Here is a 144,179-nt window from a genome sequence, read left to right on the forward strand (position 1 = left end):
GATGATGAACCAAGGAGGAGCTTGTGGACGCCCATGAAAGGTTATGTATGTCAAAGGTAATATTGAGTAACTGCTTCCCTCTTATGGTTAATTGTGGGTTTTGCATAGCTGAAACACTGCCATCTCATAAAGTTTAATGTAAATAAAGATATTTGTTTTCTGATACAGGATATTCTAAAGTGACTGGTGAACTAAAATAATATATTTGGATTTAATCTAATATATATTTCATACTGCCACACTTGTGGCTTTTATGTTTTGATTGTTTTTGCATTAGATTAATGACATATTTGAATACTAGCTTCCTTTTCACTATATCTGTGTTTCTCTCATTGTAACAGGTTTTTGTATAGAGCTGATGTGTTTCCTGTCACTGTGGGCACCAGAGCACAGTAATACACAGCAGAGTCTGACACTCCAGCAGAGGAGATCTCCAGATACACATGGGTTTGTTCCTTTTTTTCAACTTCAACAGTGAATCTTGGATCTACAGCAGACACCTGAGCTTCTTTTGCACTTCCAAAGGTGAGTACCAGAAATTCGGGTTTTGATCTTCCATACTGCCGATACCAGTGGAGATAATCTGAACCTCCAGAGGCAGAAAAACTACAGGATAATGTAACACTTGAGCCCTCCTGAGCAAAAACATCGGTTTTGTTTGGTTTGATGACATTTCCAAATACAGCAGCTGAAACAGAAAAGATACATTTGTAAGTTTTACTCAAACAAAAAACAAAAAAAACTTTACAAATTAACACACACACACACACACAAAAAAGTAACATACCAGCTGAAGCACAGAACAGAATAACTGAATGAAGATCCATTGTTCAAGTGTTCACTGTGAGGAGAGTCAGACTGAATCGTTTCATCCACAGTCTCTTTCAGACACGATGAGATCATGTCAGATCTGTGAACTCTTGAGTCCCTCCTTTCTGAGCAACATTACCTAAACATACCTAAATTTGACACTGAATTTTAAGAAGACAAGACAGATCTAGTCACATGAACTAATGTTACAATTATATTGTACTGGGCCCGTATTCACAAAGAATTTTAAGGTTAAAAGTAGCTCCTGGCGAATTAACTGGCGAAAGTAACTGGCGAATTTAGGAGCAACTCCTAAAAATAATGTGCGTGTCACTCCTAACTTTAGGACTCGTAATTTTTTTCACTAAGAGTAATTCACGAAGCATTTTAGCCCTAAAAGTAGCACCTAAGTCTGGGACAGCTTAAAAGAAGTCGAGAGGACTCCTAACTCACTAAGACCTATTCACAAAGGATTGTAGCGCACACCACCGCCTCTCGCAGTCGTCCGGGGTCCGCGACACAAGCGGGAATGCTGCATTGATCTGCAAAAAAATCCTCTCCTATGTCTCACTCTTAGTTTTGCTTGATATCCCAGTGCCGAATTTCCCTTTTATTATTTTTTTTTTTCAGCACCAACTGGGCCAGCAGCAGTAACTGATCCTGCGTCCAGTTGGGCTTTCTTTTCCGTTTTGGCGAGTTCATAATCCACCGTCATTCAACTATTACATTACTTCAATAGGAGCAACATTTCCTTGCTTTAAGTAGTCTATTTAGGCTAATAGGATGTCAATTAACCAAGCAAGTGTTAATGCAAGTGTCGTTTTTCATTATTAGGCAAGTGGCGGTTTTCATTAGGGTATTAGGCTACCTTGATTTAATTTAATTGAATTCACGACTTTTCTTTCTCTCTCTGCCTTTTTAGAATTACACTTCACTGGGGCCTGCACAAACATGTCATTATGCATTTCGATGACATTACTATTATTATTTTGTGTAGGACACAGACATATTTAGATGTCATAATTCCATGATTTGTTGCGTCTGTGTTATGTTTCGAATGATGGCCCTGTCATCTAACAACCAATCACCGTGATCTTTGCGATGAAGCTCGTGCATGAGAATTGACGTCATCCATAGCAACGAAGACTCACTCTTAGTTTAGGAGTTGTCATTTTTCCTTACTAAGAGTAGGTCTGAAAGGCGTTGTGAATAACTTTTAAGAGAAAACTCCTAGCTAAAATATTTTAGTGCGATTTAGGAGTACTCCTAGTGGTAAGATAAAATTCTTTGTGAATACGGTCCCTGAACAAGTAAGGCTAAATTGATCTGTGGGGCTTATATGAATGGTTACAAAGCTATTGTAATGAAATGTTATTACATTTGAGGGGGTGTGACACTATTCATTTAAAATATTTTGACTATATGGACTCTGCTCACAACAGCGTACCATCATTTGAAACAATTTATCAGTGTTAAGCATAAAAAATATGCTAGAAAAAAATGTATATTAAAAATAATTTAATTGAAAGAAATCATGCAATTAATGTAATAATGATAGTTATCTAATGTATACACACTGTAAAAAATAAAATCGGGTAAATTTACGGTAAAAACCTGGCAGCTGTAGTTGCCAAAAAATCACAGTAAAAAATATGGTAGCAACATTTTAGGTTTTACAGACTTAAGTTAAATTTACAGTAAAAAAACATATTTCATTATCCGATATAATGATAATTTACCGATCTACTGATATACTTATATCTTTTTTGTACCATTGTAATACACTGACAACCACCAATCACAGTGATGATGAGAGTCTCATGGTGAATCAAAGCTCATCACAAGCAGCTTCTCCACAAGTTGAGAGAGTTAAAGGGGTCATATAATGCCATTTTTGTACAAGCTAGTATGATTCTTTAGGGTCTAAATTAAAAGTTTGTAACATACTTTAATTAAAAATTCTCATTAGTATGGTGAAAACACTTATTTTACTTGGTCAAAAACAGCTCTGTTTTCAGCACGCCGTTTCAGTGCATATGACTTTAAATGATAATGAGCTTTGCTCACCCTGCCTCTCTGTTCTGTGCGTACACCGTTTGTAACACAATAACCATAACGCGTTGTTCAGTATAAACGTGGGATTATGAATTATATTGAGAACATCATACATAGAAAACATGCCGTAATGTACCTGTAACGGTTATCACCTGGAGTGCCCTTGAGAGCCACCTGAGGGCACTCCACATCAGACTATCATTGTTCACTCACAACTACATTTCCCATAATTCACTGCCCGGACTCATCATCCCTGATTATCACATTTACCTGTGTCTCATTATATTGTTTAGTTCACCCCATATAAGCCTGGTTCACCTCATCATTCCCTGTGAAGTCTTGTATGTTATTCCACTGCAATTCTGAGCGTTTCCTTTGTTGTCTTTGTTCCTGGTTTTTGATCTCTGCCCGTGTCCTGGTTTTCCCGTTCCTGCCTTACCCTCTGAATTTGTTTGTATGTTTGGATTGCCTGCCTGTGTATGACCTTTGCCTTGATTCTGATTCTGATTTTGATTCACTTAAATAAACTGCATTTGGATTCTCCACCTTCGTGTCTCGGAGCAGTTTCGTAACAGAAGACTTCACCAACATGGATCCAGCAGTTTGTCTCTTCCACCTCCGCCAAGGTAACCGTTCGATTGAGGATTTTTTCGATGAGTTTTGTGAGCTTAGCCATGGGATGAACTTTAAAGATGCTGTCTTAAAGGACATTTTTCGCCATGGACTTAATGAGCTTCTTAACTACCTCATGCCTGACAATACCCCTCACTACACTCTAGCTCAATATCTTGACATTGCCATTTGGCTCGAGCCAGAGCTTCACGTCACGCCTGCCGAGCCAGAGCTTCACGTCACGCCTGCCGAGCCAGAGCTTCACGTCACGCCTGCCGAGCCAGAGCTTCACGTCACGCCTGCCGAGCCTGCGCTTCACGTCAGCCACGCCGAGCCTGCGCTTCACGTCCCGTCTGCCCAGCCAGAGACTGTTCACGTCTCGTCTGCCCAGCCAGAGACTGTTCACGTCCCGTCTGCCCAGCCAGAGACTGTTCACGTCCCGTCTGCCCAGCCAGAGACTGTTCTCGTCACGTCTGCCCAGCCAGAGACTGTTCACGTCATGTCTGACAAGATGGCCGCCGCCGAGCCAATGTCTTCGGACAAGATGGTCGCCGCCGAGCCAGTGTCTCCGGACAAGATGGCCGCCGCCGAGCCAGTGTCTTCGGACAAGATGGCCGCCGCCATGTCACCTGAGCCCTCAGCAAAGATGGCTGCCGCCACGCTGTCTGTTCCTGTTCCCAAGTCGGTGTTTATGTCTGTTCCTGAGCCGGGTTCTGTTCCTGAGCCGGGTTCTGTTCCTGTGCCGTGGCCGCCAGAGTAGTCGTCTCCGCCGTGGCCACCCGAGCAGTGTTAATTTCGTTGACGAAAATAACGACGAAAATTATTCGTCAACGACATTTTTTCACAGACGAAAACGAGACGATAACTAAATAAAACCTAGTTTTGAATGACAAAGACTATGACGAAAATCTATTGACATTTTCGTCAACGAATAAAAACTAGACGAAAATGTTAGATAGTGACGATTTGGGAAGCGATCCGTCAGAACTGATGTCCTGCGTGTGTGGTAGATGCGCACATTTGTAGGCTACTGTAACGTGATCTACCCCGCGGTCATAAAACGTTAAAAAATGTGAACGTCTGGGAGAATGAGTAGAGCAGACATATAGATCTCTGAATAAGAGTGACGATGCAAAAAAGAGCTCTATTCGGTGCGGTTTTCTGTGCGCACACACCTAACCCGAAGCGTGCAGTCATGCACAATACACCTACAGCGCGCGAGTAGGCTACTGAATTGAGCTCTCTTTCGTGTCTGAATGGAGAAATACACAACAGTATGTCTAAATGTCCTTTTTGGCAACATGACATCATGACTTTGCGTAAACATACACGCCACTTTCAATTCAAGTGGCGTGTTATCTATACGCATTTTGAGCTATCCGCGTGTATGTCCACGCCGAAATCTTTTGCGTGTATGTCTACGCCATTAAACGTCCGAGTGATTCCGCGTGTATGTGTACGCCGTTAAATGTCCGAGCGAAACGAAGCAAAATCTATATTCTACATCTGTGGAGCGATATTTCTTTTCCTAGGATGGTAGGAGAAGACTCATAAATGGTATTAACCCCAGTGACGGGTAGGTTTAGGGACGGGGTTGGGGTAGGTCATATATTTATATATACATAATACAGTAATATAACGTTAAGTCAAAGGCGTTGATAAACACGCTGAAAAGCGATTATGCGTGTTGATAGCACGCCAAAAATGGAAATACGAATTGGCGTGTCATACATACGCCATTTCATGAGATCAGTCTGTTTTTGGAGAGTATTCATGTAAACTATGCTGGTTATGTCTTAAACTGTGAGTGTGTCGGATGTGCATCAGTGCAATTGTATCCGCATGTCATTGGACATGATCCTACGTCTTAAAGTGACAGTGGCAATAAACCTAATGCGGTCCGTGTCCTTAATTTTGATCAAGCAACAAAAGAAAAAGAGAAAAGCATTCACTGTTTGTTAATAGCTTTAATAAGGATTAATTATATTTAATTCATACAAATAAATATGTCTGCTTGAAAGAATAAAGAATGATGTGTAAGTAGTTATAAGGAATGAATATATCATTCATTGTAAAGAAGACTGTGTTGTACTTTAGGAAAAGTGGTTTTATTTCATTTTAAGATATTTTTTAAGTAACAGCCGTTAAATCTGTATCTGTATTGCATGTTCAAACTTAAAAATCATTCATATTAATAGGTTAATAGATGTTTTCTCCGGGAGTATATGGGTTTGGAAATTTTAGAGAAATTCTAAATTAACGCATTACAATTGAACTAAACCCATTATATTTTAGTCGACTAAATCTACTGTAGATTTAGTCGACTAAAATGTTATTGTATTTCGTCGACTAAAACTAGACTAAAACTAAAACAATTCAGATGACTAAAATATGACTAAAACTAAATGGCATTTTAGTCAAAAGACTAAGACTAAAACTAAATCAAAATTTGCTGACAAAATTAACACTGCACCCGAGTGGTCGTCTTCGCCCTGGTCATCTCCGCCATGGCCGCCCGAAGGACCTGCCCTGTCCTGGCCGCCTGCACAGCCGGATCCGCCCTGGCCGCCTGCACAGCCGGATCCGCCCTGGCCGCCTGAGGGAAGGTCTCCGCCGTGGCGGCCTGAGTGGTCGTCTCCACCATGGCCGCCCGAAGGGCCTGCACCGTCCCAGCCGCCTGCACAGCCGGATCCGCCCTGGCCGCCTGAGGGAAGTTCCCCGGCCTGGCCGCCCGATGGGTTGTCTGCTCCGCCCTGGTCGCCTGCACTGCCTGCTCTGCCCTGGCCTTCCGTCCTGCCGCAGTCTCCAGGTCCTCTTCCGCTCCACGGGCCTGGCCCTCCATCCCACCCCCGGGTCCGCCTCCGCTCCACCTCCCTCCTGGAGAATTTTAGGAGCATCTGGAAGCTGCTCTTTTGAGGGGGGCTATGTAACGGTTATCAGCTGGAGTGCCCTTGAGAGCCACCTGAGGGCACTCCACATCAGACTATCATTGTTCACTCACAACTACATTTCCCATAATTCACTGCCTGGACTCATCATCCCTGATTATCACATTCACCTGTGTCTCATTATATTGTTTAGTTCACCCCATATAAGCCTGGTTCACCTCATCATTCCCTGTGAAGTCTTGTACGTTATTCCACTGCAATTCTGAGCGTTTCCTTTGTTGTCTTTGTTCCTGGTTCTTGATCTCTGCCCGTGTCCTGGTTTTCCCGTTCCTGCCTTACCCTCTGAATTTGTTTGTATGTTTGGATTGCCTGCCTGTGTATGACCTTTGCCTTGGTTCTGATTCTGATTTTGATTCACTTAAATAAACTGCATTTGGATTCTCCACCTTCGTGTCTCGGAGCAGTTTCGTAACAGTACCCTAAGTGTAAACCTTAGATGCATTCATTGTGAAGCGTGTAGCTAGCGATTTGCAAAGATTAATATAAATATTAATATAAAGTTTAATAAAACGTAACACTCACTTCAGTTGTTCTAGAGGTTCAGCAGGAACACGAATAGCTGGTACCGATCCTTTTTTCATGAGCAGCTTCTTAGCAAAACCAGCTTTATACTGACCCTCGTTTATAAAGCAGTCTGGTGAGAAATGATTCGCGCAAACATGAAAGCATTGACGTTGCTCGTGGGAAATATTCCCTTCAAAAACAAACTCAGCCACTGCGTCTTCAGCGATTCGGATTTAGTAACATTAAAATGACTGCTGTGTTCGTTATTACACCCAAGAACAGAACACCACAATCGCTTAGACGCCATTCTGCTCATAGACAGTGCTCCAGCATATAAACAATGACCGCGCCGGTCCGCGCAGACTATGATTGACATCTGGCTCATGAGCGAGGGCGGGTCTGTGTTGAAACGATGCTGTCAATCAACACTCCTGGGAGGGGCTTCCGAGCGTGTGACGTCACAAAATCGAACGGCTCAATTTGAGGCAGGGGAAAACATATAAGGAGATTAAAACAAAAACACTGGATGGATTTTTATCATTTTATGATGGTTGTGTACAGGCACTGCCAACACACATTTCAGTACAATCAACTTGTAAAAGTGCATGTACCATTATATGACCCCTTTAAAGGATGTTTCATTAAACAAAGTTCGGGAGGAGCACATTCAAATAATCAATCCAATTAACTTGACATCAACAGTCATCATGACTATCCCATCAGCATGAGAGGAAGTAGGCACTCAGTCAACTTACCTACATTCCTTGACAGTTTTCAGCATCCCTCCACCACGCCGACACCTCACTATTGGCTTGTTCCTTCCACAGCCAGGAATGCGGGGAGAGTACTCTGGAGTACTCTCTATTTTAACAAAAATACATCAAATGTGAAATGTCAATTTACGTTTTTTCTGTAAATTATACAATGACTTGTTCTTTTTCACTTCCAAAAACTGTAAATTTAACTGTATTTTACTGTAAAATTACATTAAATGTACAGTTAGATCTATCACAGCTATTCACCATATATAGTACAAAAAGTCTGTTAACCAATTAACAGTTTTTCACCATGGCAATTTTACAGTCTTTTACCGTTAAAATCACGATAATTTTTTACAGAGTAATAAAGTTCATTGTAGTTCACTGTTACTTTCATCATGATTTTATTACAGTTTTTAAATGTCAAAAAATGCTTATTTTAAAGTCACATTCATATGTTTATGCCTCAGTGTTTTTGTATGTGGTTTGACTTCAGTTTTGTCACAGTGGGCTTCAGAGCACAGTAGTACACAGCAGAGTCAGACACACACACATCCTTGATCATCAGAGGAACTGAATTTGATGAAAGATTAGAGTAAAATCTCTGCTGAAACTCAGTGCCATTTTCTCCAATTCCAAACTTGTCCCTTCTCAGGATGTATTTAGGAATGTCATTTGCTCTCTGGACATACCAGAAGAGGTATGGCTGTGTTGAAGCTGTCGTATATGTGCAATTTAATGTCACTGATTTTCCTTCAACTTCAGTCACCCGTTTGACTGGCTGGTCGACTTTCTCTTCTGATCTGCACTCTGTAAGGATTTAAGAATATTTTTGTTTTGATGTTTATCATAAAATCCATATCAACAAACAATCTATACAAAAATGATATAAATGCTTAAAAATTAGTAGAAATGCATACCAAGACTGAATAGTGCAAATAGAAATATAATCCTCATCCACCTCATGATCTGTTTTAAATTGACACTGAAAATAAATCTGTCAATGAGAGTTTTGCTTTCATAAATATCATAAAGACTGAGGAGGAGCTTGTGAAAACCTAAAAGAAACTTCTCTGTTAAGAGTAATACTGAGAGATATTGCCCTCTTTTGGTTTCTTACAAGTGTTACACAATTGAAATAAAGTCACATGATGTGAAACATACCCAGCTATTTAAATAACCTGTATTATAATTACAATCATTCACTCTGAGTGTTTTACTGTTTCTTGAAATTGGACCTTTTTTAAAAACTTTGTTTAACCTTTTATTCACTTCTTCCCACAACCCCACACAGGTGTTTCCAGTTATTATCTCACTTTTAGGTTGAAGATGAATCGGGTAAATATGCAAGAAGTACTTGACAGAAATCGAGGATCAGAGATGTGCCTTATAATGCTTGATCGAGCTCCTTAATTCACGTAATAAACACTGAGGTTCTTCATTGGGATATTGTTTGTACCAGTACAGACTGTCTATCTTCACTGTCTGAATCATATGAGCAGCTCAGCGTTACAGACTCTCCTTCTGTTTTGATGATATTGGCTCGGTTTGGCTCAATTAGATCCACAGCCGTCACATCTGCAAATATTAAGCACAATATCAACTTATTTTGTCTCAAGTAGGCTAAAGTATTAAGCGTAGCGTCAGTTCTGGCAGGTCACGCTAGTCAAGCTCACATCAGCTGACTCTCATCCACGTCTACCTATGGGAATATAGCTGTATCACTGTATAGCTACATATATAAGCTCCTTCAGTATTATCAGTAGCTATCGCGTTTCCCCGCTAGAAATTTTACGTTCCCAGGGCGACGTTCTCAGACGTTCTCCCCACTGGTGTCATAACTTTCATGATGTGGAGTTCTTTAAAGGGTTGAGGGACGTGTTTTGACCTTCACGGAACAGGACATTCCCGGAACGTTTAGGGGACCATGTTTTATTTGGAAATGTGATCCCAGAACGTTCTCAGAACGTCCCCACTGGTGTCAAGGACTTCGCCTAGTAACGTTCCGAGACGGTCATGATGTGGAGTTCTTTAAAGGGTTGAGGGACGTTTTTTGGCGGACATTCACGGAACATTCAGGATGTTCTCGGAACGTTTAGGGGACCATGTTTTATTTGGAAATGTGACGTTCCCAGAACGTTCTCAGAACGTCGCCACTGTCAAGGACGTCGCCTAACGTTCCGAGACGGTCATGATGTGGAGTTCTTTAAAGGGTCGGAGGATGCTTTTTGGTGGACCTTCAGGGAACATTTAGGACGTTCTGGGAATGTTTAGGGGACAATTACTGGATGTTCCCAAGTCTCTACACCACATTCCCATAAAGTTTTCAGGACCTTTAGGGACCAAGAGGTTATTTTTAACGGTTATTAATAACGTGATTATATTCCTTCCATCACGTTTACTGAATGTTTTCAGAACCTTTAGTAACATTACAGAAACCTTTAAGGGAACAAAATAGAATGTTACTGCAGAACCTCTTTCACACTGGTTCTTGAACCTTAGGAATAACCACTGTTCGCGCTTAACACATTCAAAGATAAAATACAAAGCAGGGATCCATCATTTATTTATAGTGTGAACAAAAACAGATTATAAATTAATATTAATGTGGTCATGAATCGTAGGGGAGAACATAAATCAAACAGTAAATAAAAAAATCTAAATTTGTCCAAATATTGGGAAACGGTAACAACAAGAACAAAGATTTATATTGTATGTACAGTAAAGGCTAACAACAAGTAACAAAAACTATTTATATTAAGTGTGTGTGTGTGTGTCAGTCACTGTCTCATCCTCCCAGGACGTGCCCCAAATTCTTCTTCCGCTGCCTGAAATAATCATGCATAATATTTACCAATTACTTCAATTACTTTTTAAATACTTTTAATTTCACTTTGGTGTATAAGTACTATGTAAGTAAATAAGTGAAGGGATAAATCAAACAGTTATGTTATTCTAGAGGAAAATATATATACCGGTATATAAACCTCAAACCTCTAAATATTATCCGATTTTAATGTTATTTTTAATCTGATGATTTGTAAAACTCAATCCCTTTTTCTGGCATGTCAGCAATATGCTGTAATTTTGACAACCTTTTTTGCAAGACAAGCCTACCTTCTGAGATGACATCATGCTAGTCTGTATGAAGAGGGCAGGGTCTGGAAAGCACAGAAATGGGCATAAAGTGAATGGAAATCACATAGACATTGACGTGGGAGAATTTTACTTCAAAGGATGGCTGATACTAGATCCATGCCTGAATTGTGACTTGCCCCGATTGTGCATTAAAGTGTAATTTCTATAATAATAATAATAATAATTGAGGAAAAGAGTACTAATCAACCATTTTTCCATTGTTGAGATAAAGATATTCATATTTTAATTTGTTCTAATAAATGTGTCTCTCAGTCTTTGTTTCCTCTGCACAGCTTTTCTGTTGATATTTCAGGTCTTCAAGTCGTGTCTCTTTAAAGACACTTTGAGGAATACTGCCTCCCTGTGGTGTATTTATATATTTCTAAATATAAATATAGATATATTTCACAACTAAATTTTTTATTCAAAGTGACAAATGTGAAATAAAATCAAAGCAATAAACCAAAGCAGTGTCACAATACACCAGAATAATAACCTATAGACATGCTCCCCGGAGGAGGTTGTTTTTGAAGATTGCAGTGTTTTAAAGATTGTGACATGCAAACAAAATAGTATTTAAAAAGTATTTAAAGGGGTCCTATTATGCTTTTTGACTTTTTCAACTTTAGTTAGTGTGTAATGATGCTGTTTGAGCATAAAAAAAGATCTGCAAGGTTACAAAGCTCAAAGGCCACTCCAAACGGAGATATTTTATTTAACAGAATTCACTTTCCAAAAACTACAACAAACGACTCTTTAGACTACAACAAGATTTTTCCGGATCTTATGAAGTCACAATGCTACTCATTTAAATAATCTTTGCCCACGGAATATGCTAGAAAAGGTGTGAGGTCTGGTTGAGCTGCACTAGAGAAGACAGCGTTGTCGCTAGGTCAAAAAGACACTGTATTTTTCCTCCCATCTCATTTTTTTCACACCACCATGTCCCTTTAGGGGCTCCATAATGCGTGAATGCTTTTGCATTCTCACACGTTTTGTGTTCCCCGAGAAACTTTGCATTCGCTTGCAAAACCTTTTGAGCTCTTTAGTGAATAATTGGCAAATAATTTTTCCTCCATCTCATATTTTTTTTCTTTTACCATGTCCCATATAGGAGCTCCCTAACTACTTGTAGCCTATGTGTTCGTAACAGCATTTCTGAGCACTATCCTGGTTTCCCATATTCATTGTTTTGATTTTCTGCCCGTTGTTCTGGTTTACTTTATGTTTGGATTGATTGCCCGTGTGTATGACCTCTTGCCTGTTTTGGATTATGTCTGTGGATAACCCAAAAAAACTGCATTTGGATCCTCAATCTTCGTGTCTCCGAGCAGTTTCATAACGATGATGCTATTATTTGAAATTACCTGAATTTATTATGTATAGTCTGTGAGTGTTGTTTATATTTTGTGCATTGTTTCACGTTTATTGCTATCTCTTTTTTTAACATTACATATCTGGATTTCTTATCACACTCACATGCAGGTGTTTCCACATATTTTTGTTAAAATGTCTGTCTGTAACAGATAACACAGTGGTTTTGATGTGGTTCAGTTTCAAAGAGTAAAATTAATTTGAGTATTTGCAGCTTTACATAGACTTTGTATCACTGGGCTCCGGCTTTTACAGCACAAGAATAAAGAGCTGAATCTTTTTACTCTCTTAGTAAGTTCTGTGGACGTTTCAGATGTAGTCGATTGAAAGCGAGGATCAGAGGGGCTTCCAACATAATTGTAACATAAAACCAAAAAAAGTTATAGAATAAATTAAAATAAACATTTGTTATTGGTATCGATCAGATAGCACAGTATCACTAAAAAGGGACAAAATATCAGTATCAGCATTTTATTGTTATTTTTATGGTGCATGTTTTATTTTGTTTTGTTTGTTTTTTTGTATTGGATTTAGTTATTTTTAAATGTAAAGGTTCAATGCAGTCACTGCTGACTCGAATATGAATTAATGAAAGGTTTTTAAAAGTACACTACAGCAATTTAATTTAGCATTTACAGTCATGTTATTTTTAGAGGCTTTTATGAAGGTTATAATATAATAATGAGTAGCAATTGGCAAAGCAGTTTCTTAGCATTTGCAGCAAATGTGTAAGCCATCTGTGTTTTTTAGGCAGTAAAAATGTCTTATAATGTAATAATAATTTCAACTGACAGAGGCTTTATAATAGTGGAAGAAGTCGCATCACATATAAGGTTAAAAAAACACCAGATACGCACACATGGTTTTTGTATGAGTGTTGAGTGTGTTTGAGTCACAGTGGGCTTCAGAGCACAGTAATACACAGCAGAGTCAGACACACACACATCCTGGATTGTCAGTGGAAATGATTTTGAAATTGTGTTGAGATCACCACTAAATCTTTCCTTAAACTGATATTCAAATTTGCTCAGCATGTATTCTGGAAATCCATTTACTTTTTGCTGGTACCAGCAGAGAGTTGGTGATATATCAGTGGTTTCATATTGACAGTTGATTGTTACAGCTGATCCTTCAACAGCAGTTTGAAATCTTGGATTTTGTTCAACGCTGTCCAGAGAATCACATCCTGTAATGTTATAACATCACTGATGAGGATCTCATATTCATATTAGAGGAATATTACAGCATATACTTACAGAATTTGACTTACCCCAGAAATATGTGAGAAAGAAGACTACAATTTTGTGCCAATTTTCCATCAGAGTAATTGTTAAATAATACTTTACAAAAATGAACTTGAAGTCTACAGTAGACTCTTGTTTCAGCCTCTCTTTGATAAAGTTGTACTAACACTGTCACACATGCAGAGAACTGCAGGAGGAGTCTCACTGCACCACAGTTCCTGAATATTGAATGTCTCCTCCTCCAATGATTCTGAGTCTATTTTAACAAATTTTCAGTGTTCTGATGTTTTAACATGTTGGTTCAATCACTGACCCCTTATTTCAATTCGATGAACTAAATCAATTCTAGACAGAGCACTTGACATTGTAATTGTACTGGGGTGAATTATTAGAAGATTTTTTTTATAAAAATAAGACCCTTAATGTTGATGTTATTCTCGACTACTATATTATATATTATCATGACATGCCACCATCATCGAACAGGTTTTTAAAATTGTATTATATTTGTTATTCAATCTTAAAATACGTTGGTTTTATTGTTTGTGATATATTTTCACATCTATGAGGATTTTTCATGGTTTCTATATTAATTACCCACAAAATGTTATTTTTATTTCTTTCAGTTTTCTTTCAATTTCCCTTTAATAACTTAAACCAAAGCCCGTCTACGGAAAGCCTTGGCACTTCCTTTTAGCCCCATTGTGTATCATCTTGGTTGCAGTTCCATTAGAATTCCACTGGAGGTGATCGCGGGCGAGTGCAGAATGAATGGGAGTCTATGGGGCTAAACGGCTAAATGTATCTCTTTCTCCTGCTTGTCGTTGAATAAACATAGATTTTATTGTTGATTTCTCAAGTTCAATATAGATTATAGACCAAAAGTCGAATGAACGAGTACTTATGTCCTTTCGATTTCTTACAGGTTGGGCCGTTGTTGGCCGGAACACGCTAGCATTCCAGCCCGTTCTCATCCCAAAGCGTAATATATTGACTCTTTTGACAAAGCGTCTATATCCAACGCACATGGCACCCTTTAGCGTCATATGAGACGCAGATATATGGCGCCTCCTAGTGGTCTAACACTACCCCAGACCTAAACCTACCCAAAACCGAAGCGTGTTATATTGACGCTAAAGGGTGCCATGTGCGTTGGATATAGACGCTTTGTCAAAAGAGTCAATATATTACGCTTTGGGATGAGAATGCGTTGAGCATTCTGCTATTATGTGACGTCATCACATTTTTGAACGGATTTTTAGAACAGATAAGTGAACTTAAAAATAAACTTTCAGATTACTTGACAAAAAATTACATCCTGAGAAAAGTGGATTTCTGGGGGTGAAACCCCATAGACTCCCATTCATTCTGCACTCGCCTGCGAGCGCCCCCGCATGGACAGAGACGTGTTACTGCCGCCAGTTCAAAACCCGGAAGTAACCAGAGAGTGCCAGCTCTCTCCTATTAGACATTCTCTGCTTGAACTACATTTTCAGGGGCTTCTCAGGTGCTGCCAAGGGGGTAATCCATCAGCCGGAAGTTGAAGCTGCCTCCGGGGGGGGCGATATTTTTTTTCACAGGATGGTAGGGGAAGACTCATGAATATTCATTAGGGAACTCATCCCTGATTGGTCTGATGACCTACCCCCTAACCCCGCCCCTAAACCTACCCGTCACTGGGGGTCTGATGACCTACCCCTAACCCCGCCCCTAAACCTACCAGTCACTGGGGTTAAGACCAATCAGGGATGAGTTCCCTAATGAATTTTCATGAGTCTTCCCCTACCATCCTGTGAAAAAAAATATCGCCACCGGGGGCCGCCATTGTAGCTGGCTATCACCTGCTGTTAGCATCCCATTGACTCCCATTCATTTTGGCGTCACTTTGACAGCGAATAACTTTACATCTGAGGCGTCCAAAGACTCCATTTGTCCATTATTTATTTCTAAAGAAACACGACAATGTATAAAAGGGTCCATTACCTTGTATCTTACGTTATGGCCCCGTAGAAGCCATTCTTGTAAAAATAGGCTAACGATTGCATCATAGCCACGGGACGCTCTGTCGCACAGTAGAGAAATTACTGTATAGACAGAAGTAGAAGCTCATAGGCAATCGTTTACTGTCTATGAGGCAATCGGGTGGACATGGAGGCATAAAGTCAAGGGAGAAGCCCATAGATAGAGAGTTCATAAAAGCAACGGGACCAAATATTTCAACAACAGATTTGTTTCAGATTTCAATTCAGATTTGTCCTGGCACAGCTACTAGAAGGTCAGAACGGTTGCTCACGTGACAACTACGTCGTCAAGCTCAGTTTGAGCCTGTGCAGAACGCTTGGCTATCAGGAAGTGAGTGCCCATGTTGGGCTTCAACTCTCTCCGTTGAAATCAACGGGGTCGCTGTGTGTGTCCATTTCTTTTACTGTCTATGGGTGCTGCAAGCAAATCACTCCACAGAGCAGTGCTTCGCCTTCTGAAAATAGTTCCCAGTATGGTTAGTCAGATGGCTGTGTCTCATGTGAACTTGTTATTTGTACACGCTGTGACTATACAAATCACAACACATAAATAGGAAAATGTTGGTGTTATTTAGTCACTTATTGGGATTAGTAGGCTATGCTAGCTGGAGCCGTTTACCTCCAGTCTTTGTGCTAAGCTAGGCTAGCGGTGGGTGCGTCAGGCAGAGTTACGGCACGCAGGGAGATGAAAAGGGTATGTATGGACTTATCTAACTCAGTCTGAGGGATATGGTGAATAAGCTAAAGTCCCAAAAAGTTGGCGTGTTCCTTTAAAGCGATCATTGTGTCGTCATCAAGCGGCAACCTCCCTGTCTCTCTCTTGAAACCAACACGGAAGTGAATTAAACTGCAATTCATCTACTGACCGCTTGAGGCTGGAGGCAGAAGTGAGTCAAATCTGTATCTCCCCCATGTTAAAATGCCCAACTTTACAGCAGAAAAAAACATGTTTATAGCCTGGAGCAAAAAGTGGTTTTAGTCTTTATAGCTTATTTTGCCCTTCATGACAACTGAGAGGGGGGTGAATTTTTTTACAACTCATCCGTTTAAATTATATTAAGCCTGCATAATTAAGGGCGTGGCCACTTGAGTGACAGGCGGATTGCGGCCGTTTGTCTGCTGTCTGATAGCGTCACTCTCAGCTAATTCCAGCAGCTGCTGTACTTGCCATCTCTGCCGTGTTTGTGCTTTTTCGGGATTAATATTTCATAAAATTTAATACACGCATTATACCTTCGCCCACGCCGTTGGATTCCGTTGTTGTCAAGTATGGAGCATAGACTGGTATGGAGAGTAGGGTTGCCACCTTTGATTTGTGAAAAACCGGGACACTTTGAGGGGGAGGGGTCAACCAGGGGCGTTTCCAGCTTTGAAGGACATCAAAAAAGAGAACAATCCCGGGAAAACCGGGACGGGTGGCAACCCTAATGGAGAGGCGCTGTATTTCCAGTTGTTTTCCTCGCATGCACCAACGTTAATGGATGTCTGACAATTTCTTTGCTAAAAACGTCTATAGATATAGAGACCACACGCGTTATGCGGTACTAATGCTCTCACGGAACAGATATGCTTGTTTAACTTTTTAGTGTTAAATAAAAAGTACCGTCAGATAAAATCCTGCAGGTGTCAGTGCTTTCTCTCCGTCCATGCAATAGATGCACACACTTGAATGAGCGCGGGTTTCTAGTGCATTTACTTGAACTACTGAGGTAATATCTTTGGTTTAACCCATTTGAGAAATTGAGAGGCGGCCAAAATTGGAATAAAGCTCTTTACGAACTTGACATGCGATGCCATGCTGACTGACATGTAACGTTATGCGCATGAATCACTGTCACACCCACAAGTTTAGAGCAATATTGTAAGTTACTGCATGATAATAATTTTTTACAGCAGAATAACAACACATCATACACAGTCTCACTTTTAGTTACGTCTTTTAACTATTATAATATTTCGAAGGGCAAAAACATGAACTTGGCTTTTATTCTTCAATCAGCTGTCACTTTAGCGCAAGGCCAGTAGCATATAGCATTAGCACCTCAGCTCCACCCACGTCCCGCCTCTTTGCCCATTTGATTTTATCCGGTAGTGACGAGAGGTGACGCGCTGCCAAGATGGCGACGGCTGGCCCCGCCCACTTTAGGCTTCAAAAATGCTCTTCAGAAACCTACGGGTGACGTCACGGACACTACGTCCATATTTTTTTACAGTCTATGGTCGTCATTTATCTCATGGTATACGAAAGGATATTTTGAGAAATGTCTCAGTGTTTTCAAGTCAGTTGTCATCAAAAATGTTTGGTTCATTTTTCAAAATATCTTATTTGCATGAGGATGATTTAAATCATAGCAGAAATGATTATTTTTAGTGAACTGTCTCTTTGAGATCATTATTCTGAAATGAAACTCTGTATTTTATTTCCTTTGTTTTGGTGATTTAATTTGGTGTTTGTGAATATGCTGAAACGTTTGATCTCGATGTATACGTGCTTTGTTTGTATAATAAAAAACTAATTCATTAAGAAGGCACAAGCCAGCGTGGATCTTTCGTGATATTAATATGCGTGATATTAAAGGTGCTCTAAGCGATGTCACGCGTTTTTTAGGCCAAAACATTTTTTGTCACATACAGCAAACATCTCCTCACTATCCGCTAGCTGCCTGTCCCCTGAACACACAGTAAAAAAACGCGGTCTCTGCAGACACCCCAGGCTCCACAAACGGCAACAAAAACAAACTGGGCTTACCCGCACCACGAAACATAACAAACTGTTCCAGCAAACAAGAAGGACAAACAAGAAGGGTTTGGGGGTGTGGTTTGGGGGGTAATGGTGCGTTCTATTATTTATCAGCGTCGGAGTTCCGACTAGGAAGACAGACGTTGCCTAGCAACACGCACCAACACGCCCCCTTTCCTCGGACTTTCCCGCTCGGATTTCGGACAACCGTGAGGACACCGAGCAAGAATTCTGATTCGGAATCCAAGATGGCTGCGCCCTGTGTGACTTTTAGCATGAATTGTTTTCATTGTTTTTGGACCGCTTTGGTTGTTTAAATGAAGATTTTAATCACTCGTATTACTGCAATACCTTACTGCGTCCGTATCACTACCTGTGGGTATGGGAATCGGTCTTGTTGTGAGTGCAATATTGAATGAAGCCTTGTTTCAAACGGGTGTTACTAACGTGGCTAGCATTGCTAACAGAAGATAAACTAAATGAAATAAAGTGAAAATTTTAGAAGTTCAAATGGCTGAGTTTTGATAAGCGCCTGGTACTCGGCCAGTGCTACCATAGTATAGCACTACCATACTATAGCAGGCTATAATATTATAGCCTAAATATTAGGCTATAATATTATATTAGTCTAAATTACTTGGAGTGCATGCAGTGGCGGATTTAGCAAATTGGGGGCCCAAGGCGAAGGTAGTATGGGGCCCCGCCATCCGATCTTTAAAAGAGAACGAAAAAAAAAAATTCAGATTTTTTTTTTTTTAAATAAACTAGTAAATGGCACTTTCTGGAGAGGTTTGTGCAAAGAAATATAGAAAAAAAGTAGGTCTAGCAAGTCTTATATTTCTGTAATTCACAGAGATCAAACACAAATATGCTGACTGAATAGATTGCTAGTTGAGAAACACTGCTTTAATTAATGTTTTTATGATGACTTTGTGAAAGGTTAACTAAACAGCATGAGCCGTCTTCCTGCTGGCCAGTAAGTTATTTGGCAAATTTCATTCATACAGATCTGTATTATTGTTTTTGCTAGTGTTATACATTTCTTACAGATAATCACGATGATCATTGCGTTTGTCTTACTACCGAATGTGGTAGCTTTATGCAATTACAGTTTGTCTATAAGCTTTTTTTTATTAATGCAGACAGTAAAATGTTGCCAGATATTGCTACGAAAAACAAGAAAACAAAATAATAATAATCCGAAATAAGTTCAAAGCTTGTGTTTTGGAAATAAGATTAATATATCACTAACCCTAACGTGCAACTTTCCACTTTAATAATTTCCTAAAGTGTCACATTAAATCAGAAAAAACAAGTCCAGAAGACTACTGCCACCTTTCCATTAGGTGGATCTGGCAACACGTACGGAGGCTGCACGCGCGCCCTCACTCACAGCGCGCTCTCAAGCCCCGTTCACTGCGCTAGCTTCTCGCAGCAACATGAATTGCAAACACTCATATGAGGTGGTTTAAACGGCTAATTAATCATTCAGAGAGCTTGACATTTTATTGTTGAATGTAAAATATGACAGTTCCGGACCTCGGTCACCTTATAGCTGGCTACGGCCATGGACTTGTAACATATCGTTAGCACATACCGGGCATCACAAAAAAGTTTGTTACTTTCTGCAATTTTGCTAAAAACGTTTTGCTTTCCTCCCGCTTCCTGCCTTTTCAGCACCGCTTGGGTAGCTTCTCTGTCTGTCACTCTGTAGCCTACACTGTCTGCCAATAACTTATTTTTCTCCGTCAGTTTTTGGCGTATTAGCCTTGTCACTTTCGCACGCAGAAAGTGAGATAATGGAATAGTCCAATGTAGTGAGGTGGGGGCCCCCTCCTGTCTGCGAGACTAATGATTTGATGCCTTTTTTCGCAAATGTTTTTTAGAAATATATAATTTGCGAAAAGTAAAAAATAAATAAAAACTTAAGCATAATTTAATGGGGCATTTTGGGGGCCCCTAGGTAGCTCGGGGCCCAAGGCAATTGCCGACCTTTGCCTAATCGTTAAGTCCGCCCCTGAGTGCATGCAAAAGTGAAGGACAGTAGCCTAGTGTGTTGTATGGATGTAATATCATTTTCAACTTACAGACTGACTTACTATCAGCTATTTTCTTGCTCTCTCTCACTGAGTAAGGTGTTTTTGTATAGAGCTGATGTGTTTCCTGTCACTGTGGGCCTCAGAGCACAGTAATACAGAGCAGAGTCTGACACTTCAGCAGAGGAGATATCCAGATCCACATGGGTTTGTTCCCCTTTAGTGAGTTTAACAGACAGTCTTGGATCTACATCAGACTTTTTGGTGATTGTTGCACCATCGAAGATGAGCACAAGAAATTCAGGAGCTGATCCGGGATACTGACGGTACCAGTATAGATAATCTGCAGAGGAATAACTGCAGGATAATGTAACATTTGAACCCTCCTCAGTAAAAAGCTCTGTTTTCTTCGGTGTGATGTTTCCCAACACAGCAGCTGAAAAAGAAATACGAAAAAGGTAAATTTTTAATTAGATTTGTTTTAATTAAACTCATCATTAACAATATACATATTACATTTAAGTATACATACATGTCAGACTGTATATGAGAATAACTGAATAAATATCCATTGCTCAGTGCACTGTGTTCACTTTAAGATGATTCAGACTGAATTGTTTCTACAGTCTGTATGATCAGATTGTGTCAGATCTGTGTAGTCCCTCCTCTCTGAGACACATCATAAGTTTTACATTTCACACATGAGGAACAGAACAACGATCCCGTTACAATCTCTAAAGTTTTTGTCTGTTTTTCATGTACAATTAATGGGTGTTATGTATTGTCCCGTCATTAATTGATTATTTGAGAATATATAGCACAATAGTAAAGTGCTGGATGTGAGAGTGACATCTTTAACAATGAGTTCAGTGAGTATAGGATGTATTTGACCAAAATACATAAAATATTGTTATTAGATTGACCATTTTTATGACCTATCTTCTCAACATTTTTTAAATAATACATTTCAGTTTGTTGTTGTTGTTGTTGTTGTTGTTGTTGTTGTTGTTGTTGTTGTTGTTGATGAAGTATAATCAAACATGTTGTGTGTATGCATCTTTAAAAACAAATAAAACAGTGCAGATGAAGTGTAGTCAGTGACATAAGCACCCCAATTGAATATAGTTTGTATTCGATTTAATTTCAGTTTCAGTTTTAATTATTTTAGCACATCAAGTTAAACTGATTGAAAATGGTAAATGTTGCTTTGGCAACTAGCTGAAATAAAAAAAGCATTTATTTCAAGTAATGAAAATGTGTTTTATTGTTTTAGTTTTAGTTTAAGATATAATAATAACCCTGTTTTGAAGAGCTGAATGATGAGTATATGTCGCCCTCTTCTGGTGCGCAATTGGTTATTATTAATATGTGCATTATTTGACAGAAATGTGCACTGAAATGTGAGTTTCATTTCTACTCATCATAATAGATTTATAGTAATAACCAAATACACTGCAGTGTATGTGTTTTAACAGAATATTGATCACTGTGGATTGTTTTGACATTAAATGCCTGCCTAAATATAATTTATTATAGGATAAAGTTAATGTCAAATGTAATGGGTAAATGGGTAAAACGATTTATGTAATGAAGTAGAATAGTTTGAAATTATAGACTTAGTCCAAAGACGAATCAAGAATATTTAATAGGGCTTTTGTATCTGGAGGGTTTTTGTATGAGTGTTGAGTGTGTTTGAGTCACAGTGGGCCTCAGAGCACAGTAATACACAGCAGAGTCTGACACACACACATCCTGGATTGTCAGAGGAACTGATGTTGTAGAGGTGTTGAGATTGGCATCAAATCTCTCTTTAAACTGTTCATCAATCTCACCAGATCCAGGAAATTTCTTTAGCATATATTTAGGAAATCCGTTTATTTCTTGCTGGTACCAGAAGAGATATGGAAATGAATCAGTGGTTGAATATGTACAGTTGATTGTTACAGATTCACCTTCAAAAGCAATTTGAGCTCTTGTTTTCTGTTCAACACTGTCCAGAGAATCACAGCCTAAAATAGAATTTTAAAAAAAATGTTTTAATGAAATGTAAAAATCTCACACACAGTGAATATAAAAATGAAACTTAAACCACACATATTTCGTTATGCCACTTACCCCAGAAATATGTGAATAGAAAGATAACCACCCTTTGCCAGTATGTCATTATTTCTGTTGTGCTTTCCAATCACCAAAGTCATAAAATATACTGAGGAGTTCTGAGTCTCTTCTTGTTTTGGCATCTCTGTGATGTAGTAGACCTAAAAACTTTATAGGAGGAGCTTCTACTGTTTAGATCATCAGCATCTCAGATTTATAATTAGAAAAGACTTGCATGATTTACATCTGTCTGCTGAAACCATATACATGTATAAAGTATACTTTTTTAAAGCAGGTTGCACATGGATTTCAATTCCACATTAACATCTGCATCATTACTGGTTTATGTTTTTTATTGTTTTGAATCTGGAGGGAATAGATCAAAAGAAATGGCGTTAGTAAATAATGATTGGATTATTGCATTTCATCATGTAACTGTCTGTGAGGTCTGTTACCAAATTAGCTTAGTTTATTATTATTATTACTGTAACTTTCACTGGCTAGTGCTTTCTCATATCTATTTATCAATTCACGTATTTATAGATGCATTCTCTTTTTTTGCATTAGATGTTTAGATGCATTATAGTCTGCTACTTTTCTTACATATACCACCACTGTCTGAACTGCTGTATGATATTTTAAGTGTTTTGTGATGCACTGGCCCTTTTCTGAAACTTCAGTTTATGAGGATAGAGTTGTATTGTTGAGGACGTTTTTGTACAGTGTAGATGAGTTTCCTGTCACTGTGGGCGTCAGTGCGCAGTAATACAGCGCAGAGTCTGATACTTCAGCAGAGGAGATCTCCAGGCTCACAAAATTGTTGTTTTTATCGACTTTAGGTAAAAGACGAGGAGGAAGATGGTCACTCGTGGTTCCATGTGGATAAATGAATGTGAGGAACTCTGGTTTGGATCCCAGATACTGACGATACCAGTGCAGGTTATTTACAGCTCCATCATATTTACAGGACAGAGTGACTTTTTCTCCTTCAGATTTAAGCACCTTGTTTTCCTGCGGCGTTATTGACTGTGCAAACGTCTCTCCTGCAAGACAACCATTACACTTTTTTTAAAATCAAACTTACCCAAAGAAAGAATCATGCGGATTAGTCAGTTAAAAAAGTTTCAAGCAATATTAAATCTCCAAACATTGTACAAAACAAGAAAGCATGTGATTAAATATAATCAGTACATATCAGTAAATCAGGTCTAGAATCAGTAAATTTCTCTTACTTTTTATCAACAATAGCAGAAGCAGAACATAAAGGATCCTCATGTTTGCACTGTAGGAAGAAAGAGAGTTTAGTTTGCTCTATATCAGATCTCACAGGCTCCACCTATCTGTCAGAGTAAGAGGATGAGAACATTAGTTAAAGCAACACCAAGTAACTTTTCCTCTGCGGTCGCCCTAAAGGTTGGAAGTGGAATTGTCCATTACCGCTGTTGTAAATAATTTAGCCTACCGCTACTGTCGCACGCACGCTCGTTGTTTATCCAGCTTTGGAATGAACGATGTCCACAGACAAGGTAGAGTATGTTGCATGATTTCATGAAAGTATGATGTATTGCGACATCAGAAACGAAGAAAAACAAAATAATGACTATTGTAACGCTTGACGTAAAGCAAGTCAAATTTGTATTTTTCTTATGTCTCATTAGAACTACAGAAACGCGACCCGATCTGGCAATCTTACATAGTGTGGTAGCAGATTTAGGACCGCAAAGCGGAGGCATAAGTGCCTTTCACCCTGTTACAACTTGATGAACCACTGAAACGATTTTGGAAACATTATTTTAAGGTAAAAAAATCCTACTTAGTGTTGCTTTAATGAACACGTAAGTATACATATAAATCCATAATAGACCATAACCATACTATAATGCTGTACTGTAGAAGACATACAAAAAATCAAAGCTCATCTAATCATAAAGATTCTCTTCTTCAATATGGTGGATTTTTATGTAGCCCTACTTTTGCAATAAAGCCCTAGTTTCACCTAATACATTATAGTCCTCATTAATTACAGTTAAATTATTAAACATTTAACCAAACTCATATTTTAACTCTTTAAAGATGAACACATCTTTGAATGACAATGTTAAGTGTATATCGCCCTCTTCTGGTCTGTCATAGCGTTCCGCACATGCATTGATCTTCACAAAATAGATTTTAGCAATAACCAGATTCTTGGCTTTTCATATTATTTTAATGGTAGGAGCAATATGAAATCAATTGAAACCAACAACAGTAAGGAAAGACTGATACAAATGTAAATATAACTAATGTAAAATTAGATAATAAACTGAATGTAAACTTTTAAATAAAAAAGTATATAGTTATGGATAAAAAGCTAAACATGAAATCGTATAGGCTAAGCAATTTATTCTAATATAAATTGAAATTGCATGATGTAATTTATGCCGTTGCACTGTGAGGGTTTTTGTATGAGTGTTGAGTGTGTTTGAGTCACAGTGGGCTGCAGAGCACAGTAATACACAGCAGAGTCAGACACACACACATCCTGGATTGTCAGTGGAACTGAAGTTTTGCTGAGATTTGCTTGAAATCTCTCCTTAAATTCATCCTCATTTTGTCCGGTTTTAGAGAATTTATTTAGCATGTACTTGGGGAATCCATTTACTTTCTGCTGGTACCAGAAGAGAGTCGGGTTTGTGTAAGCAGTCTGATATGTGCAGTTGATTGTTACATCATCACCTTCAACAGCAGATTGAATCTTTGTATGCTGATCAACTTTGTCTTGAGAATTACATCCTGAAATAGAATTGAAACAATATGAATAGAAATTTCCCATTGGCTGCAAGGAATGTGCACATATATAGACACATAATGAACATTTATTATAATATATAAGCTAGAAAAGAATCATTATTTGATAGTGCTACTCACCCCAGATATATAAAAATATGATCACAATGGGACTTCTCCAGAGTGCCATTATACACAATTGAAATGACCAACTATAGCCTATGCGCAAAGATGTTGTGATCCTCTTTCTGCATCTGTTAAAGCAGCAATAAATTCAAGTCATTTCTGACTGCTGGGAGGAGCCTGTGCTACAGTATTAGCCAATAAAGACTGTAGATTATGTAATATGTTGTACTATCACTTAATTTTTTTATAGTAATGAATCTCAAGATGTAAGTATGTATCCATGTATTTGATTAGCTTATATCACTTTTTATACACTGAAAACAACGCTTCAGAACACTTGATTCTGATTGGTAAGTCAGCATCCGTCTAATATTTCCTTATATGTGCCAGCAACGCTGTAGGCTAAATCAGTCTGCTTATCTGAAACCGGCACTTAATAAACTCTAATTCATTTAACAGTTGTTAAACACACACAGGAACTTCCTCCTCGCTGAACTTCCTGCTGCTGTTTAATTTCATCCATACGTTGTATTCTGTTATAATATTTGTTTGTATTTTTTAATAATTGCACTATTATATAATTTTGTGTATAAAATGATTATTCAAAAGCAATATTTCACAATCTGAAGAGCATGTTAAAGGAGCTGTATGTAAGATTGTGGCCAAAACTAGTACTGCAATCACTGTCAAATTACAGTAGAGTGGTGTATCCTCTCCCCCTCCTCCCTGACTCGAGGTTGCCAGATCGGCTGCAGGATCCAGCAGGAATGTGACGAGCTGCAGCTGTGGTAACTAGAGCAGAGCTGGCAACCCGGATGCCGCAACACTACTGACTTCGTGATTGGTAGATAGGTGGAGGGTGGAGCATCAGACCAAAACACAACATGACAACATCAACATCAGTTGAGGGCTGCAACTGCACTTTTTAAATGACAATATCCTGGCCAGACTACTGTTGTCAGTGATATAAGTATTTGAAATGTACATGATTTCTTAATGTCTAGTGACATTTCAGGGCCATTTTATGATTAATTGAAATAAATTTCTTACATACAGCTCCTTTAAATTTGAATTTCTACATTTATTTTTCTATTACTAACTACAATTTTATTATTATTACACTATAAATCTATTATATGTTTCGCTATGTGAATTTAGCTACTCTGCCATCCTGTTGTCAGGTTTTGTGTTTGTTTGTTCATGTTTAGAGTTTGTTTTTGATCAGTTCTGTTCATGTCTGTTTCTAGATTAGTTTTCACTGTGTTCAGTTCATGTTTCCCTGTGTGTCTGTATTCCTGTAACCGCTTCATCATTCATTAAGAAATTCATGGTTCTGATCTTCCATACTGATGATACCAGTGGAGATCATCTGTAGTTGAAGAGGAATAAATGGAGGATAATAGAAAAGCCTAACCCTCCTTCTCAAAAATATCAGAATTCCCTGGTTCGATGATATTTCCAAAGACAGCAACTGAAAAATAAAAAGTATACACAGTAGATTATTGTGAGTTAGAATAATTTTTTTTTTAATTCAGTAAAACACATTGTTGACAAAAAACAAAACAAATAAACACCAGACAGAGCAGAGCGAATGAAAAGAGTCTGACTGTCTCTCAGACAATTAACATCATGTCAGATCTGTGAATTCCCTCCTTTTGAGCCCTGTCCTTCACACTACAAAAACATAAGCCAATTACGCTCATGTTCGTGTTTTATGTTATATATGTAATAAACCTTGTAAGTCCTGCAAAAGAACTGCAGTTTGATCAGTCCCAGTTTCTCCCAGTTTCCATTACATTTGATGAATCAGAATACTACATTTGAGATTTAAAAAAAGACAACATTTATTCTGAAAATGTTTGTTGTATTAAATTAAATGTTAATTTTCCAAGTTTCTCTACATCTCTTAAACATGAAATCTATTCATTTTTAAGACATTAAGAAAACAGTTGAACAACTTTGTTTGCCTGAGAACAAAACAGCTTGTTGTTTTGTTGCATAAACATGTGGCATTTTAACACATTTTGAAGAGCACATGGAAAGAAAGGTAGAGATAAAGCTGTTTGACTTAGCCACATGTTTATAATGTAAGTTTTTGGGGAGCCTGATCATTCTGTCCTGTCAATCATCACACCAGCCGTCCATCTGTTTACCTTTATTTCAGGCTAAATGGGCAAGTGAACTCGTGGATGCTGTCTGATGAATAACTAAAAATTCTTCAAGTGGGACACATGCATTTATTTATACCATTTACTTCTTAATGAGATAGGACAAGTTTGGTTGCATTCAGTGTGTGGTTTTTATAATAAGTTCCTGACAAAGAGTGTGAGATCTCATCGCCTACATAACAGCAAATGATACTGATCTCCCTCTACTGGCTCCCTGTAGCTACTGCATGATGACAATATTGTTTTTTGTATGAGCATTGAGTGTGTTTGAGTCACAGTGGGCTGCAGAGCACAGTAATACACAGCAGAGTCTGACACACTCACATCCTGGATTGTCAAAGGAAATGATTTTGAAGATGTGTTGATGTGTGCATTAAATCTGTCTTTGAACTCTTTGTCTTCGTCTCCAGTTTTACCAACTCTGTTCAGCATATATTTAGGAACTCCGTTTACTTTTTGCTGGTACCAAAAGAGTGTCGGTGAGAACTGGGTTTGATATGTACAGTTGATTATTACAGCTCCACTTTCATAAGCAGTTTGAACTCTTATATTCTGCTCAACATTCTCCTGCGATTCTATTCCTGTAAAATCAAATCATGAACAATATCAGGAAAGAAATATAATTAACATTCAGAATAACTTGGAAGAGAATTAAAAAGAATTAATCACAAAACACTTACCCCAGACATATATGAAAACAATGATACTTTTTGGAATCCAGTGTGTCATCTTTCTGATCTGATTTTAATTAAGTCTCATCTAAATCTAGATATTATTCTCACCCCTGATCTATGTGATACAATGACTGTAAATACTGTAATGAGCAAGAGCACTTAGTGTCTGCTTGAGGAGATTTCTTTGACTCCTCCCTCTTATTTGGCTCATAGTTTATTGGGTACATATGGATTTTGTAATAATGAGTTAAAATGAACTTTAGTCATAATTTGGTGTCAGACAGTTTGTCACAGTAAGCTTTAAAAACAAAAATATGAAACATATTTATGTTTCCAGCGAAAAATCATCTCACAATTGTTTATGTTGTAGCAATACGATTTATCTTGTGATCAAAATGTATTGATTGCAAGTTCATATGTTCAATTCATATCACATTATCGCTTTATACACTGAACAGATTTAATGTAGGCTTTTATTCACATATAAACATTCATCAACACACACATCAATTATGGTAAACGGAAGCATAAGCATGTTTACTTGATGTGCGAGATTCGAGAATGAGGTTCATTTGTGTGTCACGCAGCACATTTGAGCTTCTGCAAGAACCAATGAGATTCATTCTTATGTGTTACGCAGCACATTTGAGCTTCCGCAAGAACCAATGAGATTCATTTTCATGTGAACCAATGAGGTTCATTCTTGTGTGTTAGACAGCACGTTTGAGCTTCTGCAAGAACCAATGAGGTTTGTTCTCGCTCATCAAGGTTTGTTTGGTTGAGCTTCTGTTTATGTTCGCTGATCAATGTTTATATGTGAATAAAAGCCTAAATTCAATCTGTTCCTCATATAAAGCGATCCGGTTTCTTCAGACATTTTGACTAAACCACTCAATTCATATAGATTAGCTTTACAATCTCTTTATGAACTTTTGAAGCTTGAAGTGATAGTTGCGTAGCTGCCAATGGAAGGACAGAAATCGCTTAGGTTTCATTAAAAATATCTTCATTTGTGTTCCCAAGATGAACAAAAGTCATATTGGTTTGGAACAACTTGAGGGTGAGTAAATGATGACAGAATTTTCAGTGTAATATCAAGTGTAATACTTGGAAGCACTCGACATTTTTAACACACAGCTGCAACCCTAAACCCTTAAAGCATTATTAACTTTTTGAAAGGTCATAAAAGTAAAGGCCATTTTATTCCTTTTATAAAAGCATATTCACCCCACACTGGTGTTTGCTGCTTTTATCTTACATTGAGGTTTTGATTTGGTTTTCATTTGAGCTTCAAAGTGAAAAAGGCAGTAAGTTTTTGTACGACTTGTTTAATGTTTTGCATCACTGGGCCTTAACTCTTAGAGCACAGTAATAAAGAGCTGAATCTGACACAGTCACACTACTAATAATGAGTTCAGTGAATATGCGAGAAGTACTTGACAGAAATCGAGAATCAGAGCTTAGCATTATTTGATCGAGCTCCTTCACGTAATAAATATTGAGGCTGTCCTTTGGGATATTGTCTGTACCAGTACAGACGTACATATTCACTGTCTGAATCATATGAGCAACTCAGCGTTACAGACTCTCCTTCTGTTTCAATGATATCGGTCCCTCGGTTTGGCTCAATTTGATCCACAGCCGTCACATCTGCAAACATTAAGCTAAATATGAACTCATTGTTTCTCAATTTAGACATTATGGCAATAAAGATACTCTGTCAATTTTTTTTAAAAAGAAAATCAATAAAATACCATCCAGTGTATAATCGGAAGTAAACATAAGACACACCTGACACCATGAAAACCAGCAGCATGTATTTGTTCATGGTGAACATGATCAGATCAGTTGTGTGTTAAAGCTCTCAGTGCTCTGTGCTCTTACTGTGTGTCACTGATGCTTTCTGCTGTTCACTTATCAAGACATTCAGGAACTTCTGATCTCTGAGTTTAACACCAAAGCTTTTAACCTTCATTAATAGTAACTATTAATAGTTTCTTATAATATAAAAATGTAGTTAAAATTGTATTGTTCATTGTTGTACTTCATGAATGTCTGAACACTGGTGTGTTATATAAAATAACAATATAATTAATAATATTTTAACTACATTCTAATATTTGAATGTACTTGTGGCACATTAAACCTGCACAATCTGTTACATGTGATAATGCATTGAAAGTATTATTCCAATTTTTTATGGATTAAATGTAATAATGTAACAATGTGTAGAATGCTTCATTCACTCTGTTTCTGTGTCTATTGCTTGTTCTCACTGGATTGAATAAGGAAAGGTTTTTGTACTGTGTTTCTGTGTTTCCTGTGACTGTGGGCTGCAGAGCACAGTAATACACAGCAGAGTCTGACACTTCAGCAGAGGAGATCTCCAGATACACATGGATTTGTTCCCTTTTTGTTACTTCCACAGAGAGTCTTGAATCTATACCAGACACCTGAGCTCCATTTGCAGCACTGTGGGTTGATACAAGAAATTCAGGATTTGATCTTCCATTCTGACGGTACCAGAAGAGATAATCTGTACCTCCAGTGGAGGAATAACTACAGGACAACTTTACATTTTGTCCCTCATCAGCACCAACATCTGTTTTGTTTGGTTTGATGGTATTTCCAAAGACAGCAGCTGAAACAGAAGAGGAATGTGTTGCTTAATGGAAAGATTTCTTTGTGAAATACACACCTCAATCAAAGGAATACACACCAGCTGAAGCACAGAACAGAATAACTGAATGAAGATCCATTGTTCACGTGTTCACTGTGAGAAGAGTCAGACTGAATCGTTTCATCCACAGTCTCTTTCAGACACGATGAGATCATGTCAGATCTGTGAACTCTGAGTCCCTCCTCTCTGAGCAACATGTATTTCACACATGGGGAACAGAAGAAAGAGCCAATCACACTAATTTGTATGTTTTCGTGCTATAATTTCATCTACTATATGATTCCATAATATACAATTAAAAGGTCTGTGGTCAGTACGTTTTTAAAATGTTTTTGAAAGAAGCCTCGACATATTCTTCCAGTCTTCAGTGTCACGCGATCCTTCAGAAATGATTCTAAAAAGCTGCTTCGCTGCTCAAGAAGCATTATTATTATTATCAAAGTTGAAAACAGTTGTGCTGCTTAGTATTTCTGAAACTGTGATGCTTTTTTTTTAGAATCCTTTGATGAAAATTTAATAGAACAGCATTTATTTAAAATAGATTTTTTTCCTTTCTGAAAGTAAAAATGTAAAAAGAAATCTGTTATGTACCACTGCTTATATAAATGTATTGATGATGATGATGATGATAATGATGATGATGATGATGATGATGATGTAACTAGAAGAATATCATCAGCATAGACTTTATTTGACTGTTGCACAGACTAAACCATCCATAAGCATGTTTCTGCTCTTTTGTTTTTGTATGTGGTTTGACTTCAGTTTTCTCACAGTGGGCTTCAGAGCACAGTAATACACAGCAGAGTCAGACACATGCACATCCTTGATTGTCAGAGGAACTGTTAATGCAGATGTGTTGAGATCTGCATTAAATCTCCGCTTAAACTCTTCATCATTGTTGCTCGATCCAGAAAGTCTCATCAGCATGTATTTTGGTGATTCATTTGTCTTCTGTTGGTACCAGAAGAGATTTGGATACTGAGTGCTGGTTGCTTTGTAAGTGCAGTCAAGAATGGCTGTTCCATCTTCAAAGCTGTCATAACTTGCTTGGACTGTATTACATTGTCCTGTGCTGTGCATCCTGTACAATCAAACATAAATCATTGTCCACAAAAACATAACTTTACGATTTGAAAAAATCAAGAAAGTCCAAATGCATACCTAGGATGAATGCTGTCACAAAAAGTATATTACTGTAGCACAGTGCCATTATTGCAGTGTTAAATATATGCAAAATAACAGATATTCACTAGACCTTAAACACCTATGGTAGGTCTTGTTACTGCTTCCATCACTTAGAAATGCTATACCAAAAACCTGGGAGGAGTCATTAACATGTAGACTTTCCTTATTGCCTCACAGGCAACCTATTGGTTTACACTGTAGTTTCTTGTAACATTATTCTCATATTATTTTTAACAACAACAAAATTACCATTGGGCTTGCTTCATATACACAATTTAAAGCACATTCTTTGATTTAAAGGTAGGCCTAATTGAATCCTATTGCATGCCATTAATGGTGGAATGTCTGGTCCAATAGGCTAAATATTTTTTCTTTGCCTTTTTTTTTAGCCCAAAATATTAATCTATTTAAAATATATGTCTATGGTGTTGCAGCCCAACATCTGTAGTGTTTTTGCATGAGGGTTGAATGTGATTTGGTCACAGTGTGCCTCTGCTGAGGATGACTTCAGGCCTCTGTTATATAACTTAACTCCATTAGACAGCCGTTCCACCATGTCCAATGTCCATTTGCTGTATTCATACAGAGAAAATACAGAACAAATTCAGTAGTTAAACCATCTGTTGTAGGTTATTTCACTATATGAGGCTATTCTGTAGGCTATTTTCATATGAGGCGCAACCTGTCACTTCACTACAGCACTTCACTTGATTCCTAAGACGACACTGCCACCTTGTGGTGAGTTATGAACATACTAACTAGTATCATCACGTTGTCTTGTCCCTCACTTTTCAAGAATGATAGAAAATACATAAGGTAGGAGTTAATATTAAGAAACCAACGATATAGTATATAATATACACTTAAAATTGTATAATACCCACCACCAAAATCTACTGACTATGCTATAATTTATTTATTTCTTCCCAGAGAGAGAAGCAGCGAGCAAACCGAAACAAATCTCCACTGCAGTAGAGGGCGATCTAGAGCAAGTTGTTCCTTGATGAAGTACAGATGAAGATGCTACGCTACAATATATGAGCTACAAACCACATGGACAGTCTTATCTGTTTCCGTAATAGCAGTATGGTTGATCGATTTCATATAATAATCTAATAGTCTGCACAACGACTCCAGGAAAGGAAATCAGCGCGCGCTAAATAAACCATCGGACACGCCTTCAGTACAAAGCCTATACCAACAAAAATGGCGAAAGGAATGTATTTAGAACACTATTTAGACAGTAAGTTTCCTAAATGATAATCTTCTAAACTTGTTGCCACATTTTAATTCAAGTAATCTGTCAATGTAATCAACTCAAACTCTTGCAGCTCTTCTGAGTTAATTTTGTTTCTACAAAACAAATGTATCAGTCTTATGTGATAAACTGCTGAAGTATACTTGACTGTGTGACTGCATAATGTTGTGCATCTAACTTAATCATTTTATATAATCATTCATTCCAGGTATCGAGGGACTTCCCTGCGAGTTGCAGAGAAACTTTTCATTAATGGGGGATTTGGATAATAGAACTGAAGGTAATGTTTGGATCAGTATCACAAAATACTCATTACAGGTCAGTACAGTGAAATAACTTTTTAATGTTCTCTAATCAATTACATTCTTACTGTTTTTCACAGAGAAAAAAGCAGAGATAAGTGAACTAGCTTCTGAGTATATTGGAAATGTTAGAAATATGCCATCCGAGGAGCGTGTCCAGCATTTAAAGAAGATTGAAAATGCCTACAGCAAATGCAAAGAGTACAGCGATGACAAAGTTCAGCTTGCAATGCAGATATATGAAATGGTGAGATGCAGAGTCCTCCGTTTTATATTTGCTTGTCCTACTTCATGCATCAAGCAAAAACAAGTCTGCTTGTATTTCCAGGTGGATAAACACATTCGGCGGTTGGATGCTGATCTTGCACGCTTCGAGAATGATCTGCAGGAAAAACTGGACTCAGGTAGCCCGGATAGCTCTGATGAAAAGCAATCTCGAAGTAAGTCTTATTGTTCAGAATATATGGATGTTTATGTACATAGATACAATTAATGCCCATTTAATCCATTTTGCTGTAATTTAGGGTAAGACTAAACAGACTAATTTGTTGTTTCAGAGGATAAGAATATAAAAGACAAGAGGGGATCTAATGGAAGAGAAAAGAAAGGATCAGATCAAGACTCACCCAAGCAGAAAAAACTGAAAGCTGGGTAACAGTGATTTTATATACAGGGATGCATTGTACTGATGCAAAAGTATATTATTATAAGGCTTTGTATTCAACTCTTTCTTTGTGTCTTTTCTCTCACTAGTTCCAACATAAGTGAATCTCTGCTTGCCATGCATCCATCAGATGTCCTGGATATGCCAGTAGACCCTAATGAACCCACATATTGTTTGTGTAGTCAAGTATCATATGGAGAAATGATTGGATGTGACAATTCTGATGTGAGTAATAATGTGTTTTTTATATATATATATATATATATATATATATATACATGCATGAATGGTCTGAAATATTCATCATAATATCCAGTGGGAATAATGGATAGACATTGTTGTAAATAACAGAAGTCCTCTTATTATTGTTGTTAACGTAAAAGACTTTTCAAAAGGGTTTCTTCTCTTTTAACAGTGTCCAATAGAATGGTTTCACTTTGCCTGTGTCGGCCTAACAACCAAACCAAAAGGAAAATGGTGAGCTAATTTCCCTTATTTTGTACTACTTTTATTTGCACACTCCACATACTGAGTGACATCTCTTTGTAGTTAATATTGCAGTTTTCAAATATTTTGTTCTCCAATTACAGGTACTGTCCCAGATGTACCCAAGATATGAGAAAAAAATAGCATATTACATGTATCCTGAATCAAATATCTAGTCCCTTTCTTGGTTAATATCCTAATCAGTGGAAATCAATTGACTTTTTGTATCAGTGCCTTTCTTCTTTGCTATGTAGATGACCATGAATGTAACAACGGGAAGAATAAAATGTATTTTCCAGTTGCTGCCAGCAGAGGGTTTGGATCTCTTTTTCATAGCTTTAAAAATAAAGTTTATTTATGATGACGCTCACCATTGTTACTTGTTATGTCTTGTCTAAGCCATTTAATCTTGTATCGTACTACCTATAAAAAGTTAAAGTTTTAAATAACGCCTGATTCTCGTAGGACTTATATGAAACCCTTACGTTGGCAAATCCGACCAGTGTAGGGAAATGTAGTTTTAGAGTACGCCACCTAAGCGCAGTGCAATAAGATCTAAACTACATTTCTCGTCATGCAACAGCTGTCTGAACTCATGGACGGAACCCATTTGCAAACAGTAGTAGTTTTGAGGTTGCAGAAACCTTCTTATTACATTCAACATTTCGCGCAATTTAATAATTTTTATTTAGATTTTTATGAATAATAGATTAGTTTAAAAACTCTCCAACCTAAAAAGCTACGTTTAGTGAAGTACAAACATTGGGCTGGGTCGACAGTTCCGCTTCCCCTCCGCCATAGCAGACAGATCCCGGGTCCAAGAGAAGTAACGTTAGTTTAACTAAACGGCGTCCAAAATCATAATCTCTAGGGAGATATTCTCATTATACTTGCAGCGAAATAAATTTATGAACGTGAAAAGGCGGAGCTAAAACTTTGAAGAGGTTTGCGGGAGTTCTGGTGAGTTGAAAATGCTAAACTAGTCTAATCCTGATATTTGCTCTGCCAGCAGTACGCAGATCACTTGCGATTTAAAAAGTATAATATTTATTGATGGTTTATCATTGCGCCTTTGTTTTTATAACTCCTTGACAGTCTTGTTTTTGATAATGCAGGACTGTTTGATTTATTCTGGCTTGTTTCCCCCCACAAAGTAATATGAATTAAATCAAGTGGATAATAGTCAACAGAAGCAAAGCCAAGCAATACTTTTTTCCAGAAAGCTCAGAAAGGGTTTTTATTTACACATTAGTTGTAGTTTTATTAGTGTTTGTTTAAATGTGCATGTGTGACACTTCAGTCTCATCTTTTGGGGGGCATTTCTATCATGTTTCAGCATGATTGTCATGCGATGATTATATTTTCTTCATGGGACATTAAGTAACGTTAGATGTTTGGGCAAAATAGCACCATGTAAGTCACCATGCACCTTTGTTGTATGGGAAAAGGCTGAGGCTGATAGTTCCCTCAGAGAATTCTGCCTAACATCTCTTTAGGTTCCACAGAAGAAATAAAGACCAAATTATGATGTAATTTTAATTTAGTTGATGACAAGCAATAATTTGGCGGTTAGAAAGCTTGTTTCTTGTCTCTGGACCAATTCATGCCTTCATTCTCCAATAACTTGGAAGGAGGTTGGCAGCCAGGCTTGTTTCAGGAAGTCTTGCTCAGTATTTCCTTTTATAGAAGCTGCAAATACAAAAGGCCCTTGCTCTGTCTTCCTGTAAACAGTTCCTCTACAGTACACAACCACACATCTGTAAAAGAGAGGCGTGCTCTGATATCTTTGTTTTGGTCCAGTTGGTCAGATGAAGTGCAAGTGTGTGCCCTATAGTGGTCGGGGCTAGTAAGATCAGGAAATGCTTGTTATCCGTCCACCAATCAGAAACTGAGGGGATGTGAGTAATAGGAAGTGGAGGCACTCTGCTGTTGGTTTTTTGTCTTCAGTGTTCTCTAGTGCTTGAAGATTGTAATCAGCACTATCAGAGGACAGCTAGAATTTTGTGAATTGGAAAAAATGCATCTGAAATGATATGTGATAGAGTCAACAAGTCACTGAACTTGTATCAGTGCATAATGTCTGTTGGTTTAGCGGTGATTAGTGAATAGGGATGTTCTTGCACTTATATGGAGGAGTCCGAGACTGACCCACATTGCATGCATAGTCACTGGCAGCTTATGTTTACTTTTGGCCAGCGAGCCTGCAACTGTGAAAAACAAATATAGGCTATGCTCGTTAGTTTAGGCCTGGCACGGCTCAAATCAATGAGGCTCAGGGGAGCAGACGGGAATGTCCACAGTCCCGCTTCCCATGAGCTTTCTCTGGCACTTTCCTCTCACTTCCCCTTTTCGTCACACAAACTGAGAGGACAGCTTGCAGCCTTTGGCTGAATTCATTCTTACGGTATGCATGCCGTAGAGGAGTATCTTTATAATGCTATGTTATTGGAGAAAATCTTGTAATTTGTAACAAAGTGCAACTTTCTGTGATATTACTGTACATTTGTGCCTTTGGCAGATGCTTTTATCTAGCAGAACTTACGCTACATTTTCAGGTTTGCATTTTTATCGGTAACGAGTTCATGTGTTCCCTGGAAATCAAATCCATGTCTTTGTTGTGTCTAGCACCAAGATCTTCTTTTTTGAGCTACTGGAATGCTGTTACTTTGTTTTATATATATATATATATATATATATATATATATATATATATATATATATATATATATATATATATATATAAATCCAATATACTCTAGTTTAAAAGTTTGGGGTTGGTAATATTTTTTTTAAAGAAAGAAATGACTTAAAATACTTTCATACATTACAAGAAGTAACATTCGTTATGCAAATTTCTTATTTATAAATGTATAGGCTAGTTTATTTAACAGGACATTATATAATTCAACGCTGTGCTTGCTACATTGCTGTATTGTATGTCTTTCATTTATTTTCAGAGTACTCACATTATTAAGACATTAATAATGTACAATAATATTGTAATGATTAACAATACAATAGTCTATTATAGGATCTATTAAGTAAGGGATAATGTATAGCGAGGCAGTTAGTATAGCGAATACAACCCCAACAGGCTGATCAGGACACCAACGCAGTTATTACATGGCTACCTACCAAATAAATCAATAATTTGACACAACATATTGAATTAAAAAGGAGTTTATTGATTTTAAAACGATTGTATTGCTCCAGAGTGAACAGAACTGTGTCCATGGCAACGCTCTGTTTTTCATGGCAATGGTGTGATATGGTTATACCAGAGACTATTTATATAGAGACATGCCACTTCATCAATCCTTAATACAACTATATAGGGACAACCCGTAACGCCAAAGATGGCGGTTGTATGCACATGTCCCGCCCCTCCCGCTGGAAAGCCAATCGTCTGCTTTTAACAGTCAAGCCGGTAAACATTTAAGCCTATCGTCTGGTTCCACTGACGCATGCGCACAGTTGAGGTTTGCGACAGCGCAAAATACGTTACTGTTTGAAAAGGCGGCAGATTTGATATGCAGTGTATGTGTGAGTTGTGTAAATATCAGACATCAGAAGTCTCCCGCAGATTGATAGCGGCTCCCTGATGCCCGCAAATTAGTTAAAATCTCCCGGAATCTAAAGCGAGCGAGCAAGAGCTCGCACATACTGTGCTTCAAACTGTGTAGCGCGCGCACGATAGAGGGAGAGAACCCTTGCGCATGCGTAGTAAAAGTATAACCTGTGGGGAAAAAGGCCTTTTAAACCTTATTTTGGGGCAAACTAAGTCATAAAACTTTTTCAGCGATTTTTATCATATTTTACTGCTGTTTCTATACATGCAGTTTTTATGTCCCGGTGACCAGTGAAACTGCAGTTCTGACTCTCTGCCCATTCATCTAGATAGGAGCCTAGTCTTGTTAGTCCGAAATAGCCGCCCAGAGGCGTTGCCAAGATGGCGGCCGATTTGCATGACTTGCCTAAAAGGACTTTGGTTATACTTAGCAGCGGTCTTTTTATCAAGAAATAACAGACCACATTCTACATTAGAATTCAACCAAGCCATGTAATAAACAGAAATATTGTGTACTACATATCTCCTTAACTACATTTTACTGCTGAAGCCGCTGCTATTTTGTGTGTTCTGCATGACGTTGCAGCAATCAGTTGGTACATGTCGGACTGTCGGAGCTCTAAGAAAATTCAGAAAATCGGTTTACAAGTTGGAATTTCATAATTACTGAAATTCCGAATGGGGGAGGATTGCACCTATGTCATAAATACAAAAAAAAAAAAAAATTGTGCCAACAATAATCTGGTCCCCTTTGGTTTTGTGGACATCCAGTTTGTCTACATCTTTACAGTGCATGCAACAACGAACCCCAGTGCAAGCCTTGGGGTCCGATTTACAGACCAATCGTTCTTAAGAAGATTCACTAAACATTCTTGAACTCTTCTCAATCACGTCAAGTCACCTTCATTTATAAAGCACATTTAACAGTATGGATTGTTTCAAAGCAGCTTTACAGTTGCAGATTGTTTAGGTTTTACAACAGCATTAGGATAAAGTTATTGTCCAGTTTGACAAATCTTGTAATTTGTGTAAAAAGTAGTTTGTTTTAATGGAGCCCTGAGATTATGTATGGCTTAGAAGAAATGGTTGTGGAATCAGTAGCTCGAGGCTGTAAGATTCACAAGCGCTAGACTAACCATTTTTGATGCAGAAACAAAACACTGACTCCCAAGTTGGAAAAAAATACCTCATGAAATGAACCATAGAGAAGTGCGTTTGAGCCTATAAAACACTGGAGAGAGTCACACCCATCTCCAAATCACTGTCATTACTTAAAAAGGCAAGTTAAGACCAAATTAAATTCCTTGGAAAATGTATTACTGAAATCTGCGAGAGTCTGTATAGCATTGCTCAAAACTGAATGCTTTAAACAAGAGATCTTTCTTTTCAGATCCTCTTCCATAGGTATGTGGGGGTGAAAGCGCTCTCTATTTAAGCTCCTAAAACACCTCGCATAATCCTGATACATTTGTGATTCATTGTGTAACGGCGGTAGTTTCTCAGAGCGAGAGTCAGTGGTGTGTAAAGGTATGTCCGGTCAAATATCTCTGCTGTCGGGCCTAACATCAAGCCTGAAGGGTGGAACATCACTATAGCAATGTGCAGCACAAAGGCATGACTGCACTCGCACTGTGGAATGAAGCATGCCTGCATCAACACGCCTCTCTCTCGGCTCACTTTAGTGGAAATGCAGAGAGAAAATAGACTTGTGGACACCATACAGAAGACCTTCAATGTCTCAGGAGTGTGCCAGAGCAGAGCCAGGGACATCAGCTGGATCTTTCCATCGGGGTTCTTCAGGGTGAGATGAGATGGTGTTATAGTGGTGGTGGCACTGGAATCTAATTGCATCCTTTTTCCTTGATCTTTTTGAGTTTTAGTGTTGATAATGCCCCCTTCTTACAAGCTGAAATGTATGGCGGTAGCTTGAAAAAAAAGCTCTTTTAAACTGATCGTGCTCCAAAAGCAATGAATTGAATTAATTTAGACTTTTGCTGTTTGACCTGATGTATTTATGGTGTCTTTCTGCATTCAGATTGATTCAGGGATTTCTATCTCAAGCTCATGGTTTTTGTTTTGCAAAATATATATATTTTTTTTCATTAGATTGGTGTCACAATGCATGCTATTCAGTATATGAGAATTTTCTTCTGAGAATTTTCTCGCACTGATCTTTATTCTGCCCATGTTTTTTCTTTAGGGAATCAGGAACTGGCTCACAAGTGTTACTCTAAGATCATGCAATACTTGTGTAATAGTTCTCAACTCTTCAGAAATATCTTTGTTATAGTTCAGGTAAAATTGTTTCAGAACAAACTCGAAAGTGTATAAGCATGGCTGCGTGGAGCAATCGCTCATTAGAACATACAAATTAGTCATTCTCAGATTCATTAAACCTAAAAACTCGTCACATTCTCTTTTGTCTTTCTGCAGTTGTTATCAATCAGGTATAAGTCATTTGCTGTGTGAAAACAATGCACAGTCAAACTGTGCTGTCAAACAGGAAGACATTGTGGTTACGTCGAGGTTAAGTTGCACATGATTTGCTGTATTGACCTCATAAGGTGAGACAGGATTTTACCTTATTTGGACATGTTGATGACAGGGGCGGAGAGGATGCAGACAGCCGCATGATGGCACTGATTTCTAACCAGACTTGTCACTTGACTGACTGGTGATGAAAACATCTTTGAGGCCAGTGCCACACACACCTGATGAGGTTTTCTATTAAGTTACTGAACAAAATTCTCTTCCTTACTAGCAGAAATTTGAAATGTTTATAGATAAAGATTCAGGCCAGGGAGAAACACACTGTTATATTCACCTCTTTTTCAAAATTTAGTGATTTAAACTGAATTTTAAGGCATCATAATTGTGCTTACAACAGTCAAATTTTGAAACATAAAGTTTCTGTAAATAAACGTGGGTAATCAAACTCTGTGCTGTTGCTGTATAGAGCCTCGTGTTCACAGATAAGTTGTTGGAAAGTGACCTCTTGATATTTCAGCTGAACAAATTTTCCAAATATTGCTAATAGATGCTGAAACATTCGAAATATGTCATCAGAAAAGCACTGTTTCAGTCAATGATTTCGACCCTCCAAAACAATTTAGACAGAAAACCTTTTTTTTTTTTTTTTGCTGTTTCAACTAAATATTTCTGCTTGCCCAAATTTCAGTGCGTAACTTAGAGAATTGTTTTCAATTCCATTCAAATGTACTTTCTTTGTAGAGCACTTTTCACAATAAATATTGTTCAGAGGTAGTTTTACAGTTAACTTTGACAGACCTTAAAGGAGTAGTTCACTTTAAAATGAAAATTACCCCATGATTTACTCACCCTCAAGCCATCCTAGGTGTATATGACTTTCTTCTTTCAGGTGAATACAATCTGAGTTATAATAATAGCTAGTTAGCTAACTAATATCTAGTTATTTTACTCTAAAAAACTCACAAACTCGTCGCTTTGCTTCAGAAGAGCCTTTATATTGCTTTTTAAGAGCCCCCGGAGCCGTGTGGAGTTTGTTTATGATGGATGGATGCACTTTTTTGAGCTTCAAACTGATGGTTGCAATCCACTGCCATTATCAAGCTCGGAAGTGTCAGAGTGTTTATTAATATAACTCTGATTGTATTTGTCTGAAAGAAGAAAGTCATACACCTAGGATGGCTTGAGGGTGAGTAAATTATGGGGTAATTTTCATTTTAAAGTGAACTACTCCTTTAAAAATACTCTAAAATTTTCCTTAGAACCTTTTTGTGGCCCCAACTGGAGATCCCCAGAAATCTAATCAGTATTGTATCATATCCTTCACAGAGAAGGCAAACACGTAATCCATTGTGACTACCTCAGTGAAAATACTGGCAGACTGAGGCAAGAAAAATGTATAGACAACATATTTAATTCAGTACTGAAAGTATTTATTTTGTCCTTGTATGTGCCATGTATCGAGTCAAGTTTCCCGTATACTTCACATGAGGATCACTATTTGTGTGTTTGCTGCATATGTAGAAGACAGCAAATTAGTTATGACGAGGTTCCATTTTGGTTAAGATTCTATGATAGACAATTGACAGCAAGGTAGCAAAGCTCACTAGATTTGATTGAGCTTATGTCACACAGTCATCCTTAGCAAGACATCCTGTTGTGCAGACTTGCACTTTGAATTGAAAACCTCAGCACTTTCATTTGAACGAATGACTTGCTAGAACTCTCTAGGATAGCAATGCTAAGCTAGCTCACAGCTGCTAGACAGTGAAGTCTCCAAAAAGTATCAGTGACTTTCACACAGCGGTGGACATTGTTTGCACTTCTCAAAAAACAGGCAGCTAGCAGAACTTGAGACACAGCCTCTCTCTGTCCATGATAACTTGTTGACTGTCTGTTTTTGTAGCACAGTAGCAGCTGTTTTGCTTTAGCAGCACTATTTTAGCAGACTCTTGGTGTGGCCATTGTGGTGGTAGGAAAGCTTTTATAAAAGGTCTGTACAATAAAATTCAGAAATAGTTCTTCTGAGATTTTACTGAAATAGTTACATTGTTTTTATGTGCATTTTGAGCAGCACATCATTGGACGACCAGCCTTGGCCGGTTTGCTTATTTTGCTTGTATTCTGCTAGTGAGAGTCACAGATGAAACTGATGTGCACTGATAAAAATCTCTTGCAAAAATAGCCATACACATGTCCCGTTATCTGTAATTCTTTCCTTTTACAACAATTCATTTATCAGCTAAGATGTTTGTTTCTCTGCCGCCCTCTGCAGGTTGACCTCTGAAACCCAATAACCCCTCTGAGTGTGTTTCCCTGTCATGTCTGACAACGGAGAGCTGGAGGACAAACCCCCTGCCCCCCCAGTCAGAATGAGCAGCACCTTTAGCACCGGCATCAAGGACAGTATGTCAACAAACCCCAGCTCTAAACCCCTGCCGACCGTCCCTGAGGAGAAGAGGGACAAGCCCCGCAACAAGATCATATCCATATTCTCAGCAGAGAAAGGTATGGGGTCAATACAAAACAGCATTTGTGTTGAATACCACAAAAAAAAAAAACTCAAAAAAGTTCTGTAAGGCACAAAAAATTACTTAATAAAGTACTTCTATTATGTCTTCCTTGATTATATTGTTATTTATTGTTATTCAGATTTAACAAGTTGTTATTGTTGTTATTTGCAGTAGGATTGTGGTTATAAGCAGATTAACTTGTTATTCATTTTTGTCTGTTTAATGAGGTTTCAATTCAACTTAGTTAATTAGTTTTTTTTTATTTATTTTTTTTATGCATTGTCCCAACCTGTATACAAATTTCCAATTATAAAGATTTATTGTGGGCTTTTCTCAGCAAATACATTTTTAGTGATTATTTTGAAATATTGTAATGTTATTGAATTTATTTAACTGAACTTAAACTTTGTAGCAGTTACGTTTGATCACTTAAATTCACATTCTTTTTTTTATCATTCTAATGAAACAGCCACATGCTGAATTATTCATACAAATTAAATAACGAATTAAATTTGTGGGGTAAAGCAGCGATGTTTTACTTGGTCAAATTTCATTTTATATTTATTTGTGTAGTGCATTTCACAATACATATCATTGCAAAGCAACTTTTTTTGTGTGTTTTTTGGATATTTTAATCCAAAAATCAAAAAAATTACTTGACTTGGACTCGTGAACAATTGACTCGAGACTTTACTTGGACTTGAAGACAGAGACTCGTGAAAAACACAAGTCATTTTGATAGGCATTCCCAATTTTTTCTTTCTTTACTACCCCATGTAACACCACATTTTACTATTCATTCCTCATTCATTCATTCATTCACTATCAATATGTGCTGCAGCCTATAATATAACCACACCAAGCCAGCGTTATTATATTTGCGTGTGAAGCATCTAAATGCACACGTATTCGTCACCCATTGGAAAAGTGCTGTTATACAAATGAACAACAAAATATCGTCGTCAAGTCTTACCTTGTGATAATTCATTTTTGTAATTTAATTTGAAAAGCAAATATTTAATCCAAAGGGAAGCTGTGGTGTTCCACAGCTGTTTAGAGGCTTGCTTTCTGTTCATTTTCAAGAAGTACAGTTTTCCATGTTCTATTTTTCACAAGAATTTACTACCATATGCATATAATATCCAAATTTAGCAAGTTAACTTGCATCTGGACTGAACTGACACTTCCATACACATTTTATGACCCTGTCTGGCTCATTTCCACAGATCGGTTTGTTGAGTCAGGGTGCGTTATTATATTGCCTTTATGCCTTATCACAAAGAACAAACAGATGAGAATGTTGTTCTTAGTTTACTGGAACACTTGTCTATACACAGGGGTTTTGTAACCACCGGCGCCCACTGGAAGACTGTTTACTTTCATTGTTAAAAAACTGACGGGCAAGTATTTTATGTGGTCGGCAGCACAAATTGATTCGACAAATGGTGACTATAGAGTTCAACTTGTATTGTACTCGGCACATTCCTTTAATTTACTTTTCTTTTGTATGTTGTAATTTATCATATTTTTGTACACAGGCTCATCCCGGACTTAGGTTCATTTATTGTAAAATTGTCCACTGGAATCTGTCATTTTGCCAGTGACCAGAATTATCTAACCACAACCATCTTTTCTTTTGAAGGACGGAAAAAAGACAAGGATAAGGAGCGTCCAGAGATTTCTAACCCTTCAGACTTTGAGCACACCATACATGTGGGCTTCGATTCTGTCACGGGGGAGTTTACTGTGAGTGAGACATACTCAAATATTCCTCTGGTGCAATTTACCCATGCTGCCCCTGGCCTGTCTTAATCCATCAAATGCTGGAAGGAATTTCCAATTCAATTGCCTAGATCGAATTGTGTGACCATTTGTCTCCTGTCTGTCATAGTCCACTGATTTGATTTGCCTCCTGAATTTTAATTAATCAAATTATTAGATGGGCCCTTACTTTCTTTTTGCATTCCATTTTCTTTATCTTTCTCCTTTCTCTGTCCCAGGGCATGCCAGAGCAGTGGGCTCGGCTGCTGCAGACCTCCAACATCACGAAATCCGAGCAGAAGAAAAACCCTCAGGCTGTGCTGGATGTGCTCAAATTCTACGACTCAACAGGCAACAGCAGGCAGAAATACCTCAGTTTTACAGGTAAATGAGTCCATGAATATACGCCCACTCCAACTGTATTCGAGTTTATCCTATACTGAATTTGTTCCCCTTGATTTCAGATAAAGATGGACCACCAGCAAAAAAAGGCTCAGAGCAATCACCAGTCAAGGACCCTGATGATGATGACGATGATGAAGCCCTGCCCCCAGTTGTAGCACCACGTCCAAATCATACCATATCTGTGAGTGGACAGGAACTTTGCAGTCTCATCACACAGTTTCTGTCATATTATGTTTATATAGATTCATGTTTTTGATTTAGACGGTATTCATTCTTTTTTCAGTTTGTACTTGGTTTTTGAGTGATCGCCATATTGTTGGTGTCTTTGTTGTCTGGATAGGTATACACTCGTTCGGTCATCGATCCCATTCCTGCACCTGCTGCCGCTCTGGAGACAGATGGATCCAAAGCTGGAGACAAACAGAAGAAGGGCAACAAGGGCAAGATGACCGATGAGGAGATTATGGAGAAACTTAGTATGTTTTTGATGGTTACTAATCATTACAGATGCTCAACATAACATTACTATTCTTATTTCCACTGTAGCAAGTTAGCAGAATGCTAACTGTGTTGTGATTGATTTTAGGGACCATTGTCAGTATTGGAGACCCCAAGAAAAAATACACAAGATACGAAAAAATTGGACAAGGGTAAATATATTTAATGATTTATTGTCATATTGGAAGTTTTACTTTCTATCTGTCAGTCTGTATCACAAAAACAGTTGATTATTCTTTATTTTATAGTTGATTATTTTTATTGCTTCAGTTGAATGTTGTCTCTTTACAGTGCGTCTGGTACGGTGTACACAGCCATTGACGTTGCTACTGGCCAAGAGGTATTTTGTTCTCTTCAATTTAGAAAAAAAAGTAAATCCAACAAATGACATATGTTGTATAGTCAATCAAATGATTTGCTTATATCGGTATTTGCTGAGAAAAGCCCTTAAAAAATACAGGTTGGGGCTGTTTATTTACACTACTACAAAAGTGTGGGATCAGTACAATATACTTTTTAAGAGATGATAATTATTTTATTCAGTAATGATGCATTAAACCGATCAAAAGTAACAGTAAAGACATGTATAATGTTGTAAAAGATTTATATTTCAAATAAATGCTTTTCGTTTCTATTCATCAAAAAATCATGGAAACGAGCATCGCGGTTTCCACAAAATATATTACAGTTTTATTAAAGCTGCAGTCCGGCGTTTTTTCCTCTTTGTCGCCACCTCTGTTCGAAATCTGCAATTGCAGTCATTCGTGGAATTGTCAACTTTACGTGAGTTGTACTTCAACACCCTCGACACGGCACAGCGCGGATGAACACAATGTTTGAGGAGACTGTGAGGCTGTCAGTCACCGCTCCGGTGTGGATACTGACATTCAGAATCACAGATTATTCTTTTTGGAAGTATGTTATGTCTACATGTTATGTCCTTCCGATATGTATCCTTGTTTTCGCATGGGCCGGTTGCAGTCTCTTTTTTTCTGTAGCCACTCCGAAGTCCAAACGAAGTCTTTGGCATTTTACAACGGGTTGTCAGTTGTCACTGGTGATTGTCGTTTGAACCTTTCTGGATCCGCCATCAAATTAATAAGTTTAATTATATCAAGTGCTGTGAGAAAAGGCTATAAATCTCCACCTCCAACATTCTCACACGCAATATAGCTTATAGTAGCTGAGACTCCTCCTTTATGTGTACAGATGTGATGACGCAAAGACATGCTCGAATCTCCCGCGGAAATCCACCAGAACCACAGGAATAAAAAACATTATTACAAGCTTACCGCTTTGAATCGAGCTAAGGCAAGCAGATAGTTTTGAACACTGGCTGGTTATGTATTTTCTCAAATATGTATTTTGGATCATTTTTAACCCCAAAAAAGCTATGGACTGCAGCTTTAACATTGATCATACTAAGAAACGTTTCTTGAGCAGCAAATCATCATATTAGAATATGACTGAAGACTGGAGTAAAGATGCAGAAAATTCAGTGCCAGGATTAAATTACATTTTAAAACAGTTATTTTAAATTGTAATAATAATTCACAATAGTACTGTTTTTACTATAGTTTTGATCAAATAAATGCAGCCTTGGTGAACATAAGATACTTTTTTCAAAAACATTTTAAAAAATCTTAATGACCACAACCTTTTGATAGTAGTGTATTAATTATAATTAATCACACAGAATTACCAGTAAATGGACCACTGTGATTTTTTTTCTGAACAATTGAACTGTTTGAAGTAAATTTTGGCCTTCCTCAGTTAGTTGAAATAGGCCAAGTGAACTGACAGTGATGTGTTTTCATAGGTGGCCATTAAGCAGATCAACCTACAGAAGCAGCCCAAGAAGGAGCTGATCATCAATGAGATCCTGGTGATGAAGGAGATGAAGAACCCCAACATTGTCAACTTCGTAGACAGGTAGTTACAACCTTTAAAGAAATGTTATTTTGTGCATATGTTTCCAATCCAGCCATCTATTCTGCCCTACAAAGCAAAAAGGCAGTTTTGGTCAAAAATGAGTTATTATCATTTTCATGTCATTCAAGGCATCCTTTGTTATGTGACAAAACATCTTATCTCAAATGTGTGTCGTTTTGGAGAAAAATGGTAGTCGTTTGTACAGTAACTGCAAAAAGCCCTAGTGAAACAAAGCAAGAGTACAGTAACATCCATTACTGTATTCTTGTTATGTTTTACCTAACAAAAAATAACCGTGTTTCTGCGCAGTGTAGTTACTGTTGCCATGGTGAACACACAGCTGATTTTCAGGCATCCTCACGGGACGATTTTAACATTTGCGATTTCACCCTTCTGACTTCCCCTAATTGTTCCCCTACCAAACTAACCCCCCCCCCCCCCCCCCCCTCCCCTGAAAGAATGTAAAAAATATTCCAGAAAAAAAAAAAAGGTGCAAGAGCTCCATGTATTAACTTTAGCGGTTACTATGATTTTCGCAATATAGCAGTTCAGTACACTTGAAATTAAATCGTGATAGACTACTGTGTGAATATTAAACCCCAATAATAGTACAATTTAAATAAAAATCCTACATGTTCTGTGAATAAATGGTGCAGTCGACGCACAGTTTCATTTAACACACACACACACACACACACACGCGCGCGCTGAAGCACGTGTGACGCTCGAGCTGGTTTTTTTTGCCTATATGAGGACACGACTGCATGAACTTACTCTCCAGACTCTAGATCTGCTCTTAAAGTCACTTTGTGAGCATTTAACCGCTTCATTTGAGAAAAACTATCGTCTTGTCATAAACAGAAACTCAAAGGTCTTCACGGCAACCCGTCAAAATAAAAGTTCGGTTTAACTTGACAGAAATATATTACTGTTGTACAGTAGAATTTAGAAACGTCTCAATGTAATAATAATACTAACACTAAATAAATTAAGATTAAAACTTAATTTTTATTCAATGTTTTAATTTTAACAGTAAAGCTTCATTGTGCAGCATGTTGTTTGACCAAAAATGTTTGTTTAATTTCATGATTAAAAGAAATGTAATTAATAATATATTAGAATTTTAATATATTTTATTTTTAATATTCATAGAATATTTTTAAAACATTGTATAAGTTAAATAATAGTTTATAATAAAAGTTTCATGATTTCAATTAATTAGACATGATTTTTGATTACTAAAAATTTACACCACGTATCCGTAACACACCCGCTCCACAACACTAGTTTTGCAACACAAAAATGTTGAAAAAAAAATGTTGTCCAAATGGTTCCAATTATTTCAAATACAGTGTATCTAACACACCCAGAGCCCAAGTTGTGGCAAAATAGTTTTTGGAGAATCTGTAGTTACTGCCTTTTTCCTTGGTTTGGTGCCACGTTTTTGGTAAGTAATACAAAGCAAGAATACAGTAACTGCAAAATAGGGGTAAAATATCAAATTAAATATGAGGATTGATATGTACAAAGAATAAGCTAACATAAAGTAACAAAACAGCCACATGTCCAATAATCTACCTACAACTACTTAGGCTGGATGACAGAATAACTTTAAAGTCATTTTTCTCTGTTCTGCACTCTGCGTAGTTACTGCCTTTTTGCTTTGTAGGGCAGAATTGTAGCATCTGCTTTCTGTTTTATTGTGTATGTGTGTAGCTTCTTGGTTGGAGATGAGCTTTTTGTGGTGATGGAGTACCTTGCTGGAGGCTCTCTGACCGATGTGGTAACAGAAACCTGCATGGATGAGGCACAAATTGCTGCTGTCTGCAGAGAGGTACAGTATTTCTGGCATAGTTGTGAGATATGAACTGTTTGTTTTCTGAACTGTTGGCCTAAGCATTGTGGTCTGACTCCTTCACAGTGTTTGCAAGCTCTAGAGTTCCTTCATTTGAACCAGGTCATCCATCGAGACATCAAGAGTGACAATGTTCTATTAGGAATGGATGGATCTGTCAAGCTAAGTGAGTCCATGATCCTACTGTCAAGTCCTGGCTACATCATTTCAGCACATTTTTAATAAATTGTTTCTCTTTTTTTTTCTTAGCTGATTTTGGGTTCTGTGCTCAAATCACCCCTGAGCAAAGTAAGAGGAGCACCATGGTAGGAACTCCCTACTGGATGGCCCCGGAGGTGGTCACACGTAAAGCCTACGGTCCCAAAGTGGACATATGGTCTCTGGGTATCATGGCCATTGAGATGGTAGAGGGTGAACCTCCCTATCTCAATGAGAATCCTCTGAGGGTGAGGCAATCTTGTCCTGTACATTTATTACTCCATCACCAATTCATTTGTAAAGTCTTTTTGTAGTTAACGATGATGGCTCAAGTGAATTGTTTAACTTTAAAGAAAAGATTAATTGCATTAACGGATAATGCTCGTCTCCAGGCGCTGTACCTCATCGCTACTAATGGCACCCCAGAACTCCAGAACCCAGAGAAGCTGTCACCCATTTTTAGAGACTTCCTAAACCGCTGCCTCGAGATGGATGTGGAGAAGAGAGGTGGAGGAAAAGAACTCTTGCAAGTAAGGAGCAAAAGTGTGGCACTGTGTTCAATTTACACGCATACAGCAGCTTGGTTTAAAGTAACTGCCGCTTCTCACAAAACGCATGTGCTTCGAGTTTAACGTGCATTTAGGACTGTGATGTGCGTTAGGTTCTCTTATATTCATTTGCATAATTTCCACCATTTTTGTTTAAAGAAGTTTGCAGCATTTCACCTGTATTCAGCCAAAAAAAAAAAAAATGCTCAGGATTTAACATGTTATAAGCTCGGGGGTTTGAACGTTTGAAAGTGAAGAGTTAAACATTAGTATCGTAACTTGTAGTGTAAAACCTAATTATTTTTATAATGATCAAATATTCATTTTTTACTTTGCAGTACAATTTACAACAGTAATACATTTCTGACTGTTTTTATGAAGTTAATATTAATAATAATTCCATTTAAATAAATAAATCTGTTTACTGGAATGTCATGTGACCATTAACAGTCATAGAGAAGTGTGAATATGCAAATTTGTTAATAAATTATAGAAATATTAACTTAAATTATCAAGGGGCACACCAAGTGAATATTTTACATCTAAGAGGTTCGGCTGAACCCCTGGAATAGACAATGGAGGTGTTAGAGAAGTGATGATGTTGAGGACTAGGTAATCTTCTAGAAAATGTACTAATGTCCTTAATTTGTCTCATGCAGCATCCTTTCCTCAAGCTGGCAAAGCCTCTTTCCAGCCTCACTCCCCTTATACTTGCTTCCAAGGAGGCAATGAAGAGTAACCGCTAGCCCTTTGTCACTGCGCCAATGCCCAGATTCCTTCTCACGACCAATTCCTGTGAGAACCTCTATCACTCCAGCAGAGTCCCCTTCTAGTCTCGTGAAGGACCTTTGCTATTCAGCCCTGAAGACCTTAGTCATCTCCACCTGGGCGACTAACTTGCACAATCACCATGTCTTGCCTCCTCACACCAAACTCTCCTTTAATGTGCCTGAAGGGGCTACAAAACCAGAGGAGCGACTGACTGTTTTCTACCGATGTCTGTCATTTTATGTGTTTTATGTAAACGGTTTGACACCATTGCATTGGTCAGTGTGTACCTCAACATTTTAATGCATTTCTGTCTGAATTTTCTTGTATTTTATTAGTTTTAAGTATTGTTGAGCTCTGGCCTAACAAAGTACTTTTTTATCTTCCAGAGTGTAATACTTGAATCTATCCCATCCTCTCATATTGACCTGTCCCTTGTGCCTACTACCTATTTGCCTTTACTTGTAGAACAATTTTGCTGTTTGAAATTAAATGAACCATTTCTGTTTTTAAATTTTTATTCCAAAACCTAAAGTTTATTAAAGCGTTTTGTATATTATGTATTTTGGTTAGCATACAGAAATGGGGGGGAAAAAATAACAAGAATCAGGACATTTTTGACTAGTTTTATATTTATGTGTATGTAAACAGTATTTTACAATTTAACTAACAATCTGACAGAATACCAGAATTGAATGCGTCTTCAGTTGTTGTCTTAGAATTTGCTATATTCTTTGCATGTTAAATCTTAACTTGTTTTTTAACGTAACATTTTGATGAGATACACTTTCAGACATTCCAATTGAGTAAATACACTTTCTGTCTATTTTCTGCTTATTTCCTATGAGATACAATGTTTTTGTTGATGATGAACATCTTAAAACATCCTTTGTAAATTATTATTAAAGAACTGGAGCAAAAATGGTTGAACCTCTAACACTGACTGGTACATTTCAAAAACTTGCATCATTCTGTTATGCCTCTTAATTAAAAGAGATAGGTGTGGTACTGAAATCTAAATGAAATTCATGTTAGTATTACCATGAATCCTGTTTGGTCTGCCTGTAGTGTTTAATCATCTTTTGTGAGGTTTTTGTTAATTTGGAGATTTGTTTCCTCAATGTTGTTAATGAAGCAGTGAGATCTGTTTTGTAGCCTAAGCATGTGAAATGATATATTTACCCTTAATTTCCTGTTTCCCCTTAAAATACAGAACTTTTAGACGACAGAATCACAGGCATAATCCAAGAAACTTGCCTAGTTGCAGAGCTGAATTTGAGAGGTTTCAGCACTTCCTCTTTGTAGGCCGTTATAAAAACAGGAAGCTTGCGTGTCAGGAAAGAACAATTCAGCTTTAGGCTGTAGTTATTCGCCGATGTCTAGTAATCACATGTTGTTAAACTTTATTTAGAGGTGAAATCTGTAACGTTTGCTTCTGGGACTCCAGATCATGGCTGATACTTTAGAGAATAACTCAGAATGCCCTTCATCTGCCAAGAAAGAAACTTCAGCAGGGGGTCTGAGCATTCTGGAGAGCTCGGTGCAAGAGAACCAGGAAGATGGTCATGTTATGTTTGAAGACTCTGTGTTTGCTGGATATCTGCAGGATGGACTGCACAGTCTTCGGCTGGAGGACAGTTTAACAGACGTCAGTCTCCACGTACAGGGCCAGAGCTTCCAGTGCCATCGCGTGGTCCTTGCGGCAGCCAGTCATTATTTCAGGTCAGCCAGTAGCACATTCAGGTCACTTGATGTGATGTGCAGAGAAATGAGTTTGTTTGTTTTTTTAAATTAAAGAAAGAAAGAAAAAGAGAATTGTGTTTCTAGTGCAGGTACAGATTTTTAAGTCTCAGTAAGTTTCATTTTTATGCTATTTGTTTTTATATTTTACAGAGCAATGTTTTGTAATGACTTGAGAGAAAAACATGAAGAAACTGTAAATCTTAAAGGCCTTGATGCTGACACCATGAGTATCCTGTTAGAATACACTTACACCAGCAAAGTCACCATTACCAAGGACAATGTTCAGAAAATGCTTGAGGCAGCCAGCCTTTTTCAGGTTTGTTCTAACATATTTTCCCATGTGAATGCTAACAGGACTTCTAGTATGGTGCAATAACCTATCTGCAACACTGTCTCTGTAAAGTATAATAGTTGTATGTTCCGTTATGTTTGTGCTGGGGTACACGTGATATTTCTATCACTTTTTACTTCCCCAGTGCAGCATTTGTGGTATTTTGTAAGGTTTTTGTTTTTTGGAGAAGACGACATCCAAACCACCTCAGATGTACCAAGCGTAACAGGGAAGTGAAAAAGTGCAAATGAACATTGTTTACAGAGAGGATATTTTTTTCATAACAGTTTTAGTAGTCAAATCTAGAGGTATACTGGGTGGAGTCATATGTTTGATAAATATAATTGATCTAGCAATTTGGTGAATTTGAATTTGCTGCAAAGTCCAAAATTGTTATCAGGCTATTTTAGATTATTAAAACAATTAAAGCATAAATTTAAGGAAAAAAGTTCAGTTTTATTTATATAGCACCTTTTAAAACAATGTTTACAAAGTGCTTTACAGAAGATGATAGTGTTCTCTATACTGTTCAAAAGTTTGAGGTCTTCAAGTTGCTTAACAAAGTCTCTTATTTAGCATAAAGCTGGTTTACTTGATCAAACTAAAAACAGTAATATTGCAAAACCCCAGTCTTCAGTGTCATATCCTTCAGAAATCATTCTAATAATATGTTGATTTTGTGTTCAAGAAATATTTCTTATTATCAAAGTTGTAAAAAGGTTGTGGAATCCCTGATTTTTATTTTATTTTTTCAGGATTATTTGATGATTTTTTTTTTTACTGTCGCTTTTGATCAATTTAATGCATCCTTGCTGAATAACAATATTCCTTTCTTTAAAGAAAAATCGTACTGACCCCAAACTTCTGTAATGGTAATGTCCATAAATGTGTAAATTCATAAAAAAATTATGTTATGCTCTATAATGACCTAAAATTCGATCTATGCTTGCAGTTTCCACGTATAGTGGACGCCTGTGCCAGTTACTTAGCAGAGGCCCTATACCCGGAAAACTGTGTGGGCATCCTGCATCTAGCTGACGTCCACTCGCTGGAGTCTTTGAAAGCCCAAGTCCATGCCTACATTATCCAAAACTTCTCTCAAGTAGTGGAGCATGATGAGATCCTGGAGCTTCCTACAGATGTGTTAGTCAGTCTGCTTCAGCATGATGACCTGGGGGTAACAGAGGAGGAACAGGTGTTTGACGTGGTTATACGTTGGGTCAGGGCCCGTGAGGATGAAAGACTGGCTCTTCTGCCCCTTGTCCTCACACATGTGCGACTGCCATTGTTGGACCCATGGTACTTTGTAGAAAAGGTGGAAGGAGACCCGCTGATCCGCCAGTGTGCCGAGGTGTTCCCACTGCTGCAGGAGGCCCGGGTTTATCACCTCTCAGGGAAAGAGGTTAGTTTGACCAAGGTGACCTTTCTTCTCAATGATTAATGTCATGCTGAAGTGATCACAAGACAGTTCAGTCAAATAGGAAGTGAAATACAAGCTTGGGAATTATAACAGTGCGTCATAAAGGCATTGCAAGCCTTTTTGGAGGAAGTGTATTTCATAAGTGGTTTTCGTCCTTAGGAGGAGTATTTGATTTGATTCCCAAGATTCGATTCTGACTTAGCAATCAATTTGGGCATATTTACTTCATAATGTCCACTTTGCTTACATAGGAAAGAATTAATCGGAAAATCTTTAAAAAAAAAATCTTCCCAAGACATGAAAACCTACATTTCAGGCCTACCAGTCACCAAAATAAAACCTTTCATACCCTCTAAAATATTTTGCATCAACTGAGAACTTAAATCCTCTTGGTTTATAGGTGATCTCAGAGCGCACCAAACCAAGAGTGCGGGAGTTCCAGTCGGAGGTGTTTATGATCATTGGAGGATGCACAAAGGAAGAGAAGTTTGTATCTGAAGTGACCTGTCTTGACCCACTACGCAGGAGCCGCTTAGAGGTCGCAAAACTTCCAAACACGGAGATGGAATCTGAGAATGAAAATAAGAAGTGGGTGGAGTTTGCGTGTGTCACTTTCAGAAACGAAGTCTACATATCGGGTGAGAATCGGTACATCCCACTGTCTCACTGAGAAGTGACAGTAACTATGTAGTTTGCTTATTTGCATGGACGCTGATGTGCAAGAAATTTGTAAAAACAAAAATTGTAAAAACAAAAAAATTATTTTCAATTTAAAACAGGTGGCAAGGAAACATTGCATGATGTGTGGAAGTATAATGCATCACTAAACAAATGGATCCAGATAGAGTACCTCGGCACAGGACGCTGGAGACACAAAATGGCTGTTGTTGGAGGAAAGGTGTATGTTTTGGGTGGCTTTGATGGAACTCAGAGATTGAACAGTGTTGAAGCCTATGATCCATTTCATAACTGCTGGACAGAGGTGAGTTCTGAAGACAAATATTCGGTAAATATTTGGTATGGGCAATTCTGTAACTACAGGCCTTTTGCAGTCCCAGTAGTAAAACATACCTTTTCATTTTTAATGAATCTCACCGAAAGAGTGTTTTTTAGTCATTACCACAATATATAAATATGATATATGATCATATAGTGTGGAATGATCATTTTCAATATTTAAAGCAAGGGTGCATTCAATTGATGACTATTAATCAGTCTTCAGTGTGGAATGATCTATCAGAAATCATTCTAATATGATTTGGTGCTCAAGAAACATTTTATATTTTTATCAATGTTGAAAATAGTTTTTGCTGCTTAAAGCTGCTGTCCGTAACTTTTTTAAGTTAAAAATAATCCAAAATAGTTATATAAAAAAAAACATATTCTGCCAGTGGTCAAAACTATCTGCTTGCCATAGCTAGATTCAAAACGGTTAGCTTATAATAATGATTTTAATTCCAGTGGTACTGGTGGGTTTCCGCGGGAAATTCGAGCATGTCTTTGCGTCATTACGTCACACCCGTACACATAAAGAAGGAGTTTCGGCTAGCCGGCTATACTGCGCGTGACGAGATGTTTAGATGTATAGGCTTTTCTCGCAGCACTTTGCATGATTAAACTTATGGCATCCAGAAAGATCCAAACAACAATCATCAGTGTCAACTGGAGATTCAGCAGTTATAAAACCCAAAAGACTTCGTACTTCGGATTTAAGGTGGCTAGAGAAAGAAAAAGAAACCGTCTCATGCGAACACAAGGATTTAAACATCGGCGGGGCTTTTGAAAAGTGCGTGAACTCCGTGTTTTGAAGGGGTTCAAAACGGAAGAAGAGACGGCCTTTTTCTGCTGAACAAGTAAGACATTTCAATAGTTCAATCGTGTAACAGTACGTTTTCTTAATTCACACAGTTATGGAGTTTCCTTTGTTGTGCCTTTCTCGTTTTGCTATTATGGAGAATATGAATTCTGAACTACACAGGTAACCATAAAACACATTAAATTTAACATTAGTCACGCAATGCTGATGTTGTTAACATGAACAATTTGAGAACAAAGTAGGCTATAATTTGCACGGTTGCTGTAAATCGCGTTGATTAAATCTAACGAAGCTTATCATGTCGAATGCTTTTTCCCCCTTAGTTGGTCTGAACAAAAATGGATTTTACTTACTTGTTCAGAAGACATTTTCTTATGAAAATTCTTATGTTGGTCAAACTTTCAAAAAGTGAATCTGTGATTCTGTATGACAGTATCCACACAGCGCGGTGACTGACAGCAGCACTCGCCTCAAAACACTGTGTTCATCCGCGCTGTTTCATGCCGATTTACAACCCATGTAAAGATGATAATTCCGCGAATCACTGCAGTTACAGATTTCGAACAGAGAGATGGCGACAAAGAGGAAAAGCTACGGACTGCAGCTTTAATATTTTTGTGGAAACTGGGATGCACTAACATTCAAAGGTTTGGGGCAGTGTATATGCATTAATAATATTTATCTCAGGACAGGTCATGTAAACATCCACTATAAAAGTCCATTTAAAAGTCTTAGCCATTCAATATTGAATCGTTGTCTGAATCATAACTTTTCAGTGGATTTATGATGGTTATTCCATATATACAGTAGCCTGGGAAAACCCAGACAACTTCCGGCAAATTTAGATTTGCTCTGAAAGTTAGTCTGGCAAAGAGCTCATTCAAGCCTATTTCCAATCCGTCGAAATCGCGGCACCAATCAGAAACGTTGGGGCGGGCTTTACACGATGACGACAGCGCTGGGATTTTGAAGCAGATTTTAGCCTACATTACAAAGATGAATGCCGCCGTCGAACATCACTCGTTCGAATCAGCTATCGCGTCTGTTTTAAGCGATTTGAACGTTTCCTTTTTGTTACAAACCGAGCAAAGAACAACACTCGGAGATGTTTCCGCCGCTCTGCATACGTCATCTCCTTAATCGCTAGGATTGGTTTTAGCTCTCCATGGCTCTGGTTTTAGGTCTATCCACGACGTCCGTTGGTGACGCCCCTCTGGAAATATTTGTCTATGACGCTTTGCCAGACCATAACTCAGTTACAACTGAGAATGGTCTGGTTTTAACCAGGCTATATATACAGACATTTTCATTACAAATCACGAGTTGAGGTTTTATTTTTATGAGGTTTTATTCTCTTTCCAGGCAGCGCCTCTCATGCTGAGTGTAAGCTCCTTCTCTGCTGCCAGCTATGACAAATGCATCTTTGTGATAGGTGGAGGCCCCAATGGCAAACTAGCCACAAACAACATGCAAAGCTTTGATTCCCGATCAAATAAATGGAGCTTAAAATGCCCAATGCCAACTGAGGCCAAATGCACAAATGCAGTGACCTTTAAGGACGCCATATTTGTTGTTGGTTTGTACCTTTTACATTTTTTGGTCTTGATGTTAGAGCTTGAAAAATACCAAAAAACTACTCAGCTGAGATTACTGCAATGCTCTGATGATTGAACTGTTACTTGCTTTAAAATAAAGGTGGAGCGATGAAGGCCTTGTACTCCTACAGTCCTCTTGAAGACTCCTGGACGCTGATAATCCAGCTGGGCTGTGAGAGGGCCAGCTGTGGCATTGCTGCCTGCAATAACAAGCTCTTCATCACTGGTGGCCGAGACGACAAGAACGAGGTGATTGCTACCGTTCTTTGCTGGAACCCGGAGGCAAACAAGTTGACTGAGGAGTGCGTGCTTCCACGTGGAGTATCTCACCATGGTAGTGTGACTCTCAGGAAGTCCTACACACATATACGCAGGATAACGCCTGGAACAGCCACGGGATGACAGATGCAACCGCTTCAGAGACTACAATCATACTAGATGATTTACACTCATATGACTCAACAAACATTTTCAGGAACCATATAACTCAGTGGGCTCTATTACACCGATACTAAAAGTGTCCTCTTTTGACATTTGACAGCAGTTTTTACACATTTTGTCAATGCAAAGAAACACTTGCACTTTTAAAAGTTACACATTTACAGTACAGATTTTATACATAGACATTTTATAGATATTTATTCGGTTGCAGTTAATAACGTTCAATTCATTAACATTGTCCCATTACGTATAATGAACACAAAATGCAATTTTTTTAATCTAGGGTAATGTTAATTTCAACATACTAACATTTTTAAACAATAAAAACATGTACATGTCTAAATGTTATTGATCTTGTTAACGATACATGCATGCTGATTTTTTTTTTTTTATCATTATTGACCATGATTTTTTTTATAAAATACATCTTCTGGTGAGATCGACAGATTTCTTCTTAATGACATTTGCCAGACTTCATTTAGTCTGCCTAAACCTTGCCCCTTACAATCGACTGCAAGCTCACATTCAGATATAATTCCATTCAATTACCAACCGATTGATAGAACCGAGTGTCCACGCAACATTTTTTCTTTTTATGATCATCTATTTCACTCAGATGTACGACACAATATGGAAGAACGAATCTGTCAGTACTTGCGTTACATCACGACTTTGATGAGAGTTAAAGCTATTACAAATGAATACAATTTAACAACAATATATTCATAAATTAACCTAAATAGTTCACATTATCATACCAAATGGATTAATGATTTTAACTTTAATGTAGTTACCATTGATTCTGCTACATGGTCTAGATAAGAGATGTTACACTGGTTAACAGGTTTTATTTTACCAATACTTTTGTAAAAAGATCCAATAAGTGTTAGATTCAATTCCATTTCATTAGTTTGAAGTAATTCATTACAAACAACAAACTAAAATTATTTTTATAACATTTTTATTTTGTGAAGAGATGAATACAAAGTCTTCATGACATCATAAAAATAAGCTTTATATGTACAGTGCACAAACACAGTTGTGCATTTGAAAAATATTTAACATACACAGGACTCAGGACTGCTCCTTCCTGTGCAAATGTGATCCCTGATTTAGGCAGATTTTTAGCAGTCTGTTGTTCACTTTCAAGTTTACGGTAAAACACAATACATAAAAAGGCACCACTACCTTGCTTAAATCAACTCTACGAGTCTGTCAGAGATGCAAGAACAAAAACATCGAGAAAACATCCACTTCTTAAGCTTAACTCTTGGAAAAGTGTGTTGAAGCAAGCATTTTTCCAATCTAATAGTCCTGTTGTCCAGTGCCATCACAGTTCTCTGTTTCATTCAGCAGTGCCGGGTGTCTCATTTACTGTGTCTGCTGTGTCCAGAATGTGACCTGCTCTGGTGTTTGCTTCTTCCGTGATCATGCGAGCGGTCCCGTTCACGTTCGCGATGGTCCCAGTGGTGACTGGTGGCGCGATCATGCTTGTGTTTCACATAGTCGCGGTCACGGCCTCTTTCGCGAGAAGTGCTGCGAGTTCTGCTCCGTGATCTCCTCCTTTTGTTGCCATGCCGTCTAGACTCGCTCTTTCTTTCTCGCTCCGTCCTGAGTTGCGTAACTGGCGAAACTCTGCGACCTTTGTGTTGCCGTGGAGATGGGCTGTGGCTGCTGTGAGAGCTGTACGTTCCTGAGTGGCTCCTCCGACTAAGGATAAAAAAAACATGTCGGCAGCAGAAAATGAAAGTTGGTTTTAAAAAAAAAATCATCCTGTGTACAGGTGTAAAATATCCCTTAATGAAGTGAAACTGCATGTTGTAACTTACTGTCGGTGTGGAGAACGAGACTGAGACCGTGATCTTGAGCGAGACCGGCTATGGTTCTTGCCATTCTGATACACTTTTCTCTCCTTTTTCATGCTGCTACATAAAGAAATAAAACAAAAAATGGTAAACAATATAGTACAGTACAGCAAAACAGGGGCAGAACAGTGTTGTTTTTGCTACCTAAAACTATTAGAAATTGTGTGTTAAATAGGATTAAATGAAATGGATGAAAAACAAACTTAAATGAAAATTAGAAATGTTGACAGGGCAACTATCTGAAGTAAAATAAGTTTAAATACAAAAATTACTCAAAATTCAAATAGAACACTAAATACAACTATTTAAAAATAAATATTTTTAAAAAACTGAAAAAGCACATAAAATTACATAAAAAAGAGAGTTAAAAAAAACTTTTTTGCTTAAGTGCAAAATATTTGCTTTTGTTGAAAAATCGCAGCAATAAACAACCAAAAAAGGGACCTCAATTTATTATTTTATTATTTATTATTATTATTTATATTTATTATTTTCCATGATTGACTCCCAGAAGGTAAAATTATTTATTAAAGATTAAATTTGGCATCAGTATAGAAACAGCTTTACATGAAATGACATAACACTTCAGTTAAAGAACAGGAATACTTAATGATTTTGTTTAACCGTCACAGATATGCTAGTATAATTCATACAGACATACCACCCAGGCCAAATGCAGTGTTAAAAATAAATAAATATAATTTTAGCTGTACTTGATATGGGTGGTTTATATTAAAACACTTACCCATTCAATGGGCTTTTGGCAAACAATTGTCTGTTCTCAGACCCCTGTACTAGTTTAGAGTTTGGCGATTTTTCTTCCACCTTCACTTCTCTCGGAGAAGCTGGAAAAGAAAACATTTTTAGATGCCTGTGAATTAACAAGTACTTGCAGAAAGCTTAAATCAGTAATGCTGGGTACACTGCACGATTTAAGCCCTGATTTTTACTCACTGACAGTTTTGTAAAAATCAGAGGCAAATTGGTGTTGTTCACGTGAGTGACGATCCCGTATTGTGTATTATCAAAGAGGTGATCAGTGAGAAGCACAGATGCCCATCGCTGCATCCAAAATCGAATACTACCCTACTATATAGCATGCGAAAACCAGTATGCCAACATAGTAGTATGTCCAGATTCATAGTATTTGAAAACAGTAGGCTTAAAGTCCCCGGATGACCTACTAGTTCCGACGAGCGCATTCGATGGACATTTTACTTAGTCTGGACTGGCAATGCGATTCGCCTCTGCCAAACGGTTTCGATTAGAGTAATCAATGCGAGAGACTTGAGAATGGAGTGGAAGCGCCTAGGTGGAGCAGAGAGGCAAAACTACTGACCTGTTCAGGACTTCAAGTGCAGGTCAGTTTCATCTGTAATTGTAAAATAGGCTAGTTTTGTTTTTGTTTACTTGGTTAAGCATTAAACTGCTAGCAACTGTTAGCAGTAAAATACTGTACAAAGGACATCATTATCTATTGTAAAGTTACAGTAGTAATTTAGCAGAAAATATTCACATCATTTTATAATAGGTTTAGAGCGGGCTAGGGCAGACAATAACACAACCCTTACAAAAATGGCTTATGGTTACTATAGTTAAACCATGGTAACCACAAATTAACCACGGTTTTGCTATACTATCCATAGTTTAACCATGGAATTTGAAGTAAAACTCTGGTTATACAAATGGTAATCAATCCACCAAAAAAACGTGGTCACTACTTTTACTATAATAAAACCATGGTTAATATTCGTAAGGGAAAAATATGACTCACGATAATGCAATAACATGTTCAGTATTAGTATTTTTCATGATGTAGTTATTGTACTAATTCTGACATTTAGGCAATACCTTGATTATCTTGTTTTCATCATCGTTGGAAAAACCGCACAGCCCTAGTCATTAATGTTAACCAAACAAAACATCTTTAACAAAGATGAATCTATATTTAATTTATACAGAGAACACGATAGTGTTATTTTAGATATTTAGTGATTACATTTCTATACCTGAGTACTACTGAGTACCTGTTAGACCTTCCTTTACAACTTTGTTATATAGTATTTATCTATGCTTGCAATTTGTTTATTTGTTCTTATTTTATTACTGACTGTTCACTTGTCTTTAATAGCTTAATTATTAAAAGATAGACTTTTTTCTGAGATACTGAAGTACTTAAAACTGTATGTAATCAATTAAAAGCGAAGTTACCGATCCATGAATCAACGCAGACAACATGAATCACAAGCTTCTTGCGTGCATAATTTGAACAAGAAATCAGCCTCACGCAAGAACTCCTGTCTCACGCATGATCTTACGTTATTTCCTCTATCACTTCTTGCGCGTTTGGTTGTGAAACGTATTTTGTAGACCAGACAGTTGTCAGCGATTCTTCCTATTGAAATGCTGTGTAATGTATGACCCCCTGTCGCCTATCTGTTGTGTAATGTGCACACAACAGCAACTAAATGGTACCGCAGACAGTTGTATAGTGTGAGAAGAACAGCGATCCGACGACTTTGAAAATTGTGCAGCTTGTACCCGGCATAATAAAAGGCAAACACAGGGTTCGTACAGACTCTGTCAAATGAAATTCCAGGACTTTCCAAGCACTACTTTTTTGGATTTCAAGGACTTCAATCGGCACTTATCAAACAATATCTTGATTATTATTTGTACTTATTGATGTTTCAATTCAGAGAGGTGAATCCATTGACCAGCGCTGTCAGGCATGGGAAATCGCCTTAACCATTGAAAGGATGGTTCAACAAAATAAGAACGAATAATCAACTTACAAATAAATACAACAGAACAAAGAAAGGCTACAAATTACTGGATAAATTAAATATAGATGGATCTTTTGAAAGTTGAAAAGGGTAGACTATTTAGTCAAGAGCAGTGAGTAATTTGTCCATTCATTGTTTGATTAACATTAAAACAGCAGTGGGTTTATTGAAGTGCTGCCCCTTTAAGACCGAACGCACGGACCCCATGGCTACGTTCATTTGATATACCTGACTTTGTTTACTAGGATACTCGCAAATATGGGCATTTTTACATCATTTTGTGTGAATTCCTCTGCACAAGCACAAGACGTGAAAGACAATTCAATTCAGTATCCGCGCGCTGAAACGCTGGTTTCTGAGTGCGCGCTTTGGATGTTTGCGTTCATGAAACTTATTGACTGCAAACGTCCAGTAATAATGTAGGGAATCACTCGTTATACATAAATCAGGTAACAGGTCATGTTTTACTTTACTTGATTTAGTTGTCATCCAAATAACACGTGCTGAGTGAACGATTTAGCAATCAAGAGCATTCAACAGAACTGCGCTGTCTCTCGTCAGTTAACGTTAATAATAAGCTACTACATGCTTGTTTTATTTTATTTGCCATTGACATCCGACTAAACTACAAACCTTCCACTGATGTCTGTTTAAAGAGATGTGCTCGACCAGCTCACGTGTCTGCTGCTGCGCGCTCAATCCACTGCGCGCGCGGTTTTCTCTGATGATCAGCTCGCGCACCACAGCTATGCGTTACTATACACACGCTGGCTGGTAGGCCTATCGGTAATTGGTATCGGAGCATTTTTACGAACTAAATGAGCTCGGTATAATACAAGCACTTTTCAAGTACCTCTTCAAAAATATGACTGTTTTCAAGGGTTTTCCAGGACTTAAATTTCAAAAAGTCAAATTCAAGTACTTCAAGCACTTTAAGCACCTTGTACGAACCCTGCAAACAGAAACACAAACTTACAGGGTTTTGATGCTGGGGAAAATCCACCAATGGCAGCGAGAGCTGGTGTGACATTGGGATTCTGTCCTTTGGCTTTTAGTCTTGCCTCCTCCAGGGCCACCTTCCTCTTTTCCACCTGTTTTTCAAGCTGTTCACTGATAGGCTGAAAGATGGATTGAGTATTAACAACAGCATCTAAGAAAAATCAAGATAGTCAATATAATACAAATCTGTAAGTTGATTAAACTTAAGTTACCTTTTCCCTAGAATAAAGCTTCATCGTGCTAATACATATTTCTTTGATGTTCTCCTTAGTAGCACCGAAAAGAAGATACCAGTGTGGTTTGGAAGGAAGGGGAATCTGTGGAAATACAAAAAACTTTTAATAAAGAAATAGAAAGAATGAAGATGAATAAAGTCAAGGACATACCTGTAACACTCGAGCAGCGAGGTAAATACAGGCACACGCAATGGTCTCAGGTTCAAACCGCACAAACGCATTGGTTCTGAGGGCATCATTCATATAGTTCCTGCAAAACATGAAGAAACACCTATGCAAGACCTGCCATACTCTCTCTCTCTCTCTCTCTATGGCTTATTCTGGAGACTCTTAACTTTATGTCCTTTCCCTCACTTTTTTTTTTTAAATGTAGCCATGGAGGCAATAGTGTAATCTTAAATTTGAGCAATAAAACATCTCAAATCACAAAACTAAAGCAACATGCTCAAACAAACGTGCATGTTTGGCGAAATCGAAACTTTTCAAACCCCATATCAAAAAAGGTGTGAGGAGAGGCAAGGATCACTTCACGGAGGATATCAGGGGACAACTTACTGTGACAAAATTCACATGAACATGATTCATATGAGGAAAAAAAAGTAACACTGTTTTCACTGCTAAAAAAAATCATTTGTATTTATAGATCCAAAAGTGCACAACTAACTACTAGCACTTTTTAGAAGAAAAAGAAAAAAGCAAATCCTGGACCCCCCAGCAAAGCCAACCTCCGCTGAGAGCTCTCACTGGATTGGCTGGCAGCCTCGAAAAGGCCAGCCAATAAGGTGGGAGGGGTTCCTGGGTCTTGTGCCTGAGGAGTTCGGGTGTTTTCTGTGACACTTACCACCATGGGCTACCCTTTAATCAAAGAGTAGAGAAAGGACAAAGTTAAACAGAGCTCTCCATAAGCCATAACCTCAATGATGTGCAACAAGTCAATAATGCATGACCTACTGATTAATCCTGCATTTTTATTACAAAAACAAAGGGGGGATGCCAGAATAATGTGAGCCTATCTTACCTTTAGGTATACCAAGCTACAATGCAATTCATACTTTATAATGCAGTGTTTCCACTAAGTCCTGTTGATGCCTAAGTAGCAAGCTCTTTCACAAGTTCAAGCTCTTAACAGCAAATAATGACAGCTACTAGTGGAAACACAGCACGAGTCCAACCATAAACCTGATCCAATGTCTCCTCTATAAGGGGAAAAATTTTCAAGTCATAATTTGAAGTGCATTTTCATGAGCTTCAAGGACAAAAGCACACTTACCATGCTGTTTGAACCAGCATCTGATTCTTCTCACATTCAAGCACTTGTAGGTACATGACAATGATCTGCAATAGTCGAAAATTTTAAATTAATTATTTGAATTATGGACACTATCAGGATTTTCATATAAGAGAATTGATAGCAACAAAACTGGAATTTTAGAAAGAAACTCACCTTGTGTGGATGTTTGACGTGAACACAGAAGCCCAACTCTTTAAGGATACGGCGTTCTGATTTAATCACTTGGTTCTTGGTGTTAATGTAATTTTGATCAAGGACAAGAGGGCTGCTTCTGGTAGAACACAAAGTAAACGGGCTCATGTAGATTAATGTTAGACATTTAAAAAAAAAAAAAACATTTCATGGCACCCACATTCTCTGCTTTATATCATACTCTCTTTGAAGATTATACTTGTTTATGACGCAAAATGTCTCTAATTCAAGCAGCAAAAATTAAATATCCTCAAAATGGTTTCAAACAAACAGATCGTAATTTAATGTCCAATCCAATTATTAATACAACACACAAGTATTTGAGGGATATGAAATGACAGCTTGTATCTAATAAACATTTTCGGATTTAATGGTAAATAAAACGGCTACACATCTATTAAAAAAAACTATCATAAACAATTCGCTAAATACTTAACAGCTTAACCAAGAATAAAAAAACAGGATCGACTTACCTTTTGCCCTTTCCTTGTTTCAAGTGATGGAAAACGTTGATCACATCCCTCACTCGTCTCGGCGATTCCTCAATCTTTGACGCCAAATTCACACAGGCCATGGCAACAATCTGTTTTAAAGTGAAACCACACTAGTTATTTTCACGACTTGCTTCGAATCGGCTTACACATTTTTTGTATTTCTGACTTACCTCAAAGCTGTGTTTGATGTAGGACTTCGAGTAAAAGAATCGTTGAAAAAGGACTTGTCCTGTCGCCATCGCCACCTAATCAAAATACCAAATAATACATTAACGACTTGTAATCCACTTTACCTACAGTAAAGCAAAACTTGTTGTATAACAACAAATAATCTGTTTTAAACGACATCACAAAATACATTGCACGGCCTGGCTGGCATTATCTAACGTTAATCATCTCGCCGCCAGACAAAAGGCCGCCGGTTTCAATGTGCCGGTTACGGCTAAGTTAGCTAGCTGTGCTAAGTGCATCGTCTTACACATTTGGGTAATTAGAATTCGAACTAAAGAAATTAATTCATATATATAAACATAGTTAGACAGTGACCTGTGGCAGACGCAGAAGAATCCCGGCAGACTGGATGAGTTCGCAGCCCAGAATCCGCAGATCTGTTTCAGTCTCATGGTCGAGGCCATCGAGCATGGACGGAGTCGTGGAGAATCTTTCATCGGGTATTATCGAGCTATCGATGGCCAGAAACACCTCCGAATACACTTTATCGCCGATAAGTATGCCTTGGTTATTTGGTGGAGTGTTCAAATGAGGAGATAACACGCCCAGAGACATTTTGATGGAGTAAATCGGTATGGTAAAACGTAGACCTTTCGTCTGCCAGGCGGAAATGGCAACGTTTCGTAACTGACGCAATACAACAACGGAAGTGACGTCAATGGTTCGATGGTTCCGTTGGAATTGTGAAATCCCGTAGAATACCGCGATATCGTATTAGTTCGCTGTGTGAAACCAGGAAAGGATAAAACGAATGTCAAAAGCTACAGACCAATAGCTTTAACGTCTAGCATATGTAAACTAATGGAGAGGATGATTACTAAAAGGTTAGGGTACAAATTAGAAAGCAGAGGGCTGATCACACCATACCAGAGTGGTTTCTGTAATGGAAGAACAACTATGGACCCTGTAGTCTCTGCCTAGAGAATGAGATACGTAAAGCACAAGTTAACAAAGAATCTGTTTTGGCAACCTTTTTTGATATAGAGAAGGCTTATGACATGCTGTGGAAAGAAGGACTTTTAATGAAGTTGAATAAAATGGAAATAGGTGGTAAAATGTTCAACTGGATCAAAGATTTTTTAAAGGGTAGAACCATAGAGGTCAGGATAGGGTCAGAGTCATCAAGCACATACACAATAGAAAATGGCACCCCACAAGTTAGTGTATGCAGTCCAATTTTGTTTAATATAATGATTAATGATGTGTTTAATGGAGTGAACCAAAGGATAAACAGGGCATTATATGCAGATGATGGAGCATTGTGGGGACGTAATATTGACAATTTACAGCAAAGGATGCAAACAGCAATTAGTCAGGTTGGAAAATGGTCAGTAGAATGGGGGTTCCACCTTTCAGTGGAAAAAACGCAATTCATCTGTTTTTCTAAGAAAAGGGTAAAACCCACAACAGATCTTAAGATATATGGACAATCTCTCAAACAGGTCAATGACTTAAGATATCTTGGTGTGTGTGGTTTGATAGTAAACTTACTTAAGAAAGCAATCAATCTTTTGAAGTGTCTCTCATGGTATAGCTGGGGGGTGTGAGGCTCTTCTTTGAAAAGAATTTATATTGCAATAATCAGTGTTTGACTATGGATGTTCAGTATACAAAACAGCAGCAAAAACTACATTAGCTGAATTGGACAGGGTGCAGGCCAAAGCTCTCCGGCTGTGTAGTGGAGCCTTCCAAACATCACATATCCCAGCGCTGCAAGTAGAAGTAGGGGAGATGCCTTTAAATCTTAGGAGGTTAAAACTTTCTCTAGCATATTGGGTAAACATAATTTTAGATGTTTACTAAGATCCTTCTATTATCTATTGAATCCCACAATAATATTTCAAATATAGCCTAAGTAAGCTTAATATATATAAAATCATCATTTATTGGGTACTTTCAATTGGGAGGTAGATTTACCGAATAGGCCTAACCCCTAAATTTCAACTTGTGAAAATGATATTGAAATATTATTATTTTTTTAATTCCATTGTTGTTTTTAAAAATATCTTTTTGATTTTTTTTAAAAAGTAAAGTAAAAAAAACAACATTTATTTTATATTTTATTTAAATCATGAAACTTTATGTAAAAAAATGTGTCCCGCATGTCACTACCAAAACATTGTGAGTTTTAGTCCATTGGCTGAGACTGATTTTAACCATACCCCTACCTTTTTGATCAGGAAATATTCTCGTGTGTATAAATATTCTCTCATAGCCTCTCTTTCATTATAGATAGGTACCATCATTTTGAGGGAAATGTTCAAAAGTCTGAAAATCTGTGTGTAACTTTAAGGGACCTCACAACCAAACACCTTTTTTTCTGCAGCTAAGCAAACTTTTTTGGGTGTAATTCCATAAAATGTTGTTTTTATGTGTGCCCAACTGTTCAGAACTGTGCTAGGTATGTGTTGGCTATCATCTTTGAACTAGGCTCAAAAGTATCTTAAATTGTCAATACCGAAACAGTCACTACCGAAACATGTGGTAAAGTTTCGGTTGTGACATCATGTTTTTTTTTGTGTTATTCGATAAAATTTAGTTTTTGTGTGTGTGTACAACTGTTCAGAACTGTGCTAGTTAACCATGTGCTGATTAGCATCTTTGAACTAGGCTCAAAAGTATCTTAAATTGTCACTACCGAAACAGTCATGACCGAAACATGCCATCATTGTTTTGGTAGTGACAAAAGGGAACACATAATAATTTATTTGGGGGAAATAAACTAAATATTTGTACAGTTATGTAAATAATTATGTTTTAGTAGTGTTTATGCAAGTTAAAATTCTGTAATGTGATGTGGTCACTACCAAAACATTACTGTCACTGTATACAGAAAATGTGCCGTCACGACCAAAACAAGGATGTTTTGTCTAAAATAAAGTATACTGAATTATCAACTAAGATTTTATTATAGTGTTTGGTTCAATGTATATTCAAACTAATGAATCTTTAACTTTGAAATCAGTATGATTAACTTAATGACTTTTACAAAGAAAGATTGGGTTCAAAATACAACACATCTTATAAATTACACTTGAAATATTGTTAAAATTGTAATTGTTATTGATTTACCTGTGAAACTTTTTTTTTAAATAGCAGAAAATATATTTAAAAGGTAGATGTAATCAAAATATTAATAGGTCAATATAAGCCTTCTTATTAAATTATTTATTATTGTGTTTCGGTAGTGACAAATTTGGGGAGAGAAAAAATTTTCCAAAACTTTCTGAAAATACGATATGATAATTAACTGCACAATAGAAATGTGTACCTTGGATATTATACAATTTGCATACATACAAAATTTGTGGAAAAAGACGTTTCCAACTCTGACTTTGAACCAATTCTGTAGAATGGCCCATATATATGTAACACAACATAACTACTGTATATAAAGATTATTCACATGAGCACGTTTAAACTAAAGGGTTTTATACTTTCATTAATTTGATACGCTACTCCACCATAGACTGTAGGACAGACATGCCACTAGTTACTGACCTGATACAGACACATAGCTGAAGCGGACTGATGATAGCGTCTTGTTCTGGAGCGAGGTAATGTCAATTGAAAATAAGCGGGGCAGCCTGAAATCTGCCCCAATGTCTCTCTGTGAGAGCGCGCTGCAGTTCCATTTTTCACCACAGATTTACATTGGAAATCTGCGCTGTATAGGGAGGACTCCGAGACAGGATGCCCCGCGTATCATAAATACATGCCTGCCGAATCCATGCGCTACATTTTAATACATCCTGCTTACTTTACTACTTAAAACAAATACAATTTGTTACAGAATGCTGAACACATTTATTATTTATTCAGTGTATATGTTTGGATGAATATTTTGGTTAAGCTCTGGCCCACCTGCCCATACAGACGAGCCGCGGCTGAAAGATAGATGGATTGGATAGAACACAAAGTGCATGACTGGATTTCATGCACTGGCACTCTGTGCACCAGGTTCCCACGGGGGTGTGCTATAGTCCACAACTGTTGCCAAGTGCCAAAGTAATCACATCATCATATTTGAGACCTACAGTACACCACAGTGAGGGGGTTCATTACAGAAATGATGAGACAGCTCACAGAGAGGATGTGATATGCTTGACACCTGGTCAACAAGACATAAAAAGATGGTTGTTGACTTCAGGAAATCTTGTGCTCCCCTCTTCATATCAATTGGTGGAATTAGTGGAATTGGCGGAATTAGTTATGGAACCCAGGATAAAAAAAATCTGACCTCTGGTGGGTCTTTAATGCCTACAACAGTGCAATAAAGTACAATAGTCCTCTTTACATTTGCATTGGCACATATTAATATTTTGTTTGTTTTTTCTGTTTCTATTTGATTGTGTGCTGGTTTGGTATATGTTAAAGCTGTGATTACCTTTTGTTCCACTTTAATGTCTTCATTAGCAATGTTCTGGTTATTTGGATATTTGCTAAAAGGGTAAAGGATCTTGGTCTTGGTCTTTACTGTGCATCAGGCAGGAAGTAGGAGAGATGCCAGCTGTCATTGATACTCATTTTGACCTCGTTGCATTTGCTTGCATGCCCCTCACCTCTGCCAACTAAAACCCTTATGTGTCTAAAAAAAATTGAAGTATACAAGACATTAAGTTGTGCCACTATTTTGATAAACAAATAATTTTTAAAAGATGGATTAAATTCTTTGATCTCTTGGACTTGTTACAGCAGTTTTCTCATAAATCTACTATTAAATAGTTTAGAGCTATAGTCATATTTTTTTTGTAGAGAAGTTGTGCAAAACGCTATTTTCTCAGTCCAAGTGAAAATAACATTTTGATGTCACTACCAGCAAACAGTAAATCATATATATTTTTTAAATCAATGTGTTTTCACAGGTTTTTCTCGCTTGTGGTTGTTTTTGCGAAATGCATGTCCCAAGTTACTGAGAGCAACAGTAAACAAGACATACTGTAGACAAAATATCCTGCTGCTGCAGTAGCAGTTCTAGTACTTTAAAAAGCCTGTTTCTTCTTCTTTTATGAATTAAAATGTCATTGAATGCCTATGAACAATTCTGATATTGCAAATATAGAAGGAAAAATAAAGGTGCCAGCATTACAAGTAGGCCTATATGCATTATTTTGAAATGTTTCACTGTTTAGACTTACATCTCATGAGGTTTGCAAAGTTTCTATGCATGCTAGCATGGCAATGTAAATACATTTCTGTTGTATAAAAGGGTACACCACATGCTCAAAAGAGATAACTTATTTAATTTAAGAACCATCCCCATTGCTTATAAATGCAGTTTGATACATGTTTGTGACTATACTATGTTATGGCTTTCACTTTAAAATACAGAAAATTAGCTCAGTTGGACAGCCATTTAAATTACTTTGCGTGTCAGCCTTGCAAGTGCAAAGTGTCATATTCTCTCATACATACAATGTATTACTGGCAGCTGATAGCACTGAATAAACCTCATGTCCCAGGGGAGGAACATCTTGCAGCTTCTTTTTGCATAAATCAGTCACTGAGACATTTTAATCAGGTAATTATTCATCCTTTCTGTCAGTGACTGGGGGGATTTATAATGTATTCCAGATCTGCTGGCTTGAATGGCACTATTGGGATCTGGTAAGAGAGCTGAAATGTTTCACCTCACAGGTTCAGAGGGGTGAACACTTTGCTATAGGGTGTATTGACAATTTAATACTTCTATATCTAACATAAATTATGAAATTCAAATTTGATGTTTGAAACCAAAAATGATATCATGCCTACATGCTGAATTCTCTATGAGTCCTTCATTTCACAGTGCAGGAGCTTCATTGACCCAGGAGCCATCATTATGAACAAGACATTCTTGAGTCAAATATCTAAAACCCTAGTCCACAGGAAGGAAATGTCATCAGCAGTACTGCACAGTTAAACCTGAACAATACCCCGCTTTATGAGGCAGTTTTGAAGTAGCCCCCCGAGATTGGAGAAAAAGTTGTTGCCCCGTAGCGAGTTTGGCATGGACAACCAGGTGACATAAATCAGCATGTTTCTGTGTCTGACTTCATGGCGAACATGTTCATTACCTGAGGAATGGTAATGAATGTTTTTGTTCTCTGAAGTCTCCGCCCAGCTTTACCTCACGCAGATTTGATTGGCTGCTTGTACGCTAGTGAGAACCAACTTTGTTCCTTTTAGAAATCAAAGCCAGCTATATTTTCTTAACATGCTGATTTGCCAAAGCCTGTGGCTGTGACATACAGCAGGGCCAAAGAGACCTGGCAGCTGATGGCAAACATACAAACTGCTGTTGTTTGACACATTCTCAACCTCTCACCTCTCTCCTCAACGCTGTTCAGACGGTGCTAGGCCTGAGGTCATTTTCCATTCTATAATGTGTGTCAGTGGAGGGAAGCAAAGGTGGGTTTTACTCAAGTGTAAATATATTATATCCCCTCTGGTATGGTATACAGGTGCCTTGTTGTGCAGCTATTGACCTAGTCTGCACCAGCTGCATTGCTTTATTGAGACTAGGTGTCATAGGACACCTGAAGAAAGTTCAGTTCATATACCTCATAATCTAAAACCCATTTATAGAAACAGTCCAGAGCTGGTGTTAACTGGTTCATGCTGGGCCTAATTCTCCAAATATTTCCATCTCCACATGTTCTCAATTTTGTTCTGACGGAGGCTCCTCTGTTTTGTGAACCGATTGCTTAACTATCGGTTTGGAACAAAATCACACGTGATCACTGATTTCTGTTTCTATGTAACACAATATAGTATGTGGTGTGTCTGTAAAACCCCCACAAACAAACAGAATGGAATGAAACTACTGCTCTGTAGAAGATGATAAATCACTGGGGGAGAGATTTCACAGATGTTTAGTTAATGATTGATTCTCAGAATTTCTGTCTTTTGGAATTTTTTATGCTGTTGTCTGAGAGTAAAAATCTGCAAAGATAGAGCCGCCCATTTTAGTACTGTTTTACACTTTTATTTACTTAAGGTTGAGGAATTACAATTGTGGGCCAAGGACAACAACTGAGCACATTGTGTATATAAGGAAAAGCAAGTGCTTTCTAATGGGTTTGTTTATATGTTTCTTCAATATCAACAGAGCTAAAATGATGTTCTAACAGAATATCATTTAAAATTGGGAACCAAATACAGCTGTCATATTTGTAATGCCTTCTCAGAAATTTTGACTGCAAGTTAACAGTAAAACCTGTTCTGCAAAAATAAATTATTTTCAGTGTGCTAAAGTATTATGTTCAGTTTTTTAACATAGTAATATACAAGAATAAGTTGCACTTTTGGAGAAAAACTCTAAGAACGTGATAATGATTAACGCATGTGCACAGCACAAGAGCCGACAAACACTTAATCTACATAACAATGCTATTTCTGTCACTTTCATAAAAGCCTATTGGAAACTATAGACACGCCCCAGACAAGGAGTATTTAACAGATGTTGTCAGTAAATTATTTGGCTGTGTTTCTAAAAAAAAATCTCCACTCATAACATAAGCAGTGGGTGGAGCATTAGTTTAAAACTGCTCTGGTTTGATTGATCTGAAATATATATATATTTATGCTGGAAAAATAATCAACTTCAAGTGTTCAAGCCACAATCCTTCGACTTCAAGTGTTCAGTCTGTTCCTTCAAAATGTATTGAGGTTACACATACACATGGTTCCTCTTTCACGGTGGATGAAAGGAGGAGGACCCTTCCCCTAAACACTTTTTTTTGGCCATAGAGCTGCACAACACGGTGTTCAGCAATTCCTTGTCTGATGTTCTTAAGTCCAATGCTCACAACACTTCTGAGTCCGGTAATCCCAAGTTTAGAATCCTCAGTCATCATGTCGCACCCGCCAGAGCCTCGTCACAAAATGGCCACCACGTCAGAGCCTTCAGCCGTCATGGTCGTCACACCAGAGTCTTCGGCCGTCATGCCAGAGTCTTCAGCCGTCATGGCCGTCATGCCAGAGCCTTCAGCCGTCATGCCATGCCTTCAGCCGTCATGGCCGTCACACCAGAGCCTTCAGCTGTCATGGTCGTCACACCAGAGTCTTCAGCCGTCATGGTCGTCACACCAGAGCCTTCAGCCGTCATGGTCGTCACACCAGAGTCTTCAGCCGTCATGGTCGTCACACCAGAGTCTTCAGCCGTCATGGTCGTCACACCAGAGTCTTCAGCCGTCATGGTCGTCACACCAGAGTCTTCAGCCGTCACACCAGAGCCTTCAGCCGTCATGGCCGTCACACCAGAGCCTTCAGCCATCATGGCCGTCATGCCAGAGCTTTCAGCCGTCATGGCCGTCACACCAGAGCCTTCAGCCATCATGGCCGTCATGCCAGAGCTTTCAGCCGTCATGGCCGTCACACCAGAGCCTTCAGCCGTCATGGCCGTCACACCAGAGCCTTCAGCCATCATGGCCGTCATGCCAGAGCTTTCAGCCGTCATGGCCGTCACACCAGAGCCTTCAGCCATCATGGCCGTCACACCAGAGCCTTCAGCCATCATGGCCGTCACACCAGAGCCTTCAGCCGTCATGGCCGTCATGCCAGAGCCTTCAGCCGTCATGGCTGTCACACCAGAGCCTTCAGCCGTCATGGTCGTCACACCAGAGCCTTCAGCCATCATGGCCGTCACACCAGAGTCTTCAGCCGTCATGGCCGTCACACCAGAGCCTTCAGCCGTCATGGTCGTCACACCAGAGCCTTCAGCCGTCATGGCCGTCATGCCAGAGTCTTCAGCCGTCATGGCCGTCATGCCAGAGCCTTCAGCCGTCATGGTCGTCACACTAGAGCCTTCAGCCGTCATGGTCGTCACACCAGAGTCTTCAGCCGTCATGGTCGTCACACCAGAGCCTTCAGCTGTCATGGTCGTCACACCAGAGCCTTCAGCCATCATGGCCGTCATGCCAGAGTTTTTAGCCATCATGGCCGTCACGCCAGAGCCTTCAGCCGTCATGGCCGTCACGCCAGAGCCTTCAGCCGTCATGGCCGTCACGCCAGAGCCTTCAGCCGTCATGGCCGTCACGCCAGAGCCTTCAGCCGTCATGGCCGTCATGGCAGAGTCTTCAGCCGTCATGGACACCAGAGTCTTCAGCCGCCATGGCCGCCACACCAGAGTCTCCAGCCATATCATGGTCGCTGTGATATCTTCAGTCCTGCCGGCTCCGCCCTGGCCACCTGCTTTGCATGATTTGCCCTGGTCACCTGCTCTCCCGGTTCCATGATCCGTCTCAGTTCCAAGTCTTGTTTCCTGTCCATGGACCTGGCCCTCCATCCCTCCCCCGGTTCCGCCTCCGTGCCACCTCTCTCCTGGATTTATGTGAAAGCCGCTCCTTAAAGGGGGACTATGTCACACCTGTCAGCTGGAGTGCAGATGATAGCCACCAGAGGGCACTTGTCCTGTCTGCTTGATTGTATCATGAACTGCATTTGCCATGATTCATTGCCTGGACTCATTATGTTCTGATTCCTGTCACCTGTGTATTATTATCTCGTTCTGTGTGTTCAGTCATTCTTTTTGAAATCTTGCTGCATGTTTGTGTTACACTGCATTTCATAATGCTATTTCTGCTTACATTGTCATGGTCTTGTTCTTCTGCTTGTCTCCCTGGATTGCCCTGTTTGCCTGTGCCTTGGACTTTTGTCTGTATCTAGATTGTTTACCTGGTGGTTTTGACCTTATGCATGTTAAATGGATTACGATTATGGATTGCACTCGATAAAGCCTGCGTTTGTATCTCCTAGTCACGTTTCCGAGCAGTACACATTACACAATCTTTGTTTGTCCTGCGCCTCCCTGAAGATCTGCTGGTAATTTATGAATATAGGTCTTGACACAATTAATTCAAAATTGTGTTGCGTAATTGAATTCCCAAGTCCTCTTCAATCTGACAAATGAGTTAAACTTCAATCAGCAAAGAGTTGATGCTCTAGTCTAATGCACCCACAGTTAATATTTACACAACCTGTTAATATTCAGAGCTGAAACCTCAGAATATGAAAAGAATAGTTTACCCAAAAATGACCATTCTGTCATTTATTCATCATTTACAACCCTATATAGTTGTTCCAAACCTGTATGGCTTTCTTTCATCTGTGCAACACAAAAATGTCTCATGGTGTTTGTTGAACTGATCTTCATTGTATGGAGAGTTGCAATATTCTTAAAAATATCCTATTTCTGCACATGGTTCTGCAGAAGAAAGAAAGTCATACAGGTTTGGAACGACATGAGGGTGACAAAATGACAGAATTCTCATTTGTGGGTGAACTTTCCCTTTAAGAGACAAAAGTGGAACTAGCACATTCATGTGTTGAACAGCAATAAGAAAGATATGAATCCAGAAGTTAACTCGTAATGTTATCTACAAGTTCCTTCTCAATTCATATCTTTCTTATTGCTGGTTTCACTGTCATGGACAATGAAAGCTCCCTCTGGAGTTACTATAGCTACTCCCATAACATCAAACATCTTTTTTGTCCAAATCTCTCTATCCACTTTGACTTGAGGCAGAATTCTCATTTGGGGAGACCCAACCCCTTTCCTATTTTCCTTTCCACACCCCCATGACAATTTCTTGCCCAAACAGCGGTAGAGACCATGACATTTGAATACATCATAAATGCTGCCCACCTCCAACAAAGCATTACTCACAGTGTGACAGCCCTGCTCTGAGTGCTGTTTAAAAGAGCTTGCTCAGACTCATGCACACTCAGTGGGCTTCCAGGCACATGAGGCACGGTGGCTGAGTTACAACACAGGGAAGAAAACCCCCCCACAAGGGATCTTAGTAGCTGTGGAACATCTGATTTACTTCAAAATAATCTGATTACATGCAGAGACAGACTAACATACACACCAGCATTAACATCAGAATGTACGCGCCCGGGGCCGTGTTGGCCCTCTGTCTGCCCTGCTTTTTGAGTGGGAATGTGTTTGGTTATGATTATGGAGAGGAGTACTCTGATTCCTACTATAACGAAATCTCCAATGGTGACCGCCTGCAAAGTAAGTTTTTTTTTTACTCCAGAAGTCTCTTCATTTTTATTTATAAATGGGTTTTTTTGTACTGAAATTTAGATTCTCATTTGACTTAAAATAACTGACAGCATGGCAAATTACTTTAATATGAAACTAACAGCAATATTGAGTATTAAATGGGTAGGTGAACAAACACATATATATATTCAAGTTATTATTGATAATGTATAAAGGCTACATTTGGTGCTATATCTGGTCATCGTTTCTTGTTATGAAACCCATCCATTTTAAATGGTCTTGAAGTGTGACAACTTAATATTAAAAGTACAAATATTTTATGTAGTAGATTGTAAACATTTTTGCTTTTCACAAGTTTTAATGATCTTACAGAGTTCCAACTTAAAATTAAAACCACAAATATTCCATATAACCTGTCAAATTATGTAGCAAAATACTGTTGTTATAGTTTTAGATGTGGCATTTCACACCATGCAGGCAACATTCTAAAATTGTTTTATGTCAACAACCCAAATGTATTTGAATAATTCATCTGTATTAGTAATGCACAGTGATATGCATAATGTGTCACGAGTCATGACAGCTTTTAAAAAAGCAAAAGTGTTGGTAGGTTTCATGACATTTGACATTTACATACCTTTCCACTGACGCTCTCTCCAGCAAACCCAAGCCTGGAGCTTGAACTTATTAACCAGAGGATGCTTATGAGCATAAGGTTATTCATTTTCAGAGAACTTGTCTCTGTTATTTAGGTTAGGTGCTGAGGAATAAGCAAAGCTGCATTTAGCAGTTCTTGAGCCTGCAACAAAACCTTCATCTGTGGCCCTATAGGAAGAATAAAACATGACAAAAAAATGTATTTAAATAAAAGTACATTTTGTTTAGAATTATTACATGATGTTACCTTTTCGGTCAAATACACAAACACAGAGCAGTAAAAATCATGCTCTTTTTTTACAGCTGGACCTACGCAAATTCCCTGTCCGCCTCAAGACCTCTCACGCTGGGACAAACTTTTCATCATGCTGGAGGACTCTCAGATGAAGCAAGACATGCTCATGCAGCAGACTGAAGACATGGTTAAGGCAGAGATGGACACCATATGGAAGGAGCTCCATAAGCTTAACAACAACAAAGCGTGCGTCCAAGCTTCAGAAAACACCTGCAAATGTATAAGTGAACAGATGAACCGCAATCTGAACCAAGCCATAAAGCAGCTCAGAGAGGTTGCAGATATGTATCAAGCCCAAAACAATGAGACGTTGCAGCAGCTCATTCAGTTCAGCAGGAACCAGGCCTCCCGTCTCACCAAACTGGAGAGCAACTCAGGTCTGGGACAAGTGGCCATGAAGTCATTCTCCGCTTATCCAAAGGAACAAGAAGCAAGCAATGGAGATAGCGGGAAACTGGAGAGAGCGCTAATGGCCACCGCTGTAGATCTCCAAAGGGTACATGCCCAGCTGGCCCTTTTCCAAAGAGCAACGGCACACCGCTATCTGCCCTCAGGTAGATGTTTCAACTACGAAAACAAATTCATGATGATTTCACTGTTTATTATTTTAATTTACTACGGGTTGCTAATCCGCAAAGGGCAATTTGGTTTAGGGCATAGGGAACAGACAGGGCAGACAGACAAATACAGTTAATAATGTAAAATATTATTGCAATTTAAAATGACTGTTTTCTAATTTTAATATTATTTTTAAAATGTATTGTGATGAAAAATAATTTTCAACAGCCATTACCAGTCTTCAGTGTCACAAGATTCTTCAGAAATCATTCTAATATGCTGATTTGCTGCTGAAGAAACATTTCTTATTATTATCAATGTTGAAAACAGTTTTTGCAGCTTAATATATTTGCGGAAACCCTTATACATGTTATAGGGTGGATAAAATTGTTCAGAAGTGACAGTAAAGACATTTATAATGCTACAAAAGACTTCCATTTCAAATAAATGCTGTTCTTTTGAACTTTCTGAAATCCTGAAAAAAATATATCACACAAATAATAAGCAGCAAAAACATTGTAAACATTGATAAAAATATAAACATTATTAACTGAAATGATTAATTTATCTTCAAAACCACTAAAAAAATCATGATTCCAAACTTTTGACCGGTCCGGCAGTGTGTTGCCTATATTTAATAGCCTAAAATCTGTAATATTTAATTTCTGTGGCCCTGAATACCTGTCAGTATTTGTATGCTGATTTAATGCAATAATTGATCTTGACTTTTATGCTAACTCTCATTCTCTTTTTTAAGGCTGTGAAATGGCTTTATTATTCCCAATGCGCTCCAAGCACATCTTTGCAGAAGTAACACCCTCCATGTCCATGTCCCTACAATCATTCACCATCTGTCTGTGGGCCAAAGTGACACAGTCTCTAAATAAAACAGTGCTTTTCTCTTACGGAACCAAGAAAAAACCTCATGAGCTCCAGCTTCTCATGGCAAGGCGCTCGGTGCTCCTCACGGTGGGCGGTGAGACCCATCTAGTGGAAGCTCACGGCGCAGTAACAGATGGGCAGTGGGGACACTTCTGTGCAGCTTGGAGCTCAGAGCAGGGGCTGGCCACTTTGTGGGTAAATGGAGAGAACGTTGCCAGAGAGCCTGGAGTAGCCGAGGGGAACGTATTGTCCGGTGATGGGTTCTTTCTGCTCGGGCAAGAGCGCAGCCGGTCGGGTATCTACAGAGATCTGGACTCATCGGTTGCCTTCACTGGGAAAATGACAGGGGTTAACATGTGGGACCATGTGCTGGAAGCAGAGAGGATTAAAGAGTACGCCAATCACGACGGATCCTGTGATGGCCGCGGGAATGTGATTGGATGGGGTGTTTCAGAGATCATCCCACATGGTGGCGCTCAATATATCAACTGAGACTGCACCAATATTCATCACAATACGTTGTATATTATATTGTATATCATTAATGATTTTGTAATTATCTTCTTTTTCATTCCAAATCAAAAGCACTGCTTAAAGGGATAATCTACCCCCAAATTAATTTTACTCACCCTCATGTCATTCCTTGTTCTGTGCTGTGGAGCACAAAACAAGATTGTTTGTCCATTGAAAGTCAATGAGGTGCAACGGACTTTAATGGTACATCATATACGGCTGAAACATTCTTCAAAATATCTTCTTTTGTGCTTCACAGAAGAAAGAAAATCAAGCAGGTTTCTGACAACATGAAGGGGAGTATAATGATAGAATTTTTTAATTTTTGGGGTGAACTCTTGAGAAGATCCTTTTTGACCTTAAAACACTGTACACAAAGCCAATTAAAATAGTTTAATATTTTGTATTCTTTTATTTTATTTTAGTACATTAAAGAGTAAATTGCATTGACATGTAAATAAATCAGTTAAATGAGTAAAAAGCTAATAAAAATTCTAGCGGAGTGGCTCAGTGAGCATAATTTAATGGACTACAAATAGCAGAACTGTTTCTGTTGTACCAAATTTTAATTTACCGGTAATTGACTTAAGGTGGGGCAAGTCCGGATTTATTTACAGCACCATGCTGGACATGACTGTTTACACTGTTCAACAATAATTCGAAACAGATTTTCCTGCTCTTGTGGTTTAGTAATTTACTATGTTTGTCTGTCTCATTGCTGCATATGTGTTGCTCCAATATATTGCCAGTTGGTCCAGTCTGACCACACATGCTATAAAATGAACCCAAACAAGGCGTAAACCAGAGACAGTAACTCTGAAATGACACCCACATGTGTATGTGTAATGATTGTTACAATGAGCAGTATTTTCCAATGGTGTGAGAGGTACAAGGTCAGAGCCCTTTATGTTGACTGACCTAACTTTGTCCTGTCAACCTACATAGAGGCAATGGGGCTGGGCGATATGGCCCAAAAAAATTATCACGATATTTTTTTTTATATCAGTCGATATCGATAATTATCACGATAAATGTCAAATCTTTATTTCTTTCAAGTTTAAAGGCAGATTTTTGCTCCTAAGTGAAAGTTGTATAAACCAGAGCATTAATTGTGGTTTTAACTCTTTATTGTCAGAACATATCATGACAAACACTTGCCAAACAGGTGAACATTTCACAAATCTGAGGTAGAACATTCAAACATTTGTCATTTTTCCTTAACAAAATAAATATCTGAATAGAAAAATATTTCTTCAGCACAGTTTGCAGTGCAGGCTGCAATATTCAAATTACATGTTTTGTCTCGAAATGCATATTTGACAGTGAGTTGACAGTAAATCTGCATCCTAACTCAAGCTAATACTACTCTGTTCAATTTATGTTCATTAACAAAAACAGTAACATGTTTAAAAAAAAAAAAATTAACGACCACATTTTTATTTGGTAAAATGTAATATTCTGACTGTTTGAGTTTTATTAAAATGAACCATTGGTTATCCAGTATCATGCATTTAGATCATGATAACCACAGATAAAACCAGGCATAGCCTAACTTATAGCACCTCACTATCATGGCAAAATGTAACTTTATGGTTTCTATGGTATTTGTATGACAAAAGTAGCCTAAATACATTATTAAATACTGTAATTATATTCCATTAGTCATTTAAAACATTGTCTACATTAATAATATAATACAATTCAGTGTGTACACTCACCGGCCACTTTATTAGGTACACCTGTCCAACTGCTCGTTAACACTTAATTTCTAAGCAGCCAATCACATGGCGGCAACTCAGTGCATTTAGGCATGTAGACATGGTCAAGACAATCTCCTGCAGTTCAAACCGAGCATCAGTATGGGGAAGAAAGTTGATTTGAGTGACTTTGAACGTGGCATGATTGTTGGTGCCAGAAGGGCTGGTCTGAGTATTTCAGAAACTGCTAATCTACTGGGATTTTCACGCACAACCATCTCTAGGGTTTACAGAGAATGGTCCGAAAAAGAAAAAACATCCAGTGAGCGGCAGTTCTGTGGGCGGAAATGCCTTGTTGATGCCAGAGGTCAGAGGAGAATGGCCAGACTGGTTCGAGCTGATAGAAGGGCAACAGTGACTGAAATAACCACTCGTTACAACCGAGGTATGCAGCAAAGCATTTGTGAAGCCACAACACGCACAACCTTGAGGCGGATGGGCTACAACAGCAGAAGACTCCACCGGGTACCACTCATCTCCACTACAAATAGGAAAAAGAGGCTACAATTTGCAAGAGCTCACCAAAATTGAACAGTTGAAGACTGGAAAAATGTTGCCTGGTCTGATGAGTCTCGATTTCTGTTGAGACATTCAGATGGTAGAGTCAGAATTTGGCGTAAACAGAATGAGAACATGGAACCATCATGCCTTGTTACCACTGTGCAGGCTGGTGGTGGTGGTGTAATGGTGTGGGGGATGTTTTCCTGGCACACTTTAGGCCCCTTAGTGCCAATTGGGCATCGTTTAAATGCCACGGCCTACCTGAGCATTGTTTCTGACCATGTCCATCCCTTTATGGCCACCATGTACCCATCCTCTGATGGCTACTTCCACCATGTCACAAAGCTCTAATCATTTCAAATTGGTTTCTTGAACATGACAATGAGTTCACTGTACTAAAATGGCCTCCACAGTCACCAGATCTCAACCCAATAGAGCATCTTTGGGATGTGGTGGAACGGGAGATTCGCATCATGGATGTGCAGCCGACAAATCTGCGGCAACTGTGTGATGCCATCATGTCAATATGGACCAAACTCCCTGAGGAATGCTTCCAGCACCTTGTTGAATCTATGCCACGAAGAATTGAGGCAGTTCTGAAGGCAAAAGGGGGTCCAACCCGTTACTAGCATGGGGTACCTAATAAAGTGGCCGGTGAGTGTATATCCCACATTTCATGGTGCAGTTAATATTACTAGGCTAACCTTACAGTAAATCCATGGTAAATGGATTCAGTATCAGTTCATATTCTGACTGTATCACAGTGTTTCTCCTGTTCGTCAGCGCGGTTTCATCTGCCTTTAAACTGGTTTAAATCACTGAGACGTGTGTGTTCTTCGCTGAATTCAAGCGCTTCTCACTGGATCTCGTGAGCGAGGCCGATCAGAGTAAACGCGTCTACTCTAGTGAGCTCGCGCTGCCGTTTGGACTTTGATCCGAGCGGATAAACAGTCCGTGAGGCGCGCGGTTCAAATGAGTTTCGTTCCGCTTTTGGCGCATACACATTATCGAACATTTATCGACCTCTTGATATCGTTTTATCGAGAAAAATTATATCGCGATAATTATCGTTATCGTTTTATCGCCCAGCCCTTTCACCAGTATGAAGGCCTAACACAGCAATATAAATGACTGTTTATATATAGTTGATGCAAATGTATTCACTTGCTGTTTCTGCATTAATTATGTTTAAAAACATTGCCATTGATTCTAAAGGTTTTGTAACATGACAATGGTATTGTAAAAAAACAAACTAGGTTTTAAAGTAAAGAATTTTTTTATATAACACTGTATCTCAAACAATATTCATAAAGTATGTACATTTACAGTATAGAGCTCAGAATTATTTGGCAATCCTTACAGATTTACAGTTCACAATTCAAACTGATGAATTTCATTGTGATTTCAGGTATGTGAATGCAAAACTGTTGTATCTTTACATATTATAAATGTAAAGTATTCCCAACAAATAGGCCTATTCCCAAATAGTCAATTTAGGAAAGCACAATTTAGGATGGATGTGCTTATTAAATGTTTCATTGGGGTGTTTTTTCTACTTCTGGCACTTTTATTTCCCAGGAGTTGTATAATAAATGATAATAATAATACTTGTAGGACACATTAGAAACTTTACCAACTCCTCAAAAAAATGTTTTTTTTTTTTTTTTTTTTTTTTTTATCATTGTCCCAGAATAATTGTAGGATCCTTTTTTCCAAGTAAAATTTTGATATCAATGGAAAAAGCTGCTGAATGGACCTATATTTCACATTTCCGGGGTTCTCAGAAGCAGACGTTGTCAGTTGGGTAAACTACGATGGAAACTAACAAACATAATTTTTGCATACACATTTTCCCCAATAGCAAAAGAAACAATGCATAGTGTATGACTTTCCAAAATAGGGACAAAAAATATGGAGAAATTGATTGTGTTGGCCAGAGGAGAGAAAGATGACACATTTTCACTGTTTTACAAACCCTCACAGCAGTGTTAACTGGTTTTCTGTAATTTAATGCCAAAGTAAGAATACAGAATATTGTTATAAATGGCCTATATTAATGTTTTTTTTATTTTTTTTTATCATTCACAGTTTGTGAAAAGGGAGTGTAAAGATCTTTTCTCAAGGCCTTGACTCACAGTTGAATATTACATTATATTATATTATATTATATTATATTATATTATATAGAAAATCTTTATAGATATGTGAACACTGTGTGAACTGGGTGGTCATGAGAAAGTCTATCAAAGCACAGGACAGATCCATGAGCCAAGATCTTTTTTAATGAAAGACATGTTTTACACTGCATTCACACTATAAAACTCTAAAGAGACGTGACAAAAAATACAGATGCAAGATAATTGCAATTTACCTGCATATGTACTCTGAAACACCTGAAATAATAAAAGATAACATTATGAATGATCAAATTCATCCCACAGACAGGAAGCTTTCAGGATCTGTGTGACAATAACAAGTCGGTGATCAAATACTGATCTGCCGTTCATCTCTCCAGGAGATGCTGTTAACTGGTGATTTTAGTTACAATGAGTTGTAACTGATTTAATTTATATCTAGATTTTATTTGCACACCTGTGTAAAGTTGTAGTCTGAGGTTTTGAGCTCATGAACTTCACAGGTAAGAGTAAAAAGTAGATCTTACGCAGTGGGTACATCACATCTAACTGGCTCTCTAATCGACATCCTCATGATCCCATAACAACAGGAAACTGGAAAGAGGTTGCATCAGACCTGGATTCACTGCTAAAGCGAGAAGACTCAGCTATTTTTGCAATAGATGGCATCCATAGCTCTCGTCTATTCACAGTGCGCCTGCCAGGTCGGCGGATCAGCCGTTTAAAAGCTCCTCTGCTCCTGAACTCTTCTCTGTGGAGTGGGCTTCTCCTCCTGACCCCAGTCCCACTTGTTCCAAAACATCCAGTATAGTCGTGATCAGTGAGACAAAGGACTGCAAAGCACTATCCATCGCTAGATGGACAATTTCACAGCTGCACAACTCAGACATATATATCAAAGAAAGATGCAGATGATGTGAAAGGCCACTGTGACAAACATCTGGTTTGATTTGCAAACATGTTAAAAGTTAAATGACAAAACTGGTCTCTTCTTGTTTCAGTTTATACATCCATGGAAGCTTTTCATCTGATTTTCATGTAGCCTACTCATTTAATTTAATTTAATTAATTTATTGCAGCCAGAAATTAGAAAATCTATATAATAAGACGATAACAGAATCTTCATCGTGTGTAATTAAAAATATGTAATTTTGTCAAATTATGCCAAAAGTGAGACTATAATAGTTTTTACATAAAATGCTAGGAATTAGCCATAGCAATAAAATAGTTGTAGTATACATTATACATTTACATTAATTCCAGCAATGTTAAAATTGTATTTTATTTAATCTCCATAAAACGCTATTAAGTTACACAACACAATCTGAAGTGTGGTGGAAATTACAGTGTGGTATAGATGGTAGGCTAATGACTTTCAGAAAAACATAATATATATTTGCGGCCATAGGTGAGAAAGCACTCTTTTATAAGACCACTACGTCATCGTTTGGTTTCTTAATCTATATATTTTGTAGTCTTCGGACCTGTGTAAATGTTGAATGTGTAGGCATTGGCCTCTGGGTGGCACTGTACTCAAAAGGGAGGAGTTGGCGAGAACAAACTGACTGTAATGACAGTCCTTTCTGAATGACACGTATGAAAGTTTTGAAAAAGCCAATTCATATTCATTAGTCGGACTTTTTTCCGTAAGGGATAAGTAGCCTATAATTAGAGCTAACTTAAAAAGTAGGGTATACGAGAAAGTAACTGGTGCGTCCATTAAAGGCACAGCATCGCAAGGGGAAAAAAATAAACAGACGGATCATTGTGGCTCTCCTAAACGTTTACGTTACTGAAGAATCGGATGGCACATAGTCTTTACCGTCTACTCAAGAAGAGGAGGAAAAGATGGGGAAAGGAATTTGTTCGAGACGACAGAGAAGAATATTTCAGTCTTTCCTACTTCTCATCTTCGTTTGCGGGACGTTGTGCGCCTTCATGGTCTCATATGAGATGCATAAAGAGCTGAAAAAGACTGAGGCGACGGCTCTGAAGTACCAGCAGCATCAAGAGTCACTTTCTGCGCAGCTGCACGGTAGAAAATTTATGAAAAGATCCTACAGTGAATGCACTGTGTATTAGATGTTTGATTAGGGCTTACATGATTGTTTTGAGATATGTGCTGCATGCCTCCGGAGATTTCTATTCAAAATGTTTTGGCCTGTTTGTTAATTTCTCTTATCCAATCATAATAGTTGGCACATAATAAAGGAGTAACGTTAGATGGCACGCATCAGAACAGCATCAAGCTTTTCTTGTGAACAACATTCCTTGAGAATACTTGTTAGCTTTCATTCGATGGCAATGCTTTCTGTCTTTTAAGCTTTTGAATGGAGTCCTTTGACAAACATGGATAACACTACACTGAGAATTTTCACCTCGCTGTGCCAGATTACAGTGTTCATAATATATCTGGCGAATGTTATGAAACCTGTCCAGAAATGTCCAGATCACATTTCAGCCCAAAACAATAATGAAATATATTGTGCATTGGGAAATGATTTGCAGGACAGTTAAGTCCACTTTAACCCTCTAAAGTTTTCTCATTATTTGTTATTAATCTATTACAGTAAGAAATACAGTTTTGCTGTATTTAATTAAAGGCAGTACAATAATGCTAGTATGATGTATAACTAAAACAAATAATTTATCCATAATTATTATTCTTTATTTTTCATGTTTCACAATTGAGAATGAGATTTTTGCATTACAGTAATGGTTATGGAGTAAAATAACTTGATTAATAATATCACAATAAAAAATATATTGTTCTCTCTCTTTTCAGTGGTATATGAGCATCATTCTAAACTAGAGAAATCCCTCCAGAAAGAGAGACTCGAGCATAAGAAGGCTGAGGAGGGTAATGTCCTGTTCATTTGCACAATAATTGATTTACTGATTCACACAAGCCACTTAATCTGTATGCGATTTGATAATGATGATGATAGATAATGAGTCCAGGTTGTGCTGAATGCAGTGTGCTTCATGTTTGTTTTTAAAAGCCTCTATTGATTGTCAATACATCATAGATTTCCTTGTGTTTAAGCGGGAATCACAGAAGGCCCTCAACAAAGAAAAGGTAATTTAAAGCGTATGGTGTTTTGATTGCTAAATGATGTGTAAACATGATAGAGCTGAAAGAGCCGTTTCAGCTTTTGTGGATGCATAATAACTTGCAGTTTTGTTCGACCTAACAGCAAGATTCAACCTATCGACTGAATGCTCTGCAGACAGAGCACCAAATACTGAAGGTGAGATGACATTCATAATGGGAGTTCTTAAAAAGTAATTCTGTAAGTTATGGAATAATTAACAGAATAATAATTTTTTTGGATATCGACTTCTTTTGCATACAACTAATCAGTCCCAGCATGAAGACTTAAAGATGCAATACTATGAACTTCAAGAGAAGCACCAGAATCAAGGGCAGGATCATGAACGTGTGCTGGATGAGCACAGGCTGGAAATAGACAACCTGCAGAGAGAGAAGGAGGTTGAAATATCCAGACTGAAAGGTAAGCCAGAGTGCTACTCTTATTCTTGTATTCAGAGTCATCAGATTTAAGGCTCAGACCAAATCCATTTCCATCCATATAAAATGCACCTGACCTGACCATACACATTTTGTAGAGTCTTTCATCACCTGTTTTCCTACTTTTAGAGAATGTGTACAACCTCCGCGAGGAGAACAGACAGCTGCGGAAAGCTCATCAGGACATCTACACACAGTTACTTGATGTGCAGGTCAGAGAAACTACAAAGGATTCTGGGATACATTATGTGATTATGGTTTAAAGGGAGCTTGAATTCGCATGAATAATATTGCTATTCAGTTTGTAGTTCTAAACCTTAAAGGGGTCCTACTATGCTATTCCACTTTTTCAACTTTAGTTAGTGTGTAATGTTGCTGTTTGAGCATAAAAAAGATCTGCAAGGTTACAAAGCTCAAAGTCCACTCCAAAAGGAGATATTTTATTTAACAAAATCTCCTTTTCAAGAAGTACAACGATCGGCTTGTTTGGACTACAACGCGCTTTTTCCGGATCTGATGTTACTAATTTAAATAATCAGCGTCCACGGAATACGCAAAAAAACGGGATGAGGCCTGGTTGAGCTGCATTAGAGAAGACCGTGTAAGGCTCACAAACTTGTGGTTAATTTATTTTAAACACTGTTCCTGAACATTATAACCCCAAGGTTTATCTGTGTGCTGCACATTTTATAGAGAAGAGCTGGTTTTCTGTTGATTTTGTAAGCTCTCGCTTTTGTAAGACGGTTCACCTCCCCGTAGGAAAATTAACCATGTTTTTGTGATCGATTACTATTTGTATTATCTTAGTTTTCCGACAAATATGACAATTAAATGGTGAATAACAACGTATCTATATTATGTATAAGAAAATTACAAAAAACATACCACTCTGAAACGTCCTGTGAAATCCTCTTCTTCAATAACATTGTCAGGGTCTGAATTGGGCTCGAATTGGTTTGAAATTGATTCTATCCTTATTCATATTTACACTAGAGAAGAACTCACAGTTATAGAGGGGTGGGACATTTTACTAACACGCGGTAAGTGGTGCCAATCACAACACACTAGGCCAGCTAACCAATCACAGCACATTTCGTATTTTGGGAGGAGGGGCTTTGTCGAAATCTGCATGTTCGAGCCAGACTGGGGAGAGAGGTGCTGTAATAATGTCAAATATGTTAAAAAGAATGCGTTTTTTGAACAATCAAGCATGAAAACATATTCTAGTACACCTCAAAAACAAATTACTTCGTAAAAGGGCATAACAGGACCCCTTTAATTCCAGAGGGAAGCCATGGCAAATTAGCTTATGGGTTGCCCTACAAATTGTCATCAAGACCAAACATCTCTATTTCTGTGTGTACTACTCCTAATATTCAAGATGGACATATTGAAATTACACCATTCACCATTTCAGGAACAGCACAAGAACCTGCAAGCTTCAAAAGATCATCTCACACTCACATTAGAAGACCATAAAAATGCACTTGTTGCAGCTCAGGTAACAAAGAGTCATGACTACTACTATAAGTTTGCCAGAACCTATTCTAGATATATTGCTTGAAGTACACCCTTCTGCTACTGCATGCTGCAACGTTTTAAACAAATACAAGAACAAATCGGCAAATAAAAGAATAATTGGATTTCGAAATTGCATTCCAAAATAATGGCTTTCCTAATACTAATTCTTAACACTTAATGTATACTGATTGCTATTAATGTAAGAAAGCAATAAAAGTTCTGTCATGACAACTTTGGCATGGTAACAGATATGACAATGTTGATATGTTTGGTCTTGATCTGCTACGCTGTCGCTGCTGTTGGTTATTGCTGCTGCTGCTGCGGCCCAAATAAGGGCTTGCTGATGCCAATACATTAACTACACACTGCTGTGAGCAAGTAAGAGATGCTGCTGCTGTTCAATATAGTATACATGCATTACCCGTAGCAGATCTATACAGGTGGAGCTGGGAAAGATGGAGGGTTTTTGAAAGCACATTGCAATTGCTACACCAAATGCTGACCAAGTATTTGAAGGTTGAGCAGCAAGCTCATTGGCTACTGATACAGCAAGAACCAATCAGCTGTGCCATAAAGAGAATAGTTAAGGTAATAGTTAAGGACATATCAGCCTGCGCCATCTAGAGTTTCATGACAGAACTTGTATTTGCTGACTGTTATCAAGCTAGACTAAATACACTACTGTTCAAATGCGGTTTGGTAAAGATTTTTGGTCAGTAAAGGTTGGTAAGATTTTTTTGAAAGAATTTTCTTATGCACACTAAGGCTACATTTATTTGATAAAAAATACAGAAAAGCAGTAATATTGTGAAATATGATTACAATTTAAAATAACAGTTTTCTATTTTGTTGTATTTTAAAATGTAATTTATTCCTGTGATCCTTCAGAAATCATTCTAATATGCTGATTTGCTGCTCAAGAAACATTTCTTATTATTTATGTTGAAACAGCCTAATATTTTTGTGGAAACAGTGATACATTTTTGGGGATTCTTTGATGGATAGAAAGTTCAAAAGAACATTATTTATTTGACGTTTTGTAACAATGAAAAAGTCTTCACTGTCACTTTTAATCAATGTAATGCATCCTTGCTGTATTAAAAGTATATATATACACTACCGTTCAAAAGTTTGGGGTCAGTACGATTTTAAATACTTTTAAAAGAATTCTCTTCTGCTAACCATGGCTGCGCTTATTTGATTAAAAATACAACAAAAATCAGTTATAGTATTAAATATTATTCCAGTGTAAATCAGCTGTTTTCTGTGTGAATATATAGTAAAGTGTAATTTATTCCTGTGATCAAAGCTGAATTTTCAGCATCACCAGTGTCAGTGTCTTCAGTGTCAAATGATCCTTCACAAATCAGTATAATATGAGGATTTGATGCTCAAGAAACATTTATTATTATTATCAATGTTGAAACAGTTGTTGGTCTGTCAGTTGTACAGTTTTTTTTTTTTTTTTTTTTAGGATTCTTTGATGAATAGGAAGTTCAAAAGAACAGCATTTGTTTGAAATAGAATCTTTTGTAACATTATAAATGTCTTTACTGTCCTTGATAAATAAAAGTATTGATTTCTTTCCTCCAAAAAATAAAAATAAAATTCTCACTGACCCCAAACTTTTGAACGGTAGTGTGTGTATATATATATATATATATATATACACTCACCGGCCACTTTATTAGGTACCCCATGCTAGTAACGGGTTGGACCCCCTTTTGCCTTCAGAACTGCCTCAATTCTTCGTGGCATAGATTCAACAAGGTGCTGGAAGCATTCCTCAGGGAGTTTGGTCCATATTGACATGATGGCATCACACAGTTGCCGCAGATTTGTCGGCTGCACATCCATGATGCGAATCTCCCGTTCCACCACATCCCAAAGATGCTCTATTGGGTTGAGATCTGGTGACTGTGGAGGCCATTTTAGTACAGTGAACTCATTGTCATGTTCAAGAAACCAATTTGAAATGATTAGAGCTTTGTGACATGGTGGAAGTAGCCATCAGAGGATGGGTACATGGTGGCCATAAAGGGATGGACATGGTCAGAAACAATGCTCAGGTAGGCCGTGGCATTTAAACGATGCCCAATTGGCACTAAGGGGCCTAAAGTGTGCCAGGAAAACATCCCCCACACCATTACACCACCACCACCAGCCTGCACAGTGGTAACAAGGCATGATGGTTCCATGTTCTCATTCTGTTTACGCCAAATTCTGACTCTAACATCTGAATGTCTCAACAGAAATCGAGACTCATCAGACCAGGCAACATTTTTCCAGTCTTCAACTGTTCAATTTTGGTGAGCTCTTGCAAATTGTAGCCTCTTTTTCCTATTTGTAGTGGAGATGAGAGGTACCCGGTGGAGTCTTCTGCTGTTGTAGCCCATCCGCCTCAAGGTTGTGCGTGTTGTGGCTTCACAAATGCTTTGCTGCATACCTCGGTTGTAACGAGTGGTTATTTCAGTCACTGTTGCCCTTCTATCAGCTCGAACCAGTCTGGCCATTCTCCTCTGACCTCTGGCATCAACAAGGCATTTCCGCCCACAGAACTGCCGCTCACTGGATGTTTTTTCTTTTTCGGACCATTCTCTGTAAACCCTAGAGATGGTTGTGCGTGAAAATCCCAGTAGATTAGCAGTTTCTGAAATACTCAGACCAGCCCTTCTGGCACCAACAATCATGCCACGTTCAAAGTCACTCAAATCACCTTTCTTCCCCATACTGATGCTCGGTTTGAACTGCAGGAGATTGTCTTGACCATGTCTACATGCCTAAATGCACTGAGTTGCCGCCATGTGATTGGCTGCTTAGAAATTAAGTGTTAACGAGCAGTTGGACAGGTGTACCTAATAAAGTGGCCGGTGAGTGTATATATATATATATATATATATATATATATTACTGAGCCAAAACCTTTGAACCTACTAATGTTCTCATCTCATTTTATGCCATCTCACCCTACAAAGACAGCGGATGAAATGTGCAGACGGATTTGAAACTCCTGTCTAGCAATGTCTTTGTGCATGTCTGAAGTCTCATATTATGGTTCATCTTTTTCTATGCCTCAGGCCACAGGTTCAAGCTGTAAATACTACCGATGTGTTTCCTCCCTGACAGTTGACCCTGTGTGAGTGATGTATGTTTGCATGCCATTAACATTTTAATACTGTCATTATGTCTGACTGGATATAATGTGCCACATTCTAACATTTAAACTACTTAAATTACTCTTCCTCACCTTACATTGCAGGTATTATCTCTTCAGTAGCATCATGTAATATGAAAAAAAAAAATCATTCTCAATTTTTTTATTAAAATTATTTATGAAGGTTAGAATATATAACATGCGGCTATCTTGCATTATAAGTTCAGTACATTTTCTCCTGGGTAGTTTATTTAATTGACGTTTTGAATTATCTCTGTACTGCTGAGTTAGCATCTTTCTCTCATAGCGTCAGGTCTCATACTATTTAACTTTCATTACCCAGTCCATGCATCACAAAGTATCACATCAGAAATGTTTAATTCCATCCTAATCCAATATTTGAATGAAGCTTCAGGTGGAAGAGCTGACGCGATTAAAAGAGAATTGCAATAAAGCCTCCAGTGCAGGCCAAGCAGCAAAAATTGATAAATTTGCTACCCACAGCTATATACTGGAGACAGTAGAACGCCTAAATGAGGAGCTGGAAAATATGCCCAGTCAGGTACAGATGGGAATGCAACATACAACGTTAAAAGACTCCCTCATTCATTATTTGGCTTTTCTTTCCTTTTATTTTTAAGAAAGGCTATGGAGTAGTCTACTGTTGACATGAATGTGTGCTGTTCACACTCTCAGGTCACAAATGGATTAAGTCTTAATCCTTTTTTGAAATTATTCTCACTTCCTACTGCAGCTAAAGTATATATTCAAAGGCCATTTGGGCTAGTTTGTCAACTTCAGTATGAGATGACTCATGTAACTTAATAATGTAAATGTGTGACTGTGGCTAATGCAAGTGTCTTATCATCAGGCCACACCACACTTTGGTCATACGGATGTTTCTCCTTTACAGGTGGAAGGATATGAGGAAAATGGAAAAGGGTTATCCCCTCAAGGTGTGTTGGAGATTGAAAATAACAATGTGACCAAAGTGGCAATGAAGCAGCCTCGGAAAATTGATATTTTTGCTGAGGGAAACGGCAAGAAAGAGGAGAGAAGCACATCAAAGGATAGAGGAGGAGAGGATAAGGGGGGAAAGGCAGTGCTGGAACATTCCTTATCAAACCCAGAAGAGCTGGGCATTAACCCTCGCAACACGCTAAGCCAAAGCCCAGAGAAACAGACACAGACAGAGCCACTTCACAGAACCAAAGTACACTTTGAGGCTTTGGATACAGTTATTGCTGGTAAGGAAGGATATTTTTTGTGGCAGGTATTGGCCTTTTCTGATACTACTGTATTTTATGAAGCTATTGGTTCTAGCACAAAAAAAATCTAAAGTGCAAACAAGTTGCAGTTGTATAGCTGAGACTGGAAAACAAAAACAACAATTAATAACCCATTAAAGGGTTAGTTCACCCAAAAATGAAAATTATGTCATTAATGACTTAATGATTCGGAACACAGTTTAAGATGTTTTAGATTTAGTCCGAGAGCTTTCTGTCCCTCCATTGAAAATGTATGTGCGGTATACTGTCCTTGTCCAGAAAGGACATTAAGACATCATCAAAGTAGTCCATGTGACATCAGTGGGTTAGTTAGAATGTTTTGAAGCATCGAAAATAAATTTTGGTCCAAAAATAACGACTTTATTCAGCATTGTATTCTCTTCTGGTTCTGTTGTCAATCCGCTTCAGTGACGCTGCTTACGTAAGACGCTGCTGACGTAAGACGCTGCTGACGTGTATCTGGTGCGTCCGTGTATTTGGGTCCAAATAAATATGGCTGGGCAAAAAAATGCAAGTCTTCCTCTGTGTCGAAATCCTTAGACATGTTTGCGAAGATTGTTTTGTTTACAGCGTGCGTCTCCCTCAGCCTGTAAACGAAGCTCGGGCGCACCAGATACACGTCAGCAGCGTCTTACGTCATCAGCGTCACTGCGGACTCGTGAACGGGGCTTGACAACAGAACCGGAAGAGAATACAATGCTGAATAAAGTCGTAGTTTTTGTTATTTTTGGACCAAAATGTATTTTCGATGCTTCAAAACATTCTAACTAACCCACTAATGTGACATGGACTACTTTGATGATGTCTTTATTTCCTTTCTGGACAAGGACAGTATACCGTACATACATTTTCAATGGAGGGACAGAAAGCTCTCGGACTAAATCTAAAATATCTTAAACTGTTCCAAAGATGAACGGAGGTCTTATGGGCTTGGAACGACATGAGGGTGAGTCATTAATGACATAATTTTCATTTTTGGGTGAACTAACCCTTTAAAGTATACCGTTAAATATATATATATATATATACACACACACACACAGTACGTTGCTAGTTTTGATTTCTCTTGAAATACAGGAAATGCTGTGCAATCACATCATGTTATGGCTGGACGAGAAGATGCAAAAGATGTAGAGGACACTCAAAAGCATAACAAGGTGTGTATGATAATGCAGTGTGTGTGTTATTATGTATACAGTAATGTCTCTGTCTTTTTTGGATCTGCATTTGCAAATTTTCCTCTGCACTGAGTGTCTTTGCAGTAAGAATGGCATAATCGGACATTAAAGTGGCCCAAATCAGATTTAAAAAGATCAATGTGTTGATGCTGTTCAGAAATTAGATCTGTGTCACATGCAGAAAAAAAAAGATTTGGACCACTTACACACTGCATGAATGTAGACAAATTGCATGCAGAGTCGTAAATGAATTATTCAATAACATCAAGGCAGTGTGGTGGAAACACTATGGCTGTACTTTCTCTGTATTATTTCTTGAAAAGCTCAAATATTTGACTTTGAAGTGCAAATTACAATTTATTTAAAGTTTTATCACAGGAAATTACATCATTTGAAGTTTAAGATTTCTATTAATGACTTATTCTCTCTTAAAATTGCTCCTTTGAACAGGACCTAGGAGAAAAAAACATGAACATTGAGAATGAGGCCAACAACCAGAACGAAGATGAATTTGAAGAGGCAGAGGAAGAAACTGAGTACAAGATCAGGCCTGAAGTGGATGAGCAGCTTGTGGTGAGTTTACAAGAAGGGTATAGACAAGCTCATCTTCAATTATTCATGGAATAAAGTCTTTTATGGACTTTTTTTAAGGAATTAAAGAAATACTTCTATTCAGCAAGGATCAAAATATATTTAATAGAAAAATATATATTTGTTATTTTGAACTTTCTATTCGACAAAGAATCCTGAAAAAATCTATCAGGCTTTCCACAAAAATATTAGATAGCACAACTGTTTTCAACATTGATGATGATTATAAGAAATGCTTTGCATGATTTCTGAAGGATCATGTGACTGAAGACTGGAGTAATGATGAACATTTAGCTTTGCCATCACAGGAATAAATTACGTTTAAAAAAAAAATAGAAAAGAGTTATTTGAAATTGTAATAATATTTATATAGTATTACTGTTTTTATAGCTGTATTTTAAAGGCAGCCTTGGTGAACATGAGGGACTTATTTCAAAAACATAAAAAAATCTTACCGACCCCAAACTTTAGAATGGAAGTTTGTATCATTTCTATTTTTACATTAAGATTAACTCCTGCCGTCATCTAACACACACTTATAAATAACTTTTAGCAAATCTTAAAATTACCATCCATTTTCATACTGTACATATTGATTTTAGTTTTAATGCTTTATTTTTAATATAATTTTATAAACCTGTAAACCTGTTGACAAAGTTGCTGTTAGTAGTTGGCACTTGCCAGCAGAAGAAGTAAACCCACTGGTATGGAATGATAAGCAGATTACTGATGCACTATATCATCAATAGGTGGCAGGCAATCCAGAGCCGCAAAAGGACCAGCCGGATGAGCAATATGAGGACGATGTAGAGGATGAGGTGAGGGAATACAGGCATTGATGGACTGGTGTGCTGAGGAACTGATACAAAATGGTACATGAAAAATGACTTGTTCCCATCATCCCCACTGCAACATCCATTAGACTCTTGATGACTCAGTGCATGACAGACAGAAGAGAGCAGAGGATGAAGAGAGAGAAGAAGATCCCTACAGTGAACGTAATGGAGCACGGGTCAGCCAAATGCTTAAGAAGTCTTTTCCTATCAATCAATTAGTGAGTGAAAGAATTTTCACTTTGTTCTTGCAATGCATAACAATGTTGTATTTAGAATGCACATGCACTATAATGTAAGACAGGCTAAATAGTGGATTTCAAGAACAGAAGATTTTAAATGTCATAAAATAATTAATTGTTTCAGGGCCTTAATAACTGAATGAAAACCCAGAAGCAGAAACCGATGCCAAGCAGGAGAGCTTCCAAGAAACAGTGATAAAAAGAAGATGAAGAAGACCTTAAGGAAAGCAATCAAAAGCATGAGATATGAACATGACTGCTTCTAGTGTCTACTGAATGGCTCTCCACTGGCAGAAAACTGAAGTGCAACAACTGTGAGCACTTTTTTTTTTATTAAAGTGACTACTTGTGCAAGTGCCTTGTACTTTCAAGTACAAGGATTTGTTCAGCATTTAAAAATAATCAAAGCATTGTATCTTCTTGATCTTACTAAGGCGATATGAACTGGCACCCTGGTGAATAAAAACTAAAGTAAACAGTCCTTATGTCAGAATATTTAAATGATTTCTTATAGGCAATTATTATTTATTTTTAAGTTCTGTACTTGAGTTTTTTTTAAATATGGGTTAAAATAAATATTTTCAAATTAATTTTCAGTTATCTTTTACTTAGTAGTAATGTAGTAAGAGATAGGAGTTACATCAAACAAGTAGTGGGGGGGGGGAGAAAATACTAACTGTAAATGTTTTTATGCTTTTCAAAGGTTTCTTTTTACTATTTGTACTTTTTGTCTTGCATATTACTTTCATCTGAGATCTTGCACATCTGGACTTTCTCTGTCAAGCATAATAATATTAAATATTAAAGCTATACATGAGCTCTGTAATAGTATTCTATTATTATCATTTAAAATTATATGGAATGTTTTAGGCTTCTCAGTAGGAACCTTAATTAATTTGAATATGTGAAGACAAAATTACTTAAATTTAGATAAATAGCAAATATATATATTTTTATTTTAATATATATATATATATATATATATATTGTGTGTGTGTGTGTGTGTGTGTTTTATTATGATTAATGTGGTTATTTTAGTCATGGTCACCTTTTTTTCTTTTATTTATTTTTTACTCCTCTTCTGCCCATATAATTATTATAAATCTGTACTTTTATGCAGATCAATTCCTGTATGTTTATTGTTCTAAAATAAAAAATATTTTAAACAATATTTTACATTACATTCAAAATAAAATATGAGAAAAGCTTAAACGCCCATAGATCGTGCAGTCTGGTTGGTCAGGAGGAGACGGAAGTCGTCACCTTTCTCACAGCTCACGCAGAAAACTTCCGACTTCCGAAGTTGAAAAAACAAACACAGCTACATTTTTCTAGCTAAGCGTCTAGGAAGCCTTTTGTACTTATCTCTCCGCTGTGGGACGTGCTGGTGAAGACGAGAGCAGGTATTTCAGTTGGCACTGTTGTGGTCATATTATAAGTCTACAGACGTCGAGATGAGCAGCTCTGTCTGCTAACTTTGATAGCCAGCCGGCTACTCTCTAGCTATGAAAGCTAGGCTGCTAGCTAATTCTAAAATCAAGAATGAGGTCTGTTAGATTTGGCTTTGACGGTTTAAAAACAACCAAACTGAATCGATATGAACCCGAGGGATAGTTCAATAATAAAGAGCCTAGAAAACATTTGCTACACAACCTGCTAACCCGTCCATTACAATGGATATGTAATTAACCATAGTTTCACTAGCATCGACTTTCTAGGCTGTTTTCTTGACTAATAATAAGGTGACTAACGTTAGATTATGTCCGATAACGTCGATATTATGTGCTGTAGGTGAGGCTCTGCTGTCACGTGTGAAGTTTAATTATAGAGGAAGACCATAGCAGAATCCCCCCCCAAATACCAAATAAATATTTGATGTCTATCTAACTGCTATCGTTTGGTGTAAAGCATTATGTGGCACTATTAATGTCGTTAAAATATTCAAATTGAGTGACTTTATTATAATAGTGATTTCAACGAGATTTCATTAAGTCAGAGCGATATTAATTGCATCTTTTGAACACACCAAGTATCAATATAGTTAGGCTACTACTTAATTTATTATGTATTCTTTTAATTGTCATACATAATGTGTTTAAAGCAAAAGTCCAAGTGGTAGTGTAATAAAAAAAAAATTATTGTTCAGCGTATAAGGACAATCTTTAACTAGATAAACTATTTTTAATGAAATAATGTTCCTTTAAATGTAGAACATTTCTTGCCAAATGAAACAATCACTCTTTTTTTCAGTTTGGGGGTGTTACAATTGCCCTGGTCTCTTTTCCTTGAAATCAAAGTGTTCTTAAAAAATGGTTCTGTCATTGCTAAATTATCAAACATTTTTACTATGCTATATGTAAAGTACTATTGATTGTTATTATTTGGGAATACATTCTTGGAACATATCCATTAATCCAGTATATTCCTTCTAAACGTTGTAGTGCGCTTGAGAGAACTGTGAGTGAGTTGTGTGGCTCAACTGCCCATTTTTACCTGTGGTGGGCCTCCATTGAGGATGACAATGGAAGAGATGAAGAATGAAGCTGAGACAAATTCAATAGTCTCTATGACATTATATGCAGTCATGTATCCAGTCTTCAATGAGGTATTTACATTTACACTTCAGTATAAGCCAATATGCAGTGTTTATTGGCCAAAAAAAAGAAACCGTGCTGTTTGTATATATGCTATGTTTTTTTGATTTACTTCATTTATCTGACTTGTAAAAAAAAAAAAAAAAAAACATTTTACATGCTGTTAACTGCATTTGGTTTGTTTAAACGTTTTGGGTCGGAAAGATTGATTATTTTTGAAAGACTGCAATTATTTGATAATAAAATACAGTGAAAAGAGCATATTGTGAAATATCATTGTAGTTTTCTATTTTAATTTATTTTTTAAATGTAATTTATTCCTGTTGTGGCAAAGTTTCAGTCTTCAGTGTCACATGATCCTTCAGGAATCATTCTAATGCTGATTTGGTGCAAGAAACCATTTTATATTATTAATTATGTAATTATCTAAAAAAAATAACCCCCGGCCCCCCACCCCCCATGGTTCTTTGATGAATAGGAATGTGAAAAAACAGCACTTATTTTAAATTAACATTATATTTGAATCGACTTTATACATGTCTTTACTGTCAGTTTTGATCAATTGAATGTGTCCTTGGTGAATAAAAGTATAAATTACTTTTAGAAAAATCTTACTGACCCCAAACTTTTGGACAGTAGTGTAACTTTCAGTAGTTGATGTATTATAATAAAGTATGTGAATATGAATTGCTGGTCAGATTTTGACTTTTATATTATGACAGTTGGAGAGGATAAACCTGTCAGCGGCACAGACATTGAGGGCAGCATTTATCAAAGTAAGACTTCATGAAAGTGTCCATTTATCAGCTGGCAGATGCTGATAGTACAGTATTTATTTTTTTGACATGTTATCCATTTCATCTGAGCCTTGTGATGATGTATTTGTAAAAAAAAAGAAAAGAAAAAAAAGATTAATTTCATGCTTAACATAATGTGAGGTTTACTAATGTGAGTTTAATGCTCTTTAATCAATGCCACCCTCTAAAGGCAGAGAAAGAGAACCCAGGGCTCACTCAGGATATCATCATGAAGATACTGGAGAAGAAGAACGTGGAGATCAACTTCACAGAGTCACTACTGCGCATGGCTGCAGATGATGTGGAGGGTAAGCAAGTCATTTGCCTCTAGTACAATCCCTATATCTGGATCTTTCTTGCAGTAACACAAGTTATGATTGGCCATCAAAGTCTCTTTGTTTTTCCAGTAAATATCAAAGTGCACTTGTTGCAGTATCTGAACCTAAGAAGGTTTGTTTCTGACTCATATTTCACAGAGTATATGATTGAAAGACCAGAGCAGGAATTCCAGGACCTGAACGAGAAAGCACGAGCCCTCAAACATATCCTGAGTAAAATCCCAGACGAGATCAACGACAGAGTGCGCTTCCTACAGACCATAAAGTGAGGATCCTGTCCCTTGTCTTAAAGGGTTAGTTCACCCAAAAATGAAAATTCTGTCATTATTTACTCAATAAATAAACTCATTATTGACTGTTTTTATGTTAATAAAAGCCTAAATTCAATCTGTTGATCATTTAAAGCGATCTAGTCTCTTCAGAAAATTTGGACTAAACCGCACGAGTCATATGGATTACTTTTACAATCTCTTTATTAACTTTTTGAAGTGTCAAAATGGTAGTTGTGTAGCTGTCAACGGAGGGACAGAAAGCTAGCATTAAAAATATCTTCATTTGTGTTCTGAAGATAAAGGAAAGTCTTACAGGTTTGGAATGACATGAAGGTGAGTAAATGATGACAGAATTTTCATTTTTGGTTGAACTATCCCTTTAACCTTGATGGCATAGTGTTAAAGATCTGGATATGGTTGCACCAGCCATTTTTAAGTTCCTACTTATGGCGCTTTTCCATTACCAGTACCAGCTCGACTCGACTCGCCTCGACTCGGCTCGCTTTTCGCTCCGTTTTCCATTGCAGAAAGTACCGCCACAAATAGTACCCGGTCGTCATAGCGACGCATTTCGTTCCTCATTGCCCCATCAAGCTCTCGCTGGATCCTCTCTTCGGCAACCAAACAAAGGAACGTCTGCACCTCCTCATTTGACCACGGCGTATTCTTCCGAGTATCCATAATAATAGTAGTAAGTTTAGTAACTATCTCTGGCCAAACTATTTAAAAATTGCGGGGTTATTCTGGATACTCCATCTGGCGCGTGCAATGATGACGCAAATTCTCTGTGACCAATCAGCAGTCGGCATTGTTTTCACGTCACATTTTAGTATCGGCTTAGCTCGCCTCAGCTCGCTTAGAACCTCGCCGGAGGTGGTACGAAAAAAAGTACCCGAAAGCAGGTACAGTTACAACTTTTACACAGTGGAAAACCAAACAAAGGCGAGTCGAGTCGAGTCGAGTCGAGCCGAGCCGAGCCGAGGCGAGCTGGTACTGTGTAGTGGAAAAGCGCCATTAAACTGGAACCTAAAGTCCACACTAGAGGCTTAGTAACTACTAGCTAGTTTGTAACTAACTCTACTTTATTATGTTGCACCATTTGTTCCATTCGGTCAGCAAGCGTGTTCCACATGTCGGCTTTAGTCGGAGAATAGAGCGCGAGAAAATTATCAACATAATTGATATTTAAAATGGTAAGCAAGCACTGCTTTGTTTACGGTATGTATATCTGCAGTCCTAGTTTCGGTTTCTCTTTTTGAATGACAAAAATAGACTGATACCTGATGATGTGTAGACCATAATTTCCTAACGCTCATGCTAGTTGGCAGTCGGCTGCGGTCTTTGCGGTGTGTTCAATCGCAGCTTTTTGGCCCAGACGCAGTCAACGCAAGGCGACAACACTGTCAGCTTTCACCGACTGCTAGTTCTTTGACATAGGCTTGGTGTGTCACGGGCACGGCCTTAATGCATAGCCGCATAATATTACGCACCACCAATGATCCAATAGCAGTTTTCAAATACGTGAGCAGAAGTTGTTGAAATGCAGTTTATCCTTGATTCTAACTTACTTTGCCTCACATAACTAACAATAAAAATGATTTCCCATTCAAATATAATACTAATCATGAATAACATAATAGGTATTTTTATATGTAAAGAACACCCAGAAACTGTATTTAAATGGATAAGGATTAATAAATAAATACAGAAGAGCCGCTAACAAAGTAATTTATTCACATGTTCTCTTTCTTAAAATGTAAGCAAGTGTAGATGTCAACATTGGCATATCTGTCTGGTAAACTAGCTTATGGATGCAATTCAGTCAGTCTGCTGCTTTATTCTAACGGTTACTCGTGGTCGAGGTTTCTGTAAATATTTAGTTTGTACGTAGAGTTCTGTTTCATCTAAGTGCATTGGTGCAATGCAGAAGTATTTAGTAGTGCATAAGTTGTAACTTAGTCAAGTTTTGACATAAAGGGGCACTAAGTTGTAACTTACGTACAGCTGGCCCAGTAATCAGCATGACCCTTAACCTCCGGTCGCTCCAGGGGGATTGTCCTGTAAGTCATTTGGGATAAAAGAGGACCGCTAAATGAATACTTATGTTGAACTTACTTACTACAAACTAGAGTAATGGTCACGCAATAACTGCAGTCGAAATCGTTTGGAGCCTATAGATTTTCCCCTCTTATAGTCTTGCATAAAGTCTAGTGGTTTAGTTTTAATCAAGCAATCAGCCAGCAATTAATCGACTAAGCAATCTCACATAGCTGACAATAACATGGATACATAGACCTCAGGAGATGTTCAAACGTGAAAGATTTGTAGACATTTTAATGGGGCTCACCTCTATTATCTTGCCATTCTCCACTGCCTGACTGCTGAGTCAGTGCTTCGCTGTTCATAAATGTATTCATCACTCCTGACCTCTCGCTGATTTCCACAGAGACATCGCCAGTGCTATAAAGGAGCTGCTGGACACAGTCAACAATGTGTTTAAGAAATATCAGTATCAGAATCGCAGGGTAAGTATTTCTTATTTCACAGAAAAGCAAGTTGCACAAGCAAGTTGGGATGTTTTTTAAAATATATTTTGGGTTTAATACAAGCTCAACTCACAGCTCGTAATGTTGATTGTAGAGCTGCACAATTCTGGATAAATTGAGAATCACTATTTTTTTTCTCCCACAATTCTTAACTAAACAAAAAAAAAACATTATTTACTAGTGGTTCTGACAAAATGTTAATTGCTGCAGTATGTTTAAAAATATTTCATTTGAATTGACTCACTCATAAAGACTTATTTCATTACTAGATGAATCAGCATTTTTTTAATGAATCTCTTTGAATGATTCAATGGCAAATACATTTGTTAACAGTCACTTGTCTCCGACTCGCCACTGGTAATTGACACAATCCTTATTTGGAGTGTCAAGTTACTTTCAAAAGGAGATTTACTCTATTTTGAACACTACTGTAGACATCAGTTTTTATATCCGAACTATAAACTTTGTAAATGGTTTTATAAGCTTCAATTTTCTGCTTTTAAACCATCCAAAAATTCTTTGTAAAGCGAATGAAGGTTGTCTTTTTTTTTTTGCATAATAAACATGCTGTCAATTGAGCTCAACTTGGTGAAAATTCAGATATTATCATCCTTGCATTTAATTTTGCAAGGATGATAATCCCAGCGAAGCACTGGGAGGTTTTTAATTTATTCGCTTAATATATCCCCGAGATTTTTTTTTTTCTTTACTCAAATGAAATCTAATATTGAGACTTTTTTTTTTCCCAGGCACTTGAACACCAAAAGAAGGAGTTCGTGAAGTACTCCAAAAGCTTCAGTGATACGCTGAAAACATACTTCAAAGATGGAAAGTAAGCACGCAGACAGTGATGGATGTTTTTTCAAAGTGCAGTGCTCATGTTTCAAGCAGACATCTGTTTTACAGATCTTCTATGAAAGTGCATTTCTCAATGAAAATGATGGGTCATTTGATGTCCCGAGCACTGACTTTTCTCTTTCTCATCCGCAGGGCAATAAACGTCTTTATCAGTGCCAACAGGCTTATCCACCAAACGAACTTGATACTGCAGACCTTCAAAACCGTCGCCTAGGAGACGCAGCTGTGATGTGTCCGGGAGTGTGGAGCCAGTTTTGTGTAATATACAAAGATTTTTGTCTTTCGAAAGTCTAATTTATAAACTTTTGCCTCATTTGTAGGAACTTGAAATGAGGAGTTCAAGACATGTTAATTTACTCTTAGCTGAAAAATCATGATTTTTCACTCTTCATTACCTTTTTCTTTCACTGTTGTTCCAATCAAATGAAAGCCAAAAGACTTTGCGCCTTAAAGTGTCATGCAACATTCCATATACAAAGTGTAAATATTGCTATTCTTTGTCATTCAGGCATAAAGAATAAGAATAAATGATGTATTTAACAGATATTTGGTTATAAATGTTCAATAAATAGTTTCCAAATGTTTAATATTCTTGGTCTTGGGAGGTTTTTAATTTATTCGCTTAATATATCCCCGAGATGCAGCAAGGAAGTTAAAAAGACGACTTTTATGAAGTCTGCTTTGTAATGTACATTAAGAAGCACAGTTAATGGAAGAGCTCTTCGGCTTTCTGTTTAAGTGGATATTTAATGGGCTCTGTAATGTCTGAGGAGATACAGAAGGGGGTGTCCTGGGCTGAAAGATGCTCATAATGCTATTCGTTTTGAAACTTGAAACCTAAACACATGTATTTGATTTTATGTACAAACATACATTACTGTTCAAAAGTATTCGGTTGGTAAGATTTCATGTTTTTGAAAGAAGTCTCTAATGTTCACTATGGCTACATTTATTTAAAACAGTAAAAACTAATATTGTGAAATATTACAAAAATTTACATTTACTGTTTTCTACTTTAATATATTTTAAAATGTAATTTATTTCTGTGGTGACAGCCAATTTTCAGGAGCCCTTGCTTCACATGATCCTTAAGAAATCATTCTAAATGGAAAAATCATGTAAATCATTCTGAAATGGTGCTCAAGAATCATTCCTTATTATTAATGTTGAGAACAGATAAAAAATAGTTGTTTTTTTTGTTGGTGGAAACCTAGATTTTGTTTTTTTCCCTGGAATCTTTGCATCCTGAAATAAGAACAGCATAAGTGAAAATCTTTTGCAATAATATAAAATGTATAATGTAATGTAAAATATATTAGATTATATATAATATGAAAATTATAAATGTCTTTAACTTGAGCAAAAGTAACCGTAATTTGTTTTTGTTTTGTTTTAAAAAAATCTTTTTTGTTCCACAGCACAGAAAAAATAATGTTACGCAGGTTTGGAACGATATGAAGGATGATTTTTATTTTTTTCAACTATTTTCTTTCCCATAGCGTTTGCTGTTATTTATCCTAATATTTACCCATCAAAGTTCAACAAAGAGCGGAGCTTGCACACATAATAGAAGATTTCTTGCAAAAAAAAAAAACCCATTTCATTCCAAATTTTGTTTTCGTCATCAGTGATGTTTTTTTTTTGTTTTTTTTTTAAACATGTTGTACTATTATGTGTGCGAGCTCCTCTCTGTTGAACTTTAATATGTTTTTTGCGTTTGCTCACCAAAGTAATTTTATCTACCAACTCCTTCAGTGTTCTACGACTTTCTGGCTGTTTTTGCTGTTCCTGATAATTACCTTAAAGTTACCCATATTTTAAAAAATATGTTCAGCAGAAATTCATACAATTTTTGGAACAACTAGAGGGTGAGTAAATGGTGACAGAATTGTAATTTTTGGGTGAACTATCCCTTTAAATATCATCTCATTTGAGCCAATATAGGCCTTCTGCTGTAGTTTTGTGTGTGGTAAAATCCCTGAGAGAAAAGCGTAAGTGTCTGCCAAGGCAGGGCGACAGATGATACTGGTGAGCAAACCATTTATTACTGACTCTAAATAGAACGCCCAAGGCCAGCACAGACAAGTTGCTGCTTCTGCTTTAATATCTAATGATGCCCTTTTAGGCTCACCGATTTGTCTTGTGAAAACTATTTAGTCTGAAGCTATTTGTTGAAACAGTTTGGAAGTTTGCAGCTGCAGCAGATTGATCAATTATAGAGGCCTATTGATTGGAAATGTCAGCAGGCATGACTGTGTCCGTCGTCTGTATTCATAATATTTTCCTCCACCTGTCGATACGAGACAGAGGGCCACCACTTCTTGGTGAGAGGTTCGGTAGGGCTCTGTCCACGGGCCTGATAAAGCAACAGCGGTTATGTGCATAATCTGACCTTTGGCATTGGCAGAACCTGCTGAAAAGTCTCTTTATGAAGAGAGAGGCTGTCAGTTGGACATTTCACAGGGGCTTTTGACATTGTAGACACTGCTGGCACGGTCTCCTCTACTGCCTGCTTTAATAGCTCTCATCATAATAAGTGCTTGTTATAGAATAAAAAAAAAACAGAGAGTAGATGGCTCTGAAGTACAAATTCCATTTTCCAAAGTGGGCTTTGCATTTGGAATTTTAAATTTAAATCAGATGCTCAAAGTCATTCCAGTCAAAATCTCCAATTTAATTTATACTCAATGTTTGATATTCATGTGATGCTCTCTAGTCTTCTGGATTCAGAAAAAAATGCAGGCATTAATGCAGAATGCTCACGAGCCAGTGCAGAATTAGCATTTAAAATGGTCTGAGTTGAGTTTAATGAGCCTCTACCAGGGACAGCTTTGTTTTTTCTGTATTCTTGGATTATCGGAGCAAGTTTACACGTTTTGACACAAGTCTGTCCAGTCACAAATAAGAGTTATAACTGTCAATGCAGATTCCATTATAGCTTAACCTTCCTGTATTGATAATATTTTGATATTATCATAATATAATTAATATTGCACCATTTGTGTAAAAACATAAAACCTCTATTGTAGCTTGTCAGAGACTGAAAAAAAAAAATATGAGAAATTATGAACTCCCTGTGTGTTAGGGATAAATTGACCCTCATATTTCTTTGTTCATAATTAGCTTTATTTGATGTTATAACTACTCTTTGTGACTATTTGCAAATGACTACAGTCAAACTATAACATTTGTACTTAGTGTAAATACTATTTACTTTGTGTAAATAGTCTTTTTGTTGTCTGGTTCTCAAACCCTTGTGAGTGTAAAATGGGTTTCTCATACTTATTTTCAGAGCTGCAACAGACTGAGATCTAAAAAACTAACATCCTTTCACAGATTTTTTTCCCTGTTAAACGGCAAGTTCTCCTTTGATAATTCAGTAGATGAATCTTCACATTTGAGTAAACTTTCACTTGAGTAAAAGTATTCCGTTTCATAAATTCATATTTTAGTCTTTGGCAAGCTACAATAAAGTTTTCCTTTGCTTGCCTCTTTGCTGTTAAAAGTTGATTTTGGGCTAATTGTATGGAAATCAACAGGGGTGCATTGGACCCCATAGGTGTTAAAAGCAAACCTCGAGAGCATGTGAATTTGAGAACTTGTACAATAAATATTCGTACTTGTATACGCTAAAATTTACACTCCCACAGCTCCAATGTAAAAAACCTGTCAAATAAAAATGTTAAGTTGAATGTTGAGATCGACAATAGTCACAAATCTGTATTCTGAATTTGAAGCTGCAGACACCGAAATTTAGGCTATACAGCCTTTCCAAAACGCTTTGCATGCACATAGAGTACGTTTCACAGAATTTTACTTTATCTGCTATTCATGCTGACTTTCATTTCCATCACACAACATTTATAGCACCTATCCAAAAGATAATCACATGTGCTCAACTCAAGCACTGAGGCTTTCAGTTATTTTAGAGGTAGGCCTACGTTTCATGTCAGTTATCTGAGTTCAGTCATACCTCGATTTTGTGTCTCTTGCCCGGGTGTATAAAGAGCCAGAGAATCCCTGCTGGTGTTACTGATGGAGAGAGCACTTCAGCGGAGAAGTGTGGCCTCCTCACACCGTTGGTAATCATAGCAACACGCTTGATTGATAGATTGCTGAGCGTTTGTTTATTTTTCGCCAGTCAGAACGACCGCCATTGCACAAAAAGTCTGCAGACGGTGCCGGCAGGAGCCCTACTGTAACCCAGGTCATTAAAATGCAGAAATCTTTCAATCCCCAGGTATTTGTGTACTCTTCCATGAAATTAAAATTGTTGTTGAACCATGGATTAACTTGGGGCGAGGTAATTGAATACACAAGCGTAAGCACATTCAGAGTATATAGCGTCTCCTGCTTCCTGTCTCAGCACTCAGCATACATTTAATAGCATGTTTTAGTCATTGTGCGATTCTAAACTCAAGATGCTTAAAAAAAGTTATATTTTTGATCACATATGATGGATTTTATTTTAGACGTCACCAAAAATCACTCGCAAGGAGAACCAACACACTTTCATGGCAAAATCGTCTATTTTACGTTTTCATGTTTTGTAGGCCTACGATTGACTTACGATTGACTTTCAATTGTTTCGCCCCACTGACACATAGTTTGGATCTTTATGGTTACTTTTTTTCCTTCTAAAAATCGTACGTTTCCGTAAGAAAATTGGAATTTCGTAAAATCCTACGTTTTCTCACGACTCACAAAATGACAAAAATAAAATTCTGTCATTTGCTCACCCTCATGTTGTTACAAACCGCTATGACTTTTCTCTCTCTCGGCGGAACACAGAAAATTTTTGAAGAACTGTTTGTCCATACAATGAAAAAATGGGATCCAAAAAAACACTGGAACCCTTTGATTTTCATTGTATGTCCAAAACACACACACAACAGCATTGACACTTTTTTAAGCTGGAATGGCATGGTATGCAAATGACCGGAAAAAAAAAAAAAACATAGGCCTAACCTTAACATAAACAGGATTTGGTATTTAAATTGATATTTAAAATGCTGACCAAGCTCATGCATTATTCATGTTTTGTTTCACATGCATGAAAAAAAGTGTGAGTGGTCATGTATGTAAGAGAGGGTAATTTGTTGGTGTAGCAGTGTAGAGAGGTAGTATCGCCATAGGCGTTCCCACAATCTTCCCATATCAGCCACTGGATGCCAGTATAGTACTGACTGAGATCCTGACTGCACCCTATTAGTAGGATTTTATTTTTTTAATTAATCAAATAGTGGGATTTTATTACCATAATGTGATCAATTAAAAATCATTTAGCATTTTAAAGATGTATGCTACCAGTGTATGACAAACAACACAGGTAAACACTGTAAAAGAGTGATAGGTGCCTTCTGCAGTCATATCACTAAGCTAAGAGATGTTTGTTGGCAGTGAAGTATCAACTGCTGCTATCCCTCTAGCAGCTTGTCAATTTCTCCAAGCACTTGGGAGGCAATCCTCAGCTCAGTTCCCACCTGTCACCAGCACGCTGTACCTCTCTCAAGCCGAAGGGTGAAAATTCACTCACACAAGGTAATTGTGTCAAAGTACATGTTTGAGCAGCAATATAACAGATGTATAATTTTCCTGTTGCCTTCCTTACACCTCCACAATTTGTCTCTGAACTTTACCTTCAACACTTTCGCAATGTGTTGCCTCAGAATTTTCGTGTACGTGTATGAGCCTGTGCAGAACCGGAACAGTAAAGGACGACAGATGGAAATGAATTCATTTGCATTGAAAACACAATTTCGGTTCACTAAGGATCCTTTGTCAAATTTAGCAAAGATGCGTTTTCCATTCCGGCCGACTTCTGTGAGGAGACAGCTGTTTTTAATGCAGGGGCAGCGTGGGTCACAACACTGATATTTCAGTAGGTCAGCTGTCTGATAACACTTTCCAGCAAAGGCTTGCCCACTGGGGTTGTTTTCATTACTGTGTTTAAAGCACAATAGAGTAAATCCAGTCTCCCGACTTTTCTTTAAAGGGTTTAACTTAATAATGTGTTTCAGGAGAGGTCAAAGTTCAGCCTGGCTCCTGGCAATCTCCAACGCTCGGTTACAAATCACTGCAGAGTTTCAGCCTATACTTTATGGACACCAGCTGATAATGGTTTTGCTTTTAAACTCGTTTTATTTATGCACATCCCAAGATCAATCATATATGTATTGAATTTGTATTTGAATTCCTAAAGTCATGCAGATTTAAAAAACACAGTTGCCTCAAAAAAATATTTGGACACTTAAGACACATTAACAAATTTCTTTGTGTCTTTTAAAATAAAGGGGCAATTATGTAGAATTCAGAAACCCTTGTTCGATTCCTGTGGCTGTTAAAGGGATAATTCACCCAAAAAATAAAATTATGTCATTATTTACTCTCCCTTGTGGCGTTCCAAACCAGTACTTTCATGTATCTTCGGAACACAAATTAATATTTTTAATGAAATCTGAGATTGCTGTCCCTTAGACAGTCTACGGAACTACCACTTTGACGCTTCAATGCTCCATATGAATTGAGCATTTTAGTTTTTTTTTTTGTTTTTTTTTGAAGAGACATGATCGCTTTATATGATGAACAAATTGAATTTAGGCTTTTATTTACATAAACATTCATCATCTTCAGAAAATATATAGACTAAACCACTCAAAACTTAGTTTTATGATCTCTTTTTGAAGCGTTGAAGTGGTAGTTGCATAGACTGTCAATGGAGAGACAGAAATCTCTCAGGTTTCAATAAAAATATCTTCATTTGTGTTTCGAAGATGAACGAAAGTCTTACGGATTTGGAACGACACGGTGAGTAAATGATGACAGAATTTTTCATTTTTGGGTGAACTATCCCTTTAAGTGAACTTCAGCAACTTATTGCTTATGCAGGCACTCGTGCACACGTAACCGTACAAGAGACTGAAGGTGTTTCAAGGCCCCGATATACTCACGGGAAAGTTCTTTTTTATTCTTCACTTGGAAATACCTTTGCAGCGAAATAATGAACATCCCGACGCCGCCCACGCTGCTAAGAGGAACGATTTATATCCTCTCAATAACAAAATAAACAAACAACAAAAATGGCAGCGGTGCGAAAGTAGCAGTTAAGAAAGCATCATCAATGTGGATATCTTGCACCAGCGTCATGTCGACAGATGAGGAAGGCTAATTAAAACTACACTTATGATAGTTTGATTGTAAAGTATATTTGAGAGTTTGAATTAGTCCCTTTTCTTTGCATGACACATCGACATTTACAGTACAGATTGTCTCTTTCGCCATTACCTTGAACATTGTATATTCATTTATTTCAAGAGTCATTGAACTGAAGAGAGGCTCTCGGGAGCGTGAGTGAACATCATTCCATTTTGCTTTTTTCCCTTTGATTTATATATCATTTGTATTATTAAAAGTTTTGTTTTGGTTAAAAAGTTCATTTTAAAGTACATAAGACTACATATGCAATTTTTTTAAAGAAATTTCAGACAAAATTGTTAGTGTAATATGTTATTAGTTAATGTGATGAGAGAACTTGAGAGAAACTGACTTATACACATCCACCAAAAATCACCTTTAGTTAAAAGTCAATGCAAAAATACAGTAGCTCAACAAACTGATTTTAGCTCAGAGAAAAGAAGTTACCATTTGTTTGGAGATGCCACTTTTATATTTTGTTTTCCATGCAATGATTTTTTTAAGTGTCCAAAAAACATTTTGGGTACACTATATCTCAAATGATTCTTTCCCTGAAATGATCCCATCCCGTCGTTTTCAGTTTATGCGTCCATGGCTGCACATGACCACAAGTTCACTGCAGATCGTTCGAGAGTACATGTGTTTAATTAAAGTGAACTGCAGTAGATTACATGGGAACCACTTTAGGTTTGAATTAGTAATGTGTGTTAATTATGCATGGTGTGCCGGCTGTTGAAAAAGGGTAGATTAGGACCCGGTCGGCCCTACAACACTGATGTGATACCTCAGTAGAATGAGGCATCTCACTGCATCTGCGCACAGGCACTGTGGGCTCGCTTTAATTGCATCAGGCAGCGCCCACAGCCGGAGCACTGGGCAAGGAGCATCCCGTCTCTCTGCCTAATGTCTGAGATGCTTCAGAAAGTTGTTGGTCCCTGAGCGCTAGCTGAGTCATTATGCCGGGCAGTGCTTCTCTGTGGCTTCGCACATTTTCTCCACATTGATGTTCTTTCATCTCTCCTTCTCCCTGTGCTCCAGTAATGGAAGAGCGTGATCAATTCTTGCCCTTCCTGTTCTGCAAAAATGCCTTTTGATATTGTTTATTGTGTATTACCAGGAACAGCAATTGGGCAGACGGATTCATCTGTGAGGGAAGTAAAAACCCTCTTTCACGACGGGCTGTAAAATTGAATAATATTCCCAAACCTTCCAATCTATTATTTTGCTTAGAGTGGTTATAAATGACAGCTTTACTGTGAAGTCAAATGTACGGTGCATTCAGCATCTGAAAGAAAAAGAGAGTGATAGCATACAAAACATCTGGATACATTTCCTGTTGAAAAACTTGTAAATAAACAAAGTTTTAGGATTTTGAACAAATTTAAACACGGAAATTTAAGTATAATGTTCATTATCGCAAATTAAACAGTGATGGGGGTTATTCGCCAAATTAAAGAAAAACAATATGTGGACATATTACTTAAATGTAATTTTACCAAAATCTTAAAGCTTTTGCTAAGAAAATATAAAATACATTATAATGTACAAAACTATCAGCCTAGCAACCAGACAAACACTGTAACATTACTACAGTAATTAGTATAAGGCCATTTTAATAACTAAGATTAATCTGGCATTTATGTGAATAAATAGACGTAAGATGCCAGACGCATTTGTAAGAAAAAGAGAGAGCGAGTCCAGGGTGTGTCATAGTGCCAGTATAGTTTCAGTTACCCAAGATATACAGATTTGTCAAGGATGACAGCGAATATTACAAAATAATGTTTCAATTGACCAATCAGAATCAAGTACTCCAAAGCAGTGCTGTGTAATAATGAGAATAGCTTAGATGTTGCACTTTTTCTAGGTCACTGGTCAAATAAGCAAATTTGTGACACTGAGCATGTAAACTCCTTTTCACATTTTTCATGCTTCCGCTTGGAACATTCTCAAATCATGCTGGAAACCATGAATCATCGTTTGAGAAGTGCATGTCAGCTCAAGGTCATTCAATCAAAAGGCACCGTGAACATATCGCATACTGAGAAATTCACGTTTTCTAATTCAGTTTTCTCTGAAATTGTAATGATTATAAAATAATTTGGATGTTTTCTTAAAGGCCTTTAAACTCAAAACAACCATATTTATGATTTAAAATCAACCTTATTGAAGTCACATGAAAACTGCTCTACTGCATTGAAGAAGTATATTTCTCTAAAAGCATTCTTTTAAAACTTGATATGAATATTTAAAGTTATAGATTGCCTACTGAACCCAAACCTTAAATCTATACGCATGAATGTATGCAGCTAAGAACCTGAACAATTATTTGAATGCTGACTTTCTCTCCCTCTTTAAAGGATTTTTGCAGAGAAAAAAAAAAAACCCTTTTGCATTAGAAACAGTGCTCCTGAAGCACAAGGTAAAAGTGAAAATAGTTGTGTCTCCTGTGCATGAGTGCCTGAATAAATGAATTGGTAAGTAGTTTGTTTGTTGGGGTTTTGCTCTGTAGTATTGTGGAGCACCTCTCTCTGTAAATTAGGTCCCAACGGAGCACTGCATCACAAACCCCTGCACTGATTGTGCGGCTAAAGCTCCTACAACCTGCACTCCATTTGCACGAAAGGATCAGCTCTGGCTGCGGATTAGCTTTTCATTTTATGTCTAACCTTTTTTCTTTTACTTTGCACAGTTTGTACATATCACTCTTGCAAAATCAATTTGAAATAACACGAATGCTGCAAACTAAGGTATGCAAGATCGCATTCTCACCTGCTGATGAAAACCATGGGATTCATGCGTTCTCCAGGGCCGATTCTGCTCCCAAGAGTTTCTCCCATTGTGAGGACTTTTCATTCTGGTTTTAATGGGATGCTCCAATCATGTCAGTTTGGCCTCAAGGGACAACCTATATGCACCCTATCACATCGCCCACAATCCTTCAGCATGCAGAGAGAGAGAGAGAGAGAGAAAGAGAGAGGGAGAGAAAAATGAATATGCCAGGACTGCAGCTGGGGATGATGAATTATATTTGAGATATGCAGACAATTTACCTGAGTACAGTGCATATGGCTCCTGCTATGCTCTTCTGTGTTCCACGGTGTTTTATGCATGTTTGTCGCTCGGCACATTTCATAAGAAACGGTCGATCTCTTGTGGCTTATCAATTTCACAGACGACCAAGTCAGACGCGTATAAGTTCTCCAGTGTCTTGCTCTGTATATTCCTCAGCAAATAGGTTGGCGGATTAGTTGATGCAATCGGGTAATACAGAGCACTCTGTAAGCGCACGATGCCGCTGCAAAAATCCCTCAACAATGACCGTATGAAAGTTAACTTACTCGAAAAATAGGAGCTGTTTGGCTCCGCCATTTTTTTCTTTTCGGCTCCAGCTTCCAAATAAGACAGAAATACAGAGATCCGAACGCTGTCTGCAGGAATATAATCTCAGGATGTGATTTCTTTTTGACTCAATGTTCTGGTATTGCCTTGAGATAAACCCTTTTCCAGATGCAGTCCAGCATCTCATCCTTGTGACTTACAACACCACGTTGTTCCCTAAATTAAATTACTCCTCGTCGAAACACTCAAACCCGAGTCCTTATTTAGTTTAGCCGTGACACTAATGTGCGGAGAGATGGCGCCTGCAATACTCATAACTCCCCAGCGCCATGAGCGCAGGCTTTCTTTACCCCTAGTGCAGATGGAGCTCGGGTCCCAAGGCGTCTCGAGGCCTACAGGAAAGGCCCGAGACTGCTTGGACGACTGATTGAATCTGGGCCTAATTTCTGCCACTCGGGCCCGTGAGCAGGCTGTAAAGATCCCCCTGCAACCCGCAGATTAGAGCCCCACATGGTGCCTTACAAATCACTCCCACAGCGTGACTGCATGTGTGACTGTGTGCGTCTGCCGCAAGAACATTAGATTAATTAACGCGTCTGTGTTTGGCACAATTGGAGCTGCAAATGTTAGCATAGTGATTAGGTTTATCTGGCATTTATGTGATAAATTGTAGGTTTAGGACAGACACACGCACACAACTGTGCTGCCTGGAATTAAGTGTGGCACATAACAGTTAAACGTGCAAGTTGGTGCATCTCTTTATTCTTGTGAAAATAGCTTGGTGTTTTCACAGGTGGCGTGTGTTGATGAGTCAATGTTTGGATCGGGAGGCGGCTGTGTGCACGTCCTTGCTTTTATATCTGTATGGGGGAGAGGATTTCTCTTCAAATCTTGCATCTCATTTGCGCTGGCGGAAGTTGTGCTGCAGAATGCTGTTTTCTCCCTCGGAAGGCCAGACACAGATCATTTAGTTTAGGATTTGCAATGCAGCCTAATAAGATGCCATGATAGGCCCTCTGACAATACAGTAAATTAGCTCATCGCTGCATCTTCTTATAGCCGTTACTAGAAGTCTGTGCCTAAGACGAAATAATTATGTCAGATTTAACCATTATTATCCAAATGTCACCTGTCAGAAAGAGATGAGCTGCACTGAGATACTCTGTATATAATGAACTGCTCTGCTAGTGGTTCATTCTTTAGGGCAATAACAGGCCTAAATATAACTGGCAATAATTAATAGGAGAAAAAAAAAACTAAAAATGTCCTTTTTGTATTAATATTATTTATATAGCCGACTATTATATTTATTAATAATTTTAATTAGCCTTTGTTTTTAGATTTTCGTTTTAAATTTAGTTGAAGTAATTTTGTTATATGCTTTTTAAACATTTCTATTTAGCTTTAATGTATATTTATTTCAGTTATAGTTTTAGTAATAATATTACTTCAGTTTCAGTTCATTTTTCATTTTTTAAGCTTTAGTTTTTTTCATCTAATATTTATATTTTAGTTCAGCTTTATTTCAGTTAATCAAATTAGTTTTAGTTAACAATAACAACGCTGTTTCGTGTTGTTTTGAAAAATTTAGAAAAGTTTCAAATATGACTCTCAAAAAGTCATATGGTGTAACCATCAAGTGAAAAGTAAGAAAAATGTCAGTGTACACATCTGAATGATTATATATATATATATATATATATCATGTAACTACAACTACAAGTAACATGTTACTACAAGCTTCACCATGAGTTTTAAAATATTAATAATATTTATATATGTTTCTATAAGATAAAAAATACTATGCTTTACCAAATATGACCCTCATCTCAGGGACCCTTATGCAAATGTAAAAGTATGGCCATCACAGTGTATATGATTTATGAGTTGTAATAAGTAGCATGTTGGTTGTGATCATGAAGCCTATAAGAACTGAATTATTGTGCTAGAACTGAATTTGAAATACGCTAGACGAGTTGGGGGTTATCTCGAGTCCTATTGAGACTGTGATGTTCTTCTGTCACGCGTGCCGTGAATGTAGAATTGAAGCGCTGGATTTCAGTGCTAACTGTATCAGTGCATCTGTGGATCAAGGCATGCATTTAATGAGCGAATTATCCCTGCAAACATTTTCTAATAGCCGCATTCATACATTCTCCACCCATTTCTTAAGCAATTAGGCCATTTTAAAGATAGTCTTATCGATCTGAGAATTTTTGCTTTCTTTTATTTGATAAAAGGCAATTAGCTTATCGGCGCAAAGCAAGCCACCATATGACAATCTGATAGATGGATACCCCACAAAACACAATGCGGCCATCACGTCTTCACTGTCAGTGACAGGACTTCTATTACAGCTACAAAAACATCCACATCAATCATTGCCTCTGCACCTTTTAAAACAATAGGCATGGGACTCACTGGAAATGGCAAATCAGTAATTGCAGCCTCATTGTCAGACGGGGACAAAACAGGGTCTCATTCGAAAACTCCCACCTCACTGTTTTCCGAGCTGATAAAGTCAGTCCAATACGCCGGCATAACTAATAATGCATAATCACGGCTATAAGAGACAACCGCAAAGTGAAAGGCTGAGAATGCAGGCCTACTCCCTCTAGAATAACTCTCTGTAAAGGTGAGATGTCTGGTGGTTGTCTTGATGATGGCGCTCCACTATAGAGTTATTCACGTCCCGTTCCGTGTTCAAACGTCTGGGTAGCTTTGTGAATGTGTGATTTAAAGGAGTTAATTGATAAGGAGACTGAAGGAGGCTAATGAAAAGCACTTTGATGGCTCTCATTCGGAATGCTCCGTTACTCTGCTGTAACCTCAGGCCTCTCTGCAGTAGCAATTATCAAAAGCATGTAACCCGGCGAGAGCCATCTGCAGCCTCTAGGAGAGTAATCTTCATGAAATAGATTCGATTTTCCCCAGAGCTCCAAATAAAAGCCACAACATTGTCCAAAAAGTGTGAACTTTCAAAAGCTTTCATTGTTTTGGAGGGTGTTTTCAACATAACATCCAAGTGAAGACTAAGCGTTATCCAACATCATACTACAACGGGCTGGACTGATCACAGAAGCAAGATGCTCGACCGACTAAAAAGGGAGGTGCAGGCAAAAATATAAATAGCATCACTAAAACATGATTTATCTCTGACCATATGTGTTAATGTGTTCCATAACTTAAAATAACTCCCAAAATTATTAATGAACGTTCTTTAAAATGCCCCTATTATGCTATTTTAAAGGTTCCAAATTTATGGAGGGCTCCTATTTAATAGGTTTACATGCATCCAAGGTCAAAAAAACACTTTCATTTTTTCATAATATACATTGCACATCACCTCATTTCTCCAAAACTCAGAAAACGGTAACTCTAACCCCTCCTTTACGCGAGCCTATACTCTGCTCTGATTGGTCAGATTGCCCAGTCTGTTGTGATTGGTCTACTGTTTACAGTGTGTGTCGGAAACAAAATGCCTATTACCACATCTGAATTTCAGCTTGGAGGCTTCCTCAGAACTTGATACACAGTGATAGTGGCAAATCAAATCCAACGCGAGTCCTCAACCTTTTGAAGCGCATACAAAGTGGATTTGCAGCGCTGAAAACAGCATCTTCTCGACATGTCAACAACACGAACCAAAATTTTCCAGGCCTCAACAACAACTATAGGACTGGTCACAGTAGACGTCACTGCGGGCAGCCAATGAAGACCATAGGTTGGCATTACACAAATCTGTTACATTGTTACGTAGGTATGTAACAGGAAGTGAGACTTGCTGACGACTCGTTTCAGCAGTTCAGAATCAATTCTCTTTTTTTTTGAGAGAGAGACAGAGAGACAATACATTTATTTGTTGTGCACTTTAATCTTAAAAACTATCTAGACCTTCAGACCTCATTTACAAACACATGCACTGCATGAAAGGTAATATTCACATATAAGCATAATAGGGGCAGTTTAATATGCTGAGCTTTAGGATTATGGCATATGTTCACAACTCCCCGAATATTTATTTTACATAAAGTCATTCACAGGTGCAAAGAATAGCAGATGACACTGCATAAATTACAATTGATGACACTTTATATACATTTTTATCAGTTCCAAGGTGTGAAAAATGTTTTAACTGTTCTTTTATCCATCAGTTCTGATTGGACAATCTGCGTTCCAAAAATGCTAAAAGTTAGTGAAACAGGGACTTAGGCTACTTTTCACTGTTTGTTTCATCTGTGTTCTTTACATTTCAGACTGTGAGTGGTGAGAACTAGAGTGTCTGTTTTCAATTCTCTCAGTAACATATGAATCAGTAAATGAGGAACAAACAACCTGGAGTGGAGTAATTTTAGAACACTTGCCTGGAAAATATGCTATTTCAGTTTGCATGTTGCTTGTTGCCATGCAAGAATGATGGTTTGGCTTCTTTAGGAAAAAAGAATTTTGGTGGAGAAAACAAATGCACATTCTAACTGGTCAATTTGTTTTGTTTTTTGTCTGACATCCTGAAGAAATGCTGTGTAAAAGCAAAAGCAAGAGAGATGATATTCAGTGCTGTGATTTTGTTTAACCTTCCCGTTGGACAGATCACCATTCACCACAATGCAATCATTTCCTTTTTTCTTTTTTTTAAAAAAAGGCCCTGATCAGAAGACAAATTCCTATTCCTTTTTAGCTAACGTGTTGTTTTTGGGTTTCTCAGGCAGCATGCACCTCTTGCACTGCCATTCTTATCTAGAGAGAAGCACAGATATTATATTGATGTTTAAAACTTAACAAAAGTCTTGTTTTTTTCTCCTCCTTTGTGTTTTCATACTTCATCATGATGATAGAAGATTTCAGACTGTTGTGAAACCTGACTGAAGAATTGATTTACAGAGTCGATTCTTGTGTGGCCGCCTCATCCTCCCCACCCTCTCTTACTCTTTTTCTCCTTTCTTTTCACTTGCCGCCTTTCTTTCTATCTTTTTTCTTTCTCATTGACGTTCTCACTCCTGTTCTTACAGTACCGCATGACAGGTGCTGATGAGCTTTCTGGTCTAACTAAGACCTGCTTGTGGATATAGTCAATAATCATACCTCTTATTCATTCCTTATGTTCAACTTCGTTATAGCCTTACAATACAAAAACAATAAATCAAAATGGAGAAACTTCATTAAGCACTGTGCACTGAGCAAGAGAGAAAGTTTTTTTTCCAAGAGAGAAAGATTTATAAAAGAAAATAAATCAAATATATATTTCCGACAAGAGATTTCATAAAAAGAATATTATCTGATTAGACCTTAATTAACTATCTTTCCGTTTAAACAGATTTCATAGGAAAATAATTTAGAATTTAAAGCTGCAGTCCGTAGCTTTTTTTGGGTTAAAAATTATCCAAAATACTTATTTGAGAAAATACATAAGCAGCCAGTGTTCAAAACTATCTGCTTGTCTTAGCTCGATTCAAAGCGGTAAGCTTGTAATATTGCTATTAATTCCAGTGGTTCTGGTGGATTTCCACGGGAGATTCGAGCATGTCTTTGCGTCATTACGTCACATCTGTACACATAAAGAAGAGTCTCGGCTAGTAGGCTATATTGCGTGTGAGGATGTTGGAGGTGGAGATTTATAGCCTTTTCTCACAGCACTTGATATAATTAAACTTATCAATTTGATGGCGGATCCAGAAAGGTTCAAACGACAACTGGAGACTCACCCATTGTAAAATGCAAAAGACTTCGTTCGGACTTCGGAGTGGCTACAGGAAAAAAGAGACTGTAACCGGCCCATGCGAAAACAATTAAAAGATACATATCGGAAGGACATTACATGTAGTCACACAATGCTGACGTTGTTAACATTAACAATTTGAGAACAAAGTATAATTTGTACGGTTTTGCGTGATATGATAAGCGATTGTTAGATTTAATCAGTGCGATTTACTGCAATGTCAGAACCAGAACAAAAGTGGATGTTACTTACTTGTTCAAATGACATTTTCCGGTGAAAATTATAATGTTGGTCATACTTCCAAAAAGTAGAATCTGTGAATCTGAATGCCAGTATCCACACCGGCGCGGTGACTGACAGCTGCACACTCTCCTCAAACATTGTGTTCATCCGCGCTGTGCCGTGTCGAGGTACAACTCACGTAAAGTTGATAATTCCGCGAATAACTGCAATTGCAGAATTCGAACAGAGATGGCGACAAAGAGGAAAAACTGCGGACTGCAGCTTTAAGTCAGCTTTATATATACTGTATATATATTTGAAAATAAATATTTTTGGATAAAAAGAGCTGCTAAATGAATAAAATCAACACACACTTATCCATTATTATCCACATATTTTATTGAACAAATGTTTAAACAATCTAACAGTTCAAAGAGCATAATATCTATATAAGTGTGTTTTAATTTTCTCCAGAGGATGTCACAATAGCCACTTATTTACATTAATAAGAAACAGATTTACCAAGAGATAGCGAGCTGCCAGCTAGCATGAAATGTGCCACAATGGTTAATGTGAAATCAAATATCGCAGCGCATGGGCAACTGGCTGTCAGGAAGTCGCTGTGAAAGTAATTGATGGTTATTGTTTTTTGACGTTAATCAAATCGGCAGATTTGAAAATTCAGCCAGCCGCTGTTTACGAGTTCACAGGGAAGGCATCAGCAGGGGGGTTACATGATTTAGAGCACATTCGGTTGAACAAAGCTAAGTTGCCATCATAGCTAATCAAAGCTGATTTTGGAAGTTGTCGAATAGTGTGCGTACACTGTTTTATGTGTCTTTTTTTTTTTTTTTTAGCTACAGAACGTCAGGTGACCTTGCCGGCCTATGAGTCATGTTATTATCACATCTCTCTGTCCAACTATTCTAATGCTTTTTCCGTTTCAATCTATTGTTGATGCCTCATAGTTTTAATTCGCCTGCTCTCCAAGTCTGATTGTAACAGGATGTTTCTGTTTCTCTGAACAAGGTTCAATTATGTTTGTCCTCGCCGGGGACAAAACAAAATGTAGATGATAGAGTAGAGATGAAAGCTGCATGCCAAAGCTCTCTGGCAACAGATGGATGAAAAACATGAAACAGTCATGACACAAAATGAAAAAAGGGGTTCTTTTTAAATAAACAGACAAAAAGGAATCAATTCAACATTTTTTGTATTTTTTTTATCATAGTGTTCTTTTATATCTGGACAGAGGTTCTTTGTCATAAGCCGAAGCAGAATTGTGGGTCTGTGCTCAAAGGAGGGGAAAAAATATTACAGTTTTGATTCCCCAGTCTATAATTGATCTGTGTATTCAATAAAGAGAGAGGTTTATTACTATCCATAAAATGAGTTTTTCCACCAGCTTCAATAAACAAACCAATAAGACTTTGCTTGGAAATATGATACACTGTTCTTGTACAGCACAAATTAATGTCCTCATTTCTTTCTTCCTTTCTTTCTGTATTTTTGCTTTCTGCATGCCTTTTTCATTGCTTTGTACATTTTTGATGAAGAATCTTGTAAGTTCTTTACAAATTGAATAAATAAGAGAAAATTTTGATTTTAAAATTTTGTAATATTTTAACAAACACTGGGAATGTTGTAAATCTGTGAGAGGTTGAAAAGCGACATTACGGCTCTTGTCTTCTTGCCAATCTAAAACAACATTATAAAAAAATATGCGGATCCATTTTTCATTACAGCACAAACAAATTCAAAAAACTTGGCCTCTTTCTTAACTGGAGCATCATAATGCCTGCAGTGGTTTAATTACTTTCTTATTGCTGCAACACATAGAGCTAATGAATCCGAGCAGTTTAATTTTCGTCATTTTACAATGTTCTACAAATATTAAACGCTAGAATGGTGAGGGATACGTAATGAGCACTACTCCATATTCTGGGGCTGCTCTCTGCAGTATACAGTGTATCTGCATACTCAATCTTCTTGATATTAAACATAATTTGGGAAACAACAGAACCCCAGAAAGTTATTAAGAGGATATTTGTATTTGTTTATTTGTTGCTCATGTCCCATCCGCACCCCTTGAGGTTTGATTTTTAGCGTATTGTTAATTCTGTAATCAGACTTCAAGAAAATGTATACCAGCACAAGTGCAGCCTCCAGGTAGTTATACTTTCATGGGATTACAAAGTCAGCGCAGTCAAACAAGAATGTCTGTCATGTACGCAGTCTAGCCTTGATATATTTCTCGCCGCATTCCTCACAATTCTTGACTCTTCGGGGAATGTCAAACAGCTTGCACAATTAAAGTAAATGAAGGGGAGCAAATCAAATGCATCTAATCGATGTCAATGCCTACAGTAGAAAAGGAAGTGCTGATTTTGTTAGTACTGCAAAATCGCTTGTTATACTTTGCCCACATGAATGCACAGCTACATACTCAAGAATCAAAATGATTTTTGCTGCTATTTTAAGCAGGAGCCTTCGGTGATGCCCTTGCATCGTGCTAATGAATTGCGTTCATGCAGCTAGAGGTCACACATTTTAGAAGCAATTGCGAACCACATAGAAGGTGTTGACAACGATCGTTTCGAAGCGTGTAAAATTCCCACTTACAGCTTCCCAACTTTCAGTGTTTTACTTTCTTCGCAGCAACAGCAAAACTCCTTTCTATAATGAGAACAGATATGTAATTTGACAGAAACAATTGTATTCACACAGCTCCGCCAAAGCACTATTTCAACTGAATGCCAAAACAATGAAGTGTTTAAGTGCAGTGACCAAGCATGTACTTCTATTGCGATCATGAACCAGCTTTTATCTCCTCCTCGGTAAATCCCTGCCTACGGGCACTGAAGGATTTGGCTTCTGCCTCTTCTGTAATGAGCTCTGTGTCTGTACATACAAAACAGGCCTTTTCCTTAACAATGGAGCTGTGGCTCTCGCTCTCTTCACTGTCTCTCACAGTTTGATCTGTTTCAAATGAATGCTTATTTAAAAGTGAGTATTTTGGAGAACGCTTTGTCTAATACCTCATGAATGCTCTTGCGTCCTGCAGTGCAATACAACATCGACCATTATCAAGCATTAATTAACAGTGATGACTCATAGCCCACATTATTATGTCAAAAAGTAGTACAATATAATTGTGTCAGAAAATAGTTAAAGCCCCGTTTCTCTAAGCTGCAGTCATGGTGTAAATCTCTTCCCACTAAGCGACTGCCAGCTTTAAGGATAAATTTCCATTATAATTATGTCATATTAATTTACATTGCACATAATTAAATATGTAACTGAATTATGCCTGATATTTACTTCAACACCTGTATGATACTGCAAATTAATTCACAATAATGCCCTAGATTTAATGAATCAAGGTAAACAAGTTCTTTCATCTTTGAATGGATGCATGCAGATGCTTTATTAGTCAAAATCAAATTAATTTTCTTTTTAAAGCCCGTAGACATCAGTAGATGCCTTTTAAAGCACACTCAAAAACAACATAAGAAGACATTAATTTATGGTTACGCTGCAGACTCTGCAAAATGAGCTATTACAGCTTGTAATAAATGGAAGATATAATTCACCATTGATGAACGTTGTGAAGAATTACAGCGGAATCAAAACTATTAAAATAATTAAACACTCCAAGACTGTTATTGCATGCTGAGCTTCATTAAAATAGTTTAATTATTTTAAATGCATAAACGCTCAGATAGTAAGGAGATAAATATGGAAGTTGCACACACACACACAAAATGCTTCCTGTTTGTTCTCATTCCCTGGAGGACGTGATACCAAGTTTTTGCTTTAAATACAGCGGTCCTAATTACTTTGACACAGAATATGAAAAATGCAGAGAAATGGTTTTATTTCCTCCCTTTTCCCAGCTCAATTCAAAAAAGAGAAGCTCATGAATTACTAATGGCAGAAGTGCAGAGATGCAACTGAAACATATGCAATCATGAGGAACTTCACGGTCCTGTAAGGTTAAGCCTTGCACTTAACAGCAAGATGATAATGACGATGGATAACATTAATGAGAGCCTATTGATTGAACAGGCTAGGCGAGGGATGTCTTCCACTTATGCGTCCCTAACAAATGGCTAGTTAGCGTTATTTATAGTCACAATCGATTTTGAGTTTGAAGCATTTCTTTGTTTTTGTATCGTACACTGTAGCTGTAAGTGTGTTTGAAAGATCAGGGCTGGAGTAGGATTACTGTCAAGCGACGTCCCTGGAGTCGAGTCTAAACAGAAGCTGCACAGCTGTACACACACAGAAACGCACTCCGCCCCGACACGGCAAGAGATAGCAGGGTGGATATATATATATATATGTATACACTTTTTTTCAGACTGTGGGCAGTTGAGCTGAATTTCAGGCAGAGTTGGTTTGTAAATTTCTGGGTTTATCTATGGAATGCTCTGATACAGGAAATGTTTTATGTAATACATGTAGTTTCAAAGTGATTCATAAATGGTTTGTAGAATTTATAGCAGATTTGTTTGTTATCGTTCTGCATATGCTGCAGCCATGAGGAGCTTAGAGCTCCACACACTTTGCCTGCATTTTTTTTTTTTTAAAGTACTTAAGAGAGAGCTACTGATAGTGAATATGGAAGGAAATGCTGATGTAGAAAGTGCATGAACGAGGCATACTTTCAGCCTACCATTAGCATGCATTAACATCTGTTATCAGTTTTTTTTTTTTTTTTTTTTTTGCCACTTTGGCCGGATTTGGCCACCCACATTTCAGCCTTCTACATGAACTGGCTATTTATCGAACAACATCCCTTGTTTTAAACATGAATAAGGTTGGAAACTGAGAACCGGGTCTTGTTCCATTAAAAAAAAAAACACATTCATCCAATCATTCTCCAAAGCGCTTTATCCTCTTCAGGGTCGCAGGGATGCTGGAGCTTATCTCAGCTTCTCCGGACACCATGGACTGATGGCCAGTCCCATCACAGAAAAACAATACAGTGAACCGAATCATTTTCATGACATTCAGATCTGTAAACAGTTCTTGCACGTGCATTCTTTCAATGTAGATGGAAATTGTACTAAAATATTCTGATAGTGTTCCAGGCGGTAATTTTTGAAGTTTTTTTAGCTTTTAGTAGGAATATGTTAGCTCTAGGTTATGAATAAGCTGGAGTGTTCCAAAACAATGACAAAATTCACATTTAGGAGATATAAGCATTCAAAACTTCCAGTCTCTCACTTCCGCTAAAATGGATTACGGATTTTTATGACATCACCGCGGACTTCAGCTTATCATCACATCTTCTGTCCAATCAAATGCTCTCTGGAATCTAAAGCGTCCCGATGCTATAAATACCACATGGGCAAAGCGACCATTGAGACGTCACAGACAATATGGGTTAGAGATGTGTGTTCGGTTGCTCAAACACTAAACTTTTATTCCGTTTTCTAACTGTTCATTGGTTAAGAATGAAATGGCTAGAATTTATTCACACCTCTACTATTGAATCCAACGTGTCATCAGCGCTCGTTGTCAAGTACAACTTGCAGTCTGTGAGGTAAACTTCACGCTATTGGCTATTTGAAAAGGGGGAGGGGCCATTCAATATGTCCTGCCTTAGCTTCCTGTTTCAGTGGAAATTACGTCAACGCATCATACAAAGCTGCAACCCGTTCCAAGGCATTTCAGTGGCCCTTTAACGTGAGACATACAGCACACCAGTCCGATTCTTGAGTGAATGACTCTTATGAGCAACTAGTTCCGTCATGTCTAACTCCATGTAGGCCTACTAAGCAGTGTTACTGTCAACTAAAACTAAAAATATTTTTTGAAATAGTTTTGTCAAAGCAAAAATGTAAATATGATATGATTTATAATATTATATAGATAATATACATTTCTAATTTTCATTTAAAATTACAGAAACTAAAACTGAAATGAAAATAAATTAAATCTAAATGTATATTTTAAAACTGATAAAAATGACAAAAGCACAAAGTTATTGAAACTAATCTTAAAATGAAAAGTGAAATGATAAAAATAAAAGCTAATTTAAAATATTAATAAATAGGCTACTATAATAGTATATAAATAATAATAAATAACTAAGATCGGATACTGGTGTTAAAGTAAGGTCAAGGTCGCTTTACATTGTACATTACAATACATTTACACACCCGCACACACATTACAGTCACAAAGGATACATACAGTACATTATACGAAATACATGTTAAATAAAAAGTTTTTTAACTGAGTCTTGAATGTAGCCACAGATGTGATATTTTGAAGTGTAAGGGGTAGTGAATTCCATAATTTCGGAGCATTTCCAAAAGACCTTCCACAGTAGACAACCGGAAACGAGGGATGGACAAGTTCGGCTGATCTAAGGGACCGGGCAGGGCGGTAAGTTTTAAGTAGATCAGACAGATATGGGGGTGCAAGACCATTTAATGACTTAAACGTTTGAAGAAAGACCTTGAAGTGAATACGTGATGCCACGGGTAGCCAGTGAAGCTCATGAAGCAGAGGAGTGATGTGAGCAGAATGCCTGGTGGAAGAGAACTCTTGCTGCTGAGTTTTGAACATACTGTAATCTTGCAATTAGTTTTTTGGGCAGACCAAGAAATAAAGCATTGCAGTAATGATTACGTTACGGTTGATCATCTGTCCATCATCGTATAAAGCCCCCCCCCCCCCCCCCTGACAATTTGATTGGTCCGAACAGCTTTGGTTTGGGCATACTTGCTTCACAACGGTCAACGGATCAAGTCCAGACCGAACTTCCCGACCTCAAATGTTGTGGGCGCGGCTAAGTTCAGCTGGCATCCAGGCTAATAAATCAGTGGTATTTTATAAAAAATAAAGGAATGAAGGAAATTTATATGAACAAATTTTTTTGTTCTTTGTTGGTTTACATATATTATTGATTCCAGCAATTGACAACAAAATTGCATTTCTGTTTTCCAAATATTTCTTACTTACAAAAATGAATGTTAATAGGGCTGTTAAGGAATCTAAATCATTAAGAGAAATCAAATATAGTTAAATTACTTGCCATTCCTATCCCTAAACATTAGAAACAGGCTATTCCTTTGACAAATAAGAAACTGCAGGCATGGAAGTTTCATGGCTGAATGCGTGACGGAGAATAAGTGGAGGAGTCGGGAACGCACACAGCTTTTATGGTGCATTTGTTTTCTTTGCATCTCAAGGTTGCACTATTATGCCAGCACAAACACAGCTTCTCACCGTTAATTTTAGTGAGGGCTTCTTCAATAACTACTCCTTGGAGCAATTCCATGTCATCAAAGAGCACATCATCTGTTATTGTAATGAGTCTCGACTCTAACTCTGCTCTGAATCATTAGTGAATGGATCAACCGCTCTCATCAATGTGTTCGAGCCCCAGTGGGAATGTGAGCGTGATGAGGGCCCATCCAATGCACTGTGATTGATCATTATTTTAATCACTGCAGGCAGACGGTCACGAGGACGACGTCAGCCCACATCATTACGGAAGAGGAAAACAATAAATGAAATACAGGTGCTAGGCATTATTTCGAATTAGAGTCTTTGCAGATACTCGGTCACAGTTAAGGGCTTCCCGCACCTTCCTGTAAGCACCACACTTGATGCTCTGGTCCTCCAACCTTGAATACATTCACAGCCAGTGACCACACACAAAGATGAGTCTGCTCTCTGCCCGCTCTGTGCCAAGGTCGTCTGGGTAGTATCTTAGTTTGCTTACTGGCACGTTTTGAAGGATTGCTTGCTAGAAATTCTGGCTAGGAATATAAAACTAGAACATTTTAACATGTGATGTCATAGGCAGCCCGTTTAATGGTTTTATTTCAAATAAAACACATTTAAAAAACAAAAAAAAACAATCAGCGGTAATGATGAGCATTTTTGCTCTGTCATTGACCTGTGTTTCTGCAACATGAATAGCAGCTCTCAAACTGCTATTTTGTGGGTTTCTCTGTCTTTTATGATGCCTGCAAGCACAAACAACACAGCTTGAGTAATCAAGTCAAAGGCTTTGAGATGAACTCTTCAAAAACATACTCCCACTTCTGTGTAGGAAAAAAGGTCACATTCGATCGCATTTCTGAATGTGTGCAGCCGAGTACAAGAGAATGTGCTGGGAAGTCTAAAACATTAAAAGCTGGATCACTTTCTCTGTCTCTGTGGTTGATGTGGCAGAACACTATATACACACACCCCACATTCAGAGGTATTTTCTTTTTACAGATTATCACCTAGATAGCCTCAGTTTTTTCCCCCAATGCACCTGCATTTGTGACAGGATCTCAAGATAGTCCGGCAGCAGATAGCACAGGGACAATCTAAAAAATCAAGTGGACACTTTAGAGAGATTGTATCTAGAGAAAGCTATTGTTTCTCACTTATCAGATATTGGAAGAGTCTGGATTGCTCTCAGGTTCACAGGTGTCTATGAGGTTCTTATACAGAAAACTCATTTTGTTGATTTGATAAGATCAACTGCATTGACAACATTCATTCATTGTCTACAGAGAGATCTTACATACAACTTTCATACAACACAAAGTAACTCTGTCAAACATAAAAATTCATATCTATCTACAGTATCTATTTATCTATCTATCTATCTATCTATCTATCTATCTATCTATCTATCTATATATATATATATATATATATATATATATATTTCTATCTTTCTATCTATCTATTTATCTATCTATCTATCTATCTATCTATCTATCTATCTATTTATCTATCTATCTATCTATCTATCTATCTATCTATCTATCTATCTATCTATCTATCTATCTATCTATCTATCTATCAATCAATTATCTTTTGGTCTTTCATATGGATATGGGTAAAATGGGATACATCAACACATATACTGCACATATGTACGTACAGACAGACAGACAAACAGAATTCTGGGGGGGAAATCATTTTTACGGTATCTAAAAAAAGGTAAGTAGCATTCAACACGGTTAATAGTAAGAAGAAATGTTTCTTGAGCACATAATCTGCATATAAGAATGATTTCTGAAGGATCAATGAAGTGTCGAATAATTGTCAATTTTTGCTTTTTAATAAATTTGCTAAGTTATCACAAATCAGTTTTTTGCTTTCTCGTATGGAATTTGGAGTGCAAACTGATGTAAAAATGTAAAACATTTTAGCATAATGTTGCATCATGACATTTTTTTGTATACAGACAGACAGACAGACAGACAGACAGACAGATAGATAGACAGGTAGGTAGGTAGATAGGTAGGTAGGTAGGTAGGTAGGTAGGTAGGTAGGTAGGTAGGTAGTATGTAGGTAGATAGATAGATAGATAGATAGATAGATAGATAGATAGATAGATAGATAGATAGATAGATAGATAGATAGATAGATAGATAGATAGATAGATAGATAGATAGATAAGTTGGTAGGTAGATGGGATTCATTGTTAATAAATAATTTGATATCAAATAATAAATGAAGAGGCTCTGTTGCAATAGGAAATGGAAGAATGAGTTGTATGTCTGTTGTTGGAGGCTACTTTGCTTTTCTGTATAATGGATTTATTACTTGTGCTGGTGGATAAACCGAAGGCTTTGGGTTGCCAAGCAACAGCGGTCATGTGATAAATAAACGGTGCTTCCTTCTGTAAAGGATCAGATTATTCTCCCTCAGTGTATTGTCGAAGGGGAAGAATAACTAGGGATGAGCTACAGGGCAGAAGTGGGAAAGATAATGCATTTACAAAAGTCTTTTAACTTCATGTAAATTGACACAATGTGCAACTGGGTTCTGTTGGCAATTTAAATGCCTTGCATTACAGTCAATGACCAAATTTAAGATGCTTAATTAATAACTCAAGTGTCATAACTGAACTCGCAAGCACAGAGGACTTTATCACCATACCAAGCCAAATGGATTGGCTCAATTATCTGAATGGGGAACAGGGACCATAAAGCAGACAGCTTGAGATGTTAAATGAAAGCTGTGAGTCTGTTTCTGAATAATTCAATAGGAATTTCTCTTGAATTATCAATAATTGCACACCACCGATACGCCTTTGAGAGGTCATTACAAAGCGCTGGGTGAAACTTGGGTAATATACTATAGCTTTGCGCATGTCTTTTGTTTTTCCTCTAATATTCCATGTCTCGTGAGGCAATATTTTGTACAATTAAGAAGAGTAATTAGTTTTCACCAACACAGAGAACTGAATCATTTTCAGTGGAATATTATTAATCATAATTCCAGTCCTGACCCAGCCTCTGAGCTGTGAAATTGTATTTCTACTTTACCAAACAACAATAATGGATAGGAGAAAAAAAGAGAGGAGAAAGAGTAAATTGTACAGCATGGTCCAAATCAACGGATAATAATTACAGCACCGAGCAGACATTGTGTCTGCAAAGGCTGTACTCAGCCGAAGTCATTTTCAATTAATCTAGATGAAAGCCATTGTGTGAAGCAACTCATGGAATTCTCTGAACTTCACAATGCTTAATAGCACACTCTCTCTGACACTCGGCTGGGCTGAAACTTTGGAACAGAATTGCATTTATTAAGCCAAATGATATGAGATGTTCACACACGCTCACTATCTCTCTCTCTTTCTCTCACTAATCTGTTTGAGTGTTGAAATGAAATCGAAAAATATAAATACTGAAATAAGGACTGCAGTCAAACTCACGCTGAATACCTAAGGGAAATTCTACTGGATTCTGGGGGTTCAAATGTTTCAGTGCAAGATATGATGCAATCACTGTGGTGGTGGCCATGATGATGAAATAGGCATAAACAATATACCAAACAGACATATCAAGTACAGTCTTGATGGATCTTTCTCTGCATTGCAGCAGTGAAAAAAAAAAAGTTACTTTGCTAGCACCAGTATGTTCCTGCTCTGACAGCAGAATGCTTTATTGCCCATATTCAGTCATATTTTAGATGCCAGAGATATGATTAAAGAAATGTTCTATGCACTCTCATATTGGTTTAAGAAATAAGGATGCACATTTTAAAATTAAATGTAATTAAATTTTGTGATGACTAAGTTCACCTATAGCATTTAAAAAAACTTTCATTTTTCTTTTTTTTAGACAAAATAGTAATCAGCCAATTTTTAGATATCAGCCATAATATAAAAAATTGGCTTATCAGTACCAGTCAGAATTTTTATGTTGTTGCAACCTTACTTAGAAACTTATAATTTTATAAAGATGAAAACATCTCAAATAATCTAAGAATGTGACATCATTAATGATGGCAAAAATAAAATAATCCCATACCAATCTGCGCTCTGATCTTTGTTTCTGTTTAGCTTGTTCTTATTTGATAGGGAGGTGAAATTAGTTTATTTTTCTATTTGCATGTGTTTTCTTCAATTGCAGCACATGCAAATTAAGAAAACATCTTCATCAGTTTGACAACACATATGTGCTGATCAAGACGTTAAAATAAACAAAAAAACTCACCTTTTAGGTCATCGACAACACCACTGATGAGTAGACATTGAACAATATGCGGCCCCAGCCTGGTTCGTCACTTGTTGGGTTCCCCTTGCAACATGTCAGTGCTATTTATAGCGTGTTTCTGTATTCGGTTGCATTGTGAGCATTTGCAGCACATGTGTTGTCAAACTGGTGAAGATGTTTTCTTAATTTGCATGTGTGTTCTTTGCAGCAGTTGAGCTTTATGCCATTTGCAGCGCGTTTCTGTATTTGGTTGCGTTGTAAGAATTTGCAGCACATGTGTCAAACTGATAAAGATGTTTTCTTAATTTGCTGGTCTTTTTCTATTTGCATGTGTTTTCTTCAGTTGCAGAGCTCTCTTGGCCACCATAGAGATGTCCCTTAAAAACATCTCTTAGGATTTAAAGGAATAGTTCACCCAAAAATAACAATTCTGTCATCATTTACTCACCCTCAAGTTGTTCCAAACCTGTATTAATTTCTAATTAATTAATTTTCTGAATGGGTCCCATTGACTTCCACTGTATTATTTTTTTCCATACTATAGAAGACAACTGTTTGGTTACCCATATTCTTCAAAATATCTTCTTTTGTGTTCATACAGGTTTGGGACAGCTTAAGGGTGAGTAAATGATGACAGAATTTTTTGTTTTTGGGTGAACTATCCCTTTAACTGGAACCTCGGTGTGTCGAGAGAGGAAGAGTGATGCAGGGGAGTAACCCAGAGAGCTCAGACCAAACCCAATAAGAAGAATAAAAACTGGCCTTTGGCAGGAACAGATTGTAGCTGTCTGTCTAACAATGGGCCACAGAGGTCTATAGCGACAGCACATCTAAGCTCAGGTTGAGGTATAGCTGTTGGGTTAGCTCCCCTTAGCAAAAAACCACAGCTGTTACTCTAGTGATTTGAGGCAAGCTTAGAGTTTGAATACAGGGAGCTCAAAATGACAGTGTGCTAAAGGTCCAACCAAACCTCATTCACTTTTTCCCTCTCTTTTTTTTGTGATCAATAAATCCTATTAATGGTTTATTTGGTGCAAACTAAGGAGGTCTTTAATACCTAAAGAGCTATAAATAGTATAAATATTTCACATCCAATTACAAACGTCTAAAAATGAATTGGGCACTACTAAAATATCTATTATAACAAATGATTATATTTGGCCTAAAACATAAATGGCCATCAATGGAGAAAGATGAAGTTACGACATCTACCAGCAAGGGTCAACAGAGCCATGCAAACCAGCCACACATCGACAGTGATTCACAGAGACAAAGCAAACATACATCATCTATTCTCATGAGCTCAACTTTATGCAAAGGACAGGGCAACGACCAATGGGAATGCAGACAGTACCGCGGCAATAGGAACGCCCAGTCGAAACCAACAGCTCAGACGACCTCCAACATTTTAATCACTGTCAGTGTGAACGCCCCCTTAAGTTCCTTGAAAAACAAACAAATTAGTATTAGCATAATATAAAGACACATCTGAACATGCTATTTTCCTTTCTGCCTCCGTTGCTGCATTGTCTGCAAAATTGCCCTGTTGTACTTGTTGGGTTTGCTGAGTTTTTGGCTGCATTTTAAGGATTTCAGTGGTTTCGAGGTATAATCTGCGTTGACACTGCAGTGATTTAAAGCTTATTTGCAGAAGATTTCAACAGAATTCCTGGCACTGTAAAACATCCATAATTCAGTGAACTCTTCCCTCTTGGTCTCGTGGGATACAAAACCTGGCTAGTGGCCTTGTGGAGAGAGAGCAAGAGAGAGGGAGATTGAGAGAACAGTTTGCTTTGCTCCAACTGATGCTAGCTGATAGCGTGCAGTGGAGAGTTCAGATATGGCAGCTGAAATGTGCTTTGGAAATGTGCCTCATTAACATCAAAGGTTAATTCCCTTAAAACAACATGCTCTCCCGTTGTTGTTTTCAGGGAAATGCAAATTCGCACTCTCTATCTCTGCAAAGCCATGAAATCCGTTAACCAGGTACAGCGCTTTGAAACACGACCGATCTACAACTCTAATCTCTTTTAATCTGTATGGAACAGATTATGTATCCAGCACATGAACAAATACCACTGAATGATTGATCTCATCGTTTTCATCTACGGTGTGCTTGTGCACAGGACTCCCTTTCATGTTTGCTCATCCTCTTCATTTCCGTAGGGCTGTCCCATTCCGAATCAGAACCTGCAATCGATAACTACCGTGAAACCTTCAAAATTCCGTCCCTCAAACTTATTGAAGTTCCGATTAATTTAGGACTTACATAAAGGTTACGTAAAGTGATGAATAATGAATGGTGCATAACACCACACTGTCATTAAAAACTTCATATTTTATTAAGGACGGGGAGAGAAGCTCTGCAGATACAATTCATGTACCTCTCTAATTATCCTTGCAAATGACTTCGGGGACTAGGCCTAAATAAGAGACTGCAGAAGACAGCACCACTGCATATCATACAGCCGCCACTGTCATTTTCTCTTTCATGTGCGCTAGCCAAGGTCAGACCCACGTTTGATGGTGTGTACGTTTAACCAAGGCAAACTGTAAAAAAGTGCTTATCAATTCAAGGCCTCTCTTGTCTCTTTGTAATTGATCTGAACTAATTTCAATCATACAAGAAAAAAACCCATTGCATATCCATCTGGTCTAAGTGAATTCCCAGAATCCTCCACGCTGAACTCAAAGAGATTGTGCTTAGTCACGGACCATTTTTTCTTCACATTCACGGGTGAGCGAATGAATGCGTTGTTGGGTACAGAGCATCCTCTGCGAGCTAAGCACTTCAAAACGAATTTGAATATCACTGTTGTGACATGCGTGTGAGCACCTTATTGAAGCGAAATCAATTTGGCCATCCGACCCCTCCTCCTCCTCCTTCAAGAGTCTGGACAAAGTAGAAGCCCTTCGTAGTACGACGGGGGCCTGTGTTGCAGAAGATGGGCTATAGAACACGTGGGTCGCAAAAGATGAGCCATCATTTTAATGTGACATCTGTGCATCCATTCCATGTCAGGGATGAGCAGGCGCAAATTCCCAGGTAGACAAACGCTTCCGCCGTGGCTCCATTTCAATGACAGCGATGATATCTGAGAGGATAATGGCGAGTGTCAGACTGGGAAATAGACTGGAATAATTGATACTGTGAGGGTGTTATTCCAGCAGTCAGAGTTAAGAGACGATTGGCAGCGAGCCTAAGAGCGGAGAAGACTCCCTGAAGCCGCTGGGCTCTCTGAAACTAACCGTTCTGGAATTGAGACTAGTGATGATGTGAACAATAACCTGCCCTCCTCTGAGGAAATGAAAAAAAGACTCATAATGGAGACCGCTAAACTCTGCCTGCGTTACAACTGAGGAAATCATTAGGCTTTTATTGGAGCATTATGGGACAAGCTTGTGCACTTTTTTTTTTTTTTGCTGTACAAAATGTCCTTTCACTACGGTAGCCTACTAATGAGTGTATGGTGAATCTTCTCACTCTCATTATGAAGTCTGCAAACCTATCCCTTGACACCAACAAACCGTCATCAACATTCTGAAAGCATCGAGCAAACTACTTTACGGTGTCACTCCTGCTCACTCCACTGAATTCAACCTAGACTTGCAAAAATAAATTACATGAGCATTATGTATTATTACATTGGCATTTACCGGCATTAAACTGCATATTTAGAGAATTGGTGTTTAAATCCATAATTCCACTATAGTATGTAATGTAATATAGTACTATAATTCACTTAAAAAAAGACTGTGTAATCCTTGGATTTCAAGGTTGGATTTTTTTTAATGAATTACAAAAGGAAGATCAGTCATAGAGTTATTAGTTAAACGGAAGCTGCAATCGTCTTTTATTATATTGTATAAGTTGCAATTCTTCCCTATTGTGTATATCCGACTGAAACGCAAATGAGAAAAAAATCTAGGCCTGGATTTTATCCATTGGGAATTGATTAGATCGTTGTATTGTTGTCATTTGCTAATTGTGTTAAATGAGTGACAGATTGCTGGAGGGGAGAGATTATTTCCCTGCCCTGTCCCGCCTATTGTCCCGTCATTGCATACGTCATGGGAGAAGAGATGTTGTTGTAAAGTGTTAAATGTTAGGGTTAAAGGTTAATGTTTTTGATTAAATATTAATATAAAAAGAATTATGTGTGCAAGGATAAATTATTTAAAAATAATAAACTTTAAAAAAATATATATTATCAAGTTTGAATTCTTGGTGACTTTACACTTCTCAAACTACTGTTAACCCAATAGCTTTTTATTTTTTAACTGCTCAGATATTAGTCAGACAGCAGTTAATACTGCAAAAGCTTTCTAGTTTCCTTGAAAGGATAGATCACCCAAAAATTTCATTTCTGTTATTATTTACTCCTTCATTATGTCCAAACCTGTATGACTTTATTTCTTCAAGAGAAAAGAAATATATATTTTAGTTTTTTTTTTCTTTCTTTACGCAATGAAAGTCAAAAGGGTCCAATGTTGTTTGTTCCCCCGGGTTCTTCAAAAAATCTTGCAGAAGAATGCAAGTCATAGAGGTTTGGGACAACATTTTAGGATGATCTTTCTCTTCAAAGATGCACTCCATAACGTTGGCCTCTCTACCGAACATCTATGGTTGAAACATGAAATTGCAAGTTACACTATACCGTTCAAAAGTTTTGGAGTTCGTAAGATTTTTTATCCTTTTGAAAGAAGTCTCTTTTGCTCAACAAAGCTGCATTTATTTGAGCAAAAAATACAGTAAAAAGGTAATATTTTGAAATATTATTACAATTGAAACCGTTTTCTATTTTAATATATTTTTAATGAAATATATTTCTGTGATTGCAAAGCTGAATTTTCAGCATCATCAGTCTACAGTGTCACATGATCCTTCAGAAATCATTCTAATATGCTGATTTGGAGCTCAAGAAACATTTATTATTATTATCAATGTTAAAACAGTTGTGCTGCTCAATCTTTTTGTGGAAACTTTGATACATTTATATCTAACTATCTATCTATCTATCTATCTATCTATATATCTATCTATCTATCTATCTATTTATCTATCTATCAATGATTTTTTGGAAAAAAAAGAAAAAAGCGAACCCTGCATGAAGCTCATTTTAAAATGTCCACTTATGTGTATGCTATTTATAATAAGAACACTTATTCCATTTACATCTGATTAATAGAGTTGTCTATCACAATTTGCATTTTGTCATAATAATAAATTGCTTTTTTTGGCATAATGTTTCCTCTGGAAATGTTCCAAAATGCAGGTGGACTCGTATATTAGTCATTGTTTTTTCCAGGAGAAATTAAAAATGTGCAGGAAAAGATGGAGAAATAAAACAAAAAGTTTAAAATCAGCTTAATCCAGGTCATGTTATCAGTGTAAAAGTAAATTACACATTTCATTAACGTAAACTATAGATGTTTCACATCTGCAGATAAGTACACATAAAATGGAAAATAGATCCCAAATGTCTAAAAACTGGCAGTGCCATGCTCTCCTGTTCCTACAGTTATATTAAGAGCCCTGACTAATGATCTGTCCTTTATCTCAGCCATGCAAAGTATATCTTCTCTCGCCTTTTTTTCCTTCGCACATCCTCTCGTTTCCATTTCGTTCTCTCGTGCATCTGTCGACCGAAGGATTTGGTTTAGAGATTTCATTTCAGAACGCCATTTACACAAGCCACACAAGCTCCAAATGAGTTGCAACACTCTGCAAAAAAAAATATCTAGATAAATCTACCACAACACATCACACTAAGTCACAGCTTTCCTTCTCTCCCTTTTTGGGTGGATCTTTTTTTTTTTTGGTTAGTATGCTTTTTTGCAAGCCTTTGAAGAGAATGTTAATGATCACAAAAACCTGTGCCAAAGAACTCGGCAATAAATTCCTTTCCTTCTGATCAAAATTGGAAGAGCCTGACACTGAGTAAACCCGGCTGGAGTCCCAGTCGGTATGATCTATATTTCATTGTCTCAGTAACATCTGTAATTAATCACTCTTCTCAAAATGAACACAGTCTGTCTTCTCTTCTTTTTTTTATCTAATGGGGTCAGCACTCTCATTTAAACGAAGGAAAATGGTGGAGGAAGAAAAAACAGAGAGTGGATATGCCTCTCCGCAGATATTTTGATTGGTTTGGGATTGACTGAAAAAGAAATTGAAGCGGCATATTCTTGAGGTGGTAGGGCACAAGACTCTAATTATGCTCTCTTTGTAATTATACTGTTGCATCCAATATAAAACAGAAAAAACGCTCTTTATTATTGTTATGTCTTATCATGCAGAAACACTACATAGCTTCAGGTAGCTTATAAACATTAAGATAGCGAAACTATTTCTGTCAATCTGACATGAGATTTAATAATTAAAATGTTGCACTTTGCACTGTACATTTAGCTAGTTATGGTCTTATCAGTGGAATCTTTTGTAATTAGCTTATTATGGAAACTAGTGTTATATTATGAATTGAATTCCATCATTACTGCAGTATATTATTTTATATAACAGCTTTCTGGAATACTTAATTCTGATTGGTCAATCATGCTTTTTAGATATTTCCTAAAAGAGTACAACAGTGCCCGTCCATTTTTTCAGTGGCCTGGGTTCTAGTATTTTTCCTATTTATAAAAATACCCTAGGGATTTAAAAAGAATCCCTCTCTTAATACTCTCTGATGCCCACTTATAATGTTATTTTTACATAAAAAAACATCCTAGAAGTAATAAGCTATTTCTCTACTGGTTTGGACTCTCTCTTTCAAACACTCCGTTTTGATGGGCGTCACATTCAAGAGTTGAAAGTAAACGCCCACTATTGGGTAACAAAGATGATGAGCATAACCAATGTCCCTCGCATATGCAAATTGAGATCTAAAAGTTTTTTTATTTTTCTTCTTCACACTAATGTTTAGATATTTAAATAGACTAAAACGCCAGTAACAAAGTGATCTAGCTGATTACCTTAAAAGTCCATAGATATCGGCGTCAGTTGATTGATACTGTTAACACTGTCTTCACAACTATTCACAGTTACAGTATAAATAGTAAATAGTACATATCAAATCTGTTTCAGACAAAGCAATAGTGACACATGGTAAAAACATGGTTACCGGGTACTCACTCTTGTTGCGACATTGCTGTCGGATCCAATATAGTCGGAACTGCGTCATCTTTTATTTTCATGATGAAAAAGCCTGCGTTGAATTGGATCTTGTTAAAAACGAATCCACAGTCAATTTAAGCAAACAAATGAACAGTGTCTTACTGACGCGATCTGTAATCTTCGTTAAAATAAAGTTTACACTTTCTTAATATGATCACAAGGAAGGCAATGCAAAGACTGTTTTTCCACAGCTTGGCACTGCAAAAGGTCTTGTAATCTTCAAAGGCAACTCTTTCATTTTGTTGCTGGAGTAATCCTGTGTTTGCATCTCAGATTTATATATACATATAAAATAAGATTTATATATGAATATAGATCGAATATAAATTATTTAAATTTATATATAAATAAAATATATTCCTACATGACATGGGTGAATCGATGGGCGGGGCTAAAGAGGCGATGATGTAGAAGTAGGCATTGACTTTTTTACTATTACATCATAATGTGACAAAATCCCAAACTACGGTAGTCGTTTGGGCAGTTTCAATAAAACTTGGAAGTTTTGAGCTCTGAAACTTACAGGATTTTTTTTTTTACAATGACCTCTTATATATTAAAAGGAAAATTAGATTTCTCAATTCATGACTCCTTTAATGAGGGAAAGAACTGCAGTCCCCGTGAATGCTTGTGGGAAGGTGCTAAAGTGTTCTTTTGGAGAGATTTGCTTATCTTGATTTCTGATTGGTGGAGATTTCTCTGCAGTATTATGGGTAATGTAGTTTTTCACCAGGAATTCCACTGAACACAAAACTATTTCTGAACACATTTTAAAAACGAAAGCTTATACGATCAATTAACAACCTTGAAGTTCACAGTGGGTCTGTCTTTAAAGGTCTGTAAGTTAGTTCAAAATAAATTCCCCTATGGAGAAAATTAATGGGATTTTTACTCCTGGAATCCGACTGTTGCGCATTATATTTGCCGTCATCCACCATGTCGACACTCACATCAAGGACTCACTCTCTCGTTTCATGTACATGATCTCTAACATAATTTTCTATCATAACTGATTGAGTAGGACATGAAACGTGGATAGGAGATTAATAAACAAAGAGCTTCCTTTGTTCATTTGAGCTTTTTTCTGCTTTATTTTTTCATCTGCTTCTATGTTTGCTTTCCACATTTAGTTCCCTCCTGCCCAAAGCTGCTCACTCTGACACAAGCGTAAACATCTCTGTGGAGACTTCAGCATTTTACTATTAGCATAATAAAAATCATCACTCAAAAACACAATCGCTTTGTGCTTGCATGTCTGTCTCTTTCTCCCTTTATATAAGATTAAGAAAGATGTTAGGAATTTGCTAGGTGAGAGATATTTCCAGGAAACATGCTGCTGGGAAAAGAAAAAAAAATCATGATCAGCTAAATTCTCCATTGAGAATAACAGATAGGCCTAATTAAAAATAAAGTGCAGTTTAAAAGCATTTCATGCTGTCTAAAGTTCCAAGAAGCCTCTTTTGTAATATAGTGATTTCCCATAAATCCTTTGGCAGATATCAGAGATAAAAAGCATTACTTTCAAACGTTTAAATATAGAAAATCAAATCAATTCAATTCAAATAAACAAATACCACATATAATTTGCTTTGTTTTCATTTCGTCTCCACCTTGCACGCTGATCAAGTTTTCTTAATGAAAACCTGTAATTACTGAGACAGTGACTGGTGTTCCGTTAGATACCGTAGGTCAGATCAATGCCCTCCCAGCCAAGACAAACACACAATTACACTGACAGATCTCCCATAAATGTCCAAGAACTACAACAGATGGTGGACTTAAGAGACGGTGCAGATTGCTGCATCACAGTGTACTAGATTCTAGATTCATCCTCAAATGCATAAAAACAGCTCCCACTGCAGGAAATAGCACACCGCAAAAGCTGCACAGCACAGCACAGAGCCTTGCAGAACGCCTTGCTGATACCTTCCCTATATCCTTTGCACAAAAGAAATTCAGCACCATGGACAGGGAATAACCAGCTCACACTAACTATATCAGCACCGGCGTGCTGTACGAAGAAATTGGGCATAAAAAATCACTCGTCAGACACTAAAATACAACTTTTCTGCTTGCTGGCAGAGTTTAATTCCAGATGAAGAAAGAAAAGTAAAGGAGGAGAAACAAAAAAAATCTGGTTTGACAGCATCCTACTCTCTTTTCCCAAGACAAAGCTCTCAGTATGGTGTCAAAGCTGCTTCAAACAGAGATTGAACCTGTACAGCATACAAAGCACGAGCCTGTTCTTGCACCAGCTGTACATTTAAAGAAGTGTGCGGTGTGAGGTAATATTTTCTTATCATTTCCTATACTAGCAACGACAATCTATTATTCAGTCAGGGTTTCTGAGCTGATCTGACAATCTGCTAGATGTGAGCCACAGAGTGACATGCGAATGCGGGAAAAATATTATACTGTAGTGTTGTAAAGTGGGAAAAGTACACTGAAAACATACTAAATAGGGACACCTCAAAATTACAATTCTGACTGATAATAAGTAGAAACATATTTTTTTAATATTAACTGATAAATGGCTATATTCATATAAAAAATTATTACTATTGTGTCTTAATAAATAAATAAAAATAATTTCCAATTCTACAAGTGAATTTAGGCATCACGTACAGTATGAAAAATGAATATTCATTCATTCACAAATAAAAATCCATTTAAGAGTGTTATTAAATTTGTGTTTTTAAAGATTAACCATTGCCATCATCTGACACTCACTTAGAGCCTATAATATAATATGAAAAAAAGAATATGACAATTCAATATTCATTCATTGATTCTTGAAAATTAATATAATGGCCGCACCAGTATGGTACAGATACATTTTGCATCCCTATAGAAAAATGTGCTTCGTGTGGTAACATCTAAACAATTTAATTTTATTCAAATCAAAAATGTTCACTGAATAAACCTCAATACACCACCAAAACAAAATGTAAGGATTAGATGACATAGTTTTTTAGAGTAACAATTGGCAGTTGCCATTTTACAGTATAGTATAGTATAGTATAGTGATCACTAGGGATTAAATTGGTTCGGGATTAAATTGGTTCAATAAAATATTGACCTGTGTAAAATCTAACGACTTAAGCTATATGTGTAGTTTCTAAAGAACCTTTCCATTTTCTCTCTCTGTCTCTGCCTGTCCCTTTCAAGCACATTCTTTTTATTTCTCTTTTCTTAAAAAACAACAACAACAAAAAAAAAACTTCAATATATTGAAAGGTTAAAGCACAAACCACATGCAGCAAATATCACCCAACACAATACCGCAGCAATATTGGTCAATATAGAAAGGTATTATCAGTATTAGAAAGGCGTTTGCTGAGGTTTTTCAGAACAACAACATGCCTAGTTCTTAAAGAGAAGCGCATCTAAATGCAAGCCAGTGCAAATTTTTTCAGATTTTTCTGCTCTGTGATAAATTTGGTAAAAAGAACAGCATTGACGACAGTGGAACACTTGAACCATGTCCAAGCTGTCCAGCTTTTCAACTAAGTAAAATGACAACTGCCTGCACTATGGTGTCCCTGAATTTCCCAAGGGGCAATGGTTTTGACGGCATGTCTGAGCAGACACATTACAGGCGTGACAGCCAGAGGAAAAGGCCACAGTCTCTGGTAAAAATGCAAATGTCAGAGAGCAACGGCACACGCCGTTTGCTGACTAATTGCATCCCATTGAAAATTCTGCAGGTACTTTGTGGCTCATTTACGTGTTGGGGACACATTATCCGTGGTGCGGCGCATTACATTTTCGCATTCATCGCCATATGTCGTGTTCAGAATTCATAATAACAGTGTTTTGTTAAATGGCTGTTCTGAGAGCATTTTTACAGAAGTAATTATTAACCTCATAATGATGACACTTTATGTTAGGAGCATTCCCATAAAAATAGTCACACAATACTCTCAAAGAAAGTAACTGCTGGTTAGTTAGATTGCATCAACCATTAAACATAAGCTGTCATTTCACATTTGCCCATTTCTCTCTGTTCATGGTCTCTTGGTTAAATGCCACTTTGTCTTGGCGAGGCACATGAGCACTATGTTGCAGAGCAGCTGACTGCCCCTGCGATCGCATTCTCTGCATACAGGATCAGTTGGCCAGGCCGTCTGTGGGATTGGGTAGCAGAGGCGTATAATGAGGGTTACTGGAGTGGCATTGAGAGGATTATCTCTCCTCATACTTTGGACAAAAGCTTTGTGAATTATCACTGAGGAAAGGTGGTTAGGAAGCTGCTCTCTGTGACAAGCAGGTCTGTGCTAGAAGCAGAAATGCCGTTATGAACGTCCAACTGTGTAAATGATGGATGGCCTGTGAGGGATGGAATCTGCCAAGTACAACATTAGCAAAAATAAACAGGGGCAGCGCGATAAGG

General features: G+C 37.6%; 7 protein-coding genes and 1 gene segment (V, D, J or C); 6 read left to right on the forward strand and 2 right to left on the reverse strand.

Annotated features, from left to right (window-relative positions):
* Nucleotides 1-345: 345 nt before the first annotated feature.
* Nucleotides 346-35,019, forward strand: ing5b (inhibitor of growth family, member 5b). Of its 2 annotated transcripts, none has more exons than XM_056236431.1 (8): nt 346-525; nt 33,406-33,477; nt 33,580-33,746; nt 33,828-33,939; nt 34,057-34,150; nt 34,253-34,388; nt 34,579-34,640; nt 34,754-35,019. In XM_056236431.1, the coding sequence occupies exons 1-8, from the start codon at nt 444-446 to the stop codon at nt 34,791-34,793; spliced, it is 765 nt and encodes a 254-aa protein (XP_056092406.1). In that variant the 5' UTR covers nt 346-443; the 3' UTR covers nt 34,794-35,019. The 2 variants fall into 2 exon arrangements, with proteins under 2 accessions (XP_056092406.1, XP_056092407.1); XM_056236432.1 differs by lacking the exon at nt 346-525 and adding an exon at nt 33,035-33,182.
* On the reverse strand, nt 22,895-23,629 carry LOC130071573 (T cell receptor alpha variable 12-2-like). The segment is given in 2 exon segments: nt 22,895-23,380; nt 23,570-23,629. Coding segments are annotated over 2 exon segments (405 nt in total).
* A 4,672-nt stretch (nt 35,020-39,691) lies between the features above and the next one.
* Nucleotides 39,692-52,119, forward strand: pak2a (p21 protein (Cdc42/Rac)-activated kinase 2a). The gene is made up of 14 exons (XM_056236380.1): nt 39,692-40,018; nt 42,980-43,212; nt 44,860-44,963; nt 45,218-45,362; nt 45,443-45,564; nt 45,724-45,859; nt 45,970-46,033; nt 46,173-46,221; nt 47,701-47,813; nt 49,530-49,647; nt 49,735-49,834; nt 49,918-50,114; nt 50,259-50,396; nt 51,074-52,119. Exons 2-14 carry the CDS (start codon nt 43,026-43,028, stop codon nt 51,158-51,160), a joined length of 1,560 nt encoding a protein of 519 aa, XP_056092355.1. The 5' UTR covers nt 39,692-40,018; nt 42,980-43,025; the 3' UTR covers nt 51,161-52,119.
* Nucleotides 52,120-52,262: 143 nt separating this feature from the next.
* On the forward strand, nt 52,263-58,894 carry klhl6 (kelch-like family member 6). Of its 2 annotated transcripts, none has more exons than XM_056236377.1 (7): nt 52,263-52,904; nt 53,076-53,241; nt 54,209-54,673; nt 55,077-55,314; nt 55,456-55,658; nt 57,855-58,068; nt 58,188-58,894. In XM_056236377.1, exons 1-7 carry the CDS (start codon nt 52,633-52,635, stop codon nt 58,487-58,489), a joined length of 1,860 nt encoding a protein of 619 aa, XP_056092352.1. In that variant the 5' UTR covers nt 52,263-52,632; the 3' UTR covers nt 58,490-58,894. The 2 variants fall into 2 exon arrangements, with proteins under 2 accessions (XP_056092352.1, XP_056092354.1); XM_056236379.1 differs by having other exon boundaries at nt 52,267-52,904; nt 54,209-54,658.
* A 580-nt stretch (nt 58,895-59,474) lies between these two features.
* Nucleotides 59,475-67,255, reverse strand: ccnl1b (cyclin L1b). Its single transcript, XM_056236408.1, has 11 exons — nt 66,938-67,255; nt 66,562-66,636; nt 66,371-66,480; nt 65,859-65,976; nt 65,685-65,749; nt 64,565-64,664; nt 64,391-64,495; nt 64,156-64,297; nt 61,139-61,238; nt 60,358-60,453; nt 59,475-60,238 (listed from the first exon to the last, which is right to left on the reverse strand). The coding sequence occupies exons 1-11, from the start codon at nt 67,175-67,177 to the stop codon at nt 59,896-59,898; spliced, it is 1,494 nt and encodes a 497-aa protein (XP_056092383.1). The 5' UTR covers nt 67,178-67,255; the 3' UTR covers nt 59,475-59,895.
* Nucleotides 67,256-77,320: 10,065 nt separating this feature from the next.
* Nucleotides 77,321-81,312, forward strand: ptx3b (pentraxin 3, long b). The gene is made up of 3 exons (XM_056236458.1): nt 77,321-77,624; nt 78,576-79,121; nt 79,883-81,312. Exons 1-3 carry the CDS (start codon nt 77,450-77,452, stop codon nt 80,497-80,499), a joined length of 1,338 nt encoding a protein of 445 aa, XP_056092433.1. The 5' UTR covers nt 77,321-77,449; the 3' UTR covers nt 80,500-81,312.
* Nucleotides 81,313-86,454: 5,142 nt separating this feature from the next.
* Nucleotides 86,455-97,759, forward strand: golim4b (golgi integral membrane protein 4b). Of its 3 annotated transcripts, none has more exons than XM_056236456.1 (13): nt 86,455-86,948; nt 87,699-87,773; nt 87,943-87,992; nt 88,111-88,164; nt 88,278-88,428; nt 88,575-88,657; nt 89,863-89,946; nt 94,034-94,367; nt 95,487-95,566; nt 96,038-96,160; nt 96,928-96,996; nt 97,101-97,190; nt 97,378-97,759. In XM_056236456.1, exons 1-13 carry the CDS (start codon nt 86,762-86,764, stop codon nt 97,390-97,392), a joined length of 1,395 nt encoding a protein of 464 aa, XP_056092431.1. In that variant the 5' UTR covers nt 86,455-86,761; the 3' UTR covers nt 97,393-97,759. The 3 variants fall into 3 exon arrangements, with proteins under 3 accessions (XP_056092431.1, XP_056092432.1, XP_056092429.1); XM_056236457.1 differs by having other exon boundaries at nt 97,101-97,188; nt 97,387-97,759; XM_056236454.1 differs by having other exon boundaries at nt 97,101-97,232; nt 97,378-97,758.
* Nucleotides 97,760-98,514: 755 nt separating this feature from the next.
* On the forward strand, nt 98,515-105,245 carry pdcd10b (programmed cell death 10b). The gene is made up of 8 exons (XM_056236437.1): nt 98,515-98,656; nt 99,695-99,858; nt 100,570-100,623; nt 100,835-100,952; nt 101,121-101,247; nt 103,701-103,779; nt 104,550-104,632; nt 104,791-105,245. The coding sequence occupies exons 2-8, from the start codon at nt 99,769-99,771 to the stop codon at nt 104,870-104,872; spliced, it is 633 nt and encodes a 210-aa protein (XP_056092412.1). The 5' UTR covers nt 98,515-98,656; nt 99,695-99,768; the 3' UTR covers nt 104,873-105,245.
* The last annotated feature ends 38,934 nt before the right edge of the window (nt 105,246-144,179 follow it).

The sequence above is a fragment of the Rhinichthys klamathensis genome, unplaced genomic scaffold (assembly GCF_029890125.1).
Source record: "Rhinichthys klamathensis goyatoka isolate OS25496 unplaced genomic scaffold, OSU_Roscu_1.1 h1tg000446l_1, whole genome shotgun sequence".
NCBI lineage: Eukaryota > Metazoa > Chordata > Actinopteri > Cypriniformes > Leuciscidae > Rhinichthys > Rhinichthys klamathensis.

Excerpts from the sequence above, each read along its gene's own strand:
- ing5b (XM_056236431.1), top strand. The coding sequence starts at position 444 with ATGGGTTTGTTCCTTTTTTTCAACTTCAACAGTGAATCTTGGATCTAC. Across the intron at positions 526-33,405 it reads CTTCTTTTGCACTTCCAAAG|GTATCGAGGGACTTCCCTGC; the intron begins GTGAGTACCAGA and ends CATTCATTCCAG. Across the intron at positions 34,641-34,753 it reads ACCAAACCAAAAGGAAAATG|GTACTGTCCCAGATGTACCC; the intron begins GTGAGCTAATTT and ends CTCCAATTACAG.
- pak2a (XM_056236380.1), top strand. The coding sequence starts at position 43,026 with ATGTCTGACAACGGAGAGCTGGAGGACAAACCCCCTGCCCCCCCAGTC. Across the intron at positions 46,222-47,700 it reads ACGTTGCTACTGGCCAAGAG|GTGGCCATTAAGCAGATCAA; the intron begins GTATTTTGTTCT and ends GTGTTTTCATAG. Across the intron at positions 49,835-49,917 it reads GGATGGATCTGTCAAGCTAA|CTGATTTTGGGTTCTGTGCT; the intron begins GTGAGTCCATGA and ends TTTTTTTCTTAG.
- klhl6 (XM_056236377.1), top strand. The coding sequence starts at position 52,633 with ATGGCTGATACTTTAGAGAATAACTCAGAATGCCCTTCATCTGCCAAG. Across the intron at positions 55,315-55,455 it reads AAACGAAGTCTACATATCGG|GTGGCAAGGAAACATTGCAT; the intron begins GTGAGAATCGGT and ends AATTTAAAACAG. Across the intron at positions 55,659-57,854 it reads TTCATAACTGCTGGACAGAG|GCAGCGCCTCTCATGCTGAG; the intron begins GTGAGTTCTGAA and ends TTCTCTTTCCAG.
- ccnl1b (XM_056236408.1), bottom strand. The coding sequence starts at position 67,177 with ATGTCTCTGGGCGTGTTATCTCCTCATTTGAACACTCCACCAAATAAC. Across the intron at positions 66,481-66,561 it reads ACATCAAACACAGCTTTGAG|ATTGTTGCCATGGCCTGTGT; the intron begins GTAAGTCAGAAA and ends ACTTTAAAACAG. Across the intron at positions 60,454-61,138 it reads GCCAAAAGCCCATTGAATGG|CAGCATGAAAAAGGAGAGAA; the intron begins GTAAGTGTTTTA and ends TTCTTTATGTAG.
- ptx3b (XM_056236458.1), top strand. The coding sequence starts at position 77,450 with ATGCAGAGACAGACTAACATACACACCAGCATTAACATCAGAATGTAC. Across the intron at positions 77,625-78,575 it reads CAATGGTGACCGCCTGCAAA|CTGGACCTACGCAAATTCCC; the intron begins GTAAGTTTTTTT and ends CTTTTTTTACAG. Across the intron at positions 79,122-79,882 it reads ACACCGCTATCTGCCCTCAG|GCTGTGAAATGGCTTTATTA; the intron begins GTAGATGTTTCA and ends CTCTTTTTTAAG.
- golim4b (XM_056236457.1), top strand. The coding sequence starts at position 86,762 with ATGGGGAAAGGAATTTGTTCGAGACGACAGAGAAGAATATTTCAGTCT. Across the intron at positions 88,429-88,574 it reads TGAAATATCCAGACTGAAAG|AGAATGTGTACAACCTCCGC; the intron begins GTAAGCCAGAGT and ends TCCTACTTTTAG. Across the intron at positions 88,658-89,862 it reads CACAGTTACTTGATGTGCAG|GAACAGCACAAGAACCTGCA; the intron begins GTCAGAGAAACT and ends TCACCATTTCAG.
- pdcd10b (XM_056236437.1), top strand. The coding sequence starts at position 99,769 with ATGACAATGGAAGAGATGAAGAATGAAGCTGAGACAAATTCAATAGTC. Across the intron at positions 100,953-101,120 it reads GGCTGCAGATGATGTGGAGG|AGTATATGATTGAAAGACCA; the intron begins GTAAGCAAGTCA and ends CATATTTCACAG. Across the intron at positions 103,780-104,549 it reads ATCAGTATCAGAATCGCAGG|GCACTTGAACACCAAAAGAA; the intron begins GTAAGTATTTCT and ends TTTTTTTCCCAG.